At 47.4% G+C, this 136,202-nt stretch overlaps 6 protein-coding genes across 18 annotated transcripts; 4 read left to right on the plus strand and 2 right to left on the minus strand.

The window, feature by feature from the left end:
* Positions 1-2,584: 2,584 nt before the first annotated feature.
* On the minus strand, positions 2,585-52,107 carry LOC140899881 (protein ABHD15-like). Its single transcript, XM_073316122.1, is given in 5 exon segments — positions 2,585-4,132; positions 5,173-5,525; positions 7,977-8,377; positions 8,380-11,004; positions 52,022-52,107. Coding segments are annotated over 4 exon segments (1,290 nt in total). The 5' UTR covers positions 8,396-11,004; positions 52,022-52,107; the 3' UTR covers positions 2,585-3,612.
* Positions 10,878-27,285, plus strand: WDR81 (WD repeat domain 81). Of its 8 annotated transcripts, none has more exons than XM_073316101.1 (11): positions 10,878-11,013; positions 14,506-18,107; positions 18,500-18,607; positions 18,837-19,027; positions 20,955-21,145; positions 21,489-21,654; positions 21,789-21,954; positions 22,322-23,020; positions 23,610-23,755; positions 23,994-24,173; positions 25,276-27,285. In XM_073316101.1, exons 2-11 carry the CDS (start codon positions 14,543-14,545, stop codon positions 25,591-25,593), a joined length of 5,730 nt encoding a protein of 1,909 aa, XP_073172202.1. In that variant the 5' UTR covers positions 10,878-11,013; positions 14,506-14,542; the 3' UTR covers positions 25,594-27,285. The 8 variants fall into 8 exon arrangements, with proteins under 8 accessions (XP_073172202.1, XP_073172203.1, XP_073172200.1 ...); XM_073316102.1 differs by lacking the exon at positions 10,878-11,013 and adding an exon at positions 12,965-13,003; XM_073316099.1 differs by lacking the exon at positions 10,878-11,013 and adding an exon at positions 13,052-13,727.
* SMYD4 (SET and MYND domain containing 4) lies at positions 27,592-65,290 on the minus strand. 6 transcript variants are annotated; one of them, XM_073316107.1, is made up of 11 exons: positions 64,724-65,288; positions 63,999-64,143; positions 62,276-62,356; positions 60,041-61,211; positions 57,647-57,829; positions 56,752-56,921; positions 55,645-55,777; positions 55,028-55,144; positions 54,549-54,672; positions 52,022-53,738; positions 27,592-27,720 (listed from the first exon to the last, which is right to left on the minus strand). In XM_073316107.1, the coding sequence occupies exons 1-10, from the start codon at positions 64,855-64,857 to the stop codon at positions 53,585-53,587; spliced, it is 2,412 nt and encodes an 803-aa protein (XP_073172208.1). In that variant the 5' UTR covers positions 64,858-65,288; the 3' UTR covers positions 27,592-27,720; positions 52,022-53,584. The 6 variants fall into 6 exon arrangements, with proteins under 6 accessions (XP_073172208.1, XP_073172209.1, XP_073172210.1 ...); XM_073316108.1 differs by lacking the exon at positions 27,592-27,720 and adding an exon at positions 39,880-43,048; XM_073316109.1 differs by lacking the exons at positions 27,592-27,720; positions 62,276-62,356 and having other exon boundaries at positions 53,371-53,738; positions 64,724-65,290.
* Positions 35,894-40,627, plus strand: SERPINF2 (serpin family F member 2). The gene is made up of 6 exons (XM_073316126.1): positions 35,894-36,041; positions 36,388-36,531; positions 36,776-36,979; positions 37,864-38,006; positions 38,612-38,816; positions 40,076-40,627. Exons 1-6 carry the CDS (start codon positions 35,894-35,896, stop codon positions 40,399-40,401), a joined length of 1,170 nt encoding a protein of 389 aa, XP_073172227.1. The 3' UTR covers positions 40,402-40,627.
* SERPINF1 (serpin family F member 1) lies at positions 45,043-52,991 on the plus strand. Its single transcript, XM_073316123.1, has 8 exons — positions 45,043-45,162; positions 47,851-47,936; positions 48,347-48,548; positions 48,633-48,788; positions 49,723-49,926; positions 50,903-51,045; positions 51,927-52,137; positions 52,587-52,991. Exons 2-8 carry the CDS (start codon positions 47,859-47,861, stop codon positions 52,844-52,846), a joined length of 1,254 nt encoding a protein of 417 aa, XP_073172224.1. The 5' UTR covers positions 45,043-45,162; positions 47,851-47,858; the 3' UTR covers positions 52,847-52,991.
* RPA1 (replication protein A1) lies at positions 64,675-111,319 on the plus strand. The gene is given in 21 exon segments (XM_073316125.1): positions 64,675-65,436; positions 68,387-68,413; positions 68,415-68,435; positions 68,809-68,835; positions 68,838-68,889; positions 69,534-69,589; positions 69,591-69,643; positions 70,569-70,646; positions 81,915-81,919; positions 82,283-82,372; positions 84,062-84,194; positions 85,676-85,778; positions 87,031-87,099; positions 87,248-87,440; positions 88,527-88,666; positions 90,888-91,036; positions 101,442-101,574; positions 102,900-103,076; positions 107,580-107,687; positions 109,753-109,839; positions 110,229-111,319. Coding segments are annotated over 21 exon segments (1,845 nt in total). The 5' UTR covers positions 64,675-65,403; the 3' UTR covers positions 110,340-111,319.
* Positions 111,320-136,202: the final 24,883 nt, after the last annotated feature.

The following is a 136,202-nucleotide window of genomic DNA, read 5'->3' on the forward strand; positions in this document are numbered from 1 at the left end:
CCTTCTCCCCCCCCCAAACCCTTTCCCCCAACTCCACACTGGTTCCAGTAACCTCTCTGGCTCCCTAGTGCTCCCCAGCAACCCTCTGCCCAGCTCCCCACTGGTCCCAGTAACCTCCCTGGCTCCCTACAGCCCCGCAGCAGCCCTCTCCACAACTGCCTCCTCCACCCATAACAATCCCTCTTCCAGACGCTCTCCCACAGTAACCCCCCATCCCTCCCCCCGGCCCTGATCCCGCTCATGCTGATTCTCACTGACTGGAGGGGAGAGTTGTTGCTGCGGGGGCAGGAGGGAGCGAGGGAAGTTGCTGGGAACAGTGGGGAGTTGGAACTGTTACATAGTCAGTGTTATATTCATATCATAAGCATATTTCCATAAATAATATGGAGTGTAAGGCCACACCGGGGATTCAGCAAAGCAGGAATCTAGGTGAAGATGAAAAACAAGGCCATCACGTGGGGCAAAAGGCAGGGCGGTTCATGCCCCTGGCACCCTCGCTGCAGTACTGACAGGCTCTAGCAGAGGGTTTGGACTCTCCAGGCTGGCTTGAGCACAGTCTGCATGGGAGTAGGGCTCAATTAAAAGTTTCTTGAGGGCCAGCAGTAAGATTCTTGGGATGTGGTGGAGTTTGGGCAGTCACCCCCCAACCCCTAACCTGCTGCCCTGAGACTGCACAGCTGTTAACACGAGCCCTGCCCTTTCAGAGTCCTGGCCAGGCGGTGGGCCAGGGAGAAGATTTAGGGGAATGGCAGGAGTGGGGAAAAGGGATCTCGTCAGCTTTGTTCTTTCTCTTGTTTGGGTTTGTACCTTTGGGCACTTTTTATGCGGTGGAAGCAGAACTGGGGACACAACTGTCAAATTTCCTGTCCCCAGCACTACAATGGTGGCTGCGTCAGACATGCCTATGATAGATGGACGGACACAGAAGGAAACTCCCTAGAAGTAGAAATTGTGTCCACTGCTGCTAGTCAGGTCCGTTCCACAACCTGACCTGTATGTAATCCTGTATCCAGGGCAACCTCCCAGCCCTGCCTTGGCCCCTGGTCCAGACCCTCAGCATCCACATGACCCAGCCCAGGGACTATTCCCAGGGGAGCAGCCATGGCTCATCCCAGCTCCCCTACAGCACCAACGATAACACAAGTGAACTGAATAGCCCAGTAAAGAGGCTGCTGTGCCTGGCTGGCCAAGCCCCCCTCCCTTCCCTTCCCTCACCTCCCAGCTGGTGTCTGGCACACAGGCCTCTGTTTTGGAAAGAGCCCCACCTTAGAATCATAGAATCATAGAATATCAGAGTTGGAAGGGACCTCAGGAGGTCATCTAGTCCAACCCCCTGCTCAAAGCAGGACCAATCCCCAATTTTTGGCCCAGATCCCTAAATGGCCCCCTCAAGGATTGAACTCACAACCCTGGGTTTAACAGGCCAATGCTCAAACCACTGAGCTATCCCTCCCCCTAGCTATCCCTCCCCCCCTTAAGTGAGGACAGGTGGCCCCGAGGCTAGGGTGCTAGCCTAGGAGTTGGGAGACCCAGGTTCCATTCCTGCTTGACCTCAGGCAAGTCACTGAGCTGCTTGGTGCTGAACTGCCCTGCCCCACAGGCTTTGGTGAAGATAAAGGCAATAGTGATTTGGAGATGCCCCAGTGATGGGGGCACCTAGGGAGAATGAGAACATGGGCACTCCCCGGTGGAGGCAGGGCTCCTGGCAGCTTAACTCCGGAGTTGACTAAGCCTGTTCAGAGCAGGGGTCCTTGGCACAGCAGTCCCTACACCTTAGCTACAACTTAGTTACTGGGACTTAGTACAGCAGTACTAGGGGAAGCTGCATTCCCCCAGGAAAGAGGCGACTATAGCCAAGCCCACAGGCAGCTCAGTCTTGCCAAGCTCCCAGTGGGCATGATCATCCCCCATCAGCACCTGCTCCAGGGGGTTGCTCACACCAGGTTTAGATTCTAGGGGGCCCCCTAAGAATCCATCTCCCAGGCTTCTTGTCCACCCATTTCATGACACTGTTGTTCTCATCAGCTTGTTGCCCAGTAGTGCATACAGAGGAGTCAGGCACACCAGCTCCTCAAAGAATGGACACGTTTTCCTCCTGCTGCTGGATCTGTGTTATTGACTCAGGCCTTCCTGTACTGGAGCACAAGTCCCTTGTCTTCCCATGGCATTGCTTGCTTCTCCAAGAGACATCCCTAGCCGCTCTTAGCTTTCCACACGACACACCCAGCCAACCTTACCTCTGACCCCTTTGCGATGCTGGTACATGGGGACATGGCAGCTCTAGGTGCAATGATACTTGGGGAACACAGCATCAGCCAGTGGTTGTGGTGGACTTATAACGTGCTGGTGTTTGTTATGGAGGCATAAAGTACCCTTGTGGCTTCCCTATGGGGACAGAGCTCAGCTGTCCGGCTGCGGTGTGTGGTAAGTGTCACCTGAACTGAGCATTAGTGTGCAAAGTGGGGGAGTGTGTGTGCACACCTGTGGGTGCATTCATCTGTGAGTGTGCACACATGTATGACAGGTCTGTGAATGAGTGTCCACTGATCCCAGTGAGATGCAGAACAGGAAGGAAGACACCCGTCTTTGAGCCTAAAATAACATTTCAAGCATCCTTTAGTCTTGTCATGGAGCCCTAATGAAGAATGCCAGTTAGCCTGCACACACGGGCAAGGAGGTACAACTACACAACAGGGGTGCATTACAGATGAGGGCCCAGGAGCGTCTAGCACTGCATCACCCAGCTACGTACAGCAGTTCCAGCCTCAAGAAGGGAATCTATGCTAATTACTTCCTTATTTTTGTAGCTACGTGGAGAAAAGTAACAGGCCCAAATTGCTGCCCAGGCAGTGACCCTGAGTCACCCCTGATCATTCTGCTGCAGCCTCCCTCCCGACTCTCAGCTACCCCCATTTGCTTGGACACATGTAAAACCTAGAGATATGCTCACTGCAGCAGGGCCTGTGTCTTCGTATGTCTTCCATGAAGCACTCAGCATAAATTCGGGTGCTACAAAATAAATAAGAATAATTCATCCCTCTCTGTTCCATTGCAGCATAGCACCTGGCTGGGCCCCAATCTTCTAGCACTGGGACATCACAGTACCTGGCAACCATCCGCAAAGGCACAGAAACACATCACATTATCACAACCAGGAGCCACTGGCCCTGGGACACAAACACCACTTCTGACAGGGCAGCACCTGAGATGCTGACACCCAGCCAGGACGCAGCACCTCTGTCACGCTGCAGTTAGCATCTAACATGATCCAGTTGTTCACTGAAATACTATGTTCTTGCTCAGAGCCGTCCCTTCGGGGTGACCGCTCTGGGCCCTGTGCTTTTGGGGGGCCCCAGGCCGGCGCGATTGGCCAGGGTGGTTGGTCCTGGAAGAGACGAATCCATCTCTTTCGCCCTGGGTCCTGCACCCCACTAGGGATGGCCCTGTTCTTGTTACAAAGTGTCACAGTCCCAAGAGCGGGGCCGGGGGGGGAGGGTATGGCACAACCCAGCTGTCTGGGCTGCTGAGACACCATCCAGGTGCAGCTGATGAGACAGTGCTCTCGGCAAAGGTCAGCAGAACGTCCTCCAGATGCCGAGTGAAGAGCAGCTGTCAGTGGGTGTAGGAGCGCTGCCAGCTGTAAATGTCAGGCGTATTGTGGGGGCAACAGGACTCCTGCCTGCAGCCACTTCTGTCCTGGGTGACCTTCAGCACCGGCCGGGCCCCTCTCTTCTTGGCCTGGCCCTTCAGTTTGTCCTCTGTGAGGAGGAAATCCACAGTGGAGTTGAAGAATTCCAGCAGCACCTCATGGCTCCAGAAGGCACCACCCAGGCTATCCTTGAAGAAGCCGCAGTGTCCGCCTCCCTGGGTAAGCACTAGGAAGAAGTAGGGGTTTGTCTCAAACAGGTCGAGGGGCAGCGTGTCCCTGGGGGCCCCACACATGGGGTCGTCCTGGCTGCAGATGCACAGCACTGGTACTGCTACCTCGTCTACGTCCCGCAGGGGGTTGTTCCTCTCCCAGTACAAGTCCCAGGTCTGGGCCTGGCAGAACAAGACCTCCTCCAGCTCCCTCAGTGACTGGCCCCCAAAGAAACGATCCAGGGGAAGAACCTCCCCTAGCACCGTGGCAAACCTGGGGAGACAGACACTGGTGAGAGCCCAAGCAGGAGAATGAGGAGGGGGGACTGTGCTGGGGGAGGTTCATTGATTGAGCATGGGGCAGCTCCCCATGGCTCTATCTGGGATAGAAAAGGCCTTCTCCCTTCGTCCACCTCCCCCAGGGCTCTGCAGCTCCCCACCTTGTGCTGAGAAGCATTCTCACTAACCAGGACTGCTCCAGCTACACCCTAGGGCAGAGGTGGGCAAACTATGGCCCGCGGGATCATCCTGCCCATCCCCTGAGCTCCTGGCCAGGGAAGCTAGTCCCTGGCCCCTCCCCTGCTGTCCCCTCTCCCCCGCAGCCTCAGTGCACCACCAGGCTCCTGGCCCGCGGCTCCTGCCAGGCAGTGCAGGCAGCGTGGCTGGCTCTGGCCAGGCAGTGGGGCTGCGGGCTCTTCTGAGCAGTATGGTAAGGGGGCGGGTGGATTGGATAAGGGGCAGGCGATTCCGGTGGGCAGTCAGGGGATGGGAAACGGGGGGCGGGGGGTAGGATAGGCATGGGAGTCCCGGGGGGCCTGTCTGTGGGCGGGGGTGTGAATAGAGGTCAGGTCAGTCAGGGCCCGGGACAGGGAGCGAGGCGGTTGGATAGGGGGTGGGGTCTGGGTGGGGTGGTTAGGGGCAAGGGCCCTGGGAGGGGGTAGTCAGGGACAAGGAGCAGGGGGGGTTGGATAGGTCGGAGGTTCTGAGGGGGGCAGTCAGGGGGCGGGAAGTGGGAGGGGGCCAGGCCATTTGGGGAGGCACAGCCTTCCCTACCCGGCCCTCCATAGAGTTTCACAATGCCGATGTGGCCCTCAGGCCAAAGGATCACCAGCTCAGTCCCCTATCTGCTGATCCCACAGGATCTCACGTGGGTCCATGGGACAAGGGCAAAAGCCACTGGGATCCCTCAGTGCACTGCAAAGCTGCACTCATGGCATGGTGGAGCTGGGAGGCTGTGGCTCATTGCTTCAGACACGGCCGGGCCAGGCCATTGCTCCACGCTGTCCATCTCAGCCCCAGAGAGGAGTCACTCACCGGCTAAGCCACATCTTCTGGGACATGAGCAAGAGTTGCTGCCATAGCCAGGGGCACCCAGCTTCAAACCATCCCCGAGGATCAAAGATGGGGGAGATGCAGCCAGCAGCTGTCAGGTGGCTAGAGGAACCACATTCTCCCAGGTAGGAGAACAGGAGCCCTGCCCCAGTGCTCTCCCCCACTGCGAAGAGCAGGGCCCCTGGGCACTGGGAGCGGATGTACCGGATGGCTTCTCGCAGGTCAGCAGGATCCCCATACGGCTGCAGCGCGGTAGTGCTTAGGGGGCAGCCGTTCTGGCCGCGGCGGTTAAAGACAACAGGATGGTAGCCATGAAGGAGTGCCACGTGACATAGCTAGACCAGACAAAGGGAGTCACTGTGAGTGCCCTGGGAACAACAGGGAAGGACAGCCTGTCTGCTCTGAGGGCCCCACCCCTGGGCTGCTCTACCAACTGGTGGGTTAGGGCAGAGCCATCCCTTGGGTAGGACACATCGGGGTGACCGCTCTGGGCCCCATGCTTTGGGGGGCCCTGTGGGCTGGTGCGATTGGCCAGCATGGTCAGTCCTGGAAGAGACAAATCCGTCACTTCCGCCCTGCCCCATCCCCCCTCCCTCCCCCCCAGGGACAGCCCTGAGTTAGGGACTCAGACACCAGGAGAAACCTGTGATCACACCTGGAATCCAGGTCAGGATTCTTCCCTGTGGCCATTATCTATGTCTTTATGAATGACCCAGGTGATGGGTCTTAGAAGCCTGTTCCTCTGCTCAGTGCCATGGTATCCCTGCCTGGAATGTTTCCCTCATTCTTCCTTTCCTCAGTGTCCTGATCCCTGGCCATGCGGCCTTGGTCCCTGTCTCCTGGCCTTGGGTGCCACATGCAGGCCGAGGTTTGCAGACGTGCTCACTAATGTGGGCATCCAACCAGAGACACCTGGGCTGATTCCCAGCGTGCTGAGGACCCACCGTCCCACTGAAGTCAGTGGGAGCCGCAGGCTCTCATGGGGGCTGGTCAGAAGCTGAGGCACCCAAATGAGCAAGCACGTTGAGCACTTGGTGCCTTTAATCTCTGCGTCAGCCCCTCCATCCCCAACTCAGTCGTGTGCCCATCTCTGGCCTGCTCCCACTGGGATAAATCCATCTATTAATTGGGTGAAGCCAATACAGTACCAGGGGAGTCACCCACAGCCCCCGCCCTGCTGCAGCACAGCCCCAAACAGCACTGACCATTCAGCTTTCTATCGCACCATCCACTCACCTTTAAGTCCATGAGCCCTACCCCTCACCCTCATAGAAGATCAGGGGTGGAAGGGACCTCAGGAGGTCATCTAGTCCAACCCCCTGCTCAAAGCAGGACCAATCCCCAACTAAATCATCCCAGTCGGGGCTTTGTCAAGCCAGGCCTTAAAAACCTCCAAGGAAGGAGATTGCACCACCTCCCTAGTAACCCGTTCCAGTGCTTCACCACCCTCCTAGTGAATAAGTTTTTTCTAATATCCTCCCTGGTCTCTCCCTGCAAGAGGGAGGTTTCTGCCCCAGATGGTCAGGTGGGTTGGCTGCATTTCCCATGTGCAATGGCATTTTGTTATTTTCTGCCCTTGCTTCCCATCTCCCTAGCTCCCTTTGTTTGCAACTCCTCCCAATTCAGCATCATTGGAAAATTTAACTGGCATCTTCTTTACCCCTTTCCAGATGGGCATCACGTAGGGGGAGGGTTTAAATAACAGGAATGATTAATGAAGCTGTTAAAGAAGATCAGCACTAGGTGGTGTGGAGCGGGCAAGAGCATCAAGAGGTGTCATAGGGACCCAGCACATGTGCCGTGCTGCAGTTGGGGTCGTGTGGCACTAGGTGGGGGTGCCACTGACGGGACAACCTGGACTCAGTTGCACTGAACAAGCTTTCCTGGCCCTGAGACTGGAGTTAGCTGGGGAGCTCTCTGGCTGATACGGACCGTGTTGTTCTAACCGCACTCACAGGCTGTGGGCTGGCCCTAGTGAGGTGGCACTAAGGCCGTTTCTGGTAAGGTGAAGAGAGGTTTAAAGATGCCCAGAACGACCTACGTCTCCCAGCCCAGTCCAAGAGAATCCACTGTCTTCTCTGTAGATTCAGCTTGTCAGCTGCTGCAGCAGAGCCAAAGAGCAAATGGGGTCAGTGGGGTTGTGGGAGGATGGGGGATAAACCTCAGCACTAAATCCACTGTTAGCAGCGATTGCTAGGGGACCACTTTGGTGCTGGGCAAGGAACACACTGCTGGGGTTTATACACAGCCTTGGATAGAGAGCCTCTGCCTCGGGCGTCGGGCAGCTGGGAGACAGACTGGAGCTCCATGCAGCTGCCTGATGGGAACAGCCTGTTCTCCCTGGTGTGGGCAGGGGTTATGCAGCAATTCCCTAAGTACAGTATACCCTTCCAAATCCTGTGTGACCCCCTATGTTCTCCAGCCAGGCACAGCACTCACCCCTACTCAGCCCCAACCCAAATAGGCCATAGTGCTTCCAAACCCTCCAAACAGCCCACTTCTGCCCTGAGTCCCACCTCCCCACAAACATACACATTGTTCTGCCCCTCAAGGGTAGGGATTGGCTCCATCTCTGCGTCCTGTTGCTGTTTGTCTAAGGAAATTCTCTGAGCTGTAGCTGAAGGGGTCGGGATCATGGTCCCTTTTTCTACAAAGGGGAAAACTGAGGCGCAGGGAGGGGAAGTGACTGGCCCAAGGTTACCCAGTAAGTCAGTGGCAGAACCGGGATTGCAGTTCCTAGTGCCCAGCCCTGTTGCCCGTCACTGCCAGTCCCTCCCCCTCATTACCTTGCTGATGTTGCGGGTGACCTTCCCGAAGGAGTTGGGGACAAGCAGCAGGACAGGTGTGCTGCAGATGGTGGATGTCTGCCTCCTCTTCTGCTGTGCTGGCCCCACTGCCCAGTCCAGTGCCACCAGCCCTTCATCGCTCAGCTGCAGATAGGTCCTTACAAAATGCACCCTGCTATCCAGGGGCCCCATCATGCTGGCCAATGTCTGCAGGGTGGGGAGAGCCCTCCATGGCCAGCTGGCTTCGCATAGGCTTTTCAAGGCCTGGCACTGGCTCTCCAGGTAGGTAGCCAGCGCAGAGGGCTTGCAGACTAGCTGGGCCCCAGAGCGGCTGGGAACTTTTGCTTTCCGAACCCAAACCCAGACACACAGGAAGATGAGCAGTAGGAGGAAGCCCAGCCCCCCACCCATGGCAGCATGGCCAGGACAGAGCCTTCTTGGATCACAGGTCCCTGCTCCTCTATGGGCTCTGGGGGGCTGAATCACACACAGCCCTAGGGAGAGGAAGGAGCTGAGCCCAGGGGGCTGCACTATCCAGACCCCTCAGCAGACTTCCCTCCAGAGAGGACAGGTTTCTAGCATGGCAAACTTCAATCTTCTGCTTTGGTAGTGAGAGAGGGTGGGGGTGGCTGGGGCGCGTGAAGCAGCAGCCTGGAGGAGGAGCTGCAGCAGTTTCCGCGTAGGTCCCAGACGCAGAGAGAGAGAACCACAGAGACCAGAGATTGTCCATTAAAGACTAACCCTTTGGGTGAGGGGGGGGACTTGGGGATGGGGTGTGTGTGAGGGATGCTGTGGGGAGAAAGGCTTCACTTGGCTGCTGGGGCAGGCAGCATCTCAGCACTCTGCACCTACCCCCTCCGGGCACAGGAGTGAGAACAACCCCAGTCCTAGGAGAGCGGGCAAAGCAAAAGGGAAACCTGGGGAAGACAGAGCCCAGGACACCCAAAGCAAAGGGCAATGGCTACTCTCAACAGCAGGTTCAGCAGCTCATGAGCAAATACAGAAGAGAAAAGGAGTTAACATTTCCCGTCCCTTATTCTCAGACTCTGGCCCTCAGAAGCAGCATTTCAAATGCTCCAACCCAGGGTTGGACGTCCAGGGCAGATGCATGGGCAAGAAGCAGGAGAGTTAACTGGGCAGTGCTTTCCAGCCCGCTCAGCGGAGCGGCTGAAATCCCCAGCTGTACTCACAGAGAACAGCTTCCCACCTCAGCAGCACTGTGCAGAGGTGGAGCACACCTCCCCCTGGGAGCACGGCCAGCCACACCCACCATGCAGCTCACCCCTTAGCACTCACAAACCACGACACAGGAAGCATGACAGCTGATGACTAGACTGCTGGTGGCACAAGCCCCACTGCCATTCCTTGCAGCAGCAACATGGGCTCTCTGCAGAGCTGGGCCACATGGAAGCCAGGAGAATGGTCTGTTTCTCCAGCAACAACTGCCAGATCTTGGCCATCTGAGCTATGCTGGCTAAGGAACCCTGACTGCCTTGTCTAGATCTCAGACCAGTCCTGCCTGTAGCTGTGCTGAGACCAGACAAGTCTAGTCGGGGGACAGGGCACCAGAGCAGCAAGAAGCAGTGTCTAACCCCACCATCCTCCAGGGCATTTGGGTGCCTCTCACACACACATAACCCCTGCTGACATTCCACAGGGAAACCCATCCGGACACACCTCCAATGCATGTGATAGTCCAGCCAAAAAGCAAACGTAGGCTGGCTCCCAGGGATAAAGCCCTGGCTCCAAACCCCTTTACCCACAAGGCAAAGACCTTACTCCAAAGATCTTACCAATCACCCATGTCTTGGAGGCCTCCCAGTCAGGATCCAGGCCAGGCCACAGCCCAGAGATGGCTTTGGTAGCGCTCACAGATTAGTCTCGGTTTGGTGTGAGAAACAGTGTGTGAGTGTGAGTGCAGTAAAGCAGGCACACCCAAGACTGGGTTAAGGGTGCATGTGGGTCATTGGCCTTTTCTGATCCAGGAGTGCTTAATGCTCCCTTAACATTGTTTTGTATGGAACATGAATGAACAGCATCTGCAGTGATGCTAGCAGGGATACAACAACCAAGAACTATTGATCTCTTGTTCCAGGTCATAAACTGATCACAGGAAGGGGTCAGGCAGAAATGTGTCCCTAAGGGACAGCACTGCAGGTGCATTAGGTCTTCTCCAGTGCATCCTGCACTGGCCACCATATAAGGCGGACCGATGCCCAAAGGGCAGGCCATCCCACACCTCTTCCTGAAGATGCCAATTGCCCTGGGGGGGTCTCTATCAGTACATGGGCTTCCCCTGAATGATGCACCAGGTGATTTACAGCCTGTTTTATCCCTTGTTTCTTCACTGACCTTCCTGCTGCCTTGAGGGCTGTTTCATCCCCACAAATAATTACTCAGCAGAAGTTGCACAAGTCCCTGAATCAACATTGGTGAGAACAGGTGCGGCCAGAGCAGGAACTTGTAGCCACAGCACCAAAAGCAGCTGAGCAGGTACCACTAGGAGGCTGCGGGGCAAGGAAAGGAAAATCGCATCCCAAACCCCCAGGCCTGGGAAAGGAGGCGTGACTGGAACTGAAGGACACAGACAGGGCTGCAGGCTCAGCACCAGGAACTTAGCCCTTCACAAATGAAAAGTCTCCTTATTAAAAGTAATCCACATCATGCAGTGTCTGACACTCCCCCACAGAGGGCCCTGCCTCCTCTGGGAGCCATCTGGGCTAATGGATGCTGCCTGTTTACCCTGGACTCTTTCCTTGCACTGAAACAAAAACCCACTTACCCATGAAAGCTGGCGTGAGCAAGCGAATGGGAAGCTGTGATGGTTGCAGGACCCTGAACAAGGAGCTCACAGGATGTGCTGGTGGCGCAGGGAGTGGATTCGTGACACTGTTGCTCCCAACTTCTGCTTTCTCTCTTCCTCTGTTTCTTTCTCTGGGCCACGAGGCAGACCCCAGCGCAGCTGCCACTCCACTTTGTGTGCCTCTATCCCAGGTCCCACAGTCAGCTCACAGGATTCCTAAAGTCCCTAATTCAGGTGAGAGAAAATAAGCCATTGCTTTTCTATGGAACTGACTCTGTTTGTGAAAAGGGCTCTGTGCACATGACTGTGCCACACACAAGCAGCCTAGCTGAAAGCATGGCACTGCGGCTGTAGGAGTGTGTCACACTGCTCTGCACTGCATGTGCAAATGACTGTGCATCAGTCTGTCTGCCATGGGCTAAACCTTCCAACAGGTGAAACTAATAAAAACCCCTCTGCCTTTCATCAGAGGGTCTGGAAGTGCTAAGAGCCAGATGGGATTCCTTCCTGGCCGTGCTCAGTGTCCAGCTGGCATTAATTTGCCCCCAAATTAAAAGTTTAGAAAACCCTGTAGTGGGGAGGGTCTAGGGAAAGGACAGAATATGGAGCACACGAATGGGTCAGTAGCCTTTATTTGGGTGGGGGGAGAAAGGCATGTGCTAGATGTCCCAGGCTGAAAATTACTATTGAGGTGCACAGAGAGCTCAGGACTGAAACTGCAAGGCCAGGTTGCAAGTCAGCAGCACCAGGCTGAGCTGCGTGGGCGCTGTCTGGCTGTTTACCCTGATCACACCGCACCATCTCACCTCCCCACTTCCTTGCTGTGGATGGAGGAGCGGGCCATGTAGTTCTGTGTTGCTTTCGTTTCTGTAGTGACTTGACCACTTCCGGCCCTGTGTGGCTCTCAGCCACGCAACCCCATGGGCCCTGCACTAGAGCACCAATCTGCACAGCAGCGTCTCTCTGTACAGCATCATCCTAATATCTGTCCTTGCTGCGGCTTCTCTCTCTTTCCCAGGCCAGGCTGGGGAATAAAAAGATTCTGTCCAAGGTGACGAAGGCCAGACATGCAGGGAATTACCGTGGGGACCTATCCAGCAGCCCTATGGTGATGGCCTCAGAAGCTGGAGGATGCCATAAGAACATCCATACTTGCTCATACCAAAGGTCCATCAAGCGCAGTATCCTGTTCTCTGACAGTGGCCAATGACAGGTGCCCCAATGGGAATGAACAGACAGGTTATCATAAAGTGATTCATGCCCTGTCACCCAACCCCAGCTTCTGGTAGACAGAGGCTAGGGACACCACTCCTGCCCATCCTAGCTAATAGCCATTGATGGACCTATCTTCCATGAATCTATCTAGCTCCCTTTTGAACCTTGTTATAGTATTGGCAAGGAGTTCCAGAAGCTGACAGTGCGTTGCTTGAAAAAATACTTTCTTGTGTTTGTTTTAAACCTGCTACCTATTAATTTCATTTGGTGGCCCCTTGTTCTTGTGTTATGAGATGGAGTAAATAACACTTTCTTATTTACTTTCTCTATACCACTCAAGATTTTATAGACCTCCATCATATCCCCCCTTAGTCACCTCTTTTCCAAGCTGAAAAGTCCCAGTCTTCTTAATCTCTCCTCATATGGCAGCCGTTCTATACCCCTAATAATTTTTGTTGCCCTTTTCTGAACCTTTTTCAATTCCAATATATCTTTTTTGAGATGGGGCGACCACATCCGCACACAGTATTCAAGGTGTGGGCGTACCATGGATTTATATGGAGGCAGTATGATATTTTCTGAATCTTCCTTGATGATTCCCAACATTCTGTTCGTTTGGACAGCGGCTGCACATTGCGTGGATGTTTTCAGAGAACTATCCACGATGACGCCAAGATCTTTCTTGAGTGGTAACCGCTAATTTAGACCCCATCACTGTATATGTAGAGTTGGGATGATGTTTTCCAATGTGCATTACTTTGCATTTATCAACATTAAATTTAATCTGCCACTTGGTTGCCCGTGCAGGGGCAGTGGACCCTAGGTAGGCCATTCGCCGAGTTTTAAGCTGGCTAGCCCTCTTTTGGGGAAGGGCTGTCCTTCTCCAGCATAACTGTGGAGACCAGGATGTTGCAGAGCACCCGGCTGGGTGGGGTCACGGGGGGAACTACGGGAACATCCGCTCCTGGGGGCTGCGCCCCTGGGCACCCCGTGGGCCAGCTGACGGGAGGTGGGCGCAGGGGCCGAGAGCCCCCGGGGAGCTCACGGCTGAAGGGAAAGGCCTGGTACCAGCGTCACAGCGCCCGCGACCTCCCGTCCCTCCCATGCTAGAAATGGGGCTCCGCTCAGGCGGGAGCAGGGGCCGGGGGGCAGGACCAGCCGCGAGAACCTGCCCCCCCAGCAGCCGCGGGACCCAGGCACCGCCCGGGCCGGAGGGAGCTGCGCGCCGGGGCCCGGGCCGGAGGGAGCTGCGCGCCGGGGCCCGGGCCGGAGGGAGCTGCGGGCGGAGGGAGCTGCGCGCCGGGGCCCGGGCCGGAGGGAGCTGCGCGCCGGGGCCCGGGCCGGAGGGAGCTGCGGGCGGAGGGAGCTGCGCGCCGGGGCCCGGGCCGGAGGGAGCTGCGGGCGGACGGAGCTGCGCGCCGGGGCCCGGGCCGGAGGGAGCTGCGGGCGGAGGGAGCTGCGCGCCGGGGCCCGGGCCGGAGGGAGCTGCGGGCGGAGGGAGCTGCGCGCTGGGGCCCGGCCTCGGCCCCCGCCCCGGGGCTCCGCCAGGCCCGGCTCAGACCCCGCCAGGGCCGCGCCCGGCGCCTCCCCACGTGGAGTTTGTTTCCCGGGGAAGCGCCGCACGTGACCGGCATCAGCTGATCCAACATGGCCGGGGCCCGGGCCGCCCCCGCCCGCCGGGGCTAAGGGCTCGGGCCGGCGCCCGCCCGGGGAGCCCCGCGCCGCGGCCGCAGGTACGGGCCGGCCCGGGCCGGGGGCGGAGACGGGGCCGCTGCGGGGCCCGGCCCGGCTCCCCCTCGCCCCGCCGCAGTCCCCCGTGGGAGGAGCGCGTCCCCCTTCCCGGGGCCCGGCCCGGCTCCGCCCGCAGCGGGGGGCGCGGGGCTGGCCAGGCTCCAGGGGTCGGGCGAGCTCCATTGAAAGCTCCCCGCCCGGCGGCCTCCCGGCTCGGGGGGGGGGGGCGGCCTCCCGGCTCGGGGGGGGGGGGGCGGCCTCCCGGCGGCGCCCCGGCTCTGGGGGGGGGGCGGCCTCCCGGCTCGGGGGGGGGGGCGGCCGCGCCCCGGCTCGCGGGGGGCCCCATGTGCTGCTCTTGCCCAGATTTAATGCTGCTGCCACCGCTCTCCTGAGCGCGGCCTGGCCAGCCCTGTGGCGCATGGCAGAGCAGTAAGGCACTGGCCTCAGGCGACCCCCGTTCAGGAGCGAGTCTTGAGCCCTAGGTCTGTCCACACTGCGGGGGGGACTGAGCTTCCCAGCCCGGGGAAGACAGACCCACACTAGCAAGGCTTGAACTAGTGGCTAAAGGCGGAGGCTGGACTAGCCACCAGAACGCGGGGCCTCTGGACTCTCTGTTTCCAGCAGTCCTAGCCCCAGCCCTTAGCGTGGGTCTGTCTGCCTGGGCTGGGAGGAGCGCAGATACCCTATGGCTGAGGAGAGTCCTCGAGCCCCATGCGCATGGGTGGAATCGCAGCCCCCAAGCTGCCTGTCTCATTTAAAGTGTGTCTGTTTCCCACACAGACAGCTGAGCTGCGGAACGCACCGGTGCCAGACCACCATGGAGTGTCTCCTCAGGAGAGCGGAAAAAGACCTGAATATTGACCACAGGCAGCTCGCTGCTGCTGCTGAGGGGACCCATCTCATTGCCTTTGTCCCAGTGAAGTGGCTAGTGAGCCTGAAGGAGCGCAGGGTGCTGCCCAGCCTGTGCCCCCGGCCCGAGGGGCTGAGCGAGGTGGAGGTGAGGACTTTCCTTCAGCACTCTGTGCAGAAGCTGCCTGTTGGCTGGACGAGAGTGGAAATCCATGGTCTGAGGAAAGAGAGGCTGGCTTATCCGCTGACTCTATACCACAGTGCGCAGGACGATCGGAACGGGGGCGTGGAAACACTCCATGGGTTCATGCAGAACGTTGCCTCCCAGAATTATAGAAACTTGTGGCACAGAGCTCACCGCCTGTATGTGCAGCCGTCCTGTCATGCTCACATGCCGCCCACGATGCAGGCCCTGGACATGCTCAGAGTGGCTCTTCAGAAGATCTACGGCTGCCCTTTTCTCCAGGTGGGTAGGAGTGTCCAATATGCCTCTCCTGCCAAAGAAGGTTCTATAGCCACAAAGGGGACGTCCTCCTGCCCAAACATCCTCCGAGCAGAAGCTCTTCTGGAGTCAGCTAACATGCTGTACATCATCTACCCGTATGTGCAGTATTGCTTGCATGACATTGTGACCTTCAGCCCTGCGAAGCTCACCAACAGCCATGCCAAGGTCCTTTTCATCCTCTTCCATGTCCTGCAGGCTATGAGGGCCTGTCACCAAGCAGGGTTGGCATGTGGCCCCTTCTCCCTTCGCGATGTGGCAGTTGATGAGAAGCTGTGCAGCAGGCTCAGAATTAACCTCCGTGAGTATGAGAAACCAAAGGAGGAAGAGAGGGATCTGAGAGCTGAAGAAGAACAAAGGGCTGAGAAAAGCAGGGCTGTGGAATGGACTGGGAAGGAGGCTAGGTGCACAGCTTGCCAGGAGGAGCTCAGGGGCCTTGTGCTGGATTGGGTGCATGGGCGAGTCAGTAACTTCCACTACCTTATGCAACTGAACCGCCTGTCTGGACGGAGAATGGGAGACCCCAACTACCACCCGGTTCTCCCCTGGGTGGTGGATTTCACCACCAAAAATGGCAAGTTTAGAGACCTAAGAAAATCCAAGTTCCGCCTCAATAAAGGAGACAAGCAGTTGGACTTCACCTACGAGATGACCAAGCAGGCATTTGCAGCTGGAGGATCAAGTGGAGAACAGCTCCATGTGCCCCACCATATCTCCGACGTGCTCTCGGACATCACCTACTACGTCTACACTGCCCGGAGGACACCCAAGGCTGTGCTCTGTTGTCATGTGAGATCGCAGTGGGAGCCAAATGAATATCCAGCTAGCATGGAGCGCATGCAGAGCTGGACTCCAGATGAGTGTATCCCCGAGTTCTACACAGACCCCACCATCTTTAAATCCATTCATTCTGACATGCCTGACCTGGATGTGCCATCCTGGTGCAGCTCCTGTGAGGAGTTCATTGAAGTCCATCGCATGCTGCTGGAGAGCAGGGAAGTCTCTCAGGATCTCCACCACTGGATTGACCTCACTTTTGGCTACAAGCTGCTGGGGAAGGATGCTGTCAAGGAGAAAAATGTCTGCCTCCATCTGGTGGACAACCATACCCATCTGACCAGCTATGGAGTGGTGCAGCTCTTTGACCAGCCACATCCCAGACGCATGGTGGGACTTGCATACATACCCGCTGAAGCGCCAGTCATTGCTCGACCTCTCATCCAGCATGCCAGAGAGACAATAGTCCTAGAGGATGTCCAGGGTCAGATGGGTGATGGGGTCAATGGGCTGGTCTTGGAAGCCACTCCTTGTGAAACGAGCTGGTCTGGTGACAAATCCATCAGTGGTGAGGATGACTTGGAGCAAGGCACTGAAGCTCTGGATTCCATTCCTGCAGCTGGCAGAGCCGCCGACCAGCCCTGTCCCTGCATGCCTTCAGCTCAGCCCTCCAACCTCCCTGCCTATCCTACAGAAGGCAAAACCTCAAATGTCCGGCCTAATCGAAGGAGTAAGCCTGGTGTTGTGGATCACGCTGAAAGGGACAAGATGAAGATTACACTTCCTGAGGGTTTTAATCCTGTCCAGGCCCTGGAAGAGCTGGAAAAACTGGATAACTTCTTGGTTAAAGGCTTAAACAGTGAGATGGAGCTGATGGAGAAGCCACGGGTGGAGCCGCCGCTGCGCCTCTCAGATCTTTTCCAGAGAGACATGCAGGCCCTGGGAGTTCTGATAGCTGAGATTGTGTTTGCGCCGAGGGTTCGCACCCTGAAGCCAGATGCCTCCCTGCTGGAGCGGTTCCTGACCATTCGGAATCTTTGCCAGTATCACCCGAAGGAGATCCCAGCCCCGCTCCAGCACATGCTGGATACTTTGCTGCAGCTGAACATGCCTCAGGGGAGACTTTTAAAGAACAAAGTGGCCAAGAACAGAGTCCAGCTTTTTGAGTACAAACCTGTTTCCCAGGGTCTTCCGCCACCCAGCCCCTTGCAGTTCCTTAGTCCTTTCAGCTCAGTTGTTCCCTTCCCTCCATATTTCCCATCTCTGCACAAATTCATTTTCACCTACCAGTCAAAGAAAGTGGAGGATGAGAGTCAGGGCCGTGAGCTTGTTTTCCAGCTGTGGCAGCAGCTGGAGGGGATCCTCTGTGAAATCACTCCTGAAGGCTTGGAGATCCTGCTGCCCTTCATTTTATCTCTGATGTCGGAGGAGAACACTGCAGTCTATACAGCCTGGTACCTGTTTGAACCCATAGCAAAAGCTTTGGGCCCCAAGAATGCAAACAAGTACCTGCTCAAGCCCCTGATTGGTGCATATGAGAATCCCTGCTGCCTCCATGGCCGGTTTTACTTGTACACAGACTGCTTTGTGGCCCAGTTAATGGTGCGTCTGGGGCTGCAGTCCTTCCTCTCTAATCTGCTGGCTCACATCCTGCAGATCCTTGTTGGCGTTGAGAGCTCCCGGGAAGAAAGTAAGTCCCTTCTGGGAATGGCAGAAGATGAGGAGAGTGGAGGAGGCAGCCCAGTTTCCTGTGCATTTGGGGAAGAGATCAAAATGGATGTGGATCATGGTTCCCCGGCACTTGACCTTTTGGATTACACATCTGGAGTCAGCTTCCACGACCAGGTCTATCTGCCAGAGAACGAGGACTTCCAGAGTGGCCTCTATGTCAGCGAGTCCCTGCAGTCTCAGGAGCAGGAGCTGCTTAGCCTGGGGCGGCTGAGTGACAAAAGCAGCGCCAGTGAAGTGTCGTTGGGAGAGGACAGACCTGCAGATGGGGATTCCCAGAAGGACAAGAGTAGCTTGAAGTCTGTGGACAGCAGTCAGGACCTGAAGCAGAGTGAAGACTCTGAGGAGGAAGAAGAGGAGGTGGAGGAGGAGGAGGAGGCCACAGTTGCTACAGAGCTTACCCTGTCAGTGGGCACTGGTCCTTCCATGGATGCTGCCCTGGCTGATGACCACAGTGAGCCAGAGGAGGGGGACGAGCAGGAGCTGCATGACCCCTCTGAAGATAAAGAGCAGACAATTCTCCTGGGTAAGAGCTGCACTTAGATGTCCGTCTGTCCGCGGTGGTGAGTGACTGGTGCAGCAATGGGAGAGGGAGATGGGAAGCCAGTCCCATGCAAGAGGAGCTGGAACCAGCTCTGGACATGCTCCTGAATTCTCCAGGAAGGGGATCAGAGCAAATCTGAATCTATCAAATGGACACTTTAATAGGGTGGAAGATGGAGTCCTGATGTTGCCGCTTGGCTGATGCAGCTGGCAGGGTGCTTGACAGAAGCCCAGGCGATGCTGCGGGTCAGGAGTCCGCTATGTGGGGAGCTCTGGTGAGGACTGAGGCTCTCAGTATCCCATGGGCAGGGTCTGGGAAGCTTACAGAGTGGTAGAGTATTGCTCCTTCTCCTACTCTGTGCTCTTGTTTTGCAGACACAGCCTGTAAGATGGTGAGGTGGCTCTCGGCCAAACTGGGCCCTACTGTGACATCCCGTTACATTGCAAGGAACCTGCTCCGTCTCCTCACATCCTGCTATATCGGTAATGTCTCTCCACCAGCTTTAGAGGCCCTTTGAAGGGCTGCTCCTCTGACTGTGTCCTAAAGCAGTCTGCTGTGAATGCTGCCCTCCCCGAGAAGGGGTGCAGACCTAACTGCATGGCGCGCATGACTGGCTGGGGGGTGGACAGGCCCCATGTGAGTCTTGGGATGAATGTGCCCTTTGCGATTCAGCACAGCGTGTCTCAGCTCACTGAGCTGTCTCTCTGGCAGGTCCTACCAGACAGCAGTTTGTACCAAGCAATGAGGAACACAGTCCTCTGAATGCGGGAAACATCTACCAGAAGCGACCAGTGCTGGGGGACCAGGTGTCCAAGCCGGTCCTGGCCTGTCTCATGTATATGGCATACCTGTATGGAGAGCCTGTTCTGACTTATCAGTACCTGCCCTACATCAGCTACCTGGTTAGTGTCCCTTCTTTCTCCTTTACTTGTAGCTGTTCACGCATGTGATGGAGCGAGAGATGCATCAAATGTTGAGCTGCAGGCACGCAGGAGGGATGATACAGCACAGGCTGCTGAGGGAGCTGCTAGTCTCCAGAGCACACGCATTAGCTGTGGTTAATCCTGGGCATCGTAAGCCGAGCAATGTCCTGCTGGGCTGCTGCTTGGCTGGGAGTTGGCAGGGAGAGCACTTGGCTGATGCAGCCAGAGCAGGAACTGCCAATTCCAGGAGTGAGTTCCCACTTTCTGCCCATGGGTGCAGTGGAGGGATTTCCTGTTTGGAAACCCTCGGTCTCCAGGAGCTCTTGGTGTAAGAGTTCTGCACTATATAGATATGGGACAGGCCCAGGAGGGATTGAAGGCATCTGCCTCTCAATTCCATACTGAAACATTAGCAAGATTTACGGGCTTCTTGGTTTGAAATTCTTAGTTGCTCCTGTTGATTATTTGGCAAAGTGTGCAGTAGAGGTGATCAAAAAATGGAACCCTGTTTAAAAAAAAAATCAACCTTGATTTTGTTTTGAGGTGTACAAAACAGATCCATTTTTATTCTCTTAAATAGTTGTTACTTTTCTACTTACAGACTCTTGCTACATGACGAATTTCAGTAACCATTTCCTTAGCATTTTTTGATTAAAAATTGTGGGTGGGGAATGGCACAACAGTTCATGGAACCCTTTGGCAATGCTGGTCAGATTTCTGTGGAAAAATTTTGTTTTTGAAAAAATGCCATTTTTCAATAAAAACTTTGTGGAAACTTTCAAGCAGCTTTATCATGCAGGTGGTCAGCACAGGAGCCTGGGAGTCACTGAGTTAAGCCTCTTTCCCTACCAGCTCTCTGTGATCCATTTGCCCTGGAGGGGATTCTCAATGTCTGAAGTCAGCAGCTAGAGTTATGTTAGCAGCTGATTTGCTTTGGCCTCTTGTTTTACTCCAAATAGAGAGAGAGAGAGAGAGAGTGTGTGCGCGTGTGTGTGGGGGGGCACACCATGTGCTGCCTTATTGTTGCGGAACAGTGTTTGGCAACCTGATGTCGGAGAGGTGAAACTAGGGGGCACACCAACTGCTCCTGCAGGGGCTTGGCAGAAGGGTTTGTGCAAGACTGTGCTGTATTGGGTTAAAAGATGGGAAGAAACGTAGCTTGTGATCGTAAGCTGCCACCGAGAATTGTTCCCATTTTCAGTGCAAACAGCTCTCTGCCCTGCGTCTTGGGTAAGAGCATGGGTTTGTAGGGCGGATAATCTAGAAAGGATGCCTTTGGTGTTACACTGAAAAGCTCTTTAATAATGCTAACTGTGGCCAGAGCTCTGCTGTAGCCAGTGCTCTTAAGGCAGGGAAAATGGTCACGTATGTTCCAAGCCTGACCTTTGAGGTTCTGGGCCTACGCTGCTCTTCCAGCTCTGAAGCGTGCTGGGCTGGCCCCTCAGAATGTATCATTTGAATGTCACTGGCCCAGGAGTCCGGTTCCCAGGATGCTCTGCTAGCGTCCTGGCATGGCCTGGTGGTGGTGAGGCCTGTGTGCTCCGTTTCTCTTCCCCCACTCAGACTCCAGGCCTTAGTGTGTCCTGCAGGCAAACACTGTCTGTGCCATGGAATTGAAGTGCTTTGTTCTCATCACTCTCCCTCCTCCTGGCTTCTGGGTCTTTCCAGCAGGTGAGGGCTTTGGGCTCAGCCTCTCCCCTGCAGTCTGTTGGTCCCTGGTGGGGCTCGGTGCTTGAGCAATGGTTGGAAGCTCCTCTGGAGGCCATGAGAGGTGCAAGCATGAATTCCTTGGGAACTGCTCCAGAATGTGGCTTGTCTGACCTGTGCAGGGAGGCAGGTAACCATGGAATGGGAGGTGGTAATGGAGAGAGCTTATGACTGCTTGACTCTTCTTTCTGCCCTCCAGGTTGCCTCTAGCAGTGGGGTTGGCTCTGGCCGACTAAACAGCAGGAAGGAGGCTGGGCTGCTGGCAGCTGTGACTCTGACCCAGAAGATAATCGTGTGCCTTTCAGATACCACCCTGATGGATATTCTCCCCAAGATCAGCCAGGAGGTCCTGCTCCCAGTACTGGGCTTCCTGACCTCGCCTGCCATTGGGTGCGTGTAGAGAGCCATCACGCCCAGGGACCAATCAGCACCCACCAAACCCTAGCATTTCCTCTGCCTGGTGTGCATAAAACATCATGAGCAATCTAGCGGGTTGGGATAAAGCTCCCCTGGGCGGGGGTGGGTTCAGGACTATGGGGGCTCACGCTGCCATTCTGCCCCATCCCCCCCGGTGGGCTCTCCTCGTGCCAGGACTCCGCATGACACAGAGTTCATGTCTCTGGAGCTCTCTGACAGTGCTGTCTCTCCTCTGTGCTCCTGTAGGGCAAGAACCCTACGTGGGTGCACACTGTTGGTCTGCGGGGTGGGGTGGTGACTGATGTGTCCTCTTCAGGTTCCCTAGTGGTGCCCAGGCCCGCGCTGCCCTGTGTGTTAAGACCATCGGTTTAATTGCCTTGATCTGTCTGCGGATTGGGCAGGAGATGGTGCATCAGCACTTGAGTGGCACCGTAGGAACCTTCTTTGGGGCTTTCTCACTAGTGCAGGAACTGCAGGAGCAGGTTAGTGACCATCAGTGGCATCTGTCTCCCTCTTCCCCGTGGGGCTGTGGGCACATGGACGTTGCAGCTCGTGGTGCCCAGGGAACGCATGAGGGGCCGGTCTCACTAGAAATCATCTGTCTTCTCTTGTCCAGGGTCTGTCTTCAAAGTCATTGAGCCCTGGTGAGACGTCTGAGCTGGAGGTGTCCTTCTCAGATGGGAGAGTGCTGCGCCTGGACCCAGCCGTGCTGGCAGAGTTACAGAAGGTTTTCAGCCCAGAGATGGCCTACACCACCTATGTCCCCTTCTCTTGCCTGCTAGGTATGCTTCAGCTACCTTCTCTTCGCGGCTGGGGCCTTGTGCTAACAGTCCTTGCCCTGCACTCTGTGATTATATGCCTGGCCTAGGGTCCAAGTGCAGCAACTGCTCTGTGCATGAGCCTTGAACCATAATGCAGCATTGACGGACAGGAATAAACCCTCAGGACATCATATGGGCCTTGCCCTGCCTGCAGGGGACGGAAGATCTCCCTGCCCCTCTGACCAGGAAGGACATGTAGGTGACGGTATCTGGAGGGGCCTTGGGCCAGCAGAATACTGGATGCTCTGCGAGCCTTGTGCTATTGCTGAGGGAGATGGGGAGGCCGGGGAGAGGTTCCTTCTTCCAGAGCTGTGCTCTGTACTTTCAGGTGATGTTATCCGGACGATTGTCCCTAACCACTTGCTGGTCGGGAGCCTGGCCAACTTGTACCTGGAGAGCGTGAATCCAAAGAGCTTGCCTCTGGTCAGTCCGGAGCCAGCACCGAGCACAGCCTGCTTGGACCAGGATGCCCGAGGCAACGAGCCCAGTTCCAGTCACCATGAAGACAGTCACTCGGGCACCTTTGGGAGTGTGCTGGTGGGAAACCGCATTCAAGTCCCTGCGGACACACAGCACAAGGGTTCTGGCCCGCTCTGCTTCAGCCCCAGAGCTGATGGCTTTTGCCCCAGTTCTGCCAGCGAGGAGAATGTCCTGAAGCAGGATCTGCCCCGCAGTGCCCACATGCTCTGTGGGAACTGGCTGGCTTACTGGCAGTACGAGATCGGAGTGAGCCAGCACGATCCCTGCTTCCACTTCCACCAGATCAAACTGCAGAGCTTCTTGGGGCACACAGGGGCCATCAAGTGTGTGGCACCATTCAGCTGTGAGGACTTCTTCCTGAGTGGCAGCAAAGATAAAACTGTCCGTCTCTGGCCCCTCTACAACTGTGGGGATGGCACCAGTGAGACGGAGTCACGGCTCACGTACACTCAGCACAAGAAATCTGTCTTCTACGTGAGCCAGCTGGAGGCCCCACAGCAGGTGGTGAGCTGCGATGGTACTGTCCATGTCTGGGACCAGTTCACAGGTGAGGGGGCGTCTGCTGATGCAGTGTTTGAAGAGAGGGGAAGCCGGGGCAATGGTGAGAGGCTGAGCTGTACTCAGCAGGCTGTACGCTTACTGAGAAGGACCAGGCTAAATCTGTACATCTGCACCTATAGGAAACTCAGCCCTGTCCTCTTGATTTCAGGAGGAACAGCTGGCTGGGGCTTCTCTGCAGAGTAAGACAGAGTGATTCCGTTCTCCTCCTGCTCCTGGCAGAGTCTTACCTATAGGACAGAGGGGGTCCCTTGCTCTGAAGCAGCAAGTCTAGTCTGCCTCTAGAGGCAGGAGACTGGAGTAGAGGTGTCCTGTGTTGCTGGTCCCAGCTGATTTCCTGGTAGAGACTGTCCTCTGTTCCCTTCCTTTTCCCTCCCCGCCCTCCTGACACCATGGGTGTCGTTGCAGCAGTGTGTGATGAGTTGCACACAAGGACTGGAATTGCCTTTGGTTCCGGGAGCCATGGCCCACGGTGCCCTGAGCGGTGACGCCTATTGGGGCAGCTTTGCTGATCCTCCCCTGCTGCAGGGAGGTAGGCAGGCTGCACTGGTGCACTCAGCCTGTTGTTCTTTTCAAAGGTAAACTTCTCCGGACCTTTGATGCACTGGACAGCAAAGTTCCCATCACCGCCGTGACCACCATGCCCTCTCCCCACAGCAGCATCTCTGTGGCCAGTGCAGACTCTGTGCTGCGCTTCATTGACCACAGGAAGCCAGGATTACAGGTACCGGGGTCTTTGCCATCTCTAGACATTGTGGGCCACCCTCTCCCTGATCTGTTCCCCAGTTGCACCTACCTCCAAGGTTCTTACCAGGCCAGTCATTGCTACTCCCAGTCCATGCATGATTGGGTACCCACAAGGTGAGGCTGGTGACCTAGGCCTGGCATCCAGGCCCTCCCTGCTTCCTCTCCTGTCACTCAGTAACTGGGGCTACTCCTATCTGTACCTCTGTCTCCTGTAGCACGAGTTCCGCTTGGCCAGTGGAGTGAGCGCTGGGCTCATCCGCTGCTTGGCTGTCAGTCCCAATGGGCGCAGCGTAATGGCTGGCTTCTCATCTGGATTCATTGTGCTGTTGGACACCAGGACTGGGCTCATCTTGAGGGGGTGGCCAGCCCATGAGGGAGATATCCTGCAGATAAAGGTGAGAGGCTGGAATAGGGCTTGGGCTGCTCCTGCATGTGGGGGACCACAGACGGCGCTAAAGGCTGAAAGTTGGCTGTGTGGGGCCTGCTGTGCGGATCCTGCTGAGCCTTGCGGCAGCAGAAAAACAGAGCTGAGGTGGGGTGTCCTGCTGCCGGTGGCTCCTGCAGCATTCAAAGGGCAGTGAGTAGATGTGCCCATTTGTCATCTTTCCCCCACTCCTTAGAAGTCTTTTAAACTCTTGGTTGACTTTTTTTTATTTTAAGGCCACCTCTGTTGCCCCCTTGCCTGGGCTTTGCGTAGGGACTGCCAGTGACTTTTGGTGCATTAGATTCTTCCAGCTCATGTTCTGTCTGAGCCAGCAGATCCCCGGTCTCCTTGCTGATGAGCAGGCATGGGCATTGTGAGGGGCAGGCCAGACACACAAGCTGGGGAGGAAGGGAGGGTGCTGCTCTCTCCCTGAGGCTAGCAGCCCCTCCCCGCTCAGGACCTCATTCTAATAAGTAACTCTTGTCCATATTTACCTGCCCTGAGGGAGCAGCGCTGGAGTTTTTGTGTCCTTGACCCAGTTCAGGTTAAACAAAGTTCACCTGCGTGGGTTGTTTACCCTCTCGCAGCACTGCTAGCCAGAGTGCAGCGGCCCCAGCCCTTTGCTCTCCTCAGTGCAGTGTGTTGCACAGTCTCAGCTGGGCCCTCAGCTCGGCATCCCTGAGCAGGGTTGTGCTTTGTGGACCTAGGCTTGCGGAGGAGAGAGTCTGGCAGTGCTGCCCGCTCTGTAATAGTAACAGGATGACAGAGGAAGGGGCAAGCCCCCAATGTGCAGGGAGAGGGCTGTCAGGTGAGGCAGAGATGCACGCTGTCGATAGTCCCTTGGGAGAGTGCCAATTGCCAGACTGCGCTCAGGAGTCTGAGATGGGAGGGTGTCTCGGGCTGACAAGTTCTTGCCAGCAGAAGATGCTGTAGGTGCCCTGGTGAGAGGAGCTCAATGCTACTCCTGTTTGCAGGGTCCGCTTCCTGTGATCTGGGGAGGGGAGAGTTGGGCTCTCAGGCTGGGGTGCTCTTAGCGCAGAAACACTGATTCACTGGCACGTTCTCTCCTGCAGGCTGCAGAGGGCAGTGTGCTAATCAGCTCATCTTCTGATCACTCCCTGACTGTCTGGAAGGAACTGGAACAGAAGCCTTTGCATCAGTATAAATCTGCTTCCGACCCCATCCATGCCTTTGACCTCTACGGCAGTGAAGTGGTGACCGGCACCGTGGCCAACAAGATTGGCGTCTACTCCATGCTGGAGTCATTGGCCAGCACGACCAAGTTGAGCTCAGAGAACTTCCGGGGCACCCTGACGAGCCTGGCTGTGTTGCCCACAAAGTGTCATCTTCTCCTGGGTTCTGATAATGGTGTGATACGTCTCCTGGCATAGTGGCCGCCACGGCCTATCTGCCTGGTGTCCTGTGCAGTCATCCCACTAGCTCTGGTAGTAGCACCTAAGGCCAATATCTTGGCTCATGGGGAAAGGGGGGTGAGGTATTTCTCCGGGATACAAGATACAGGCGGAATGTACTTGTGAAGGAGTTCTCAATAAATCACCCCCAACCTCTGCCTGCATTCAAAAAAGCCATAATGGAGGAACCTCCACTGCTGCTGGGAGAAATCTGGGCATTGCAGGGCAGCATCACCCTCCTGCAAGAGGCCTGGAGCCTTCCACACCGTGTGTGCCTGACTCCCCCTGGGACTGAGCTGCTCTCGAGAGAAAGGTGGACTCTGGGCGCTCTCCTGTCTCCCTCCAGCACAGGGGTGAGAGGCAGCCCTTGGTAAGAGGAACACAGCCACTGCCCTCCACACTCCAGCCCAGAATTGGTGGAGCCAGCTGAGCCTGGGAACTGCCTGGTATTGGGCATGCTCCCCTATGGGGCCTGTAGGGCACTGGGCTATTTGGTTGTCCTGGACGGTGAGGGCTGAAGGGACACAAATGGTTTTTTTTCTCAGTTTGCTTTATAGTCTGCCGCAGTCCATTTAAAAACCCCACCCCAGCCATGGCATCAATCTGGGAACCTTTCCCAGCACCCACTGTGGCTTCTCACTGATTCTAGGGCAGTGGAGGGTAGCAGAGCCAGCCATTTACCCAAGGCATAACCACCACCTGCTGCCCACCATCTGTTTGGGGGTGGGAATGCGCCTACAGAGGGGTGGGGCAGCCCCAGCTGCCAGGAGAGGCAGGAACTAGACCTGTCTGGGGGGTTTCAGGCTCCCAGCCAGGCCCTCTGCCCCGAATCTCTGCATGCTCCTTGGGCAGAATGAATGTCTTTGCCTCTTCTGGGACAGGAGCTAGGGAGATCCATATCCCCCATGGCTGGGGGGGATTTCTTTTGCGTGCTCTGGAATGAGGCTGTGTTGGCTGCTCCTTTCAAAGGAGGGGCCCCATCTGTGCTGGGTGGATTCAGGCTTGGCGGGGAGGGTAGCTTGAGCCCCTCTTTGCTGTCGTACGTCACACTCTACCTTACAGGTTTAGGACAGCACGGGGCAGGACCCAGCATGCCTTGAACCCACAAAGTGCTGCCCTCTGCCCCAGGACTCCACCTCCTGCCAGAGACCGTGGCTAGAACAGCCCTCTCCAGGCAGCCGTGCTGGAGCTGTGCCTGAGGGGAAGAGGGCATTCCTTGGGCCCATCAGTGAGGGTAGCTGCCTGTCCATACCAACGGCTTGGTTCTGCTGCAGGCTCCCTCTCAGTCCCTTGAGCTACTCTGAGTGTTTGCGGAATGGTGCGGAGGGGTTGGGAGCCTGACCGGAGGGGCCTAGCCTGAAATCAAGGCTTGGCCTGATGGAGGGGAGGAGCCTGCAGTGCCTGGGCAACTCCTGCTGGCTCTGTGTGGAGCGTAGGGACTGTGGGGAAGAGCTGTCGTCCTGCCCGGGCTGGGAGTCCCTGGGCTGCCCACTGCTGGGGGGGTCTCTGCTTCCCGCTGCCCTGCGCTTGCAGACGGAGGGTGGAGGAGATGAGCACTTAGTCCCTTGCTATCCCTCCATTCAGGGGTGGGAGGGGAACTCTGACCCCTGTTGCCTATTAACCATTTGCAATAGATGTAAATATTTATTCTAATAAACCCTTTGAAAGAGACCAGGAGAGGAGCCTTTCTGTGTGGGGTGCAGGGGTGTGCGGTGTGGCGGTATGCGTGTGTTTTACTTATGGGGAAAGGATGATGGCCTCCTTACACAACTTTCTGTAACGTAGGAAAAAACCTGCACAATCCTGGGGGACGTCAGTCTGAGTGACACATGCTGGTGTTCTCATGCTGCCAGCACTAAAACATCCTTGGGACTTTCTAAACCTGTTGCAGTCAACATGGGGGAATTCTATATTAGACCTTGTCTTAACAGATAAAGAGGAACTGATCACAAAACTAAAAGTTAATGGTAGCTTAGGTAGGAGTGATCATGACTTTATTCTCCTTGCACGTTATAAATGTGACAAACTCCAGACCAGTTATATATATTCTTGCTGCTTTAGGAGGGCCAGTTTCACAAAGCTGAAAACAAGTATGAGCCAAATCACCTGCAAGGAAGAATTTAATCAGAAAAAAGTGAATGATGGTTGGGAATCATTTAAGAACTGCTTACTAGATGCCCCAAAAAGCCACAAACAAGGGAAAAGGCTGTGCCTGATTGAAAAACTGACCTGGGTTAGAGAGGAAATGACGGCAGCTGTAAAAAGCAAAAAACCAAAACCAAAACAAACCAACCCCCCCCCCAAGTCTCGCTGTGTGTGTGTGTGTGTGTATATATATATAAACAAATATATATATATATACAAACAAATGGAAGAGGGAAGCTGTTAGTAAGTAATATAAATTAGAAGGTAGGAACTTTAGAAAATTGATAAGGGATGCAAGGAGAAATCTATGGCCAGCAATGGACAAGGAGTTTTTAAAATATATTCGGGGTGGGGGGGAGGAAGAATCCTTACAATGGTTTTGGTTCATTTCTATATGGAAATGGCAGAATTATCAATAATGCAGAAGTTTTCAGTAAATATTTCTGTTCTATATTTGGGGGAAATACATGATGCAGACTCATCATAGGGTGATGATAAAACTCTTTCCATTCCACTATTATCTCTGGAGGATGTTAAACAGAAGCTACTACAGTTAGGCATTTTAAAATCAACAGGTCCAGATAACTTGCATCTAAGTGATTTGAAAGAGCTGGCTAAGGTGCTTGCTGGACCATTAATGTTGATTTTCAATATCTTCGAGTACTGGGGAAGTTCCAGAAGACTAGAAGATAGCTAATGTGCCAATTTTTAAAAAGGGTAAATGAGTTGACCATTCAGCCTGACGTCGATCACAGGCAAGATAATGGAGTAGCTGATACGGTACTCGATTAATAAAGAACTAAATGAAGGTAATGTAGTTAATGCAGATCAATACAGGGATTATGGAAAAATAGATCTTATCAAACTAACTTTATCTTGTTTTGATGAGACAAAGTTTGGTTGATAAAGGTAATCATGTTGACGTAATATACTTAGACTTCTGTAGGGTGTTTGACTTGGTACTGCATGACATTTTGATTAAAAAACAATATAAAATTAACATGGCATGTTTTAAATGGATTAAAAACTGGCTAACTGATGGGTCTCAAAATGTAACTGTAAATGGAGAATTGCCATTGAGTGGGTGTGTTTCCAGGGGGGTCCTACAGAGATTGGTTCTTGGCCCTACACTATTTAACATCCTTATCTGTGACCTGAAAACACAAAATCACTTCTGATCAAATTTGCAGAAGACACAAAAATTGGAGGAGTGGTAAATAATAAAGAGGACAGGTCACCGATTCAGAGTGCTCTAGATCACTTGGTAAACTGGCTGCAAACAAACAATATGTGTTTTGTTATGGCTTAATGTCAATGTACAGACCTGGGAACACAGAATGTAGGCCATACTTATAGGAGGGGGGACTCTATCCTGGGAAGCAGTGACTGAAAAAGATTTGGGCGTTGCGGTGGCTATTCAGCTGAATATGAACTCCCCACGTGACGCTGTGGCCAAAAGAGCTAATGTGATCCTGAGATGCCTAAACGGGAATCCTGAGTAAGAGTAGAGTGTATTTGGCACTGATGTGACCACTGCTGGAATCCTGTGTCCAGTTCTGAAGCCCACAATTCAAGAAGGATATTGATAAACTGAAAAGGGGTCAGAGAAGAGCCACAAGAAGGACTAAAAAACACGCCTGATAGTGATAGACTCAAGGTGCTCAATCCAGCTTCACAAAGAGAAGGTTAAGGGCTGACTTGACTATAGTCTGTAAATACCTACATAGGGAACAAATATTTAACAATGGGCTCTTCAATCTAGTAGAGAAAGATCTAACATGAGCCAATGGCTGGAAGTTAAAGTGAGACAAATTCAGACTATAAATAAGGTGGAAAATGTTAACAATGAGAGTAATTAAGCATTGGAACAATTTATCAAGATTGGTGGTGGATTCTCCATCACTGCAAATTTTTAAATCAACATTGAATGTTTTTCTAACAGCTCTGCTCTAGGAATTATTTTGAGGCAGTTATCTAGGCTGTGTTATACAGGAGAACAGGCTAGATGATCACAACAGTCCCTTCTGGCCTTGGAATCTATTAGTCTATGGGTGGGAATTAGCGCTGCCTGTTCTGTGTTTGAGGGAAAGGCATGGGGTGTAGCTGGATGGTGGAGGGGCAGTGTGGCTGTGTGTTTGAGGGAAATGGGTGTGCAGCATTACTAGGGCTGGGGTTGTGGGAGAGGGTTGCAAAGTGACTACTCTGCAGCCAATAGTTTCTCTGCTCTGAGTAGTGACTTGATGAGAACCAAGCCAGCTCGCCTCATTTAGGCTCCCCTGACAGAAGAAGGGGTGCTGTTGAGCAGCCCTGTGCCTTGCCAGCTTGCAGTAGGTTGTGCTGCTGACCCTTGGATCCAACTTCTACTTCAGTATGTTCTAGAGCTCCTTTCCCCCCTCCCTAGGCTTTCAAAGCAGCTTCCCAACAGAACACTGATCTGTCCCAAATCAGCCTCCTTTAAAGCAGCTTGTGGTGACAGTTCTCAAGCCTGTCTTGTTTTCACCTGTTCTCCCCTCCCCAATCTCTTAAGGCTTCTCCATATAGTCACTGTGGGGGCCAGGGCCTACTCCAGGGTGTATGCGTGTGGGGAAAGGGCAGCAGCCCTCCTGCCCTCGCTCAAAAGCTCTAAGCCTAGACTCAGCTAGCATAGCCCTGGCTCAGGCCCTATGGTCCCATTCAAATTCTCCACCCCTCCCTAGCACTCTAGTCCAACAGTGATATTAACACATGAGGCCGCATCACCCCCAGAGACAGGTGAGGCTCATTATCTCCACTGTTCAGAGGGGAAGCTCAGGCCAAGGTTGTAGCAAGTCAGTGAGAGAGCCAGTATTGTGCCCTTTCCACAAGAACATCCTGCCGCGTTAGAGTGGGGGCTTTTCTGGTGTGTGTGTGTGTCAAGGGCTCACAACACCGTTGCTTGTGGGGAAACCCAACTCTTCTAGGCATGGCTCTGCTGCTGCCTTCATGATGTGTTGCATGGCCCAGAGGCTGTCAGCTCAGCCCAAGCTGAGCCCACTCCGCTTCCTGCTTGGACCCACTGCAGCCAGCAACTTGGGCCCTGGCCATGTGTCAAAGGGCTACAGTCCTGTGTTTGCTGCAGCAGGAGGAGAGGCTGGGATAGATAGACTAGAAAGCTGGAGTTTCTCACACAGAAAATTCTAAGAATAGTGGTGGGGCGAGGAACCCAAAAGCCATTAAGTCCCAAACCTTGGCTCTCCAATTTGAGGCCATGTGTAAGGGGTCTGCACTCCTCCAAAGGCACAAAGGAGATCTGGAAAGGGGGAGAGTCTCAATTAGACAAAAGATTCCACTTGTTACTTCTACTCTTGAACTTTCAGGAGTAACGTAAGCTGGTAAAATCAGGGTCACAGCTATCCTTGGGGTGCAGCGACCTAGAGTCCCACAGAAAAACACCAATTCGCTCCATCCCAGAACAAATGTTTAACCGGATGTACAAGGTCAATATTTGCTGAAAGGGAAAAATCTTCAAATAAGGGGTGGTGCTGAAGGTCATGCCTGTCACTGCCTGGCAAGCGTGGGCTGGACAAGGGGCTTCATCTGTCCCATGCAGAGCCATCGGCTGGGTAGAGAGGGTGTCAGCACCAACAGAAATGCTTAACAAACCGAGGTAAGGGGCAGAGGAACTTGGTTTGGGGGGGAAGGGGGATTTGGCAATAAACTGGGGGGAACTGTTCCAGTGGGGGGGGCACAGTGTGAAATTGCCCGAGTGGAGGGTGTGGGGGGTAGAGAATTCAACAATGAGCTGAGGGCCAAGGGCCTCAGGGATTGCATGTGGGGCCAGCTGTTGGATTTGTGGGGGGGAGTTGAAATACTCTTAAGCTCTTCACATATGATTGGCAGATGAGGGAGAAGGGCTGCAGCCCAGCTTGTCCAGGTTACTCTGGGGACTGCCTGGCAAACTGATGCTGCCCCCCAGGAATTTCAGCTCTGTTTTGGGGGTGGTGCTGGGTGTTTACCCAATCAAGGAGTAGGAGAACAACCCCTACTAGACCAGGGTGAGTGCCTGGGGCTGGAGCCAGGTCCCAGTGTGGTCCAGGCCACTGCAAGTGGGCAGGGCCATGCCTGGGGCACTGGCAGGGAGCCTGGCCCCACAAGTGACAGGAACAAGAGTGTGGTGGTAGGAGGGGCTGTGCTTGCCTGTAAGGGGAATATGTGAGTGGGGGGAAGGGGAGGGCTCTGTGCTGCAGGCCAGCTATTGAGAGGGTAACACTAGTGATCAGCTCTGACATTGCACGTCCCATCCACAACCCTCTACAGGCAGCACCTGCTGGATCCTTGGAGCTCCCTAAAAGGCAGGTCAGTATCACTGTCCCCCATGGAGGCACAGAACAGCAGCAGATGTCTCTGACCATCAGCCAGGGGCCTGTCCCTTATCCCCAGCTTTGTGTGCATGGATGAGAGAGTGGAGAAGCTGAGCCTCTCCCTGGGTTGTGTGGGACAGATTTCATTTGGGAATCGTTAGGAAACTGCAATTTGCTCTCCAGCCAAATGAGGGTGAGAGGGGATAGAAATGCAAGTGTCCAGGGAGAATAAACTCCTGAGCACAGCTACAGCACTGCATCAGTGCTGGGTCCTGGTCAACGCGATGCCTTGCGTTGGTCCTGGACTCCAGTTCTCTTCAGCATCATTCACCTTGCCAGCTGCTGTCTCCCTGGGTTGGTTTCCCAGCAGTTTGTGTCTGTTCCTTCTGGATCCTTCTTTCCTTTCCTCTTCTTTGGGCTCATTATCTGTTGCTGTTCTCATTGTAATAATGGGCAGGCACAGCACAGGCACCCCGGGAGCAGAGAGGACCCAGGGAGTAGCCTGTGAGTGTCACTGACAGCTTTTGTATTCCAGAAATACGGCGATGCTGCTCTGGGGTCTGCTGCTCTGCTTGTCCACTCTGCACGATAGCCCACGGGTAAGCCACAGGCACAAAGCATTGCCTTCACCCATCCTGCAGGGCATCTTCTCTGTCAGCACACTCTTCACCCCAGTCAGCCGGGGGCAGTGGCGGGAACAGGGCAGGCAATGCCAGGCTGGATTAGAACAGGGCTGATCTCCAAATGGCTGGCACCAGATGCTTCTGAAGAAATCTCCAAACAGACTACAATGGAATAACCTGCCCCCAGGGGACGCTGCTTCGGCACCCGGTCAGTCAGTTGTTGGCTCCTGCCCTGACACACAAGGGCGTATAGACCTCGGTTTCTTTATCCAGTCTGATGTGACTGTGGATGTGCTCACGATCCACATAAATACCTAATGTTTTTTAGCATCCTCATGAACTTCAATGATATCTAGTGGCTGTGAGTTACAGGAGTTCATCAGGCACTGTGATTTAAAAAAATCCTTTCATCCGTTTGCCTCCTTGCTCTCATGAGAGCAGATATAGAATTGCTCAGTCTATCTTCTATCCCAGCCACTATTTTGCATCCCTCTCTCCTGTTCCCTCTCTAAGCTAAACAGTCCCAATCTTTCCAGTCTCTCTCTAACCATTTCCATCACCCACCTCGGGACTCCTCCACTTCTGTTACATCCATTCTACAAAGAGGTTACAACTATCTTTGCTTCAGTCAGCCAAGAGAACCACAGGGGACATGCTTGTCTCTGGCCCAGCCTGGAGGGACGTGGCAGGAAGTGAGCCAGAGGGGAGTGATTTCCTCAGCCAAACCTGGAGGAAGCTATTTGGTATCCAACTCTGGGCCTCTTCCCTTTCCCCCAACTCTGACTCAGTTCATGTCCTTCCAGTTTCCTTTGGCACATGCCCTTGAGATGGAGACTCCCCCGCGCGACGACGCTGCCCAGCAGGAGAGCCCTGAGGTAAGAGGTGACAGACTCCCATATGTTGAGGTTTCTCCAGGGTATTTGTAAAGCTCTACCAGCTCACCTTGGTCTAGTCCTGCCAGTGCCACCTTCAAACACATGCCAAAAATACGGGGATGTCCAACTTCATTGTGTGTAGAGTCTGCCATATGCACTGCATCCCAAATATGGTCACCTGACTTTCAATGGCACTTAGACACCTCACTCCCTTACACTGGTTCGAAAATCCTAACCTTAAGTGAGAGGCCAGCATATGGTATAGGTCAGTGGCTCTCAACCTTTCCAGATTACTGTACCCCTTTCAGGAGTCTAATTTGTCTTGTGTACCCCCAGTTTCACCTAATTTAAAAACTACCTGTTTACAAAATCAGACATAAAAACACAAGTGTCATAGCACACTATTACTGAAAAATTGCTTACTTTCTCATTTTTACCATATAATTATAAATCAATTGGAATATAACTATTGTACTTACATTTCACTGTATAGTACATAGAGCAGATTGTCTATATGAAATTTCAGTTTGTACTGACTTCACTAGTGCTTTTTATGGAGCCTGTTGTAAAACTAGGGAGATAACTAGATGAGTTGATGTACCCCTGGAAGGCCTCTGTGTACCCCCAGGGATATGCGTACTCCTGGTTGCGAATCACTTGTATAAAGGACAGAAATTGATGTGTAAAGAGATTGGCTGGTGAATTATTTAGTCATAATACCAATTAAGGAAATTACCAGCTGTGGGCAAGGAAGAATAGAGGCTTGTGTCTGAAACTGTGTCTGTCTTGGCTCTTACACTGTGCTCATCCCTGTGTTACCTGAGTGCCTCATGGATCTGTTCAAATACACACAAGGAAACCTCTGTATGTCTCTCCCTCTCCCCATGCTATTCTGTAGGGAGGGTTTTTGTCATTTAGGTGGAGTTACTGAGGGCTGGTTAGGTCCAAGAAGTGACCAGCATTGTAGATGTAGAGGCTGTGACACCCACAGAGAACGCTGCAGAGATGGTGCGAGGCAGATCTGCAATGCTAGAGGTGTGGAGAGGAGGAGAGTTCGGGGTTGATGATGCTGGAGCTACAGCCAGAAGAGGCAAAGGAAGGCCTGAACAAGAAGGAAACCAGAACTGGAGTGCAGGAGACTCCTCGTGCCAGGAGAAAGATGTTAGCCGGAGATATTTAACTGAAGGAAGCTGAGATGAAGCCATCTTTTCACTTAGCCAGGGCAGATCAAGAGAGTAGGCAGGGAGGAGTGACTGACTGCCTTGGAAGACCTTGGCTTGGCCCGTTTTCTTTGGAATAAGGCCCTTTCTATTTTCCAAGTTTGTGCTAGTGTGAAATCCTGAATAACTGCTTTCAACCTTCAGGGCCCTGCAGTGAAAAATGACACCAGCATAGAGAATCCAGAGTGGGATCCCTCAGCACTACAGCGGACCAGTCAGGTAACAGAGAGGACGGGGACGCTGGCCAGAGCTGGGGCTGATCTTCTGGCAGAGCAGTACAGGCACAAGGGGTGAGGCTGTCACTAGCTCAGCATATTCTGTCCTGGGATGTACTGTGTCAACACACAGAGGCCACCTCGGCACTAATACTCCATAGTCAAAGAATACACACAAGTTTTGAGAAGGGACTGGATGCAACAGGTCCCTCATCATCCTCCCCTTTAATATAGGTCATCATCTGGTTGCTGTTATTGTCAGGGGACTTGGTCCCTCTGCTCTTCAATGCAGCTCTGATAGGAGCTGCTCAGATGTCAGGACAGTGCTGATCTTTCAGATTGCTGATCAGTTCCCTCTGGGTAGCCCTCCCTCTCACTGACTACCTGTACTGCTTCCTCACAGAGCATGTAGCCTGTGCCAGCTAACCGGCACTGCTGCCTCCCCACCAGTGTGAACTGGACCCATTCGTCCCCTCCCTGTGACAAGCCACCTGCAGTCCCAGTAAGAGAGTGAGGAATGCAGCTCTGTTTCCCTGCTTTCTCTCACTGTAACATCCTTCTGTTTCGTTACAGCACTCTGAAGAGGCTGGAGCCTTAGAAGGCGATCCACAGTTTGTTCCCACCACCACTCTTCTGCCAGTAGTGGATCCAACCCTGCCAAATGCTGCAGTGTCAGATTCCACCTCTGACACCTGGGAAGACATCCATGGGCCTACACTGCCACTTCCTACCACTACCAGCACCACAAGCCCTGGGGCTGGCCTCACAAGCTCAGAGGGCCATCTTGTCACCAGGACAGTAGGAGATCACAAGCAGGTGCTGGAAGGGCAAGAAGTTGATTCCTCTGAAGAGGAGGAAGAAGGTCAAGAGAGAGGCTGTGACATGTCTCAAGAGCAGACACACAGGCTAGCAGAAGGTCTGATGAAATTCACCATCGATCTCCTGACAGAGGTCCAGCTGGAGACCAGCAGACCCAATGTGATCCTGTCTCCCCTCAGCATCACCCTGGCATTGTCCCAGCTGGCACTAGGTAAATTACTACGTTCAAACAGCACAAGCTTTCACCCTCTGTAATGTTCCCTCTAGGAGAAGCACCCATAGCCAATGTCCAAAATGCAGACACTAAGCCGGGCACCCTCTGGCTTTATTTACTAAGGGGCATGAGGTGACGTTCCCTTGAGGCTGGTCTCAGTTTCACTTGCTGGGACAGCACGGACCTGGCCAGGGGGTGCTGTGACAGTGCTGCTAATGCCTTACACTCAGGCCACCAGCGTCTCTCTGGGAAGACATCAGATGCCCAGCCACAGAGGGAGGTGGTCAGAGCACCTGCCCCTCAGCCCCTCAGATACTGACACAAATCTGATGTTGCTTTTAAGGAGCAGCAAACCAGACGGAGAAACGCCTGCTGGAGGCACTGCACCTGGAATCAGTGCCCTGTCTCCACCACCTGCTGAGCAGCATTCGCAGGCGGCTCACAGGGTCCATGCTCAGAGTAGCTTCACGCGTCTATCTGCAGAAAGGTGAGAGCCAGGAATGGGGAATTCCTACTGGGGTGGGGCTGTTGAATAAAACTCTCTGGGACGCACACACAGACTGAAGCAGCTGGGCTGACAGAAAAGTGACACCTGTTAGTTTCCTGAAGTACTCCCTGTGGGGATGCCCCTGCTATCTGGTGAGCACATTTGGCTTCACACTGCACTGTCTGACACGCTGAGCGAGTTTCATCAAGGCCAGATGACGTCATGTCAAGTTCCTTCCTTGCAGGGTTTGAGGTTAAAGAGAAATTCTTGGAGAACTCAGAGCAATTCTATGGGGCAAAGCCTGTGACCCTGTCTGGGAACAATGAAAATGACCTCATAGCCATAAACAAGTGGATAAAGGAGGCTACTGAAGGGCAGATATCCACCTTCCTGGATCATCTCCCTGCAAGGACTGTGATGCTCCTACTCAATGCTGTCCACTTCCAAGGTGAGCTTCAGCGCACTCCACAATCCCCACTTTCCAGGTCTTTCCCTCAGTGACTAGCTGGGGTTCCGGGTCCTTTCCCCAGGTGAAGTAGCTGCATGTACTCAGGTGGAATCTCCTTTCATTTCTTCCCCATTTTGCTAGATTCCTCTTTTCCTTCCCCTGCATGTATGCAGCTCCCCTTGTTTAGTCTTGTCTTCAAATCCCATTACAGCGCAGCCTCTTAACTTCCTCACCTGTGCTACACACGTTAACTGACCCAGGAGCCAGAACTAACCCACAGCGGCCCTGTTACCTTGTTGGTCCTGGTCCCTGGGACGCAGCACATCACCTTGCTCTTCTTAGCCAGGTCACACACACTTCATTAGGTGCCCAGCAAGGTGCTCTGAGGTGCTCCTGTGAAGTACTGGCCAGGGTTTCAGCCCAGCCCAACCTTAGCCTGGTCTTCCTCTAATTCCCTGAGGGCTGAATACCTCCATGCTGTCAGGAGCCTGGCCTGTACTCTTGCAGGAGCTCCTTGCACTATCACTGATGTTGGCCTCCTTCCTCAATCCCTGCATTACTGGTGGCTCTACAGCTGTCTCTTTTCCTCCATCACTGACTTTATCCTGCACTTACAGACATTCTCTACTTCCTCCCCACAGCACCTCAGTCTTCTCCCTCACTGAGGCACAAAGAGGGGATGCCATTAGGCGTTGGCTCATTCCACTGCACCACACAGCCTCTCCTGAGGATAAAGACATCCTGAACTCACAATTCTTCCTGCTCTGACACTTCTTTCTGCTCCAGTCCCCACTCACCTGTTCGCTGATGCTTTGTCAGGCACTTTCCTTTGTTTTTCATTCAGATTTGGGTTTGATTAATTACAAATTTATGGTTTTGGACAGGATTTTGGAGGCATAAATTTGACCCCAGCCAGACTGGGCCAGATATATTCCACCTTGATGACCAGTTCATAGTTCCCGTTGAGATGATGAAAGCTCAGAAATATTCCCTGAGCTGGTTTACTCTGGATCCCCTGGAGGTTCAGGTAAGAGTCTGTCTAGGGTGCTGCCGGGCAGCTACAGGAATATCCCTTTGTTATTGCAATACCTCCACTGTATTCATGTTCTATGAGAAGAGATGAGTAATACCTGTTCACAGACGCAGGACACAGAAGTTCTTTTCAAACATCTTTTGCCTTCATTCCCTGAAAGGCTGTAACATCTTTGCCCTCAAATTCACGGGGATGATGGACTAGATGGGACCTAATGGACCTTTTGGATAAGTCTGAGAGAAAAAGCAACATGGAGATGGAATTCTCCCATGAAAATTGGGAGGATCTCTTCAGAACAGGGCCACTGCAGTGTAAATGCAGTTCATTTTACAGGGTGAACTTTGTGTTTCTCATATCTTTGGTCTCCACCTGCCTTGTGGATAAATACTGGCTCTGAGCATTAGCCCTATCTGTTCCAGTCTGACCTCTGTCTCCCTGGGATAAACAGCCACTCCACTCCCATCATGCTGCCCTCCTCCCCCTGGCTAATTGTTCTATTGAAAAATCAGCCATGAGAGGAAGTATCCCTTTCTGAGCCCTCATTGGCTTTACTTGGCTGTTTCCTATTCCACCAGTTCTTCTGATTGGTTTGTTTCCAGGTAGCCAGGTTTCCCTTTAAGGGCAACATGAGTTTTGTGGCCATTGTCCCAAACCAGTTTAAGTGGAACGTCTCCCAGGTGCTGGTGAACCTCAGCCATGACAAGCTGCACAGTCGTTTCCTCAAGGAGAAGCCCACCATGGTAAAGATGCCCAAACTGCATGTAGATTACCAGCTTGAACTCAACCAAGTCCTCAGCCAACTAGGTAATGCCCAGGGTGAGGTTTGCACAGCATGAATGGGTTGGGCTGATTGCAGTTATCTGTGCACTGAAGCTCAGAACTGATCTCCTTGCTCGAGGCAACTTCAAAGACCATGTAACTCTTTACTCTTCTCCCTGTTCCTGTCCTTTGCTTTTTTAGCACCAGCCTTTTCTCTGCCCATCCCGCAAAAATGTGGCCACTGTTAGTCTGAGAGCCTTCTTCACTGCAGTTCCTGTAACTGTCTCTCCCTATCTTCCCCTCCTTCAGCTCTCCATCTCACTTCCAAACTCAGCTGTGACCACCTTTCCCCTGCCTGTGACCTCGATTTATTTCCCCTTGATGTTAGGATGTATGAACTGCCAAGACAACCATGCTTCTCAGTGACAATGCAGATCACAAAGCCCAGAACAAAGTGTGTGAGAACTAAGGACAAAACAGTCATTGTTAAGAGGATCCGGACCGGGTTATGAAATGGACTTCCAGATGAGATTAGGCAAAAACAGAGTATGAGTGTGTTTAGGAAATGCAGCAGAACCTTCCTCATGGACAAAACATTTCCAGCATAGCAGGAATGACCTTAACCACAAAGCCCCTGATCTACCCTAGCACCCTTCAGAAAACAAAATCTGCAACCAACCAATCAACGCTAAGCAGCAAACAAAATATACCCCATCAGAGCTTTCCCCCCCACAAGGGAGAAATGCCAGAGACTCTATGAATTCCACTAGGGACATCACTGTTTCTACTGGTTTTATGTGGAAGGTGCTCAGATACCATGCTGTGGGCAGCAGTATAAAGCCCTAGGATATGATCAGTCCATATGAAAGCTGTGTTTGTTTGGCACTTGCAGATCTCCATACAGGGAAGGACTGGTAAATCTGGCCAGAGTGCACTTTTCCTTCCTCTGCCTGGCCAGTCCCTGGTGTTGTGCATAGAATACAGTGATACAGGCGGCTGCCGCCTCTACAGCAAAGGTTCTCAAACTGGGGGTCAGGACGCCTGAGAGGGGTGTGAGCTGTCAGCCTCCACCCCAAACCCTGCTTTGCCTCCAGCATTTATAACAGTGTTAAATATTTATGTGTTTTTAATTTATAAGGGAGGGTTGCACTCAGAGGCTTGCTATGTGAAAGGCATCACCTGTACAAAAGTTGAGAACCACTGTTCTACAAAGATGAAATGAATGTCTGAGCCAATGGCATGCCATGGCACCGAACTAGTGAACAGACAGGCTTCTGTTTGACCCCAATTTGATTTCTATTTAGGCCTCGGGGAGTTGTTTTCAGCCCCAGACCTGCAGAAGATCACAGATGAGCCTCTCTTTGTATCCAGCATCCAGCACCAGTCCACCCTGGAGCTTGCAGAAGATGGCGTGGAGGCATCAGCTGCCACCAGTGTCATGATGTCTCGTTCACTCTCCACTTTCAGCCTCAACCAACCCTTTCTCTTCATCATCTTTGAGGAGACAACGGGCATCCCACTCTTTGTGGGCAGCATCCAGAACCCCAACCCCAATGCTGCCAAACAGAGAAAAGAGCCACAGGACTTGCCTAACCTGAAAAATGCCATCAAAAATAGTATCCCCAAATAAGGGAGGAGCAGTGCCTAGGAATCCTGGGACTGCTGCCTGTGAGACCTCTGTAGCAGGGTCTCTCTCCCTTGACCAGGCTGCCATCAGAAGCCCTTCTGCCCCATCCCAGTGGGTCCCCTCTGGCAGGGCTCTCTAGAACCCCTCAACACCACTCTTGAGCAGCAGTGCTGGGTACCTCATTGTCTTGAATACTCGTTAGCTTCTGACAATGTCTCTATGCAATTGGACAAAGACAAGAGGTGTAAAAGCTGCTCTTCCTTCTGAGCCCCTCATGCACATTCCTTGGTCAGGACATTGACCAAATAGCAGGACTTGCTTGTCACTATATAGGCCAACGGCAGCTAAATCAAACTGACTAGCAGCCAGTTGCCTTCCCTGGGATGTGAGTCTCAGCTAATACTTCTGATAAAGGTTCTGCCTAGAATATTCCTGCCCCTATCCCCCTGGGTACTGGGATTTGCTGGGTGTGTGCACAAGGGAGGGGGTTTATTTCTATCCCTAGCACCAGCCCTTCACCTGGGATTTTGGAGGCATATTTTGTAAATTGTTTTTTTTAGTAATTTTTATGTTGGCACAATAATAAAGAGTAAAACAGAAGATGTTTGGCTGAGTTGTCACCTTGAGAGATACCCGGAAGAGACTGGAAAGGGGCATAGCAGGGCAGCAAACAGGCGGAGTAACTGCAAAGACTGAGGGGAAAAAAAAAGACTTACTGGGGCTTGACCAAAGGATGGAAGGTCCTAAAGGGTCTCATGAGAAGTGAGCAGTCCTTTCTCCTTACTCCAATTCACACCACCAGAATGAGGAGCCACAGGATGAGATTAATGTCTAGTAAATATGGAACCACTAAAAGGACATTGCCTATTCCTCTTTGGAAATCTCAGCTGAACATACCAGAGAATCCACTAGTGTGGGTGGATACAAAGAGAGGGGAGATTCAGTCTGATGCCACAGGGTCTGAGCTGAATGCTGTAGGGGTCAAGAAGGAAGTTTCCCCATTTGCAGCATAGCACAACTGGCTGGTGTTTGCCTTCCTCTGAGGGAGGAATTGGTATTGGGCATTGCCAGCTGGCAGGCTACTGGCTTCAATGGATCAGTGGTCTAATCTGGTCTGGCACATCCTACGTGTGACTTGTTCTCCTATGTTGGGTACTCCTGAGCCTGCAGAACAATGCTACAGGAGTTTGACATCTTCCAGGACATGACTGCATCTCCTTGGGGTCAGAGTCCCTCCCTCCCATCAGTACAGGGATGGTGTTCACCTTGAAGTTCACTTCTGAGACGGGTACAGCTCACTGAATCCCTGCTCTGAAATAATTCAGCATGTCTGACCCAAGCAGCAAAGACTGATGGTTTGGGGGAAAAGCAACCCCCCCTACAGCAACTTAAGCTGTGTTATATTAGTCTTGCTAGTTTTGGTGTTTCTGTAGCAATTAACAGTGAACGTCTACCTGCTGACAAAGGGAATTTAGAACCACTCTTTGTTGGTAGATTCTGCTTCTCATTGCTTCTAGGAAGTCGTTCTAGGGTATGTCTACAGTGCATCTGGGAGCGAGCTTCCCACCCTGGTCCACAGTAGTGAGCTAAAGGTAGCTGTGTAGACAGGGTGGCTTGGGCTCTGAAGCCCACTCTCCTCCCACAGGTTTCAGAGCCCAAGCTGCAACATGGACACAGCGATCTTTAGCACACTACCATAAGCCCTGCTAACACAAGTCTCTTCACCTGAGCTGAGGGACTTACTCCCAGACACCAGGTAGACATACCTTAGTGGTTTTGTTTTTGCATGGAAGTAGCTAAAGAACCAGTGTCACCTTCCCAACAGCTTCCCCTTTCCTGAGTAGATCTGCCCCAACCAAACAGCAAGCTGCCTGCTGGCATCTCCCTCACTGACTGGCCTGCACTTTCTGTTGGGATTGGAGGGAGGGGGATCGACTCACTGACCACAGACTTCAGGGACACAAGAAACTTTTTCAAAGAAAGCAACTGGCTCAAACCTGCAATTACCAATAGACACCACACATGGTTTACAGACTCCAAGTTTAAGGGGAGACCAGCTAAGAATAATTCCCAGCCCTGTGACCCATGGAATAACATTTACTGGTCAAAAAGAGGGTATAATTATTCTATAATTACTCTACCGTGTAATTAACAAGTAAACCAGCAGGAATCCAGCTCTATTATGAGAGCCCTCAGAGAACATTTCAGATTGCTTTGCTCTCATAATTATTGCCTTAATTTAGAGATGCTGGTCCATGCCTTAGTTAGGTCTTGCCTTGGCTACTGCAACTTTCCCCTCCTTGCTTTGCACCTTGCTGCATTCCATTCTATCCAAAATCCTGCAGCTAAAGTCATCTTCCTTCCACACCACTGCCTTCCAGCTCCCTTTGTGCAGAATGTACATGTTTCTTCCTCTTCAAAGCCCTGAACAACTCAGTTCTTATTTCCTCCTACTCCCCTTCATTCTGGTAGTTCCCTCCTGCTTTTCTTCTCATACTCCCATCTTCATGTTGTTCCAGGGGACAGTGGCTAGTTCCTGCTGCACTGTGTATAAGGCACAATTAACTTTTTATTTTCAACAAATGATGTTACATTGAAATTAATTCATGAGATTTTGCGCAGTCTTTTGAGGCTCTTCAATGGAGGGGTGCTGTAGAAATGCAAAATATTATTAAGATCCAGGCTCACGACTTCCCACCACAGGACAATGCTCTTGCTTCCTAACATTCATACATCTTGGTAATGACCCTTGAACCTATTCTGGTAAAGCAAAGCTCTATCATAGGTTGTAAGGCCGGAAGGAATGACCGTGATCTTCTAGACTCAAATGTATGACACAGGCCATAGGACTTCCTTGAATGAATTCCTGTTTGAACTAGAGAAGGTCTTTTAGAAAAACATCCCATCTTGATGTAAAAATTTCCAGTGAGTGAGAATTTCCCATGTCCCTTAGTAAGCTGTTCCAATGGTCAATTACCCTTACTGTTAAATTTATAACTTACTTCCAGTCTGAATTTGTTGAGCTTCAACTTCCAGCCATTGGATCTTGCTATAACTTTTTCTGCTAAATTGAAGAGCCCTCTATTATAAAATTTCTATTCCCTCATGTAGGTACAGGACCTCTTTCCTGAAAACTATTGCCCATAGGGTGAAGCCATCACTAAATTAATATTTCTTGATAACTTTCATATTTGAAATGTTATTGAATTTCTTCACTTTAGCAAATCCATATGAATATCAAACATACAAAATGTCCATGACATAAAGCCTAATGCTGTTCAGAAAGAATATGCCCTATTTTAAATAAAATAAGCTCCTCAAACCAAAATAAAATGTCCACATGGAGGGTTTGGACTGGTTTAACTAAGTTTGTTTAAATTCACAACTTTAGTTAAACAGATACAACTCTCTACATAGAAAAGGACTAATTGACTTAGCTAAAGCAAAATAGGTGTGTTCACACAGCCTTTGCATAGGTTAAAATCACACCTATAGTTAAAGTGGTGCAACTTTCTTGTGTAGACAAGGCCTTAGTAAGAATCAGCCCAAAGCCTTCCACAAAGTACATTTTAGTACAAAACACGTACATTAAAAAGAGGAAATGGAGAAAAACATGGGAAATGTCAACTGCTAATCTCCAACAACCAGTGTCATTCAGCGTCAGGTGAATGCAGAAGGGGTCACAGGGACAAGCTTATTTCCACTGATCTCTGCTTACAATACAAGTCCAGAAGTAATTTCCACATAAGGCCATAACTGTCCATCTTATTCCTGCTCAGGAAGACTGTTTTTTCTCGCTTGGCCATGGTCAATGAAGCAGCACTGAGCCACAAGAAACCAGCTGGGATTATTTGCTTTGCTCACAAAGATGCTGGTTTGCAGTTCATGTGGGTCTCCAGTCATCCCCTCTTCCCATTAGCTGAGGGCCTGTAGGCGATGAGTGCATGTATGAATAAGTCAGTTTTATGCTTCTCATTGCCTAGAGAGTAAGGCCTGCAGCACAGCAGGGACAGATTCCAGGACAATCCCACATATGGGGTTTGGCACAGCTGCCTTCACTACATTTTCAGCATTTCCCTCTAGACAAGCTGCTTGAGGCAATGGTCAGATAGCCACAGTCCCATCCCATCTCTCCTTCACTGAACATATTAACATTCTTGTTAATACTGACCCTGCAGCTTGGCTAGAGCTGCTCCTGGGTCCTTATTTGCTTTAAATCAGTATTTGGATCCTGCTGCTGGATCGAGGTTCTTGCTACGTTCAATGTTAAAGTTGCTGCTATATTAATGATGCTACTGCAGCTCCCACACAGCCATCACCAAGCATTTTATAACCCCCTGAGGTAGGGAAGGAATTGTCCCATTTTACAGATGGGGAAGCTGGGGCTCTGCGACGGGAGCTGACTTGCCCAAAGTCACACAAGGAGCTTGTGCAAAGCACAGAATAGAAGCCAGAGAACTTGGTTCTTAGTTTTATGCTTTAACCACTGACTGTTTCTCAAATAATGGGATTTGCTTTGGGAGCTGGATCAAGTGAAGGGTTAAAGCAAGCACAATGCAGTGACAATCACAGGATCAAAAATGAGAGCAGACCACTTTAAGAGAGCCCTGGGAAGTGTAACCTGAAGCCTGCTAAAGGCTGGGCTTGGGAGCAGTCTGCTGGCAGGCAGCAAAGAAAGCAGATGTGGCTGTTATAAACTCCATGCTGTCCAGACTCTCATCAAGGGTGGTAACATTAGACAGCACTGGCTGAGAGGAGTCCGAGGTAAGGAGCAATTCACCCTGCTTCCAGCCCTGTTGGCCCTCAGCTAGTAGCAATGGGAGTACCCAGAATTATGGGAAGGGCACAGGAATGAGCCCCCCGGGGGGGGGGGGGCAGCTCTCTTGCAGGGCCTGGGAGACAGGAGTGATGGTCCTTGCTGTGGTATGGCCTGGGGAGTGTAGAATTCCTCCTGGGGAACAGGAGTAGGCTGGAAATGGGGGACTCTCACAGAGGGCCTGGGGCTCTCCAGATGTCATGGGGCTCCTCCTGAAGGGACTGAGGGCCAGAAATGTGCTTGGGAACAAGGGTCCCTCCTGGAGGCTCTGAGGACCAAGCATGGATGGGCAGGGGTTACAATGCTGCATCAATTAGCGCTTGTGTTGCAGTTAGTTACTATTGGAAAGAAAAATATCTAAGTCTAGCAGAAAATTGAGTCAGACCCTCTCGGTGAGGTGCTCTGAGACACCCCCCAATAGAGAGAAACAGACCTCATGGGTGGGGTGGCTGAGATATCCCACACTCAAATGTGCTTAAGGATAGTTAGAGACCTTCAGAACTCTCTAGCCTGGGGGAAATGCTGTTTTATTTTAGAGCTGCAGAGATCCAGGGATCGGACAATTCGCGCTTTGAAAGCATCTTCTCAGCTTGTTTCCCAACCTGCTCTTTCTGAGTCTAACATCACAGACTGTGTGCTCTAGATCTTTTCCTCTCCTTTTAAACATAGCTACAGATTTTAAAGTCATGCTAGAAATCACCCCAGCTCTGCTCCAGTAAGGACTTTTTCTATCTGCAGTTTTGGCTGTGTGTATCATAACTGCAAAAATAGAATCCAGATGTTCAGGCCCATTCCAGCTCAGCAGGGCTTTGTCATTCTAAAATGGAAATCACTTCTTGGCAAAGCCTGAGAAATATGAGGGTGGTGACAATCTTGGCAAAGATGATAAGATCTGGGAATGCATGCTCCATTCTCATGCTCCCAGGAGCACAGAGCAGTTGGGAGCAGAGTATTGTAGAGCTTTTTTTCAGAACAAAGACCACACTTCATGGAAAACCCACGTCTCACGCCTAGCCCAGAGCACACCTCTCACACTACGCATAGTGGTAAAGCCAGGTGATGAATCTGCTTGCAGCAGGCATCCTCAGACAGCATCCAGCCAGAACCTCTCTGCTCACGTGTGCCACAGGAGGCAGGCCTGCTCAGAAATCCCCACCATAAGGCTCACTCTCACAGGAACAAGAAATCCCCAAATCACATCCACCATCACGCCACCTAACATTGCTTTGGTTCAGTACAGCAGCTCTACTCAGAGCATATTTTCTGCACTGGAAAGAAATCCAGAATACCGCTCTCCTGGGTGGGCGATGGTGTCTGAGCATAGATGCAGTTTTGTGTCTGCTCTAAACAGAAACAATGCTACAGAGAAATCTCCTTTGGCAGGGATGCTGTAGATGCACATCGTGTTTCCTAAAGCAAAACTGCTATTCTGGAGAGAGGGTCTGGGGGAGCTTTTTCTTGTAGGGGAATCCTCTGCCTGAAAGGCTGGTCCCTGAATTATAGTCGTTTTGGACACGTGGCTTTAAGAGTTTGCAATTCTACCAACAGCCATGTTTGCTTCAGAGCTGCATTTAATTTGAAACACATGTGCAGACTCCTACTCCTTTGGCTGCACTGGATCACAGGGGTTAGTTAAATACAAGTGCCCTTCCTTTAATTTCTTTGGAATTTATATAAACATGGCTTTCACCCAGCCCATGGCATCTGACCTCAGGGAAATGGCATCCCTGCAATTGCTCTAATTTACCCAGGATGAACATTTGGGTAACACTACCCTTTGGGCCAGACACATCATTGTACAGAATCCTCCCATGCAGACACTGGAGAGGTTAACATTGGATTTCTGAAAAAGAACAGGATTACTGGCTCTAGGGAGCTTGGTGGTTTTTTCCTATCAGGAATCCTGAGTAAGCCCAGTCCTGTCCTTTACCTCCTCTCTGCTTTAGCCTCTACCCCATGGTATACATTTAGGGTGAGGAAGAGTTCGTAGGACTCCCTTTGGAGCCCATCAATGTTGCTATTTAAACAGCTACTGAGTGAGAGTGATAGTAAGGTGCTCATGCAGGCAGTAATCCTCCAAGGATAGGGCTACTCAGTGAGCAAGACTGAGGCTAGGAATTTAATTGGGGGGCTGGGCAGGGGGTGTATGCATGTTCAGGACAACAGCAGTAGCCCGTTAACTATCTATCTTTTATTTCATCCAGTGTTAGTTGTTGCACTTGCTGCTTTTGTATTAATATTGACATTTGAATGTATGGGATGTAAAGCAGCAAGAAGCATCTCTTGTGCACTGATCTGATCTAGTACCTTTCAGGGCCATGGAGTCTGGTGTCTTGTCTGAGAGCCAGGGTGATTTGCATCACATCTCTACCTCTGCTTTTGGGCACAGGCACACCTGCCCATGTGTCCACAAATGTGCATGCCACAATCTCAAGAAGCTCAAAGCAGCTGGAGCTGAAGCAGCTGAAGAAGCCAAAGGCTGAGGATTTGCAACTGGTCAGCTGTGCACACCAGGTCCTGCTGCAGACAGAGATGCAAATGCAGTTCCTGCTAGGTGTAGTAGACAGAGCTAGTTGGAACAAATAAGTAGGCAGATTGACTAGGGCAAACAGCTCTATTGTGTTCTTCCCTTCTAGGTGCCATCATGCAGACTCTGTTTGTTCTCCTGTGGTTAGGGCTCCTAGCCTCCCCCAGCAGATCTCAGGACTCTGCTACAGAGCAGGTGAGCGTGATACAAAACATGACAAGGAGAGTGAGAAACCTGGAACATAAAACTTCCAAAATTAAAATTCTAAATGGGAATATTAAGCACCATCCTCCAGAGTTGCCAAGGACAACCTAGGATCATAATGGGCAATGAAATGAGACAGGTAAGTCCTACTCTGCCTAGGTAAAAGCATGGTGGGATCTCTAGTAGGTACAGCAGGGACGACTGGGTTCTATTCCCAGCTCTGCCTATGACATACTATGTGATCCTCAGTTTTCCCAATGGTAAGACAAGGCCAGTACTTCCCTAGTTTACAGAGGAATGTCTGTAAAGCACTTTGAAGGTGAACAGTTCTCTGGCTATCATTACTGCTCCTCCCTTCTGATACATAACAATTCTAAAGAAGTGTTTCTTGTGCCTGCAAGGACTCTGGTACCCCTGAAGGAGGCAACACAGAGGCTGCTGAGGAGGAAGATCCCTTCTACAAAAGCCCTGTAAACAAACTGGCAGCTGCAGTCTCCAACTTTGGCTATGACCTATATCGCCAGCAGTCGAGCAAGACTCCCACCGCCAATGTGTTACTGTCTCCCTTCAGTGTGGCTACTGCACTTTCTGGTATTTTACTAGGTGAGTCCCTACTCCTCCTCCTCCTCATGCATACTCGTGCATGGCTGGAGGGGGGCCTCATGCTCCCTTATTTATGGTTGGCAGGTGCTGGAGAGCGAACAGAAGACCTGATTTCTCGTACTCTCTTCTACGACCTGCTTGACAAGGCTGAGGTCCACAACACCTACAAGGAGCTACTGGCCAGCATCACTGCACCTGTAAAGGGCTTAAGAAGTGCCACCCGCATTGTTGTGGAGAAAAGTAAAAACCTATCTTGTTTTTGTCCCTGAGCAGCAGTCAGCAGAGCAAAATGGATGAGTAACTGTCACAGGCACCCATGGCTTCAGTTATGGGACACAGCTGTGCCTGGAGCCTGAGCAACTGCTTCCGCCCTGTGCTGATTGCGCCATGCAGTAACAATGTTGGGGGTCCCTATATAGAGCTTGGAAAATGTTTATTAAAATCAAAAGTGTCAACAGGGCACTTGGCAACAGAGCTGCTGGCACAGAAGGGACCCAAGAAAAAATTGCTTTGATAATTTCATCTCCTCTCTAAACCTCACTCTAGCTGTGCCTACCTCCCAGGAGCCATCTGATGTATTTTCAATTCCAGATACAGTTTGATTATATCTTTTGCTTTACAATAATGATCAGCCCCAGCCTGGAAGACAGATCATATAAGACTGTTTGACCCCTCAGCGTCAGTTAAAATGCCATGTTTCACTCTGCTCTAGACCATCTTGATAAGAATGCTAAAATCTCCCACTTTCCCCAGTCAGCCTAAGGGCTTAAGGAAGATCCAAGCTCCTCAATAAGCTGTAATCATATAAGGAGTGTAGGGACAGGGCTAGAGTCAGACACCAAAGTAGTGGCAGCTACAGGCAGGCTTTTGGTTCCTATCTCTCATCTTTACCCATTAGTTGAAGGTTTTTCCAGAGGACAGCATAGGATGTGGCTGTGAGACTTAGATAAATACATCAGTTCCCCACACAGCTTTAGTCAGACTCTCTAGGTGTTTGCACATGCCTGTGTATCACAACAATGGGTATTTAGAAGACCTTGGCTTACACATCTGTAAGTATGTCAGGAAAGGGCGCGGGTTGCTCACTGCCAAGCCTTCAGCTGTATGTCATTGCCTTGGGATTTAGTCTCTGATAGAGGGAGTAGGCTGCAGTAATGGTCTTTCTGCCCCTCAGAACTGAGAATGAAAATTGGGTTTGTGAGCCGGCTGGCGAAGTCCTATGGAGCACGTCCCAAGTTGCTGACTGGCAATGCCCAATCAGACCTTCAAGACATCAACAACTGGGTGCAACAACAGACCAAGGGAAAGATTGTCAAATTCCTGAAGGAGATACCTACAGGCATCAGCATCTTCCTCATCGGGGCAGCTTATTTCAAAGGTAAGAGCTTACTGTCATTCATGGCGGGGGAAACGGGGGGTCTCCTATTTGCATGCCAGAAAACACAGGAGGGAAGGTCAATTTCTGGCTAGAGCACACTGAAGAGGTAGGCAGAAAGACAGAGTGACAGGAGGAAACTTCTTTGAACACATGGATATAGATTCTCTACTGTGAGTTTAGTAAAGGAGGTGGGACAGATGCCTGATGAACATGGAAAGAACTTCCCCAGGGGAGGAGTCACTACTCACAGGAAGCTGAGTCTTGACCTGCTTGCAAAAAGGGGTCAGGGAAGGAGGAAAATGAAAGCCTGTAAGGATGAAAAAGACAGAATGCCCTGCCCAATGGAAGGAGATTCATCAAGAGTTCAGATGGGACTGTGCTTGCCACAGCACCCCTCTCCATGGACAGGAGATACTGGGGAGCCATTTTAGGGAATCCAGACATCAAGTATTTATATTACAAGAGAAGCTATTGGCCTAGTCGGACTCAGGGCCACGTAGTGCTGGGTGCTCCCTGAACAGGGGTACAGACACAGTCCCTGGCCTGGAGAGTTAACAAGTCAAGACAAGGAGCAAATACACAAAGGGTAGGTGGAGATTAGCAGTACCACTTGTATTTGTGCATATAAAGTATAAAATAATTATGTATTTATAATTACATAAATAAAATATCAGCTCTCTCCAACTGCTCCTCCACCCAACCAGCATATGTCAGATGACTTCATGTCCAATCTGGTTAAACCTCAGATGGGATGGAAGGGACTAGAGAGCCAACAGTAACAATAAGACAAAGTTGCAAGTATAGCTGATCCCAGTAACTGGCTCTCTCACCTCTATCATCCTCCACTTACCAAGACCAATCCCCTAAAGAAGGGCTATTTCATGTATGAAACCACAAAACCATTCCACTGGCTACACACCCAGGCCTTAGGTTTTCCCATTATTCCTGAACGTTCTTGTTTTATTTTTAAAAATAGGACAGTGGGAGACCAAGTTTGACCTTACAAAGACTACGCTGCAGGACTTCCACCTGGATGAAGACCGATCTGTGAAGGTGCCCATGATGTCGGACCCCAAAGCCATACTGCGATATGGCTTCGACTCAGAACTCAACTGCAAGGTCAGGTGAAGGACTGAGCAAGAAAGAGACGGTAGTCCCTGTGCAAAATAACCTCGCCCAAGACTAGGGAAAGATCCATCTTCACTCACTAGCTCCCCCCCACTAGAGGGTGAGTTCTGCCCCTCCCACCAAACTCCTGTAACTCTTATGCTTACATTGTACACCAGGGCAGAGAGCTTTGGGTTTTCTCAGAGAACTCCACATCCCCATGATCATATGGCAAGCAACTACATCTTTAAGTAGCACAAACGTCTTTCCAGTCTGTACAGCCATCCCCAGCTGGGCAGGGAGGAAAGTGATAGGTTGCAGGGAAGGGCAGGCTCTTGTAGAAGTTTCTCTCTGACTCACTGCCTTTCAAAAAGTGGCAAGTTATTCGCTTTATGTGTTCCTGCCTGTTCCTAGTGGAGCTCCACCCCCCCGGTAAGCATCCTCCCTCTGACAGGGGAGGGAAAGTGCTGCTTCTGGGAATTAATCAAGGCTGCTCCTGAAATAGCTGGAAAGGTTGCTAGTGAGTTAGGCAGGGCTGACCGTGGGTCAGACTCCCAGAACTGGGGACTGTGCATAGCACAGCATCAGTATAGGGGTAGAAGTTCCAGCTGAGAATTCCACGGTGCCCCACAGCAATACTGTAATTCAGTACAGATTCTCACAGGAGAGATTTTTACAGCAGGAGGGACAGGGTTTAGGGCAGAAGTCTGCATTGTGGAGGGGCAAGGGGGACTTGTGGTGTAACAGATAAGCAGGGTGGGAAGGAAGAACCTGGTAGATGGAGTGGCTGGCTGGCCAACCAACCAAGGTTCAGAGACCATAGCTGGCACTGGGAGATTCTGCTGGTGTGTTTAGAGATAACTCCTTGTCTTTTTTTTTTACTACCCTTCCAGATTGCACAGCTACCACTAACAGGCGGTGTCAGTGCTATGTTCTTCCTGCCACAGAAGGTGACCCAGAACATGACCCTGATTGAGGAGAGTCTCACCTCAGAGTTTGTCCGTGACATTGACAGGGAGCTGAAGACAATTCACGCTGCGCTGAGCATACCCAGGCTGAAGCTGAGCTCTGAGGAGGCACTTAGAAGCACACTGCAGGAAATGAGTATGTACACAGCATGGCCCTCTGCAGGCTGCCGGGGCTCAGAGCAGTGAGCAGAGCTGCTCTTTCCTTCAGCTTCCTGAGAACAAGCAGTCAATTGTCACAAGCTAGGTCCTGCTGTCATATCTATGCACTTCATTGACAACTGCAGCTCATGCTTCCATCTCTCATATAGGCTCTGCCTAGGGGCCACTCCCACCATCCCCCAATGAGCTCAATGGGCCCTATGAATAGGGTTGCCAATTTTGGTTGGATGTATTCCTGGAGATTTCATCACATGACAATCTTTAATTCCTGGAAACTCCAGGCCAACCCTGGAGGGTTGGCAACCCTGCCTATGACTCCTCCCCTCTACAGCACTAGTAGTACTGCCCCAATCTGCAGCACTGTCTCCTCACCCTCCCATAAGGCCCCTTCTTCCTAGCTAATGGAATCTTCCTCCTTTCCCATAGGGCTCCAGTCGCTCTTCACATCACCTGACTTCAGCAAGATTTCTCCCAAATCCACCAAGCTCTCTCATGTGCAACACAAGGCAGTCCTGGAACTAAACGAAGATGGGGCAAGATCCACACCAAATCCTGTAGAGAATGCTGCTCGCCTGACCTTCCCCCTTGACTACCATCTGGACAGACCTTTCCTATTTGTGCTGCGGGATGACGTCACGGGAACCCTCCTCTTTATTGGCAAAATCCTGGACCCCAGGAGCACTTAGCTCCATGGACAGCAGCCTGCAACGTTAGAGTCCTCCAGAAAGGCTGGGGTAACTGGGAAGGATGCTGGGTCCCTGCTCTGCTGCACAGATTTTAACTTGCAAATCTTATGCCTACATGCTGCAATAAAAGAGCTTTTGTCACGAACATCTCAAAGCGCCGCAATGTTCTCCCTTGTGACACAGGCCCTGGTTCAGTTTGCATTGGGTCCCCATACCAGTTTCCCAGAGTTCCTCCAACATCACCATATGTCCCCTCTGGTGAGCCCCACTGTTCTGGCCTAAGTTCTATTGCATCCCCTTCATCTTGTGGCTCTACATTTCCTGGCCTGCTGCCCGCCTCATTCCAGCCCCGTGTCTCTCATGTTTGCAGGAATAGGTGTGCTGAATGGCAGGCAATAGGTGAATAGTACTTCACCACTATTGTTTGCTTTCGAAAACTGTGGGCGTGGGGGGGGGGGGGGGCTGCGTGCATAGGACCAACATTTAACCCTCCAGGGAAGAACCACAACTTCAGAAAAAACACATAATGGGCTCTCAAAAGCATGTTAAGAAATTCTACAGCAACATTCATTTCTATGAGACAGCCCTTCTGTCAGTACCACAGTGGTGTCCTCTCCCATGTCAGCAGTGATCAGCTTGATTCCCTGGCCCTCCCTAGGGACATTTCAGAGCTCACCCAGCTTGTAGCCAGGCCTTGTTTGCATGGCTGCCCTGCCACATGGCAGCTTCCTTTGTTAGTCACTCAACCCTGTGAAGGAGGTTTCTGGGCAGCTCCAGCAGACAGGCTCTCATCTCCTGCAGTTCCTGGACCTGGGCATTCTGAGGGCCACAGTGCACAGACAAAACCGTCTCTGCTCTTTGAATTGTGCACAGAGCTTCAGACACTGCAAACCTGAAGTACAGAGGGAAGAAGTGAGAGAAAGATTTAGGGGACAATCTTCCCACAGCACATTTGATGAAGTCATTCATTCAGCACCCTTCATCCTTTCCTCCATTTCCCCCTAAGCCAGGACAGCTCAGGGAATTTCTGTCTCAGTGAAAGAAGGAAGAGGTGCCTGATCACATGGGTAGGACTCACCCTCGGCATCCCATCACTATCAGGTAAATGCCCTGTTTTAGCTAGGGGAACTCAAAGTGCTTCACCCTTGGAAAAACAGCCATATTATCTTATTGCCACTCTTGCCAAGGTGGGAGACAGTTAAACCAGAAATACTGATAAGAAAGGGGTCTACAAAAAAAGTAATGAGATCTGCTGGCCAATGGGTTAGAAGAGAAAGCGTCTGGGACACTGTCACTTTAAAAGGAAGCGTCAACAGCACTGCAGTACTGGGGCCTGAACACTCCATGGTACCTGGGATGCCAGAGAAGCAGTAACAGGAAAGGGGATGATAGGACAGGAGTGGGACAGATGAATGGGTAGGAAGGATGCCAAAAGGAACACAAGACGGTTGTGGAGCCCCTAGCCAACTGAAGGAAACTTTCATTTGATCCAAATACTTCGCAGCCTCCACCTCATCCTGGATAAAGGGCAGATGTCTCCCCTTTGCCAGAACATCCAGGAGTCCTGGAAGACATCTTGCAAAGGGACTAATGATGCCAAGGACTTCCTGCCACATCCCCATCTCAGAGACACAAGGACATGGACTAAAGCAGGGAAGAGATGGAGAATGAAGGGTGAGATAGTGGGAATGGGGCTCTTTACCCATTAAAGAGGACTTGCGCCAGTTTGAAGAGTTCATGACCTGTTTCCACACTGGACGGTCCATGGCGAGTTTCCACAATTTGAATGCTGCGCTGCAGGTGCTTCGCTGCTTCCTGCCACTTTCCTGGCCAAAGAAAGAATGGATTATTAAAGCTCCCTTTCTATAGCCACTGGAAGGAACTCAAAGGACTTTACAACTTTAGTGAACTAAGACTCACAGAGGGGTGTTATCCTTATTGTACAGAGTGGGAAACTGAGGCACACAAGGTCACACAGCCAGTCCCTGTTGGCTGGGAATAAAGACTGTGGCTAAAACTAGATTCCTAAGAAGATTCCGCTATGTGAGTTTAGTGGGCTGCAATAAGAGAAGGGAGGTGAGAAAGGGAACAGACTAATCAGGGAATCTCCTTCTACTGACATTAGAATTAATAGGCCAGCCATACAAAAATGACCCCAGAGGCGACAGGAAGACATCTTACCAAGTGTGGCATAACCCTGTGCCAGGTGATCCTCAATCTCGCCCACCAGCATGTGCTCTGCAGACAGGAAGTTCTCTGCATCCATCCGGCACCTCATCAGCAGCTCAACAGCCTGATCTGCAAATCCAGGGAACAAAAGCACTTTTCCACAAGACATGAACCCGTTTCAGTTGCCAGCTAGCCATGGTCTATGAAGTGAGATTGGGTCCATCTATTCCCACCCCCCAGCCTTGAGCAGTTAGCCCTGGACTTTATATGTTGTTCTTGCAGAATTATCTAGGGTCACCATTTCTATTTCAGTCTGAAGCCTGTCTGACCTAATGCAGAGTCACCGGGGGCAGGGGGACCTTCTGGAACATAGGGTCTGGGCCCAAACCTTCAACATTTCCCTGAATTCCCTCATATTCCAGTGGAGCAAACATGAGATTTAGCCTCCCAGTCTGATCAGCAGCATAAGCAGCCTACCACTTGTGCTCCCAGGGATTCCAGCTTCATATCAGCAGTACCTAAATGCTTGGGCAAAACTGCCATCTGGTGGCTGGGACCAGGATCTTGCTATAAAGATTACTTGTGTAATGAACTGAACAACGTCCAAGACAGATGGCTGGCTCTCTTACTGGGCTGGTTGTCTTGGAGAAGTCCCAGTGCTGTTTTAACTTGCAGCTGAAGGTCCCATAACTGGTGTAGGAGGTAATCCCTGCCAACCAAGAGTGTACAAGCACCACTGGAACAGCGAAGCACAGCTTCCCCCTGTGGAAGTCACAGAATCATAGGGACCTCAAGAGGTCAAGTCCAGTCCCCTGCACTCAAGGCAGGACTAAATTATCTAGACCAAGCCACCTTTACAATAATTTTTGCACACAGAAAGCATAGAGTTGTGTATCTCTACGCCCCATAGTGTATTACAGGGCTATTGCACTGTTTCCCAGCCACACTTTAAACAAAGGGGCCTGTCTGTGTGCTGGTGTTATATCTTCAGATCTCTGGAAGAAAGCTGAAGGAGTAGCCCTGGCAATGGTGCCAGCCTGAGCCCACTTAGATACGGCCAAAATAGGGCATGGGCCACCCAATTAATCTTCACAGAAAACACACACTTTCTCTTCCCTCTTTCTTGATGGCTCATAGCTCTACAGTTGTTTTTTAACTTCTAAAACAGCAACATGGCTGTGCAGGGTATTTTACAAAAAGAGATGAAACAGAGTCTCTACCCTAAGAGCTTACAATCTGAAGACCAGACCAGACCAACAGGAAAAGAGACCACCAGGAGGCTGGTGGAGGATTAGGCCAAAGATCATATGATCTTGTGGTTGCAAGAGAGAGTAATGCGCAGATCCTATTAGGACCCTAGTAGGACTGTTTTTAGTTTATAAACCTTCCTTGAGAAGTGGATTTTGTGAAGGGATTACTGAGAGCAAGGGCACAAGGCAGACACATTAAGGGGTTTCCAAACATCTGGAAGATTAGGAGGGTGGGGAGAAAACAGTACTTGAGTGGGACCCCTTGATTGTGGCAACCTTTCCCTCTGGACAGGCTGGAGAAGTACAAGTCTTCCAAGAGGGTTGCTAGAGAATAACGAGACCATCCCTCACTTCTGCCTAGTCCGAAGAGCAGGGGCCCTGGACTCAGATCCCCACCTTGCCCCTCACAGTACAATGCCAGAGTGCAGAGAACATTTAGTTTTACTAACATTTCAAAAGTTACACAGTTGTGATTATGAAAGTTACCTGCATTGAAGCATGGCAGCTGGAACAGCAGAATATATCCGTTGTGGCTGCTATGCCTGTGACATCAGACCCCAACTCATCCAGGCAGGCCTGGCATTGACACTCAAAGAAATACTGACAAAGGAGCCGTTGCCGCCTCTCAGCAGCCCTCATTCTGCATCGGTGAGGCCCTACAAAGGGATGATAATGAGTCAAAGAGATGATACATTAAGAAAGCAGGGAAGTTGGATACCTAACTACAGACTAAAATCCACCCTGCCATGGATTGAGAGGGAATATATAATCTGTAAAAAAAACGAGGAATACTTGTGGCACCTTAGAGACTAACAAATATACCCAAATACATTTGTTAGGTTTCAGAGTGGTAGCTGTGTTAGTCTGTATCAGCAAAAAAAAACCGAGGAGTACTTGTGGCACCTTAGAGACTAACAAATGTATTTGGGTAAATTTGTTAGTCTCTAAGGTGCCACAAGTATTCCTCGTTTTTTTTTGCTGATACAGACTAACACAGCTACCACTCTGAAACCTATTTAATCTGCGGCTTCATTACATTTTGGATTTCCTACCCACATCGGAGGCCTTGCAGTGAAATTAATGGGATTGAAGAAGGGGTTGGTGTGGCCCAGTGCCTCTATGTCAGGGCTATAGACTGTGGGTCCACATCTTGAGATGCAACTAGAGAGTGACCGTAAGAGATAAACGGCAGGAATAGGAGGTCTCATGCTGAGGTCATTGATGCAGGGTTGTGCACACACATGCATGTGTGGATAGAACAGAGACAAACTCCAAACACATGTTTGGAAATGTTACCCTTGTGGCCATGATACTGCAGGGACTGCAGAGGTGAAAGGTCACTTGTGTACCCTATGTATTCCTGAAAGGGACTGCAACTTACCATAGCAATGGAAAATCTCTTGCCCTCTTGGGATTGGCTGCGATGCCCTGACTCTGACAGCAGTCCCACTGAAAGTCACGCTAGTATTAGGGTCACAGGAATGGTTCAGGAGGCTGGTGACAGGGAAGAGGGCTGTGGCCAGGCGCACCTCCTCACTATCTGCAACAATGCTGTCTCCAGACTCTAAAGACCACACAACATAAAAAGGGCCAAATACATCACGAAATCAGACCTAGTGACCTACTTTGCTTATATTCCAGGCACTGAATCTAATCACAGCAAAACATCAGCAGCAAAAAAAAGTTTTTGGTGTTTTAATGTGATAATAAAAGAATAATTACTAAACAAATTTGAAAGCTGCCATGCTCACAGTCTGACCATGTGGAGATGGTTTTGGGTAATCAGCTCCCCATTTGAATCCACAGGGAAAGCAAAGAGTTTCTAGACTGCTGAAGGTAAGTTCTATTCTTCTAGACTGCTACTATAATACAAATACTAAGTTTAAATATTTGGTTTAGCTGCTGTTTAACTGAAATATTTTTAAAAACAGAACTTAAAATTTAAATTTAGAAATCTTTGCATCCAAATCATTTCTCCCTGCATCCAAACGAAGAGCAGATTCCCTAAGGTCTACTCTATAATGTCATTATATTTGACATTATAAAAAGATAAAAAATAATCTAATTCTGCCAATAGATGTCTATTTTTAAGCATTTCCCCCCCATTTTTATCAATTTAAACGTTCATGTGTGCAAAATTATGGGTAATAAGCAATTTTTTCGATTTATATTAATTTAAATTTTCACAGCTATGAGAAATTATGGGGGAGTCAGAATCATTAAATGGCAGTAGACATTGAGATTTAAAAAGTTAAAGCTTTATAGCTGTTAAAACACAAACTGTCAACATCCCATGTGAAAATATACAAAGTAAATATCCTTAAATCAAACTCAAATCAAAATAGTTCTCAAGCAGCATTTTTCTTACTTTCCCTATTTGTAAATTTTGATAGAAGTATTTTGTTTGTTTCTATGTGTATGGTGAAACTGATGTTTACTTATATTTGCTGAAAAAAATCTAATCCTTCCAAGCTTAGTTATCTATCAAACTAGGGAAATGTGGTCTAGATGAAATCATCATAAGCTGGGTGCAAAATTGGCTGAAAGACTGTACTCAGAGTAGTTATCAGTGGTTCACGGTCAAACTGGGAGGGCATATCCAGTGGGGTTCTGCAGGGGTCAGTCCTGGATTCAGTACTATACAATATTTTCATTAAGGACTTGGATAACAGAATGGAGAGTATGCTTATAAAATTTGCAGATGACAACAACCTGGGAGTGGTTGCAAGTACTTTAGAAGACAGGATTACAATTCAAAACAACCTTGAAAAATCGGAGAATTGGTCTGAATTCAACAAGATGAAATTTAATAAAGATAAGTGCAAAGTACTCCACTTAGGAAAGAAAAATCAAATGCACAACTACAAAATGGGAAATAACTGGCTAGTTGGTAGTACTGTTGAACAGAATCTGGGAGTTATAATGGATTACAAATTGAATGAGTCCACAATGTGATGCAGCTGTGAAAAAGGCTAGTATCTTTCTAGGGTGTATATACAGGAGCATTATGAATAAGATGCAGGCGGTAACTGTCCCACTTTATTGGCACTGGTTAGGCCTCAGCTGGAGTACTGTGTCCATTTCTGGGTACCACAGTTTAGGAAAGATGTGGATAAATTGGAGAGTGTGCAGAGGAGAGCAATAAAAATGACAAATCAGATTTTCTAAACCTTTTAGAAGGAAAGGTTAAAAACATGGTCATTCAGTTGAGAAAAGAAGACTGGCAGGGGTGGTGGGGTGGGGTGTTGAAAACAGTCTTCACATATTTTAAGGGCTGTTATAAAGAGGATGGTGATCAATTGTTCTCCATGAAGGTAGGACAAGGAATAAAGGGCTTAATCTGCAGTCCTGGAGATTTAGGTTAGATATCAGGAAAAACTTTTCACTTATAATGATAGTAAAGCTCTGGTATGGACTTCCAAGGGAGGTAGTGATATCTCCATCATTGCAAGTTTTTAAAAACAGGTTGGACAAACATCTGGCAGGGATGATCTAAGTTTACTTGGTCCTGTCGCAGCACAGGGGGCTGGACTTGACGATTTCTTGAGGTCACTTCTAGCCCTACATTTGTATGAGTCTATGCTGGGCATACCACTAGGAAAGAATAAGGAAGTTTCCATTGTAAAAGAGATTATGAGGTTTTAGGGAGATAAGATACTTACACAAAGTTTACGCGAGTGCAGTGTGATCTCTAAGAGTGCTCATCCATTTACTATATTCCTCCCAAAGGACAATCCAACGAGGACAAGAGAGAAGAGTACAGTTTCTCACTGACCTGACTCCCGGATTGCAGTCACTGCTTGAGCATTACATTGCAGCTGCAACATATGCCTCAGCATTGCTTCTCCCAGAATCTTCAGCTCCGGAGACAATTCAGCAGACAACTTCACATGTGCTTTCAGTTTGGACTGGCTCTCACATGACTCCTGACTAAAAATGGTCAGATCTGTGTTGAGCAGTTTCTTGCATATGGCTATTATGCTCAGGCTGCAAAGGAACTTGTGTTCAGGGCTGTGCTTTTCAGCATGGGTCAAAAGGTTGAAGACAGCTTGGTAAGAACCCTGGTACTGTCCATCATCCTCACAACCAGGAATCAAAGGCTTTGGTTTCTCAGAGAGACCCTCCATGCCAGCTGTGGAATCTCGTGTCTCATCCAGACTCTTACCTCTGGCTTCAGCCTTGTAAAGTTCCTTGTCATCTCCATGAAACTGCTTCACTAAGCTGCTAACCTCTGCAAATCCAGCCACTAGAACAGTTCTTAAGGCAACATGGGAGAAGACCCCTAGTGTGAGCAGCAGTGCCCCTAATGGGCACTCTGTACTGTGATAGTGCTCCCATGCCAGCTGTGCACACTTCTTGCTGCAGTACTTGGCATAGCTACACCCCCCGCAGGGCACTGAAGCCAAGAGCTGCTTCAAGCAGCGATGACAGTGGAGGTCCCCATTAGTTACCCTAGTATCCCATGTTGTTTCAGCACTGTCCTGGAGCAACAGACCCTTCCCTGGGCTGAGCACACTTACAAAGGCCTCCTCTTTCACCAAGTTCTCCCCTGGCAGAATATCTTTGGTGGCAACCAGATGACGTCCTTTGCAGGAGTTAAAGTTCAAGCTCACAGATGAAGATGCACTTGAAATTTTACCATTTTCTTCCCAGAATTCCAAGTCCTTTTGAGTTTTGCTGAGTGCTTCCGGCACCGATAGTGGGCTACTCTCCTTCTCATGTGCTTTCACTTTAAGTTGGCTGATTTTTCTTAGCAAAATCTGGCGTGTGGTACTAGTCAGACTCTGATCCATAGCTATTTTACTCTCCACCTTGCTGATGACCCCTGCTGCCTCCTGTAATCTTCCCAGAAGAAGCAGACACTCAGTTTTCCGCAGCAAGATCTTAGGCTGCAATCTGTCTGGATAGCCCTGGGCTTGAGCCCTGTCAATGTCTTCCAGACAATCCTGGAAGCGAATACAAGAGACGTTTTAAATGACTTTGAAAAATGCCTGAAAGATTTTTACTCTTCTGCCTCATCTGAGATTGGGCACATTTCATTTATTTAGAACTGCATTAACTAAGTTTCTGGTCCATGACTGAACAGGGGTCACAGTAAAGTCTTATACAGTGCTGCCACTTTAAAAGTGAGACCATCCCACAGAGAGAAAGGGTGAAGAGACTCTGCAGGAATTCAGAAAAGCACCTGCAGTTTGAAGCAGTTTTAAAACCATATCGGACCACGGCCTCTTGTTCTGGTATTTAAACTTTGTTCTTTAGTCATCTTAATTTGGATTTAAATAAACACAAGAACACCTATCCTAGGTCTAGTGTACAGGGCTTGGATAATATAGCTTTAATTAGTTAGTAAGACCTCTACTGGCTTTCCCTCTCTTCTAGGTTTTAAAAGCTACTGGAATGCAGAGCAGCAGTGTATAAATGTAGGTAGGCACTGCATGTTGTATACAGTTAGTAAATATGGTGATATGGACTTCACTGTGCCAGTGTGGTTTCTTCACATTATGTTTGCTATATAAAGAGCAAAGGACACAACACCAAGTCCTAGGCACCCTTGTCATCCACTAAAACTATACCATAAAAACCATTACAAAAACAGCAGCAAGAACACATTACAAACCAGATTAATATCACCCACTGCTCAGGTTCCAAAAGAGAAATCCTACTCTAGCCATCCCCAAATGCCATCTTAGGCTATTTTGAACCAAGAGCACACAATGTTGAGCAATGGTCTCCCACTGAGGTATGGCCTTTTCCAATTTAGTGGCACTTCATTTTAACACCTTCAACTAGCCCGACTGCTGCTGTCTTTTGGGCAACATATAGGGGGATTACGCAGTGCTGGCACCTTCAGAAACACACAGCATGCCACTTTTTTGAAGTTGTGGCACAGCATATAAAACACAATTGAATAGCTGCAAAAACTTCACTGCCATTACCGGATTCTCTATACCCAGTTTTCAAAATGAATAGCTGCTGGGTTGTCCTTGATTCTGTCAAATCTAGGACTTACCTCAAACTGACCCAAGTGAAAGAGGGCTGCAGAGCGATTGGCATAACACAATGACATTTCTGGGCTGTTGTGGGACACTGCCTGCAAAGACCAAAAAGAGTAGTTGGCACATTGAGAAAGAGTGACTGGTATATGTTCTATGGGCAGCTTGGGTTCTGGGACATGAAATGTGCGTGGTCAGGGCTGGGAAAGGGAGAGTAGTGGGGTAAAGAGTCAATTCAACCTGTTATGTGCCAACCATTGGATTAGTGTACTGGAGATTTTCATTCCCAATCTTGCTTATCTTGACCTCTTCCACCTTTATTCCACATCATAACGGGGTTAGGAGGGCTTGTGAGATTCTTGGATATATAAACAGGGAAATACAGAGGAGCAGGGAGGTAGTTTATCTCTGTAGATTATATTAGTGAATCCATTACTGGAATAGTATTCCTGATTTTGATGCCTACTCTTCAAAGAGAGATGTTGATAAATTGGAGAGGATTCAGAAAATGGAAAAATTACTCAAGTTCTGAAAATCCTGCCTTACAGCAAAAGACTTAAGAAGCTCAATCTATTTAGTTACTATATGGTTAAAAGATGACTCAATCAGTCTATAAGTACTTGCACACGAACACTTCATTATGCCTTTTTCTGTTAGACTAAATTCAGACTTGAAACACATTGCAAAATTTTAACAGAGAGATCAACCAACCACTGGAACAATTTGCCTAAGGACATGGTGGATTTTCCATCACTTGAAATCTTTAAACCAAAACTGGATGTCTTTTTAAAGACACACTATAGCTTAATCACAAAGAATGTATTTGATGTAGGAATTACTGGATGAAGTTCTATGGCCTGTGTTCTGTAGGAGGTCAGATTAGATGATTAGAAAGGCCCTTTCTGGCTTTAAAAATCTATCAATCATAATAATTTGCCCTTCTCTAGAGTCTTCCATCCAAGGATCACAATACACAGGTTTCAGAGTAGCAGCCGTATTAGTCTGTATTCGCAAAAAGAAAAGGAGTACTAGTGGCACCTGAGAGACTAACCAATTTATTTGAGCAGAAGCTTTTGTGAGCTACAGCTGAAGTTACATCCGATGAAGTGAGCTGTAGCTCACGAAAGCTCATGCTCAAATAAATTGGTTAGTCTCTCAGGTGCCACTAGTACTCCTTTTCTTTTTGTGAATACACTGTACAGAAGCCTATAAATTAAGCCTCAACACCCTTGTGAGTGTTTTTGTGAGTTATTGTGAGTGTTATATGTTTTTATTTTGCATATATAGAAACTAGAGAACACAGAGATCATAGATCCAATCCTGAATGGTGCAGAGCATTCTCAGCTCCTGTGAAAATCACTGGGAGTTGAAACTGCTAGTACCTTTCCAGACTGAGCAAAGAGCAACCAGCGGCTTGGCCAAGCGCAGAGCAGAGCTGGGACTAACACGTGGTCAGGTTACAGCCGTTCCGAGAGAAGACGGACCGGCTACATGCAGGGAACGCGCAGAACGAAACTTCTCCTGACTGTTTTACCCGAGGGCGCCGCAGAATGCCGTTTCCTTGCTCACCTTACGCAACCGCATTAGACATCCGTCCCAACAGCCACAAACACCTCAGCATGCCTGGGGAGTCCCAGGGAAGTTATCCCCACATCAAACCCGCCTACCGGGAGATGAACTGGGGCTGAAGCCCTCAAAGCACCCGTGTTTCCATCGGCGTGAACGACTGGGAACCTCTACCTTGGAATAGAGGACTCGTGCAGCCGCGTATTCCCTTTCCTGAAACCTCTTGTTCCCCTCCTGCTTGTAGAAAAGGGCAGCTCTCGGATCCTTTCCCACCCCGTTTCTGAGCGCCAGTCTGCGCAAAAATTCTTCGTCCGCGGCTCTGCGGGGAGACGGAAAGCTCGGCGTCACGGGCCGGCGGCCACACGGGACGGGCCGGGCCGGGCCGGCGGCCACACGGGCCGGGCCGGGCCGGGCCGGGCCGGCGGCCACACGGGCCGGGCCGGGCCGGGCCGCGCCGGCGGCCACACGGGCCGGGCCGGGCCGCGCCGGGCCGGCGGCCACACGGGACGGGCCGGGCCGGGCCGGGCCGCGCCGGGCCGGCGGCCACACGGGACGGGCCGGGCCGGGCCGGGCCGCGCCGGGCCGGCGGCCACACGGGACGGGCCGGGCCGGGCCGCGCCGGGCCGGCGGCCACACGGGACGGGCCGGGCCGGGCCGCGCCGGGCCGGCGGCCACACGGGACGGGCCGGGCCGGGCCGGGCCGCGCCGGGCCGGCGGCCACACGGGACGGGCCGGGCCGGGCCGCGCCGGGCCGGCGGCCACACGGGACGGGCCGGGCCGGGCCGGCGGCCACACGGGACGGGCCGGGCCGGGCCGGCGGCCACACGGGACGGGCCGGGCCGGGCCGGCGGCCACACGGGACGGGCCGGGCCGGGCCGCGCCGGCCGGCGGCTACTCACTGGAAGAGAGGCAGGCAGAGGAGGAAGGTGTCCCGAGGCGGCACGGCCAGAGACAGCTGCTCCCGCAGGCCGGGCTCCAGCGAGGCCCACCTCCGACGGGCGTACGCCTTCCACTTCTCCGCGGGCAGATCCATGGCGGGAAGACCCCGGCTGGACAGAGCCGCCCTGCGAGCCGGCAGCAGCGGGGTCAGGAGCAGCGGGGCCGCGTCCCCGCCGCGGCGGGGTGGGCGAGGGAGCGAGTCCCGGCCCCACCGGGGCCCCCCGGGACACGGCGCCCGACGCTCCCAGCAGCCCGGGAGACGGGGCCGGGCAGCGCACGGACCCCTCCCGCGCCTGGAGACACGGGCCGCTGAGCTCCCCCCGACCCGCACCCAGCCCCGAGACGGCTACACGGCCCCGCCTGCTCGGCCCCGCCCGGCGCGGCTCTCTCCCTCACGCTCCTCAGCCGCGGGACTCGCAGTCAGTCAGTCAGGAGGAGCCCATGGCGGCGCACACAGACGACAGGCCGGAGAATCATTTCCGCCGTACAGAGCACGCCAGCCAATAGCGAGTGTCGCACCGGTGACGTCTCTACGTGCGGAGCGTACGTGCTGAGGGGGTGGCGCCGCGCGACGGCTGAGCGGCAAGAGAGAGGGTTTGGCGGGAGTGCGAAGAGGTCGCGCTCGGGGAGGCTACGCACCATGAGCGCGCGGCTGAGCGAGGGGGCCATCGCGGTGAGGAGCTTCGGGGGAGCGGGCGCCCGGCCGGCCCGGAGCCCGCCCGGCCGGCCGCGGTTCCACCTCCTCCCGCGGGAAGGAGTGGGGGCTGGGCCCCGGGGAGGCGAGATGGGCGTGGTCAGTGCTCGGGGGGCAGGGGCCCCTGTGTGCTGTGGCCCCCCAGAGGCTAGGCAGGGTAGCGCACGGCGCCGAGGGGAGTAACTGCTCTCGGCTGGGGCGGGGCCCCCGAGCGCTCTCGGAAGCGGCCGGACGGGCCCCTTCACCCCGCTCGGGCCCTCAGAGGCGCCAGCTCCTCATGGCGCCGGGGGGGTGCCCGCGCCCTCCGTCCCTGCCCCCAAAGTCACTGCCTCAGTTCCACTCCCCCCGCCCCTATTGGACCCCGCCCCAAATCCCCGCCCCACCCCCGCTCCTCCGCCTCCCTCCCGGCGCTCGCCACCGCTTCGCGCTCGGGGGAGCCGGGGAGGGGGGCGCTCGGGGGGGGCGGGGCGGAGCGGGGGGCGCTCGGGGGGGCGGGGCGGGGGGCGCTCAGGGGGGGCGGCGCGCTCGGGCGGGGCGGGGGGCGCTCAGGGGGGCCGGGGCGGAGCGGGGGGCGCTCGGGGGGGCGGGGCGGGGGGCGCTCAGGGGGGGCGGCGCGCTCGGGCGGGGCGGGGGGGCGCTCAGGGGGGCCGGGGCGGAGCGGAGCGGGGCGGGGGGCGCTCGGGGGGGCGGCGCGCTCGGGGGAGCCGGGGCGGGGCGGAGCGGGGGGCGCTCAGGGGGGCGGGGCGGGGGGCGCTCAGGGGGGGCGGCGCGCTCGGGCGGGGCGGGGGGCGCTCAGGGGGGCCGGGGCGGAGCGGGGCGGGGGGCGCTCGGGGGGGCGGCGCGCTCGGGGGAGCCGGGGCGGGGCGGAGCGGGGGGCGCTCAGGGGGGCCGGGGCGGAGCGGGGCGGGGGGGCGCTCGGGAGGGCGGCGCGCTCGGGGGAGCCGGGGCGGGGCGGAGCGGGGGGCGCTCAGGGGGGCCGGGGCGGAGCGGGGCGCTCGGGCGGGGCGGGGGGCGCTCGGGGGGGCGGGGCGCTCAGGGGAGCCGGGGCGGGGCGCTCAGGCGGGGTGGGGGGGGCACTCACCAGTTTTTCCCCGTGGGGGCTCCAGCCTCGGAGCACCCACGGAGTCGGCGCCTGTGCTGGACCTGCTTTCGCTACGGTTCTCAAGCTGTTATACTGGTGACCTTTACAGCAAGCCTCGGAGTGCGTCCTCCCCTTGTAAATTAAAAACAATTCTTTTATATGAAACACTACTATAAATGCTGGAGGCGAAGTGGGGTTTGGGGTGGAGACTGACAGCTCATGACCCCCACATAGTAAACTCCTCGTGGGGGTCATGACCCCCAGTTTGAGAGCCCCTTCACTACGCCCCTGGGTTGTTACATTCTTTCACTCCATGGCCACTTCCTCAGTGATCCTTGGCGCACATACCTCCCTTTCCGGCCCTGAAGTTATAACTGGATAGTATCTGCCTGGCTGTGGATTTCTATCTTCTTTAAAGTGGTGGAGCAGCTGGTTAGTTATAACCCCGCCTTTCTGTATCTGAGCTTTTTATTCTTGCTGCCTGTCCGTAATTTCACTCCTATTATTTTTGAGGTTTATAAAGTTAGAAGGGAGTGCTTGTCATCTGTTCAGCACACCTCTGACAATTGGTTAAATGAGCAAAAGAGAGTGAGCAACAACCCTACAAAGTATAACAAAAAATAAATTACCCATAGCACGCTCTGCCCCAACTCTTGGGTACTGTTTGCGGTCTGGTTCTGTGCCTGCGTGTTTACTACTACTCCAGTTCTGGTATTTTGCCAATTTGATCACACTTGAATTCAACACCGGAGAAATACGCAACAAAGAGCAGGGGTGGGCAGATTACAGCCCAGGGGCCACATCTGGCCCTTCAGACATTTTAATCTGGCCCTCAATCTCCTGGGGAGCGGGGTCTGGGGCTTGCCCCCCTCCGCATGTGCTGTGGCTCTGTAGGCTCCCAGAAGCAGTGGCATGTACCCCCCTCTGGCACCTACATGTAGGGGCAGCCAGAGGGTTCTGCACACTGCCTCCTCCCCAACTGCCACCCCCGCAACTCCCATTGGCCGGGAACCATGGCCAATGGGAGCTGCAGGGGCAGCACCTCTGGATGGGGCAGCGCGCAGAGCCACCTGGCTGTGCCTCTGCATAGGAGATGGAGAGGGGACATGCTGCTGTTTCTGGGAGCTGCTTGAGGTAAATGTGCCTGGAGCCTACACTCCTGATCCCTTCCCATGCCCCAACCTCCTGTCCCAGCCCTGATCCCCCTCCCACCCTCCAAACCCCTTGGTCTCAGCCCAGAGCACCCTCCTGCACCCCCAACCCATCAGCCGGAGCCCTCACCCCCTCCTGCACCCCAACCCCCAATTTCAGGAGCATTCATGACTCGCCATACAAATTCCATATCCAGATGTGGCCCTCGGGCCAAAAAGTTTGCCCACCCCTGACAAACAGAGAAACATGTGGAAAGGGAAGAGATGGACTTTAAAAAAAATAGTTGAACTCTTTGGGAACTCTAGGTTCCTTGGCTAAGTTACAATTTGTAGGAAGTATAACTACTTGCAGCAGCTCCATCGGCTGCCTGAAAATGCTCAACAGGCAACTGTGTGAGAATTGATGAACTAGTAAATCAGCCTGTCACTTCCCATAAAAGAAGCAGGGATTTCTGAGGTGAAATGCTTCTCTCAACAAATGGTCTGTCCTTTTCCTTGTATCAGGATGCGCTTATACAATGAATAGAAATTTTGAGGATGTTTCACGCTGTTGGCACACTAAACCAAGTTTGATTCCCTGTTTTGGGAACAGTTTATTATAATTAGTCGAGTTATTTGTTGGCTAATCTCCTCAGTCACAAAGCTCTAAAAAATGTTTTCCAATCAAAAGGATTAAATCCTCTATCTTCCTTTATAGGCCATAATGCAGGGAGAGAATAAATTTAAAGCCTGTCCTCCAAGTCATTGTGAGTATTCCCTCAAGTGTTATTTTATTCCTATTATCCGTAGCTTAGTGTACTTATAATTGTACATGCTGATCTATGAGTCCATAAAGATAAGGTGCCTGACAAACTCCCCTCCCATGAGTTTACAATCCAATTCAGACATGAAGAGGTGGAAGCCTTGTAGGTGAGCAAAGGAGCACTGAAAGGCTCGTTGGCATGAATCTGAGCAAGCATGTTTTTAGTCCGTCTGAGATTGGCTTTAATTGATTGTTATCTGTCTATCTTAGTTTTCTGCTTTATGAGTAAGCTCTCCCCAATAGGTGTGATCTCATACTTTGTCTCTGTGTGCCTATAAAATCAGATAAGGGCTAAGAATTCAAGTGTTTTCTTCTAGAACATCCGTGCCATAGCCACAGGGAAATGGGCCCACCTCGTTACCGTGTGCTGATGAGCGATGGGGTGAACACACTTTCCTGTAAGTAATTCATAGTGATGAGAATTTACAAGTGCATGGCTAATAACTGCACCCAATTGTCAGAATTAATGACAGAGTGGTTTTTGCTGCTGAACTAAGTTCCAAAGGAGTGTGTGAAGGCTATAGAAATTTATTTATTTAAATTTATTTAGATTCTGGGATCTATAATCGTATTTTAATCTTACAAACAAAATCCAGCTTTTCTGAGTTGTTGCAGTGTGTCCAAGAATTCATGTTAATTATGGAGAACAGCTCAGTCATACAGAACGGTGATTAATGGACTATCATAATAGTGGTGAGGTCCAAGAACCATTTAGCAGCTCATCTTAATCTATCTTTTTCTAATTTTCTGCATAAATTTTACTTCAGTGGGTTGGGCTACAAGGCAAAATATCATTTGCAAGGGTGTTGTATTCTGTTCTCAAACTTTAGGGGAGTTATAAGTGATTTATGTTCCAGAGATATATTCACACTTTCTCACTTGTGATTGCACTGGTTTGTGTGAGATGATTAATGGGACAGGCCTTAAATCTATGCAGGACCAGTGGCCAGAATGGATTGACTGCAGGTTAGCTATGACGGCCATCTTTTCAGGGCTGCATATGCTGGTTTGTTTTAGGGTTTTTTCTTCTGTTTTTTTGCAGCTTTCATGTTGGCTACACAGCTGAACTCTCTAATTGAAGAGGAGCGCTTGTCTGCCCCACTGTATCTGCCAGGTTAACAGATACATTGTTAACAGCCTGAAAGATGGAAGGTATACATGTATATTTAGATATGGGCACACAAATGCATCTGACTAGTGGATGCTGCTGCATCTCACATACGGGATGAGAGGTCATTATTAATAGAGATTATTAATAGGTGTATCCATTGGGGTGTATGGTGCATGAGGGAGGAGGCATGTGTTTCTCCTGACACATCATGTAATCGTGATGGCTGTTCGAGGGTTGCAGAGATAAAAGTTGCTGTACCTGGCTGCAATGTGGTTAGTTGCAAATATTAATATCTGTGTAGTAATTAAATGGATATAACTGGATAAAATGCATCCAACTCTGTAATCATTAGATTTCAGTCACTGAAAATTACTTGCTGTGGGTGAGGGTGTGAATGAGGACATGCCCTGGTGGTGGTTGGTTTTGTATTCAGATGGTAAAGTACTTGAACTTTCTATTGCAAATTAAGGTACGGTAACAAACCTTCAAGATTGTGTACATGCATGAATGTGTAACTGTGTGAACTTTTGCTGTCACTGTCTTTCTCCCCAGTCCACCTTTTCTATTTGACACTCACTTGTATTTAGTTTTTATGCCATTTGGGGCAGAGTTGTAAGGGATCTAGCACATTTTATGTGCTCCGACATTAATGTTGACTGTATCACTACATCTCAACATCATGTGCATCATTCTGATGGGCTGTCTACTCTTCCTGATTAAGTGCTGTATTGTTTCAATCTACACCACTTCTACCTGCATTTACTAAATTGTTAAATCTCTAGTTGATAATGGAGTGTTTCTTCTTGGACAGTGCCTCAGCAGGAAATCTGTCTTCTATAGTGATTGCAGTGCCTGTGTGTATGCAAAAGACTCATTTATAGCCTAGGGCTGTATATGGGCTTCTCTCTCGAGAAGTGTCCAGGAAGATGTCAAGAGTCTTTACTGTTGCTTGCTTTGTGTTTGTAGGAGAGTGATTATATTGATGGATTTAGATGTTCTGAAAACAGCTGATGTGGTTGGTGCAAATATTGGCAATCCAGTACCGTTACAATGAAGGTAAGGAACCTCCTACAGACAATAGAATTGTATAAGAGACTCACTATCATGCTGGTTTTCAAGCTGGTTACTCTGTTTTTAGTGAAAAAAATATGGACACCCATTTAATTGTCTTGTGCCTGGAGTCTTGATTTCCAGTTGTCCACTGTCACCGTAGCTGTGTAGCTTTACAGTTTTTGTACAGTGCCTATCACCACAAATAGCTAAGCCCAGGCCAAATGGGTTAGTTCCTGCTTCTATGTGTTATGGGGGAAGTATCAGACCGGCTGATTGTCACACCTTAGTGACTTTCTATATAGCTCTCAAGTATAATATTGCCTAAATGTTTCCATTCTGATTCTTTTTTTATCTGCTTGTAACTGTCAGCTTTCAGGCAGACATTTTCCAAGCCAGTCTCCTTGAGGTTGTGTTTGGAAAATCGATCAAAAAGTTCAGCTTTCTTAATGAAAGTTGGGTGGTGGGTGGGAAATATATTTGATATGTAGGGCTTTAAACTAGATTAAAAGGTGCCGGAGATAAAAGCCCAAAGGTAAGTGTAAAAAGAAATGACCTTAACAGAGGGCTAGCTGTTTTGGGGGGAGACATGGAAACTTATGATAGGGTGATAGAAGCAACAAGAGGGAAATTAGTGAGGAAATCTGCTTGACAACTAATTGACTATACACAAATGTAAGGGCTATGGGGAATAAACATAAATAACTGGAAGTCTTAGTCCCTGAGCTAAATTATGACTTAATTGGTGTTGTGAGAAGTGTCATGGCTGGAATATTGGTATTAAGGGTATAGCTTGTTCAGTAAGGGCGGGCAGGGTAAAAAAGGGAAAAGGTGTTGCATTAAACTTCAAGAATATATACACTTGTTCTGAGGCAATGAGAGGCCAGACCAGTTGAAAATATCTGAGTAAAGATAAAGGAGTAAAAAAAAAAAAAAGGGTGACGACATGGTAGGGGTCTACAGTAGATCACCAAATTAGGAAGAGAAGGCGGATGAGGCATTTCTAGAACAAATAACAGAAATATCCAAAACACAAGACATGGTACTGATCATGAGCTTCTACTATCCTGACATCTTTTGGAAAAGTAATACAGCAAAACATAACATTTTTAATAAGTTCTTGGAATGTATTGAGGACAGTTTTTGTTTCAGAAAGTGGAGGAAGTAACCAGGGAACAGACTTGATTCTGACCAACAGGGAGGAATTGGTGGTGAGTCTGAAGGTGGAACGCAGTGTAGGTGAAAGTGGTCATGAAATGATTATTTCATGAGTAGAAGGAAAGGAAGGCATGAGATCAGCAGAATGAGGACAATGGACTTTGTAACAGGGTCGGTACCCGCCTCTCATGAGTGCCCCTTCTGGTCGGATGTGATCCTGTTGTTTCTTGGTTTGTGGTAATGGGGTAGCATCCACTTCTCACAAGCGCCCCCTTCTGGTCGATGGTTTCTTCAGTAGGTCTTCAGCGACTCATCCCTCCAGCTGAGTGTCTCACGCTGTCTGTAGGTGGAACAGAACAAACAAACCCCTTCTGGGGTATACTGTCTTTACCTTCTGCCAAGGCTTCCTCCCTGGAGACACTGCCCTCTATAACAGTCCAGCTGGGCCCATCGCGGTATACCCTCATTTGGTCTGGCTAGGTTCTTTGTCTTTGCTCGGCAGCCTGTCAGGAACTCCTTTTTAGCTTCATCAGTCTTCGGCAGCCTCCCCTGGGCTCAGTCTTGCCCACACTGAGCTGTATGTTGCCTGCTGCTCTTCCAGCTAGCCAGGAACCTGGTCTTCCCTCTTCCAGCACCAGGAAGCAACTGACTGCTCTGCTTGTTCTGCTGCTTCTTTTTAAGTGGCCTTCCTGGTCCCTCTGTTTGGCTGCTTCCCCTGCAGCCTCTCTGGGCTACCTAGAGGACTTCTCCTCTGCTCTTCTCTGGGGAGGGGTGAGATGGGACATCTGGACCTAATCCACCCCATCACAGACTTCAAAAAAGCAGGCTTTAACGAACTCAGAGAACTGGCAGGTAAGGTGCCATGGGAAGAATATCTCAGGGAAAAAGTTCAGGAGAGCTGTCAGGTTCTCAAGGAGACGATATTAAAGACACAACTGCAGACTATCCTGATATAAAGGAAAGAGAGAGCCATATTGGCCCTCTTTCTATTCTTCCTGTCAGGAGCTCTTTAATGACCTGAAAATCTGAAAGGAATCTTACAAAAAGTGGAGACATGAACAAATTGCTAAGGAGGAGTATAAAAGAGTAGCACAAGCATATAGGGACAACATCTGAAAGGCTATGGTTACACCTACCAAGAAACATAAACGGCAATAAAAAGAGGATCTTTAAATATATTAGGAGCAAGAAAAAAACAAAAGTGATGGCCTCTACTTAGTGGGGAAGGAGAAGTAATAACAGAAAACATCAAGAAGGCTTAGGTGTTTAATGCTTCACTCTTCGCTAAAATGGTTAATGGCGACCAGATGCTCAACACAACTTATATTAGCAAAGGTGGAAGAAATGTAAGACAAAATATGGAAAGAACAGATTAAAAAATATTTTAGATAAGTTGAATATATTGAAGTCATCAGGTCCTGATGAAATTCATCCTGGGATAGTTAAGGAACTAGCTGAAGCAATCTTGGAACCATTAGCATTTATCTGTGTGAACTCATGGAGGATAGGTCAGGTCCCATTGGACTGAAGAAGGGCAAACATGTTACCCCTCTTTAAAAAGGGGAACAAGGAGTACTTGGGGAATTATAGACCAGTCAGCCTAACTTCGATACCTGATACTGAAGATATTGAAACAAATAGGGTTACTGGCCTGTCAGTAGATGTGATATATCTTGATTTTAGTAAGGCTTTTGACACAGTTCTACATGACATTCTCATAAGCAAAGTTTGGAAATGTGGTTTAGATGAAATTGCTATAAGGTGGGTACACAAAAGGCTGAGACACCATACACAGAGAGTAGTTATCTGTGGTTCCCTGTCAACTAGAAGTATCTGGTGGGGTTCTACAGGGGTTTGTCCTGGGTTCAGTACTTGTCAATATTTTCATTAATGACTTTGGGGTGGAGAGCATGCTTATAAAATTTATAGATGACATCACCTGGGAGAGATTGGAAGCACTTTGGAAGACTGAATTAGAATTCAAAAAGACCTAAACAAATTGGAGAACTGGCCTGAATTCAACAAGATGAAATTCAGTAAAGATAAGTGCGTAGTACTTCACTTAAGAAGAAAAAACTAAATGCACGACTACAAAATGGGGAATAACTGGCTATCTGGTAGTACTGCGGAAAAGGATCTGGGGGTATAGCAGATCACAAATTGAATGAGTCAACAATGTGATAAGGGCTAATAACATTCTGTGGTGTATTAATAGGAGTGTTGTATGTAAGACATGGGAGGTAATTGTCCACTCTGCTGAGTGCTGGGCACCACATGTTAAGAAACATATGGACAAATGGCAGAGAATGTTTAGGAGAGCAGTGAAAATGACAAGGGTTAGAAAACCTGACGTAGAAGGAAAGGTTAAAAAATACTGGCATGTTTAATCTTGAGAAAAGAAGGTGGAGGTGCTGGGGGGCCTGATAAGGCTGTTACAGAGCACTCTGATCCATTGGTCGCCACATCCACCAAAGGTAGGGCAAGAAGTAATGGGCTTAATCTGCAGCAAGGAAGATTTAGGTTAGATATTAGGAAAAGCTTTATAAAACTATCAGGGATGATAGTTAAGCACTTGAACAGGCTTCCAAGTGAGACAGTGGAATCCACATCACTGAAGGTTTTTAAGGGCAGGTTGGACTTACATGTGTTAGGGATGGTCTAGATTTACTTGGTCCTGCCTCAGTGCAGGGGGCTGGACTTGATGACTTGTCAAGGTCCGTTCCAGCCTGACATTTCTATGATTTAAAAAAAAAAAAAAAAAGTCTGAACTTTCTTTGAACAGCTCTATCATTGAAATGGGTGGGGATAAATAGTTGAAATTTGGCAGGGAAATAGCCCTTTGGGAGGAGCAGTGCCTTTGAGAGAAACTCAGGTAACAATACGATCCATTTTCATTGTTGCTGTCTCCACGTTCTGATTTGGGAAATTAACACACGTGTGTGTGGTAGAGTAGCAGGACTGACAGGTAAACTGCCAGGCTGACCAGAAATCTAGCTGACTAGTTGGAGCAGAAATCCTACCTAATGCTGCTGTGTAGAACCGTCTTTTTCTATTACTGTTACTTCCATTGTTACTTTTGGGGGAGAAATGCATGCACTAAACAACAAGAGCTTGCTCTTGTGACAGCCATGAAATTAATCACAATTTTAAATGGTGTGGTTAATCGTAGGTCTAGACTAGTGTCTTCTGAAAATTTACTGAACAGACTGTTTTATGTGCATGTGTGATTTTCTTCCCAATTGTTTGTCTGATACAATAGTATATTTCTTGTTAGCTAGGTGTCTGTTTCAGAGTTGTAATTATTCTTTACTGTTGCTTAGAAGCAGCTTGTCATTTCAAATATTTCTAAGATGCATTTTCAGTTACAGATTATTCTGAATGTGCAAGTTGTGAAATTATTTTCTGTAGTATGGCTTAGGTTTAAATTTGCATAAAAGTGATTGTAATAGGAACAGAAATCAACACAGACTGAGCAGTTCTTGCATTGTTAAAATTACTGGGGGAGTTTTGCTCCTTGTGCTTCTTATTTGAATTTAAAGCTAGTCAAAGAACTAAAGCTGTTGGCATTTGGTCTAATATAGTCAGAGCAGTGTTAAAGGTTCAGGAGCAAGGCCAATGCACTGATGCATTCTGCAGATTAGAGGTTCTCAAATTTTTTCATAGTGTGGACTAGGGATGTAAAATATTAAATGGTTAACTGGTAAGTATTAGACTTACGGTAAACCCATCCTTACTGTTAACCCCCTGCGTGTGGGTCTCGAACTGGTTCTCCTGTCCCCGCGTCGGCAGGCTGGGCAGGGGGAGCACATTTAGGCTGGGGGGGATGGGCTGGGGCTGCAGGCCCCATTGAGGGGGTAAAGTAGTCCTCGGTCTCCCATGTGCCACTGGAAGGGGTTCGGCTGCAGAAGCAAATGGCGTGCTGGGAAGGGAAGGGAAGCTGCTGTTGGGGTGGCACGGAGAGTCTGTGGAGGCCGCATCGGGACAAACTAGGTACCTGCGGCCCTCTCCCTTTAATTGATTAACCAGTTAAACAATATAATTTTAATAGTTTAAACGGTTATCTTTTTAAACGATATTTACATCTTTAGTGTGGACCACTTTTTTAACACGGAGATAGTCCTGTGCGCTTCATGCCCTCACATTTGGCATCTCATAACATCCCTGTGGTAACTGCAGCAATTTTTTTGCAGGGACCAGTGATGTTAAGGAAGTACTTAAAATTAATTAACAGAAGCTAAAAACGCTAACAGCTGAAAATAGGGCAGAGGATGCTGTCTGGAGTGCCTCATAACTGCGAGTGCTGACCTCAGGGCAAGCATCCCAAAATGGTCTATTCTACAATTTAGATTTCATCAAACCAGTAACAAAGGTGAACTTCTGGATCACTGTACCTGTTTTACGATGGAGTCACAGACAGTCCCCTTAAATTCGCCATTCTGTCTTGCCACCCAGACAAACTGGACTGATGATAAAAGGTCACTTAAACCAAAAATCACCCCACATCAGATTGTTCCCAGTCCCAAGAGACCAACCAGTCTCTTACCCCAGATCAACTGGTACTCTAAATCTTACACCAAAGACAATATTGGCAGCCAATTCTATAGTAAACTAACTAAAGATCTTTTAGCTAAGAAAAGGAAATGAGAATTATTGAGAGGTTAAAGCAAGTAAAGTGTGTGTGTGTGTGGTGGATATATAAGTGAATCAAAGTTTGTAATTCCAAATGTTGGAAGTGATGTAATAAACTACCAATTTCCCAAAATGTCTCTGGGGATCTCTGGTTTGCAACTGGTACAGTTCCCTGTAAGAATCCAAATGGTTCAGAGAAGGATCTTTCCTTGAATCCATATTTATAGCTTCATCTGACAGAAAACAAGCTGACTGTTTGTCTATACCTGCATGGGCTTTTCCTTTGATGATGGTGAGTGAGGAATGCACTTTGAGTCCTTGACCCCCCTTCTCTGAGTTATTTAATTATAAGAAAAAAAAGAAAAGGAGTACTTGTGGCACCTTAGAGACTAACAAATTTATTTGAGCGTAAGCTTTCGTGAGCTACAGCTCACTTCATATGTTCTGATGAAGTGAGCTGTAGCTCACAAAAGCTTATGCTCCAATAAATTTGTTAGTCTCTAAGGTTCCACAAGTCCTCCTTTTCTTTTTGCGAATACAGACTAACACGGCTGCTACTCTGAAACTTCCCATTAGGTATAAGGGTATATACAATGTAAATGTTTGCTGCTCATTATAACAGGATACAGATTAGTGAGAACAACGCAAGTAACATCCCATTAGTTTTATGAAGTCTAAACATCAAATACTCTTTTCTACCTTCAACAGTCACTTTGATTAGGTGAATTGGCCTGAATACACTTTGGCATGACCTGGTCTGCCAGCAGCATTGTAAGACCAATAAGCTCTCTGTAGACCTCAAGCAAGTGCTCCGCAACCCACTAGCTACCCATGTGCTACAGTTTGGGATCCTCTGCTATAGATTGTTAAACTTTTACCTGGTTAAAACCATAGACTCCTAATTGAGAAAGACCAGGAAGCTAGGGGAGTTTGTTGCTAGTTGTATATTTGAACACATATTCCAGATGTGTTAATTGTAGAATTGTAGGACTGGAAGGGACTTCTAGAGGTCTTCTGTCCAGTTACCTGCATTAAAGGCAGGACTAAGTAGTATCTAGACTTCCCCGAGAGATGTTTGTCTAACTTGCTCTTAAAAATCTCCAATGATGGAGATTCCACAACCTAGGCAATTTATTTCAGTACTTAACCATCCTGACAGTTGGGAAGTTTTTCTTAGTGTCCAACCTAAACTGTCCTTGCTGCAATTTAAGCCCATTGCTTCTTGTCCTAGCCTCAGAAGTTAACAAGAACAATTTTTCTCCCTCCTCCTTGTAACAACTTCTATGTACTTGAAAACTATTATTCTGTCCCCCCATAGTCTTCTCTTCTCCACACTAAACAAACCCAATTTTTTCAGTCTTCCCCCATAGGTCACATTTTCTAGATCTTTAATCATTTTTGTTGCTCTTCTTTGGGCTTTCTCCAGTTTGTTCACATCTTCCCTGAAACGTGGTGCCTGGAAGTGGACACAATACTCTAGTTGATGCCTAATCAGCTTGGAGTAGAGTGGAAAAAATACTTCTCTTGTCTTGCTTACAACACTCCTGCTAATACATCCCAGAATATTTGCTGCTTGCTTGCTTGCCTTCCCCCCCCCCCCCCCCCCAGTGTTTCACTATTGACTCATATTTAGTTTGTGATCCATTATGATCCCTTTCCACAGCACTCCTTCCCAGGCAGTCATTTCCTTTTTGTATGTGTGCGGCTGATTGTTCCTTCCTAACTAAGTGGAGTACTTTGCATTTGTGCTTATTGAATATCATCCTCTTCACACCAATTCTCCAGTTAGTCCAGATCATTTTGAATTTTAATCCTGTCCTTGAAAGCATTTGCATCCCCTCCCTGCTTGGTATCATCTGCAAACTTGAAATATATAGATACTTTATAAGTAATATATCCCCTGAGGTATGTTGTGAAGCACAATACTGGGCAGCTGACTACTAAGCCATGCCTTGGAAGTTCTTAGTGCTTTTATAAAAAGATTCTTTCACAAGTATTTTCCTGTTAAAATGCAAGAGAAAATGTGGAAGAGCAAAAATAGTTTTAAAAAATCCCCAAACTTGTGCTATTTCTGAAGCCTCTTCATTTAACTCCTCTTTCATGGGCATCTAGGACTCTAGCTTTCTTTTCTGGCTCCTATACAGAATAAATTTGGAGTTACTGAATAGGGAGTCCTGTTGGGCATCTTTTCTCTTTTGAAGCTAGAGCACTTAAGTCAGCTAAGTTTTGGCTGGCAAGGGTGAAGCCCAGCGTCTCTGTCTAGTGGATGCTGGAGAAAGCACGCAGTATTGGGTTTGATGTCAGTCTGTTGTTAGGGAACAACTGTCACCAATTCAGTATTGACTTTACTGTAGCAGCCAATTAGAAGAGTAGATTGGCTTTGTGCGGAAACCTTGTTCTGATTAAAAATAAACTAGAGGGTCACACACTTCATAGCTTCTGTCAGCTGAGCTCGTACACACCAGAGCTCCTTGTGTTCCACTAATCGCCCCCATAAGCTCCCTATGTGCCACCCTCTCATTCCCCTCTTTCAGGGACTCCCTGCAACACTCCCCCGCGTGCTTTGTGCTTCCCTCTACCATTGTTGGTTTTTTTCTTTTTGTCAGGGAGATGAGTTATTCAGGTTGTGGACATTTTGAACTCTCTTGGTGCAATAGGCAGAGTTGAGATGGTGGAGTGTTATGCTAGAAGGTGTTAATGGCTGTCATCAAACCAACTGCTTGATCTAAACAACTGTAGACCTGGAATTTTGAGAATTGATTGTATGCATTGTTCTAAAAATTATTGCATCGTGCCCAGACATATAGAAATGCCATTAGGCTGAGTGCAGGGCCTGACTTCGCTCAGTCAATAAAAACCCAACAAAATCTTTGACCAGTGAAATAATGAGGGTGACTATTACACCTGTAAGAGGATCTAAGTTTTCAAACTATGGGTAACACTTCTCTAGGGAGGGTCGGGGGAGGAAGGGGTTGGGGAGGAATTGGGGGATGTTGTTACCTTGGATTAAAATAGCAGTGAAGACATAGCTATTTAGCTTTTAACTTGGGTTAGCAGCTCAAAGATCAAAGTTGAAGCCTATTGGGGAGTCTGGAGTTGAACTTCAAGCTGCTAACCTGAGTTAAAAGCCAAGTTGCTGCGTTTTCACTGTTGTTTTAAATTGACTGAACACTTTTTTTTTTTTTTTGGCAATTAAGACACATACATAGGATAGTTTTCTGTAATGTAGAGTCAGTCCCTATTTTAGGGTGCTCCCAAGTGGCCATTGTCAATATACTGACAACTATCTCTAAGGTGATCAGATGCTGTGGTGATCTACCTGACTTCCTGTGAATCTCAGCACTGTGGCTCAGGTTGGTCAGCAATGGATTCAGACTTGACTGTGGTGGTTTCTATAATGTGGAGCCCATCATTCTTCATTTAGTGTCTCCATATTTTCGAAATTAAAAAAATAAGGTATCTCTTATAGGTTATTGTTGAGTCTAGATTTACCTTCACCCAGCACCTTGTCGCCTGCATTTTAAAGAGTTTTGTTAAATTATATTTTAGCTCTTGCATGGTGCAGTGGTGCAGACCCTACTGCTTAAAGCTGTCAAAAGCTTAAGAACAGCCCTACTGGGTCAAATCAAAGGTCTATCTAACCCAGTATCCTGTCTACCGACAGTGGCCAGTCCCAGGTGCCCCAGAGGCAATGAACAGAACAGGTAATCATCAAGTGATCCATCCCCTGTCACTCATTCCCAGCTTCTGGCAAACAGAGACTAGGGACACCATTCCTGCCCATCCTGGCTAAGAGCCATTGATGGACATATCCTCCATGAATTTATCTTGTTCTTTTTTGAACCCTGTTATGGTCTTGGCCTTAACAACATCCTCTGGTAAGGAGTTCCACAGGTTGACTGTGCGTTATGTGAAGAAATACTCCCTTTTAGTTGTTTTAAACCTGCAGCCTATTAATTTTATTTGGTGACCCCTAGTTCTTGTGTTATGAGAAGTAGTAAACACTACTCTACTTTCTCTACACCAGTTATGATTTTATAGACCTCAATCATATCTCCCCTTAGCCGTCTCTTTTCCAAGCTGAAAAGTCCCAGTCTTATTAATCTCCCCTCATATGGAAACCGTTCTGTACTTCTAATAATTTTTGTTGCCCTTTTCTGAACCTTTTCCAATTCAATATATCCTTTTTTGAGATGGGGCAATCACATCTGTACACAGTATTCAAGATGTGGGCATACCATGGATTTATACAGAGGCAACATGATATTTTCTGTCCTATTATCTATTCCTTTCTTAATTATTCCCAGCATTCTGTTAGCTTTTTTGACTGCTGCTGCACATTGAGTGGATGTTTTCAGAGAACTATCCACAGTGACTCCAATATCTTTCTCGAGTGGTGACAGTTAATTTAGACCCCATCATTTTATATGTATAGTTGGTATTATGTTTTCCAATGTGCATTACTTTGCATTTATCGAAATTTAATTTCATCTGCCATTTTGTTACCCAGTCACCTCGTTTTGAGAGATCCTTTAATAGTATCCCTTTAAATAATTGCCAGCCCTGAATTCTTTCTAAGTAGTAATAGAAAGTGGTTGCTTGTGAAAAGAGATCTGGTTGAGATCACCATATGCTATGGCTCTTCTCAGGATGGTTTGCTGTTGTCTTGTAACACATTTGAATGTTAGTGGGTGTTCTATGCCATGGGGCTCTTGTGAAAACAAGATTACATCCCATTGTGACACCATGGGTATGTGTGCCTCATTTTCCCTTATTGGGCTTTCGGTAAGTTCAGTGATGCTTGCATACAGTGAACAGTGCCCCTCCAGGGGTCTAGTTTATTTAATCAACCACCAAACATGCTTTGTAAACAAGCCACCACCTGCTTTAAGACCCAGGGCTTCTCTTCTGCCAGGAGCTGTGCAGTCTTTCCCATGCTAACTCAGGGTTTCTCCCATGCCTTCCTGCCTAAAGAGCTTTGTAGTCTTTCTCCTCTGGAGTGTTCTCTTTGTGTTCTGTGGCTGGTTCCTCTCTCTGGGAACTTCTGCTCTCCAGGAACACACCACTGAGAGTAGCTTTCCTATCGAGCGCCCCTGTGGAGCATCCTCTTGGTTCTGGGCTCCTGCCTGAGGCCCATAAGCTGAGGCCCAGGTGTTTCTTACCTAATTAACTTCTGCCCACCTGTTTATCCAATTAACCATCCATAGGTAGATCTGGGTTGGCTCATTCTTTTCAGTAGAGCCTGTCACGGGGAGGCTGGGTGCCTGACTCCACAGAGGACCACCCCTTGTGACAGGCATCCGAAAGGCACTTTTAAGTACTTGGGTCCTCATAAAGCAGTTGCTGTGAGAGATCTGGTTGAGATCCATATATGCTGTGGCATTTCTCAGGCATGGTCTACATTTAAAAGTTAGGTCAATATAGCCATGGTGCTCAGGGGTGTGGAAAAAAGTTCACACCCCCTGAACACCATAGCTATGGTGACATTAACCTCCAACATGAGGGCAGCTTGGTTGATAGAAGAATGTTTCTGTCGACCTACCTACTGTTGCTTGGGGTTTTGGAGTTTCTGTGGTGATGAGGAAAACCCCTGTCATTGCTGTAGGATGCATCTGCACAACAGCAGCATATCTGTGGCACAATAGCTGTGCTGGTCTAGTGCCCATAGCCTCAGGGTGGCTTGCTATTGTCTTGTAACACATTTGAATGTTAGAGGGTGTTATGTGCTATGGAGCTCTTGTGAAAACAAGGTTCCATCTCAAAAAGGCACCTTTAGGCAGTTTTAATTACTTTGATCTCCAGTCCATTGCACTATAAGTAGTCTCTTCCCCTCTGGTTAACAGGACAGGGGCACCAGCAGCAACGTTCCTCAGTTCCAGCAGCCAGCCCAACACACAGCAAACCACAGCAGCAGAATGGAAATTCAGCAGTAGGTAAGACACTTCTCATTCAGGGTGTCTAAATATTGGCTTGCAATACTGAATTGAATTATGAGCCTGAATTTGTTTAGGACTGGAAAGTAAACCTAGCTAGAGAATCCTATAACAGCAGAGAATGGAGGCAACTTCAGGGCACCACTTCAAAGTGCTGAGAAAAGAGAGGGCAAGAAGTTGTTCTAAACCAGGAAATGAAAAGTATACAGCAACAGACAAACCGTAAATGTCTCTTCATTCACTTACTGTCCCTGAGAGAATGCTGTCCTAGAATCTTTGGAATCTGTTTTCATGGCGAAAAGGAACTACTGCCTTTAAAATATTTGAGCCCTTCTGTGAGGGAAGAATGATGAGTTCATCTTAAAATGCATGAAAGAAACTTGGTAAAAATTCTTGACCTCGTTTGGGAAGTGGCATATATTGCACATTCTTTCTGATGGATGGCTTTTGGTTGAGGCCTTGTCTACGCTGCCACTTTACAGCGCTACAACTTTCTCCCTCAGGGGTGTGAAAAAACACAACATCCCTTCCGCCCCTAGCACTGCAAGTTTCAGCGCAGTAAAGTGGCAGCGTAGACGGTGCACCAGTGCTGGGAGCTATTCCCCTCGTGGGGGTGGTTTTTTACAGCAATGGGAGAGGTCTCTCCCAGCGCTGGTGCCGTGACTACACAGCCCTGTTCTTTATGCGCTTTAACATTGCTAGTGAAGATACATTGTGCCCTCTAGACAACTAAACAGATCGTGGTTCCAAACTGATTGAAAGGGTGTGTCCGTGCTAAGCCATTGAAGCAGAATGGTTAGGTGTTATAGGTATGAGATTCAATTGAAACTGCCTCTATAAATACTAGTTTTTGGTGAGGGCTTTAAATTGGCGTATAAATTGTTTGTCTAGCTGCAGATTTATTTTTCAAGCAAAAAGGTTTCAATCCAAGTCTGAGCTATGAGTAAGATTTGGGACCTGCCTTAGACTTTTTTGGCCAAATTGCACTATTTGAGAAGCATTTTGAAATAGATACGAGAATTTTGAAGCCTGCTTACTAAGACAAAAGTGAAAATGACTCCTACCTTACTTTCTTTACTCCTTACCTTACTTAAACCTATTTGGTTATTCGTTTTACATTTATAGGAGCATAAAAAGGCTTAGTAACTGTGTGTTTGAGTTCTCCAAGGAGCTGCAGGACTGTAGCTAAACTTGCCATATCTTATTGGTGCTGGTTTGTCCTTGCTGATTAATCCGCTGACAGTTAGCTGATGATTCTAACTGAACACCCTTGGAGACTTGTCCATAGTTGCCATTCTTTGTTCACTTACGGTTTAATAGTCATAAAAGACTGAAGCATTTCTCTTCTGAAACCGTTTGCAGTGACAGACTAGGTATAGTTTGTGACTCAAGAGTAGAAGTGCTTTAAAACAGTGAATAACTTCTTTAAAAACATACTGTTTGGTGCCTTTGTACCCTGGTGACTGGAGACTTATAAATGCCTACATGCACTTTCTTCTACTTGCTTGTGTGCACCATCTTCCTGTAGCCAGTGAGGAAACTTCTGTTGCAGATTAAGTGAGTGGTGCCTGGCTTGGCACTGCCACTTGAAAGTTATTTACTTTAATCTTTGTCTACACGTAGAAAACAAAAGTGCAAGATCATTTTGTCCGAGTTCTATATGACTGAATTTATGCTTGTTTTTTCTAGGCCCCACTACTACTAAGTACCATGGCCCCTCAAAGCAGTTTGGTAAAGCAGGTGGTACTAGCTTCTTGAGCACCCCTGGTGGATCACAGTCCAAAGTGGTACCAATTGCCAGTCTGAACCCATACCAATCCAAGTGAGTTACTCTACCAGCCAGGTTCAAAGAATACTGCATGCATGAAGGAATGATGCTCAGAGTAAATTTCTGTTCTCTCAGAAGAAACCTCAGTCTTTTACGTCTGCCAAAAATTCTTTAATTTCTCTCGGACACAGTGTCAGTTACCTCAACACAGCTGGTACTAAAGGTATTTTTTCGATTACCCCATGTCCTAGGAACTCTGATAATCTGAGATTAGGCTCTGGATCACCAAGCTCTACGATACAACTGCGGTTGTATCGTAGAGCTTGGCTGTAGATAATGGATCGTGTGGTGTGGTCTGGATGAAAGCTGGAGGCATGTAGGTAAGTATAGCGGTCAGTAGGTTTCCGGCGTAGGGTGCTATTTATGTGACCATCGCTTATTGGGATTGGGCCAAAAGAAATCTGATGAGGTTCAATAAGGATAAGTGCAGGGTCCTGCACTTAGGACAGAAGAACCCAATGCACCGCTACAGACTAGGGACCGAATGGCTAGGCAGCAGTTCTGCGGAAAAGGACCTAGGGGTGACAGTGGACGAGAAGCTGGATATGAGTCAGCAGTGTGCCCTTGTTGCCAAGAAGGCCAGTGGCATTTTGGGATGTATAAGTAGGGGGCATAGCGAGCAGATCGAGGGACGTGATCGTCCCCCTCTATTCGACATTGGTGAGGCCTCATCTGGAGTACTGTGTCCAGTTTTAGGCCCCACACTACAAGAAGGATATGGATAAATTGGAGAGAGTCCAGCGAAGGGCAACAAAAATGATTAGGGGTCTGGAACACATGACTTATGAGGAGAGGCTGAGGGAACTGGGATTGTTTAGTCTGCAGAAGAGAAGAATGAGGGGGGATTTGATAGCTGCTTTCAGCTACCTGAGAGGTAGTTCCAGAGAGGATGGTTCTAGACTATTCTCAGTGGTGGAAGAGGACAGGACAAGGAGTAATGGTCTCAAGTTGCAGTGGGGGAAGTTTAGGTTGGATATTAGGAAAAACTTTTTCACTAGGAGGGTGGTGAAACACTGGAATGCGTTGCCTAGGGAGGTGGTGGAATCTCCTTCCTTAGAAGTTTTTAAGGTCAGGCTTGACAAAGCCTTGGCTGGGATGATTTAATTGGGGATGGGTCCTGCTTTTGAGCAGGGGGTTGGACTAGATGACCTCCTGAGGTCCCTTCCAACCCTGATATTCTATGATTCTATTAGCACTGTAGTGTCTAGGAAGTGCTTCCAAGAGAATTGTGCTTTATCACGCTATATGCCTTAAAAGTGACTGTTTTCTTAAATGTTGTTGCTTCTCTCTAATTTCTGTTTTAATGGTATAGACAGTATACTATTTACACAGACAAGTAGAATCACTGAGATACAGTGGAGAATACTAGGTTCTAAATTAACATCTCAAGAACTGAAAGTCTGTGAAATTTGTAAGACTCCACTCCAGTCTAAAAAAGGACATTGGAGTACTAATTCTTACTGTCTTGTTTCCAGATGGACCATCTGTGCTCGTGTTACTCAGAAAGGCCAGGTTCGCACATGGAGCAACTCCCGTGGTGAAGGAAAGCTGTTCTCTATGGAGCTGGTTGATGAAAGTGTAAGTACTGTGGTGGGATCCAAGATACTACTGTGATGGGAGCCATAGAAGTACCTAGATAGGAGCAGATGAGTTTTTGAGAAACAACATTCTGAGAGAAATGAGAGAAGGAAGAACAAAGGAAATAGTTGGCAGATTTGTTATAGAGAATGGCATTCTTTGAGGTGTTAATGTACTTGATAGTCCTGCATTCATTCGCTCAGAGTCTTTACAGCTATCTAAAATGGGACCCTAAATACAGTTATTTGCCTCTTTTTGTTAACTCAGTCTAACATGTGGTAAGTGGCCAAAAATGGTGGCAGCATCAGAATCTGGTATCTATGCAGATGGACAATGTCTCTGGTTTGTGGCACTCCCCTTTAGACTGGCAGATGAATCCCATTGCTGTTGCTAGGACTTCACATCCGTAATACAAGGAATAAGACATGGAATTTAAATGAGCATCTCCAAATAGAAACTCTCATTTTAATTGGGAAATCAGAATGTATAAAAAAGTAATAAAGGGAAATTCCATTTCTGGTTTATTTTGATAAGTGAATCAGTGTGGTCAATCTAAGCCTGCTCTTGAGACTTGTTACACAAATATGTTGATTAAACTATTTTGTTACACAGCAGCTTGTTTGTTTGTATGAGATTATTTTTAGTACCAAATGTGTGGTTCATAATTTGACACATCTTCATCAGCCTTTTATTTCACTTCTGTATGCTGTCAGCATTTTGACTGACAGTTTTTATTTTAATTTTTAATATTTCTATTGCATAAATATCTTAACTAGTGGAATTCTAGCTCTGTCATTTATTGTCATTCAGGGAAGAGCTTGTCACAACACACACTGCTGTATTGATCAGATAAGATGTCATCCCCTAAATTTGTGAAGCTAAATGCTATATCTAAAATGAGGTATTGCCTAATCTGTAAAATGACATAATTAATGCAAGGTTCGGGCATATCTGTTCAGAGCTACACTTCTTTACTACACTGTGATGGCATACTGTATGCACCACCACATCTCATTCTTTCTGGAGTTTTTTTATATGGGGTTGTTAAAACATGGAGATGAAATCAGATGGTCAAGCAAAGGATTTATCATCCTAGTTATAGCAAAATATGTATGGAAAATTTATTTCTTCCGTGGCTGGAAGAAGGCTACCCCTACAGAGCATTACACATCTGTAGAAATGGTGCCACTTTTATTGGAAAGATTTTGCGTGCTGAATTTTAGTTCTAACTGGCTTTTGCATTTTCCTGCAGGGTGAAATTAGAGCTACTGCTTTCAATGATCAAGTGGACAAGTTCTTTCCCCTCATTGAATTGAACAAGGTGTAGTATCATTATTATTTTATAAACCGATATGAGCTAAAGAGAGGTGTTCATAGAGTGTACAGGGTTGTTTAATGTGAGCGTAAGCCATCTGCAGCCTTTCAGTGCGGGTGTATCCTATGTTTCATCACTTCTCCTTCTCCTCTAGGTGTATTACTTCACCAAAGGCCATCTGAAGACTGCTAACAAGCAGTACACAGCTGTGAAAAATGACTATGAGATCACATTCCATAATGAGACTTCTGTTGTACCCTGTGAGGATGCTCAGCACCTTCCTTCAGTTCAGTTCGAGTTTGTGCCCATCTCTGACTTGGAGAACACATGCAAAGACTCAATTATCGGTGAGTCTGTATTGCAAGATGGGGAGCCATGAGGCTTAAAATTAGTCGTCTTGTACCAAATACTTGAGGAGCAGATGAAGAAACCTATAGTGCTATGTGATTGATATGTTCTCTTTTAGACATTGACATTCAGTTACTGCAGTGGTGGATGCCCCTAGAAATGCCTGAGGTAGTTACTTTTGCTTGTTTCGCTGCTAGGAACTTTAGAGATGGATGTCCAAGTTCAAAGCAGTGTAGAGATTAGAGGACATGTTGCACGAGTTTATCACTTCTAAAGTGTCCAAACATGTTTGAGTTGCCAAATGAAAATGACTTCGGTGTCCTCATCATAGTTCCTAGCAGATCCACTTTATAATCCCTTGCTCAAGAGAGCCTCATACTCGAATAAAGAACAGGAGTACTTGTGGCACCTTAGAGACTAACAAATGTATTAGAGCATAAGCTTTCGTGGGCTACAGCCCACTTCATCGGTTGCATAGAGTGCAACATATAGTAAGAAGAGATAGATAGATATACATACAGAGAACATGAAAAAGTGGAGTAAGAGGCTAATTAATTAAGATGAGCTATTAGCAGGGGAAAAAAAACTTTTGTAGCGATAATCAAGATGGTCCATTTAGACAGTTGACAAGAAGGTGTGAGGATACTTAACATGGGGAAATAGATTCAATATATGTAATGACCCTGCCACTCCCAGTCTCTCTTCTACTCTGAAACCTGTCATACAGGAATAGAAAGTGGTGCTGCAAGGTGAGAATGAAGTCCATTTTATAAAGTGGTAGGAGAGAAGATTGCACAAAATCTTAATCTACCTGGTACGGTGAGTCCCTTACTTTCATGAACGCTAAATTCATGAACAAAATAGTATTCCAAAGATGTAATGGATTTTTCTTTCACCAACAGCCTTTCTACTTTAATATACAGGGTTCTCAGGTTTTAGCCTTTTAGAATTTTAACAGTGATTTAGAATCTCACAAGATGTAATCTGATGCTACCTATGTGTGAGTTCTTCCCATGCAGTCTTTGCTCATCTGCTCCAGCCATGACCTTTCAAGTAATTCTAACTGAATTATGCCTACTTTTCAGACATAATTGGAGTCTGTAAGAGCTATGAAGACAGCACTAAAATTACAGTGAAGTCTACCAATAGAGAGGTGTCCAAGAGGAATGTGCATTTGATGGATACATCGGGGAAGATGGTGACAGCTACTCTTTGGGGAGATGAGGTAAGTGCCCTGTTACCTGTTCTGAGCTTTCAGATATATTAAAAAGAAGAATGGCTATGGTATGTCACCTGAGGCAGGTAATAGTACTAGGCTAAGGGAGGGGATGCATCTCAGTATTGAGGGTGAAAGATTTAGTTTGGCTTCACTCTGATCTGACATTGTTAGCCTTTCTCCAAAATAACTTTATGCTGTGGCTGATCTGGTGTAGTTTGAGCAACACTGTGCGTCATGGCTGTCAAGAGTCTGGAGATAAACAGGCTTCTGATTCAGGAAGCCAATCTCAGCATTAGCTCCAGGGAAGTTGCTGCTTGATCAAGGAAGAGCTCAATGACCAAAGGTGTCCAGGAGGGTTAAGTTTTATTTGTAGGGCAGGGTCCTTGCAACCCTGACTAAAACCAGTGCTTGTCAAGGGTTGTGAGGAGGAGTCAACCTCAAAAAGCTAGCAGGAATAAAGAGCTCATGAATGTATTTAGTTTTTAACCATTGGGATTTGGGGGACGTGAGCTCAATTTTGAGCATTGCCATAAATGTCTGTTGTGGCCTTGAACAAGTCACTGTGTTGTTTTCTAGTGATGTGGTAGGCTCTTGTTGATCTGTGCCCCAGTTTCCTGTCTGTAAAATGGGTATGATTCTGATCCACCTGACAAGGATTCCTTGAGGCTAGATGTTCATAAGTCACACAGCCTCTCTGATGGAAGGTGTCACAGAAGAGCTAAATGTTAACTCCATGCAAATAGCCATTGTGCAGAGCTATAAACATTATGAATTAAAACTGTTTTCTGCCACAGACTGGAGAGGGTGAGAAAGCTGAGAGGGAGGAGAGGGGCACAATGTGGGTCGTGAATGGCCAGTCTGCTGCTGCAGGGAGAGATCTGTGACCTGTGTGATCTGGCTGGATTTCTTGAATATAAGCACTCATTGTCTTTAATCCTGGTCTTACACTGCAGTTTGTTTGCACGGCCGAATATTGGGGTTGGTGGGGTGGATTGATTTTTTAAAATCATCAATTTTAATCATGATTTAAATCAGCAAGCAGGAAATCTTGGTTTAAATTATCAATCTTAGTAGTGTTTTGCATTTATACTTTTTAGTTATTGTCATAAAAAAGGGTTGAGTCTGATCAGTTGGTAACAATTATAGCATGTTGATTTGTAAGTAAATATAGCCTCTACTCTAAATTTTGTGCTGCTTTTTGCTAACCAGGAAGATATACTTTATTGATGCACAATTCTATAGCTTAAATTACATTTATTCAGATTCTTAATTTTTATATTTTTTATTGCTGGTGAACGATGTATTTCTTTACTAGATTAATTTTTTTTTTATTTGTGCTTTGTGTAAAGCTCTGTGTTGGATGGAAATTCAATTTCAGTTAAAAATTCGCATCATTTAAATTTTTTAGTTAAATAAAAATACTGTATGTGCTGGATACATAAGGAAAAAAGCTTATCAAAACATGTTTTCTATTTTAAAAATTATTTATTAAACAAAGGAAGAATTATAGAAACATATAAATGTAGAGCTGGAAGGGACCTCAATTTTTATAAGCATATTTTAATTTTGTAAACATACTCTCCACTCCATCATCTAAGTCATGAAGGAGAATATTCAATAGTACCAGACTCAGGATAAATTTCTGTGGGACCTCAGTAGATACGTCATCCCAGTTTGACAGCAAACCATTGGTAACTACTCTTTGAGTGGTGACAGGTTTCAGAGGGGTAGCCCTGTTAGTCTGTATCAGTAAAAACAAATGAGGAGCCCTAGACTATATTTCCCTAGTTTGTTTATGAAAATGTCATGTAGGATGGTCAAAAACCTGACTAAGATCAAGATCACACCTACTACTTCCTCCTATCCACTAGGCCAGCAATCCTGTCAAAGAAGATAAATAGGTTGATTTGGCATGATTTGTTCTTGACACACCCATGTTAGCTATTGAAATTAGGCTGACTTCATTTTTCTCCAGTTAAATGCGCACACACTAGGGTTTGGGGACTTCCTGCATTCTCTGAGATTGGCCATTGGGGATACAAAAATCCTTTAAACAATGATTAATAGCCAGTTTTCAAAGGCTTAATGACCTAGCTTAGATACTGTACCTCATAGGTACAGCTGGACAATCTGGTCCAGTTTTGGCCTGTTTTTAGTCATGATCTATGAATTATGAACCGAGGTGAGCTGCCACATTGGGCCATTAATGTTTTCTGTGTTTTCACAGGCTGAAAGATTTGATGGTTCTAGACAACCTGTGGTAGCCATCAAAGGAGCCAGAGTCTCTGATTTTGGTGGCCGGAGTCTCTCTGTCCTGGCTTCCAGCACAGTCGTGGTGAACCCAGATAGTCCAGAAGCATTTAAGCTCCGAGGATGGTATGACTGTGTACTTGTGTTGAATAGAGGGGACTGCCTATTGCTTGACTTTAACTTGTTGGGGATTCTGTTCTTGTGTTACCCCTGTAATCCACGTGAGCAGTCTACAGAGCATTAAGGGAAACACTGGATTTGGGTTCTAAATAGAACAGTTTCCATTTCTCTTGGAGGCATTATGGCCTTCGAAAGGTTGGTTTTAAAATTCTTAAACTGACAAACCTGTATTCCCATAGCAAACTATGAAGAAATTGGAGAAGAAGCAATTAGAGTGGAAGTGGTGCATGTTGACCCATATCCTTGGAAGACAGCATGAAATCAGACTTTTAACAACTCTGCTTCTATGGGTTTTACCTGAGAGAATGTTTTTCTTCCACAAGCTTTATCTACTCTGCAGGATCTTGTGTGTTCAGCTAGTGTGGGTGGGAGGAATAGTTTTGATTCTTGAAAGGTTTTGTTGTTGTATTGCAGCCTCCTTTTCCTTTATTAGATGCCTTTTATGGTATAATAACAAAATGACATCAGATCTTTGTCGTCAAAGTAATGTAATTCCAGAGGTTCCCCTAGTGCTGCTAGATTACAAGCCCTGCTAAGAGGAAACTACAAGTGTAGAAAGGATGATCTAGTGAATAAGGCGCTGGACAGGGACTGAGATCCTGAATTCAATGCCTGGCTCAGTTAGACACTCTGTGTGATCTTTCACGAGTCACTTAATCTACCCTGTGCCTCCATTTCTCACCTGTAAAATGAGGATAGTACTTCCATACCTCACAGGACTGTTGAGAATAAAATCGTTAATGGTTCTGAGGTTCAGATACTGCTGCAGTTTTCATTAAATGCTGTTTTTTACGAAGTGCTGTCAGCATGCTCAGTCTGTACCAGATACAGAAATAGCCCCTCCTTCAAGGAGGTTATGCTGTAGTAGACAGCGAGCATCAAACACATTGGGAAATGTGGAACAGGGCTCTATCTTAAGATACATGTTTGTTTGTTTTAATGTAAGTGTAGGCTCATGTTTGTGGGCTCTGTACAATAAGTGAGGTTTGAGGAGGAATTTTAAAGGGGTGGGAGTCTGGTGGAGGGCACACCATGGGAAAAAAAGTGTGAAAATGAATATGACGGAAGATGAGAGGAGAGGATAAAAAGTAAGAAATGAGATCAAAGATACAGGGAAGAGCAGAGGTGTGCGGTCTAAAAGGTGAGGATGAGAAGCTTAACATTCCCCTTCCCCCCCCAATCCCCTGCCTTTTGGAGTCAAGTTACAAAGAAAACACTCCAAACTGTAACATGATGGAATTGCTACGTTTAAATAAACATAACTAATGTTGAGCAACATGGTGGGGAATAGTGTATTTGGCACTGTACTTCAGGCTGCTTAAAAATAACTTGGAGCAAGTTAGCCCATGACATGATCTAGTAGATCTTCCTGATAGTTGGGTTCTTTCTCATGCTTCACCAGCATTAATATTTCATTGGTGGTTGCCTCTGGACAGTAAATTAGAGCTCTCAAAATTAGTTTTTACACTAACATAGCCATGTATTGTGATGGTTTAGTGTGATGTCTGCGTTGTACTCTACTGAAAGTCATAAGACCTTACAGTGCAGAGAAGAGTGCATGGCCTCCCAAACGAACTGGAAACGCTTTCCTCCCTAAGAAAAGCTAAACAAACACTGCATTAAAGTAACAATGCACAGCAGTTTCTCAGGGATGGGAGAAAGAAACACCAGTAAGTGCTTCAGCTTTTGAGTTTCCTGGCTCTGGAATATCAGAATCCTAAATAGTATCATTCTCTTTTTTGGGAGTTCTAGATTTTTGTTAGTTCAAGATCATGATGTCCTTCTCTCCATCAGAAAATGGGTTTAGTCTATCAGTGCCACTTGTCACCTAGCTGCGGTTGCTGGAGCATGAAGTGATGAGCTTTCACCAGCCTGCTCTCAGCCTCTTCTGACCTTGAGGGGAGGGACAGATAGGGTCATAACTCAACCTCTGATTCTCCCACTTGGCACCATCTGTCTGCTTTTAGGCTTACTTTAATATCTGAGGGAAGCTTGGAGAAGATGTGCCTTTGGAAGGGAATTGGAGTAAGGGCTTGGGAGCCTTTTAAATTGATACCAGTTACTTTGGAAAACTATAAGGAGGACTTGTGGCACCTTAGAGACTAACCAATTTATTAGAGCATAAGCTTTCGTGAGCTACAGCTCACTTCTTCAGAAAACTATGTACAGAGTGCTTTTGCTTTTTTATGCAATGCACTTGGGTTCCATTTCAGTGACTCCCAGGCTTTCTAGACTCCTCTTCCCAAGACTTCTCGGTTCCTCTCTGAGGCCTCCCTCAACCCCATTCAGAGTGTACGTAGGTTGAGGCAAGGCTTCCTCATTATTTCAGTTCAGTTTTCAGTGTGCAACTAAGTTAGCCATGCACATGTTGGGTACTGCAGCCGCCTTAGCTGCATACTTCATAAGCTCAGCAAGATAATTGTATGCAAAGTGCAGTTATTCGAGTGCTTGCTCATGTCAATTCCTTCTAGGTGTGCGCGCGCCCATGTGCGTGGTTGTTGGAGATTTGTGCCTTAGCGGTATCTGTAGGGTCGCCAGCGGCACCCCCTTGAGTGCCGCGCTCATGCACTAGCATATCAGGTGCGACCAACCCTGTCCCCTTTCAGTTCCTCCTTACTGCCTGTGGTGATTGGTCGGTGCACCCTTCCTTGCATTGCAAGTGCTAGCGGTTTTCATCTAGTGTCTTCGAGCCTGAAGGCCTTGTAAACAGGTTTTTTTATAGCACTTAGTGTTAAGTAGTTAAGTGTAGTTAATAGTTAGCAGTTAGGGTCCCAGCAGGGACTTTGCCCCAGGCGGTACATGCCCCAGTCTCCCGGATTTGAGCCCTGCCTGGTCTGCAACAGGCCTATGCCTGTAAGTGACCTCCATAGTACCTGCCTCAAGTGCAATGGGGAATGACACGTTAGAGACAAGTGCCAAATTTGTAAGAACTTCCAGGCGTGCACGCAAAAGGAGCAGGATATTTGGCTATGGGCTCTCCCCATGGAGTCCGCCCTGCTTCCAGCCTCTGAGCAGCCCCAGCAAGACTCGCCAAGTATCTCTGCCTTGGTGCGCAGTGCTCCCACGGCACTGTTCCCTGTCACTGGTGCCCAAAAAGAAGACTAAAGAGCATAGCTCCCCAGCAGCAAGCAAAAAGGGCCATGGGCCATTGGGCAAAGGACCCGCTTCAGGCCACCTGGCCACTCCAGAGCTGTGTACTTGCACTGCCCCCCCAGCTGGGGCTCTTAGTCCCGTGAAAGGTCCACCACCGACTCCCAGGAGCAGCATGGGACCAAAAACCCTGGCAGCACTGACTCCTTCACAGGCACCCCTTGTGCCGAGAGCACACAGGCCTCTGCCCATGCCGCCACTGCAGCATGTGCCCCACAAACTGGCAAAGGCTCCCCACAAGGGCAAGCCAGCCGCTAAGACCCCTTGGGGCAGTGGAGCGCCGCCAATCCCCTGAGACGAAGCAGTGCTCTCTACCTCTGCACTGCAGGTCGCCGGAGTCGCAGCCCGGATGCTCTGGGGCTCATCCTCGGTCACTGGCACCACGTTCATGGTCGCCACTGTGTCAATGCGGATCGCCTAGAGCAAGACGCCAGTCTCTGTACTACCGACGCTGCTCCCTCCCCCACAGATCATCCTCTAGGCACAGGTTCCAGTCGCCTGCATAGTGGGAACGCTCCCCATCACATCTCCAGGCCCTCCAGCGCTGATCACCTCGCCTTGGGCATCAGTCCCCGACGGCAACGGCCAGCAAGCAGACCCTGTGTTAACAGCTCCACCGTGGTCACTGGAAAGGGATTCTCTTGCATGGAAGCCCAGTTCAGCCCCTTGCTTAGTCTGCACTAGGGCAAACGGGCACCCGAGGCTACGTCGACATTTCTAACTTAGCAGCGTGGCCAGTGGCTGGTGCAGTGGCCCTATTGGGGCTCATGGGTAATGCTGGTTGTGGCGATGCCCCCTTCTCACCACTGATCGGCCGCTGCCTCAGAGCAGCAGCTAGTGGCACCGGGCTTGGTGCACAGGGCACTCCCAGTGGTCAAAACAGAGGAAACGGCGCCCACCCCAAGCCTCCCTCCCCTGTGGGGGAAGATGCTCCGGAACCTCCCCTGGGGGTGCAATCATCATCCTGGTCCCCAGATGAGGCGGTTGCGGGTCCCTCAAGGGCAAGGCTGCTGGACAATTTCAAGGGAAATCAGGCTCTGCTGCGTTGGGTGGCCAAGAACTTGGGCCTGGAGGTGGAGGAAATAGCTGAGCAGATGGACACCTTGTTTGGCGTTCTGTCAGCTCCACCCCAACCCATGTCGCGCTACTGGTGCACGATGGTGTCCTTAAGAGTGCCAGTGGTCTCTGGCACACTCATTCCTCCTACCTCAAAGAGGGCCAAAAAGTAGTACTTTGTCCTGGCCAAGGGGGTTGAGTACCTCCCCGGCTCGCTGGTGGTCTCTGTGGCCAACAAAAGAGACAAGGAGGGGCATACCAGTTCGACCCTCAACAATAAAGAGGCTAAACGGTTTAGGAGAAAATTTATTTGACGGACAGTTTGCAGTTCCGGATGGCAAACCATCAGGCCCCCTTGGGCTGTTACAACTTTAAGTTATGGGACTCCCTCCGTAAGTTCGAGTCCTTTCCACAAGGTTTGACTCAAGAATTTGGCACTCTGGTGGAGGAGGACACTGCGGCCACCAGGTGCTCCCTCCAGAGGCTGTGGGATGTGGCAGACTCGTCAGCCAAGGTGGTCGCGTAGCTCCTGGCTTCAGACTGTAGGTCTATCCCAGGAAATGCAGACCTCCATCCAAGACCTCCCATTTGATGGGAACAGTCTCTTTTCAGACCAGACTGATGCGAAGTTACGTGGGCTGAAGGACACCAGGACCACCCTTTGCTCGCTGGGAATACATACGCTGCAGCCTGCGAGGAAGCAGTTCTAGCCGTCCCTGGCTCATCAAGGGCAGGTCCCGGAACCAAGTATAGAGAAGCCTTGCATGCCACCTGCCATGACCTGGGCCTGTTGATGATAAATGAGAGAAAATCTACCTTCCACCTTAAGGCCAGTCCAACACAAAGTTCATATGAGCGGTTCTCAACTCCACGCAAGCCAGCGCCTTCCTTCCGGAGGAGCGTTTTCAGACCGTCGGACCTGATTTCCCATGTGAGGAGCTGCCCGCTCACCATGGCTCACACTTGCCTGCTGTTGTTGGGCCACATAGGTGCCTGTGCCTATGTGGTCAGTCGTGTCCAGCTCTACCTCCGGCCTCTGCAAGCATGACTGGCATTGGTCTACATCCACAAAAGACATGATCTTGACCTGGTGGTTGGATGCCGGGACAGTGTTGCAGGTTGTCCCCTTTGTGACCCCTCCCCGCGCTGACCCTGGTCTCTGATACTTCCAACCTGGGCTGGGGAGCCCAGCTGGGTGAGCTGAGCACCCAGGGCGGATGGTTGCGGGATGATCTGGCCCTTTACATCAATGTCAGGGAGCTCAGAGTGGTTCCCCTGGCCTGCCAGGCCACTTTGCCCCACCTGAGGGGCAAAGTGGTGAAGGTCCTGATGGACAATACTGCTGCGATGTATTACATCAACAGATAGGGCAGAGCCAGGTCATCAGCCCTCTGTCAAGAAGCTCTCAACCTTTGGCACGTCTGTGTGCAGCATGCCACTCATCTGGTAGCCATACACCTGCCCGGCACCAAAAATATGCTAGCGGATCTCCTCAGCAGGACCTCTCGTCTTGCCAGGTGGATTTGTTTGCGTCCCACCGGAACAGGAAATGCCACATGTTCTGTTTGCTCCAGGGGATGGACAGGGGTTTGCTGTCAGATGCTTTCCTAATTCTGTGGTCAGGGGCCCTGATGTATGCCTTCCTGCCAGTGCCATTGATCCAGAGTCCTTCTGAGAATCAAGTGGGACAGGGCGAGGGTTATCCTGATAGCCCCCGAGTGGCCTCACCAGTACTGGTGCAGCATGCTGCTAGACCTTTCGGTAGCCGAGCTGCTGCGACTCCCTCTCTGTCCGGACCTGCTGTCTCAGAATCACAGCAGTCTCCTGCACACGAACCTGGAGGTGCTGCGCTTGACAACATGGCTGCTGCATGGTTATATGTGGATGAGCGGGAATGCTTGACCCGAGTGCAAGAGGTCTTGCTGGGTAGCAGAAAGCCCTCCACCAGTGTGACCTATCGGGCAAAGTGGGAAAGGTTTACATGCTGGGCCTCAGATCGGCATGTCTGAGCCCAGCAGGCCTCCCTGCAGGTGATCCTGGACTATCTCCCACACCTCAAGCTCTAAGGCTTGTCCTGTTGTCAGGGTCCACCTGGCTGCTATTTCGGCTTTTCATCCTCCGTTCCAAGGCAGGTTGATCTTCGCTCACGGCATGACGGCCTAACTCCTGGAAGGTCTGGAGAGTCTTTATCCACACATCCGGGATCTGGTCCCTTATATGCCATCATGTGCCAGCAATGCCCCTCTACCATGTACATTGGCCAAACCAGACAGTCTCTACACAAAAGAATAAATGGAGACAAATCTGACATCAGGAATTCATAACATTCAAAAACCAGTAGGAGAACACTTCGTTCTCCCTGGTCACGCAATAACAGACCTAAAAGAGGCAATTCTTCAACAAAAAAAACTTCAAAAACAGACTCCAACGTAATTTGCAAACTGTACACCATCAAATTAGGCCTGAATAAAGACTGGGAGTGGTTGGGTCATTACAAAACCTAATTTTCCCCTATACTAAGTTCCCCCTACTGTTACTCACACCTTCTTGTCAACTCTCTGAAATGGGCCACTCTCATTACCACTACAAAAGTGATTTTTCCTCCCTTGGTGTGTCCTACTGTTAATTGAATTGTCTCGTTAGACTGACCTCTCATTTGGTAAGGCAACTCCCATCTTTTCATGTGCTGTGTATTTCATAGAATCATAGAATATCAGGGTTGGAAGGGACCCCAGAAGGTCATCTAGTCCAACCCCCTGCTCGAAGCAGGACCAATTCCCAGTTAAATTATCCCAGCCAGGGCTTTGTCAAGCCTGACCTTAAAAACCTCTAAGGAAGGAGATTCTACCATTCCCTAGGTAACGCATTCCAGTGTTTCACCACCCTCTTAGTGAAAAAGTTTTTCCTAATATCCAATCTAAACCTCCCCCACTGCAACTTGAGACCATTACTCCTCGTTCTGTCATCTGCTACCATTGAGAACAGTCTAGAGCCATCCTCTTTGGAACGCCCTTTCAGGTAGTTGAAAGCAGCTATCAAATCCCCCCTCATTCTTCTCTTCTGCAGGCTAAACAATCCCAGCTCCCTCAGCCTCTCCTCATAAGTCATGTGTTCCAGACCCTAATCATTTTTGTTGCCCTTCGCTGGACTCTCTCCAATTTATCCACATCCTTCTTGTAGTGTGGGGCCCAAAACTGGACGCAGTACTCCAGATGAGGCCTCACCAATGTCGAATAGAGGGGAACGATCACGTCCCTCGATCTGCTCGCTATGCCCCTACTTATACATCCCAAAATGCCATTGGCCTTCTTGGCAACAAGGGCACACTGTTGACTCATATCCAGCTTCTCGTCCACTGTCACCCCTAGGTCCTTTTCCGCAGAACTGCTGCCTAGCCATTCGGTCCCTAGTCTGTAGCTGTGCATTGGGTTCTTCCGTCCTAAGTGCAGGACCCTGCACTTATCCTTATTGAACCTTATCAGATTTCTTTTGGCCCAATCCTCCAGTTTGTCTAGGTCCTTCTGTATCCTATCCCTCCCCTCCTCCCAGTGTATCTACCACTCCTCCCAGTTTAGTATCATCCGCAAATTTGCTGAGAGTGCAATCCACACCATCCTCCAGATCATTTATGAAGATATTGAACAAAACCGGCCCCAGGACCGACCCTTGGGGCACTCCACTTGATACCGGCTGCCAACTAGACATGGAGCCATTGATCACTACCCGTTGAGCCCGACAATCTAGCCAGCTTTCTACCCACCTTATAGTGCATTCATCCAGCCCATACTTCCTTAACTTGCTGACAAGAATACTGTGGGAGACCGTGTCAAAAGCTTTGCTAAAGTCAAGAAACAATACATCCACTGCTTTCCCTTCATCCACAGAACCAGTAATCTCATCATAGAAGGCGATTAGATTAGTCAGGCATGACCTTCCCTTGGTGAAGGTTTATACCTGCTAATGTATTTTCCACTCCACGCATCTGATGAAGTGGGTTCTAGCCCACGAAAGCTTATGCCCAAATAAATTTGTTAGCCTCTAAGGTACCACAAGGACTCCTAGTTGTTTTTTCTCTGGGATTTGAATCTCATGTTGTCGAGGCTCATGGGCCCTCTATTTGAATCTCTGGCTTCCTGCTCTCTTCTCCTTCTCTCCTGGAAGAAGGAGTTCCTGATGGCTATTACGTCCGCTCACAGAATGTGTGAGCTCAGGGCACTTGCGTCAGAACAACCCTATATGGGGTTCTACAAGGATGAGGTTCAGTTGCAGCTGCACCCGGTGTTCTTGCCCAAGGTAGTCTTCCAGTTTCATACCAGCCAGGACATTTTCTAACTGGTCTTCTTTTCGAAGCCCCATAATTCCAAAGAGGAGCGCAGGTTACAGGCCTGGAGATCTGGCGGGTGCTGGCCTTCTATATCAGCAGGACACAGCCTTTCCGTAAATCAACGCAACTGTTCATTGCTGTGGCAGACAGGATGAAAGGTCACCCAGTGTCTGCTCAGAGGATTTCGTCCTGGATCACAGCGTGCATCTGATATAGCTATGAGCATGCGAGTGTGCCTCCGCTGGCGATAGTCAAAGCGCACTTGACTACAGCGCAAGCATCGTCAGTGGCCTTCTTGGCTCAGGTGCCGATCCAAGAGATCTGTAGAGCTGCTACCTGGTTGTCTGTCCACAAGTTTATGTCCCTGGGACGATGCTGGCTTCGGCAGGACAGTGCTGCTAGCTGCAAAACTGTGAACGCCGAGCCCACCTCCACTGGCACTGCATGTGAGTCACCTAGAACGGAAAGAACATGAGCAAGCACTCAAAAAAGAAAAAAACGGTTACCTACCTTTTGCAACTGTTGTTCTTCGAGATGTTGCTCATGTCCATTCCATTACCCACGCTCCTGCCCCTCTGTTGGAGTTGCCTGCAAGAAGGAACCAAGAGGGCATAGGGTTGGTGACGCGTGATATACCAGTGTGTGAGCATAGCACCGAAGGGAGCGCCACTGCCGACTCTACAGATACCGCTAAGCCAAAAATCTTCTCCAACCGAACACGTGGGTGTGTGCACACACACCTAGAATGGAATGGACATGAGCAACACCTCTCGAAGAAAAATAGTTACAAAAGGTAGGTAACTGTTTTTTTCCAGCAGGTTATAACTTGGCAAATCCAAACCAGTTTTTATCAGAACCCTCAAAAGCACTTCTCCGTGAGGTCTGTCTTTGTGCCAGGTTTCAACTTCCACTCCCTAACCATTTGGGCTTTAGAGCTGTGCAGAAGAATGTTGCAAGAATTTATTACAATAGTTAAGTGGTGTTCCATTCTTCTCAAAAATAGTTGAACTGTTATTACCCAAAATTTCCAGAAGAAAATCCCCTTTGTGCAAAGACTGAATATTAGAAACTTCTGCTTCAAAGTGAGTGGCTGAAAATGGGATTAGAATCAAAAGCTTATGCAGTCTTACCTATAATGGTCATTACTGCTCCTGTGGACTTCTGTTATTTCTTTGTGATGGATATATAACTAGTGGGTTTTTGAGAGAGCTTCTGCTAGCCAAATCAGATGTGCTGTAATTCAATTAATGGTCATGGCTGTATTGATGCAAGAGGCTATGCTTTTGTGGACAGTGGTCTCTGGGAGGTTTGACACAACTGAAATGAGCTTTCTGCTGAAATAAATTTGCCACTAAGTTGAAATCACAACATCACCTGAGCAGGGCTTGTAGCACCAGTTTCACTGACAGACATATTTGCTTATTTTAACTAAAGAAATATGATCTATTAAACACTATTTGCTTTTCTCTCAAAGCTGCAGGAAAGATAATGGCAGCATGTAATTTAATTCTAATTATGCAAATATCTGGCTGCTTCTAAAATGCATGCAATTCCTGGTTTGGCCACTAGCTGGCATCAAAGCTATGGACATGTAAAGCAGAATTTGTCCACTTTTGAGATTATAAAATACTATGCTAATTAAAACCGGATTAATTTATCCTGAAATGCTATTTGTGTAATATGCACATGGTACAGTAATTGTTTCCTGTGCAGGTCGCTGATAAACTCCCTCTTGCATTAAGTATGTAAAACTAAATATAAGATTTTGGATAAGTCTGGCTGGTTTGCATTCCAAAACTGGAAGAATCTCTGTGCTTTCAGGTTTGACTCTGAAGGGCAGCTTTTGGAATGTACCTCAATCTCTGATCTGAGAGGTGGACCAACAACTGGGGGAAATACCAACTGGAAAACTTTGCATGAAGCTAAATCTGAAAATTTGGGACAAGGAGATAAGGTAAAATAGGGCTATTAAATGCAAACTATGTATGCTGCATAGAAAATAAGTTAGGTTTTACTCAGGTGTGGTGTTTGAAGTTACCAGTTCTTGAGGGAGACTGTTACCTTTGGAGACTGTTAGAACTTTTGATCTTACTGAGTTTGAACAGAGGTTAATCAGATCCTGAAGTTCATGGCATCACTTTATTTATTTTTCATATTATAATAGCTAGAATCCCCAACAGAGTTCTGGGCCCTGTTTTTAAAAAAAAAAAAAAAAAGACACACTATGACCAAATAAGCTTTCAATCTTAATAGACAAGACTAATTGTGGGAGGAGAAACAGGTATAGAGAGGTGAAGTGACTTCCCCAAGGTCACACAGCAGGTAAGTGGAAGAGTTACATAAGAACATCATAACGCCATACTGGGTCAGACCAATAGTCTTATCTAGCCCAGTATCCTGTCTTCTTACAGTGGCCAATGCCAGGTGCCCCAGAGGGAATGAACAGAACAGGTAATCAACAAGTGATCCATCCCCTGTTGCCCATTACCACCTTCTGGCAACAGGGGCTAGGGACACCATCCCTGCCCATCCTGGCTAATTACCATTGATGGACCTATCCTCCATGAATTTATCTAGTTCTTTTTGGGGTTAGAACCCACGTCTGAGTCCCAGTTCAGTGCTCTGTTCATGAGATCACACTACCTTTTGTTTTTGAAATTTCAATGCTAAAGCTTCACGGTATAAACCTACCAGCATCTAAAGGGTAGGAAGAGACTTTTCATATAGGCAGGTTATTCCATAATTGTCCATTATGGAGTTTGTCTTCCTCTGAAGCATCTGGTGCTGGCCACTGTCAGACAGACTGGACTTGATGAACTATTGGCATGGCAGTTCCTGTGTTCTTTTGTTCTGCAGGCTGTGGTTTTACTGAATGTTAGTTTGCAGCACACTCTATTGTATATAGATCCTCTGCCTTTTTAATTTTACTCTCTGAAGAAGAATGGGGAAAGTATGAAATTTTGTTGTTGTGAATGAACAACAGAACATGAATCTCCAGTCTTGACTAGAGACAATGGGAAAGCAAATGTGCTCATTCTAATAAAGTAGGGATTGTGAACATGGTTCAATGAAGATTTAGGGACTTCATTTAACTTAATGGAATCCAAGAGCAGTGGCAGCAGCAGATTTGAGTTGCAAGTCCCAATGACCCACAAATTTGAGGTCTGTTAGTCATAAAAATCCAGCTATGGCCTTTCATGTTTTCCAATTCATTTAGAACTCAGATTCAGAAAAAAATCCCAGTGTTTTGTGGGTAATGTTGCTCTCTCATTCTCTCAGGCAGATTATTTTAGCTGCGTGGGCACAGTGGTATTCCTGCGCAAAGAGAATTGCATGTACCAGGCATGTCCCTCTCAGGACTGCAATAAAAAAGTGATAGACCAACAAAATGGACTGTATCGCTGTGAGAAATGCGATCGTGAGTTCCCCAACTTCAAGTATCGCATGATACTCTCGGTAAGTAAAAGGATTAGGTGAAATAGTGTTGCTCGTTGACCACATGCCTAGTATAAACATAATTATATGCTTTGTCTGAGAGAATGGGGCAGCAGAGTAGAGTGGTCCAACGTGTATGGATCCTGTGGATAAATGAGCATTAAGCAGCTTGTGTGCTTTAACCAAGCAGGTAAGGAGTGTTTCATTGATCTGATTAGCAGTTTGTTTCCTTCTGCTTCAATTAAAAGCTTTTCTTTATTCCAAAAAGTTTCAGGCTAACCCAGTTGATTCTGGTTTGCAAACATGGCATGCAGTGCAAAACTTAGATGGCCCACATCCCTTCAGTGATGAAGATAAACTAATGTAAAATGGCATTTCTGAAGAGTAGTAATAGCACTTTCACAGCTGATACCTATATTTAGTTCATTCTTTTGTAGGCAATGTTCTGCCTCTCATGCATTAATGGAACCCGCTTCAGGATAGTGTGCCTGAGAATTGTTATTGTGACACCTGCTTGCACCACTCACATTGAGATTCTTTTTAGCCTTTACGTTTATAAAATGCTTGAAAAATAGTGGGTTGTGCCTACCTTTAGAATTGCTGTGCTGGGGGGTCTGCTTGGGAGTGGATCTATTGCTGCAATTTCACTTTGGATAACACAAAGACTAAATGAAACAGTACTTCTAAACAGAAATACTCCTCTTATTAGAAAATCTAAAAATGTACAAACTACCCTATGAATTAGTATTTCTGCTGTGGAGTGTGGGGGGATGTGGGAGGTGTACTTATGAATTTCACACCACTTGAATCTCCTGTTTTTCACAGAAAGAACAAGGAGTACTTGTGGCACCTTAGAGACTAACAAATTTATTTGAGCATAAGCTTTCATGGGCGAAAGTCCACTTCATCAGATGCATGCAGTGGAAAATACAATAGGAAGACACACACACACACACACACAACATGAAAAAATGGGGGTTGCCATACCAACTCTTAACGAGACCAATCGATTAAGGTGAACTATTATCAGCAGGAAAAAAGCAAAAAAAACCTTTTGTAGTGATAATCAGGATGGCCCATTTCAAACAGTTGACAAGAAGGTGTGAGTAACAGGAGGGGGGGAAATTAGCATGGAGAAATATTTTTTAGTTAGTGTAATGACTCATCCTCTCCCAGTCTTTATTCAAGCCTAATTTAATGGTGTCCAGTTCGCAGATTAATTCCAGTTCTACTGTTTCTCATTGGAGTCTATTTTTTGAAGTTTTTTTTGTTGAATAACTGCGACTTTTAGATCTGTAATTGAGTGTCCAGGGAGGTTGAAGTGTTCTCCGACTGGTTTTTGAATGTTATAATTCTTGACGTCTGATTTGTGTCCATTTATTCTTTTGTGTTGAGATTGTCCGGTTTGGCCAGTGTACATGGCAGAGGGGCATTGCTGGCACATGATGGCATATATCACATTGGTAGATGTGCAGGTGAATGAGCCTCTGATAGAGTAGCTGATGTAATTAGGTCCTATGATGGTGTCCCTTGAATAGATACGTGGACAGAGTTGGCAACGGGCTTTGTTGCAAGGATAGATTCCTGGGTTAGTGTTTTGTTGTGTGGTATGTGGTTGCTGGTGAGTATTTGCCTCAGGTTTGGGGGGCTGTCTGTAAGCGAGGACTGGCCTGTCTCCCAAGATCTGGAAAAGTGAGGGATCGTCCTTCAGGATAGGTTGTAGATCCTTGATGATGAGCTGGAGAGGTTTTAGTTGGGGGCTGAAAGTGACAGCTAGTGGCGTTCTGTTACTTTTTTTGTTGGGTCTGTCCTGTAGTAGGTGACTTCTGGATACTCTTCTGGCTCTATCAGTCTGTTTCTTCACTTCAGCAAGCGGGTATTGTAGTTGTAAGAATGCTTGATAGAGATCTTGTAGGTGTTTGTCTCTGTCTGAGGGGTTGGAGCAAATGCGGTTGTATCGTAGAGCTTGGCTGTAGACAATGGATTGTGTGGTGTGGTCTGGATGAAAGCTGGAGGCATGTAGGTAAGTATAGTGGTCAGTAGGTTTCCGGCGTAGGGTGGTGTTTATGTGACCATCGCTTATTAGCACTGTAGTGTCCAGGAAATGAATCTCTTGTTTGGACTGGTCCAGGCTGAGGTTGATGGTGGGATGGAAATTGTTGAAATCATGGTGGAATTCCTCAAGGGCTTCTTTTCCATGGGTCCAGATGATGAAGATGTCATCAATGTAGCGCAAGTAGAGTAGCGGTGTTAGGGGACGAGAGCTGAGGAAGCATTGTTCTAAGTCAGCCATAAAAATGTTGGCATACTGTGGGGCCATGTGGGTACCCATAGCAGTGCCGCTGATTTGAAGGTATACATTGTCCCCAAATGTGAAATAGTAGTTCAGCCACCAGGTTTGCCATGACATTATCAGGGATACTGTTCCTGATGGCTTGTAGTCCATCTTTGTGTGGAATGTTGGTGTGGAGGGCTTCTACATCCATAGTGGCTAGGATGGTGGTTTCTGGAAGATCACCAATGGATTGTAGTTGCCTCAGGAAGTCAGTAGTGTCTCGAAGATAGCTAGGAGTGCTGGTAGCATAGGGCTTGAGGAGAGAGTCTACATAGCCAGACAATCCTGTTGTCAGGGTGCCAATGTCTGAGATGATGGGGCGTCCAGGATTTCCAGGTTTATAGATCTTGGGTAGCAGATAGAATACCCCGGGTCGGGATTCTAGGGGTGTGTCTGTGCTGATTTGTTCTTGTGTTTTTTCAGGGAGTTTCTTGAGCAGATGGTGTAGTTTCTTTTGGTAACCCTCAGTGGGATCAGAGGGTAATGGCCTGTAGAATGTGGTATTAGAGAGCTGCCTAGCAGCCTCTCGTTCATATTCTGACCTAGTCATGATGACGACAGCACCTCCTTTGTCACCCTTTTTTATTATGATGTCAGAGTTGTTTCTGAGGCTGTGGATGGCATTGTGTTCTGCATGGCTGAGGTTATGGGGCAAGTGATGCTGCATTTCCACAATTTCAGCCCGTGTACATTGGCAGAAGCACTCTATGTAGAAGTCCAGTCTGTTGTTTCGACCTTCAGGAGGAGTCCACGCAGAATCCTTCTTTTTGTATTGTTGGTAGGAAGGTTTCTGTGGGATAGTATGCTGTTCAGAAGTGTGTTGGAAATATTCCTTGAGTCGGAGACGTCGAAAGTAGGATTCTAGGTCACCACAGAACTGTATCATATTCGTGGGGGTGGAGGCGCAGAAGGAGAAGCCCCAAGATAGGACAGATTCTTCTGCTGGGCTCAGTGTATAGCTGGATAGATTAACAATATTGTTGGGTGGGTTAAGGGAACCACTGTTGTGGCCCCTTGTGGCATTTAGTAGTTTAGTTGCTTTTCTACAAAGGAAAAGACAAATGTGTGTTGTAAATGGCTTGTCTAGTTTTTGTAAAGTCCAGCCACAAGGAAGTTTGTATGGAAGGTTGGTTTTTTATGAGAGTATCTAGTTTTGAGAGCTCATTCTTAATCTTTCCCTGTTTGCTGTGTAGGATGTTGATCAAGTGGTTCCGCAGTTTCTTTGAGAGTGTGTGGCACAATCTGGCAGCATAGGATTAGGGTTACTCCTTGTTCTTTCTGCTGATACAGACTAACACGGCTAGCACTCTGAAACCTGTTTTTCACAGAAGACAGAGAATTCACTTGAGGATTTTGCTTGGTCTTTAACTTGTACCACATTATTGCTTGGTATTGTGGGAGTCTCAAGGTAGTGTGATTTTTTTTTTTTTGCATGCTGTTTTGCTGAAATACCTGGATGCAATATGGTTTGAGATGGAGACGTTAAGATTAAATTAGGACACAAATTGGTTTCTTAAACTGATTGTGGTGATAGAGATTGCAGGCTAAAATAAAGCTCCTCCCATGTCCATTCCTACGTGTGTGTTGGCATCTGAGTTAGTGAAGACCTCTGCTGTTCTGTTGAAAGCACTGTGCATCTGACACTTAAACAAAATCTTTGAAGTTTGTCATAGCCTGTGCATCAAGTCCCAGTTTCCAAATGTGATCTGTACACCAGGCTTCTGCACAGCAACCCTTCCTGCCTGAGTGCGGTGTGGCTGTCAGTCTGCGTGCAGCTGCTGCTCCTGTTCTCTGGCGTGAAGAAAAAGGTGTAGTGCTGCTTGCAGCTACCTTCATTCCTTGCCGTGTTGCACTGGGGCTGATGGCCTGTGTTCTGCCGTCACTTACACGCGCACTTCGGGGGGTGGCAGCAGGCGGCCATTTCCCCCATATGCTTACATTATTAGCTTGTTGGCCTCTCCTTTTGACTCTGGTTGAAGCATGTTGCTAGACAGTCTGTACTGCCATGAAAAAGATTTGTTGCACTTTATCCACCAGTGAGTTCAAATAGTTACAAAAGGCAGGGAGCTTGAGGCTGCAACAGTCACATTTAAAGTTTAAAGCGCTCCCCAGCTGTAAAATAAAACTTTTGTTCTTTAGTTTTCTTCAGTGGGAGGCAATTGGATTAAATGGCTGTGGACTCTTTTTAGGTGAACATTGCAGACTGTCAGGAGAATCAGTGGGTGACTTGTTTTCAGGAGTCAGCAGAGGTCATTCTTGGGCAAAATGCTGCTTTCTTGGGAGAACTGAAAGAAAAGGTGAGTCAACTAGCTTGTTCCTTTTTTAAAAAACAATAAAGTAAATGTCGAGAGTATACAGGATTCTGTTTCCATGTGTTTTGTCACTTGGGATTTTAGAAGCTGCCAGTGGCAGCTGTAGCATAGTGGCGCTACCCTCAAACAGGTCTCTTGTCCTTTCTGAGCCTGTAGTTAGGCTTCTGTGACAATTCACTAACTCTAAAGGACCCTTGAAGGGTGTAGATTTGGATCCTGCCGTGAGTTCTGTATGGACAGACCCCTGTATGCACACACACCACCATTGAATTTAGCGGGGATTTGCAGGGGCCTAGGGTTCCACTCATGTGGCTCTCATTGCAAAATTGGAACTTTATTTATTGAAATGAGTATACAAGGAGTATCTGAGAGATTCCTGCTACATTTAGCAGGAATTTGATTTTACCCATGGCTTCCAACTTTCTTGTTCACACTAGCGTAATTTCCTATCAACTCAATTCTGAGGCTAATTTTACTGGTGCTGCTTAGTAGAATTCAGTTTTGTGGCCTTACAAAAATTATGGCTTTTTAAATAGTGTGTGCAGAGATGTTTTAGACATCTGTCTCATCAGATTAGAATAGTTTGATAATAAACCACTTAAGCTTTAATAAAAATGACAGTCTTTTCTTCTCTTTATGTATGCATACCTCTCCTCTACCACAATCTCCCTCCCCTCTCCAAACCCCTCCCCCTCCACCCCCGCCCCAAAAAAAACCCAAAAAACTTTTTCTAGCTTTTTCTCTTGAAAATGATCTTTTGGTGTCAAAGCTCATATCAGACATGAAGCAGGTCATTCAGAAATACTTGGCTTATTAAACTAAAATGTATTAAATGTTGCTGACCTAAAGCCTTAGAGGAACTCTGTTGCACAGGATGACATTTTTAGCAGTCAGCTAGCTATATAACTTAATCTGACTTTGTTTTGAAAGGATAGTAGCAAGTGGCTAAGCTGTCCGCCACTGAGGTGTGATGCTGGTCATGACCATAGTTATGTTTGTATAAATTTTCATTTTACATCCCTAACTTAATGAAACTCTCTCATCTTTCAGACATGATTAGTCTCTGCCTGATTCTGAACAAAAATGGTTTAGCCAGTTCTGAGTCAGAGGAGAATTGGGGAAAATACTTTCCCAATTACAAAAACATAAACAAACAAAAGATCTGGATTCAATTTCTGGGTCTGACAGTTATCTGCTCCTTGACTTTGGATAAGTCACTTTCCCAACTCTATAATGGAGACATTAAAGCAGTATTTATTTGCCTGTATCACTCAGGGGCTGTGAGATCTAGTGGAATGTCTGTACAGTTTTTAAAATGTAAAGCTTTATTAAAAAAAATAGTGTATTGTACTTGAGAAATGGTATGTGGTCATGTAAGCAGTCTGTGGTGGTATAATAGACACATGATAAATGGTACAATTGCATGTGTAACCTTAACTTTTCCTGACTTTTGAGTGCTTTTCCGTGCAACTTGGACAGTCATTGTATGGCTAGCAAAAAGAAAAAAATCACAACCCCCCCCCTTTTCTTGTGTGGTATCCTTTCCAATGAATATGTGTCAGGATGCCAGGATACACATGCAGCTTCACTAGATAAGCACAGAAGCTGAATAAGTCTGATAAGACTGTTGGCAGTAAAATGGCTAACCATCTTGACATTTCAGTGACTATAATTAAGCTTCAGAATTAACCCCAGTTCAGAAGCATGGGGGACTTCACAGCTGTTGGTGATCTCAGTTTAGTTCTCTGCAAACTGAACACAACTGTGCGTTGTTTCACATGGCCAATCGAGAGTCTTCAGCATGGACTGGAAACTTCATCTTTTTTAAAATTTAATTTAAACTACAACTGTGGAAACTAAACAATTTGTTGGAAGAACAGTCCTCCAAACTAGATTTTACTATGCCCACACACTTCCATTGACCCAGCTAATCTATATTTTAACAAATTCCCTCAAACTTTACAATGGCTGAGCTTTTCTGAGACTCTATGGTGCAGCTGGATGCTTGGATTGTCGTCGTCTCACGTCTCTGTCTTTGTACTCCTCACAGAATGAGCAGGCATTTGAGGAAGTGTTCCAAAATGCCAACTTCAGCTCATACGAGTTCAGGATCAGAGTCAAGTTGGAGACTTACAATGTGAGTACTCCCACCAGGTGGATGGGGACATGTAGCTCTGCTATATTTAGACTAGATTGACAGGAACCTGCTTTCTCTTATGCTATGGAGTGGGGGAGGGGAAAGAGCTTCCAGAGGTTTTAGTTAGGATGGCCACTGTTCACTGCATGGAATGAGAGAAGAATTAGCATCATTTTGTGACACTGCTTTTCTTCTTACTCAGCAAAATCTAGCTTTTCACTTTGTTTTCACTGGAACTATTAGCTCTGGAAGCCAGAACTTCACACTGCTGAGTAAACTTGACACCCAAGAGTAATGAAGCTACTTTGAGCAAAGGGAGATTAGAACTCATGTGTCTGGAGCACTGAGCCCCAGCTTTCCCTCTTACATACCACTTTTCTCTTTCAAAGGATGAATCTCGTATTAAGGCTACAGTACTGGATGTGAAGCCTGTGAACCACAAAGAATACAGCAAGAGGTTGATCATGAACATCAGAAAAAACGCAGTACAGCTAGGTTGAGAAGGATGGTGTTGATTGAGCTGAAACTAGAACTTCCACACAGAATAACTAAAGAGCTGAAGTTAAATTGATTTCTTCCCACCCCATGTGACAATTTGGCATTAGTTATACAGTGCATGGTAGCCCTTTATAGTGGGAAAGTGATTTCATGGAATCCTGTGTGCAGATATCCCAGTGGTAAGTTAAAAGAAAGTCCATAATAAACCAAGGCCTCCTGAGTGCTCTATCTTGGTCAATTAAACTATGGCAGAGCTAAAGAGGAATCACGAGACAAACTGATACTAGTTGCTCCGGCAGGCCTGCAACCTGTGTTAAGATTTCATTCTTCAGACATTTTGTATGCCTTTGTTAAAGTAACTTTGCTCTCTTCAGAGATTTAAAGCTAAATTACAGACAGATTTTTTTCTTTTCTTTTTTTTTTTTTTACTAGACGAGACTGGTGACACCCTTGACACTTTTGACTTTTTCTGAAGGGGGTGAGGGGGAGGGAGAGACTGTCATACAGCTTTCTGATGTGGACTAAGGAGAAAGAAAGGGCCTATTAGCACGAGTCAGTCCTCCTTCCGCAGAATTCAAAGGCTTTCTCTTTCCACAGGTGCCAGGCAGTTGTTAATGCTTGGAATGGCAATATGGTAGAATTATTAATCAAAGACACATCTCTCATATCTGAAGAATATCCTTCCTTCAGGGTTTATCAGACTGAGTCAGATGGGTCTGATATTAATCAAAATGGTCTCTTCTGGGAGAAGCTGATAAGCATTGACTCTCTGTCCCCCAGGGAAATCTAGGCAACTACAAAGCATTGCTTTAGTTTTCACTTCACATACTTCTTGCCTTATACATATTTGTTTTGTTGGTGTTTAATTTCTTTGGTTTTGTTTGTAAAAGTGTTAATCAGAAAGAAGTTTTTAAATGGGGGCCACTTCATGTTAAAACTGTGTTTCAATAAACAATAACAATAAACAACAAAGCTTTTTGTTCCTGTGTTGTGAATCTGCTTTCTTTGAACTGAAGATTTCTCATTACTGGAAAGCAATTAATTAGCTTCATAGTAAGTGTTCACTTGGGGGAGACATTATCTTTTTTTCAGACTCTAAGGTTAGACTGAGGAATGGAGATTTCTCTGCCTGATGTTGGCAGCAACGGAAATGCAATGATTTTTTTTACCATTTCTCTGCCTGCAAATGCTGATGATCTGGCACTTTTGGGATTTTTATTGACGTTTACACAGCAGTCTAAAGCTAACCAGGCTTTGAGATTTGTACAGACAGTGAGCTAGTACAGAAAACAGTAATTATGCTACTGGGCTTTTCAGTCAGCAGAGCATGCTAGCTGTGTGTGCTCCTAATCACATTAATTATGTGTTCCCTGGCTGCAGCTCACAGCTTGGCATTTGCTGCACAGCTCCAAACATCCAGACAGTATTGCAGTCAGTTTGTGGTAGCAAAACTGAGTTTTGTTATAGAACTGTAGCTTGTGTGCTTGATTGGTGCACTCTTTACTTCCTGAGATGTCCTGTTTGTGTCCTTCAGTTTGTGGGTCCTTTTATATTCAGGAGCTCTAAATGCCATTGCTGATAATGGACATGAATGGCATTTTCCCAGGCCCATTAACTGCATGGACAACGCTTTTTCCCTTTTTGGACTCTAAAGGTAGTGAGTAGATTGCACTTGGTTCTTTTGCTGATGCCTCAGAATTTTTATGGAAGTACTTGTTCACTCTGACCTTGCTTGTAAAGCGTTGACTAGAAAATTATAGTCTTCAATGCTGTTCTGGATTGACAAACTGTGTGTTAGGAGTGATAATCTGTCTTTCCACTCTGCTAACCAGTCTTTTAGTTCTGCTCCTTTCTTATACTTCACCTCCCTCCCAATTTGGGAGCACTGAAAACAAGGTGTTAACATGAAATGTTCATGTGTGTGGTGAGCCCTTTAGTCTATTTCTCTTGCTCTCAAGTTGGGGGAAGAGGAGACACATAGCTGTTGCACAACTGTTGTTTGAACACATTTTTACTGGGGTGCTCCAGTGAGAGCAATTGCCAAAGTTTCACTTTAGATTTCTCTTTGGAGATGCACCGTAAACAGGTGCCAGTGTTTTTTTATTTTTTAAGAGTTTGTGTTCCCAGAGGATCTTCTATATAGATTCTGGCTCTTGGACCTTATAGTTTTTTTGGAAGTATAACAGCAATAAAGGCCAATTATTTTATTCTGCATAATATCTTTCACTTTTATGGATCAATCTTTCTGTCATATCCACAATGACATCACTGTTAAACAATTAAGAAAAAATTAATATTCTTGCCTTTATTTTATAGTTCTAGAACTCCTCTCATATTTTATTGTGCAAGAGACTGAAAAAAGAGTAATCATCTAATTTCTTTCTATTTCCCATTGCTCTATGCTTTCTGTTAAAGCTCTCCTCTCTGGTGTGTTGCACTAACTTTTTGAACTGCCTGGTCAAAAATCCCCCCCCCCCCCTTTTGTTGAAAGGACCGTTTCTGAAAGTTAAAAATATTGATTGAGGTATTTAATACACTAATGAAAACCACAGTTATTGATTATATAATTAATATACTGTCTAAAAGTGAAGTTTGGCAGCACTTATGGAAAAGCTGTATTGACTTGTGCTGCCTTGGCAATGTGCCTTGCAGGTTTTATTTATAGAAAATGATACAGGTTCCTCTTCAAGTAATGATTCAATCCTACTTTCTACTCGCCACAAACTAGAAAGCTACTGTTCCCCTTACTGACTCGCTAAGATTTTCATTTATCTTTGGGGGACTAAAATTTTCAGCATTTAGCTTTTAGGTCTGTTGTACTAGCTCTTAATACCAAGCTATTCTGCTAGTATATAGGTCCTTTGGTTTTTTTGTTTGTTTTTTTTTTTCCAAATTTATCAGGTCAGAGGTCTCCAAACAGCTTTGTGTTTCCTATAAACAGCTATATCCCGAAGGATCTTTGGGATTTGTAAATTCTTAAGAGAAATTAGTACAGCGTTACTCAGTGTAACCAATTCTGCCCTTTTTAAAGCAGATCTGTCTGGTGTGAAAAAGCCACACTTAAATAAGACTTTCTAATTTAAGCTCAACCAGAGTGGTGGTCAGTTTTGCGTGGTTTTGGTTCAAGCCAAGGTAGCCTTTAATATAATACAGGAAAGAAGGCTCTGCATCTTGCCACTGAAGAACAGAGCCATCTTGCTTACGGGTGTATACCTGCCTTGTTTCATGGGCTTGTTTGGCTTGTTAAACCATACCCTGCTAATATTCTGAGCCACATTCAGCCTTGCTTCTTTCTTCGTGACAGTGTTGCCTCCAAGTTTAGGTTTACACGTCCTCCTTGGTGTTATGTCACAAAGCCTGTGTAAAATTTGCCAGGAAAATAAAGCTGCATTTTAAAAATTGTTTTAATTTGTTCCATTGTCATGTGAAATGGTTAAATTTCTTAAGCCCAGGTGAAGTTATTTACATCCAGTTCAGAAGCTGATAACTAAAGTGTGTTGGGTTTTTTTTAGATTTCAAGCAGTTTTAAAAAAATTCTTCCACTCCCAAGTGTATCAGCTTTCTGGTAATTGGAGCTTTTGCTGTCATTAAAAATGACAGCTTTCTCCGATAACATTCCTAGTGCTTGTAAAATGCTGCTAACGTAACCTATATTTAACTTGTATTAGCGAGAATTTCCTTTCAGTGGTCGCTTATTCCAGAGTCCTGGGGTGAATAGCTGGTTATTTTTCTTTGTGTGAACGTAGCACTCTCTAACCTAGTTAAGAGTTAAAGATTTTACCTAAGGACCGAACTGGACACTCATGTCTCCTTGTCATAGCTTCCACTGTAGAGGCTTATTTGTGTTTTCAGCCAATCATGGAGCGAAGACCATCCTTTTTGGAGAGAGAATGCCCTGCACTAATGCCTATTGTAATAAGGCCCAGATTTTGCTTGTTTCCTCCTAAAGGCCTTTGAAAAGACTTCTTACTCCCACATTGATCATCCAAACAAAACCCCCTTGCTCTTTGTGGTTGGTTGAAAACGTTTGTCCAATTGAAACATTAAGGTGCTGTCCTGATAATTGAGATGCTGTATCACAATCTGCTCCTCTCTTCTGCCTGGAAGTGTTCCACACAGAGCCCTCTAATTAAATAGAGAATGGTTTGCCATGTGAAACTGCCACTTCTGAATCTAGCTAACTCATTTCAAAAGATGTCATCACTATCTTTATAGCTATTCTTAATAATTTTCTCTTGAATCAGAGAGGGTTCTAACCTCATACTTTGCTCCACCAGTTGTTTGGTTTTGGTGTTTTTCTATATTTGGAATATTTGTATAGGGTGTTGTTTTTTGTTTTTTTTTTTTTGGTGTGGAAATACTCATTAGAGTAACTCTTAAGGGTGCACCTTTGTGAAATAGAGTCTGTTAGGGCCCCTCTGAAGCATTGCTATTTACAGTAGGAGCATGTGCAGTCTCTTAGCACAGAGCCCTGTCAATCACATGGCTGTCATATTGGGAGAGTGCTTGAAGAGCACCACTGCCATCCCCATTTGCTCGAGAATGAAGGTGTTTAGGTATTTTACCGGGTTAACATCTATTTCACAGACAGATGTGTGTGCTGCAACCACCTTCTGCACATGCCTATAATAGAAACCATTAGCTCCTGGGTGCTATTGAAGAGCTAGAGTGAATAGGAAGAATGTAGGGTACTATTAATGCATGAGGCATGATCCAGATAGGACAAAAATAGCATAGCAGATTACCAGGTAAAATTGGCTTTTACCTCTTCCTTATCCTTCTTGCAGTCTCCTGCCAAACTTCAGCTTTTAAGTCGGTACTCAGAGAAATTCTCTCTTGTTGTAAAGATGCCTCTTGTTACCAGTTAAATCAGTGATTGCTTGGCAGAAAATCTGAGTAGCTGGTATCATTATTTATTACCTTCATTACCTACTGCATTGAGTGTTTGTCTGATATTAGTGGCTTCTATTTACCCAACTAAGCATCGCAAAGATATTTTGTCTATGTTCTAGTGGCTCTATCTGCCTTCATCCAACTGGATGTAGAGATCCCGCAGGGGACAATACTGTAATGGCCCATACTCAGTTCTTTAAAGGTTCTTAATTCTCCTTATTTGACAGTAGGGGGCTGAAGAATGTGTTTTTCCAACTACTATTACTATCAAACTTCAGCTGCGTTGTGGAAATCCCTTCTAGATTTGTACTTGATCTCTAAATGCTGCAAGCCTGATGCCACCATCTTCAAACAGCGAAGGAGTAGCAAGCCAACTCCTGACAGTTTGTTGGAGAATATTTATAATTCGAATGCTAATTCCTCCTCTTGACTCATAATAGCTTCTGAATCCAGAATCTTTAAATTCTGGATCTCATGTCTGAGGTTAATCCATCCAGATAGATTGAGAAATAGAATTTGTAATTTGGAGAAGTAATGTCAATCTTTCTTTGCTTTAGCCAGTTTAGTTATAGGCATATTGGCCATGGGTCCCACCGGGATACCAATGCATGACGTTTGTTCTGTAAACTCTCACCAAAGGCAGATTGTTTCTAATTTATTCATATGGGCAGCATTGAGAGTTTGTCTCCTTTGTACCCATGTCCTGACACAGGTTTAGAAGCCTCAATAACTGGCAGTGGTATTAAGCCTTTTAAAGAAGTTGTAAACTTGGAGAAAATAGACTGCAAAATAATCAGGAATTTCAAGTTTCTTCTTCCATGACTAGTGAAAATTTGCAGAGACTGAGGAGAGAGATGGGATCTCTCTGGATTAAAAGTCAAGAGGTACTAGTGGTGCCATATAACAATCTAGATTTTAAATCATAGAAATAATGGGTAAAAACAGTGAAGAAAACAATAATTCTGGCTAATCAGAACTACTGAGCACATTCGTGGCTCTGTGAAGAGCTGGATTGAAGTACAAGAAGGCTCTGCTTCTGAAAATAAAGGAAATGGGTTTCTGCACCAGTCAACGACAGGAGGCAGAGCCTACTTGAATTAGGCTGGAAGTTAAATTTACTGAAGCAGTTTATAGAAACACTAGAGTGTAGCAGCAGAGCACAATCAATAGACAGGATCCAGAGATGATGGCGTAAATGTTTCAAATGTGCTCAGGGTAATTAGTTCTGAATTACCATGTGCATATTTTAAACATTTAAATGATCATCCTAGGATTTAGTAAACAGTTTCATGTATCTTGGTTTGATTTTTCCATAAAGCTGTTAGTGACTAATCTGGATGAGCAGGGTAGAACAGCCACAACCTGCACTGTTGCTGAAGGTAATCAGCAGTGCAGCCACTGGAATAACTGCTGGAAAATGGGGGTTAGGTCATAAACCCTCCCTGTCTCAGCTGTCTCATACAAGCTGCCTCTCCTAGGAAGCAATATTCATTTTGTACCAGTTTTCAATATGATTGGCTCAGCTCTTAAACTGAAAGGATTTTATGCAGGTGTATGTTGCATTTTCTTATACCTCAAACAGCAACAGAACAAAAACAAAACCAGTAAGCGGTTAAAGTGCAAAATCCTATTTGTATGCAGTAAACAGAGATCCCCCTTCTGTCTTGATACTCTGTGGCTGCTGTGTGCACATCATATCTTTCCTTCTGCTGTCCTAACTGCGCCTTCGACTTACAGGCATGTGTGGCAGCCCATGGACCTTCACTGCTTCAGAACGGTCATCACAATCCAGGGTCTAACTAGGCAGTTGAACATGCCTAAATCAACTAAAATATTGACAGAATTCTGGGATAAAAATTCATTTTCTTCCATTTAGTATTTTATTTTTTAAAAAAATCCATGCTCAGTCTCAGGATTTTCTTTCTTCTGGCCTTTTTTGGCCACAGCATTAACTTTTAGCACGAAGGGTATTTAATTTAACTTTAATTTAGGACAATAACAACTGGCTCATGCGAATCCCGGAGCCAGCAGGCGGAGCTTTAAGAATAGAAACTATTTCTAAACCCCGTTTGTGCTAGGGGCACTGAGTGGGAGCTGCCTGCGCTGAAATCCTGATTGAATAAAAATGGTTCATTATGCAAACTGTCTGGTTCAGTACGCAGAGGCATCCCCCAGGCACAAACCCCAAGTAGCTGCTTTCTCTTTCCCCAGATTAAAACATATGAAGTGCTTTGATGTAATCTTATAACAAAGCCTAATGGAAATTTTATTTCCTCTGAAGTTGACTGTCATTTCTTATTGCTCCTCTTCCTCTGTCTTCTTAATACTCTCTGATTTGGAGATCTGCAGTTAAATTTGCACTGTTCTTGTTCCCAAACACAGTACGCTTCCCCTTCCATGTTCAGGTTTATTTAAATTTAAATACTGTTATGTTGCATTACAGTATATTTAATCTCTTGTTTTTCTACAGCTATTTATCATTTTAATGAAATGCTGTAGAATATGACATTATGCAATGTGTTTAAATTGATAAATTACATTAGAAAAATATTGGATGGGATTTTTTAATGGTTAGTGGATTTTAGTAGATATATTTTCTTATTAGTAGACTCACTGCACACAGCTGGCATGAGGCTGGAATGTTAAGGATTTTGGGATAAGCTATGTTCATAAGTTTTCCGAGACTTTGCCGAGCAGAATGGATGAAGAAAATTTGCCCCAATGCAGTTACTTTTACATCATCAGTTGCCATGACAACTACATGCAATACTATATTTTTATTCAAAAATTCCTTTTAAGACTCAGTTGCTGTAATTTGTTTCAGCTCTTAAAAGGCGTGTTTCTCTTGGTGGTGGTTTCAGGGCTCTCATTACTGTAACGGAAAAGTAGCTGTGCTAATATACTCTTCATTTCAACATATGCAAGAGTTCAGTACCATCCAAAAATAGAATTTAAGAGTGGAGGTGATGAATCTGCTGTAGGATCTCTTCAAGACTACAGGAAAGAGGAATAGGCTTAGCTGGCAAACTGCCTTAAGAAGAGAGATGCTGGTGTTCTGTATCAGTGATTACTAGACCCAATGGGAGTCTAAAAAAATGCAACTTCAGTTCTGTGTATCCTGCTGTTTTGCATCAGGCATATTCCAGTTGGCCTTTCATGGAAGACGGATGTATTTGCATCTTCCAAAGAGCTGGGGCTTCAGCCAGATGTCATTCCAATCATACTAACAGTATTTGACTAATGAGTAGAGATGTCCCTGAAGTATTTGCTTAAGAATAAGCAGCAGAGTAAAGCTTGCTGCCCTTTCTTTCATGATTAGCTGTTACCTTAATTCATTAGATGACCACTTCACAGGCTACGTATGTATGTTTAGGTTTTGACCACAGTCAGAGGCACTTGTTAGGTTTCTTGGGTCTGTAGAGTGAGGCTGGAGATCTTCTGAATAGACTGCTGAGAGTTTTCTGGTACTGTACTTCCTGCTTCAAGAAGCAGAGCAGAACCAAGAGGGGTACCACATCCAACACTATCTGGGAGAAGTTAGGCAAACTTCTGGAGGCCCCAGAGTTCAGGCCTGGTTGGAGTTTTGAGTTGGTTTTACCTGAATGGCTGTGTCAGTCCGTCCTTACTCTCCTCAGGCTCTTAATCTTAGCTTCTCCTAAGGTGCTTATTGTCCTGGTGGTCAAGCCCCATATCAAAGTTGAATGATCTTTATGGTGTCCTGTAAGCCTGTTTGAGGGGTGTGATGCATGCAGTTCGGGTGCAAAGTTGTTGTTGCAGTGTAAAATTGAGTGTTGAATGTGTACTATCTTCAGGGGAAATGATGCAGTCAGCCTTGGAGCGGGCCCTTGCTCCCCATTGTACAGGGACGTGTCTGTCTCCCAACCCCAACATGCTATGGGACTGTTCCCCACTAGAGAAAGGAAGAGATTCCAAACCCCTTCAGGTCATTGCAAATGTCATGATAGACATGCCTTTCCTTGAGAGACTGTTGGACCTTAATGCTGCCATTCTGCAATATGAAGGTTCCATAGAGTCTTTGTTTAATAGTCTGAAATTTCTGATTTCACTGTTTCCTGTATTTGTTCTTGGCTTTTTTAATCGTGTGTGTGTGTGTGTGCGTGTGCGTGTGTAGTTGGAAAGGGTTAAAATGGTCTTAGTAGCTCCGTCCTGTCTGCTCCAGCCACAGCTCCTAGATGATTTAATAAAAGCAAAGATGAGGGTCATCTAATTCATGCCCCTTTGTAGGGCAGTGTTTTTCTGTAGCCCCCCGGCAGCTCATCTCAAGTGCTTGATTTTCTTTATGCTTTGTCACAGCTTTCATCCTTAACTGTATTTCTCTGATAAACCATAACTGCTTTTTTGTTGTGGCTCCCATGAAAATGACCACCTTACAACTTGGATTCTGTCGGCCTCTGGCTGTGAGACTTGGGCTGGGCAAATCATTTTGTGTGAGCAGAGATTATAGGAAAGGGCATATCTCTCCATGAAAGATGAATCCTTCTTCCTCCCTTTGCTCCTTATTGGAGTAACTTTATTCCTGAGAAATTTTGTTACTTATATGAATGTCAAATATGATTCCATCAGAATTATAATGGAATTCAGCATAAATTAGTGACCACTTAGTGTTACAGAAGGCTGCAATGTAAATTCGCTCTGATCTCACCACAGCTCAGTCTTTAGTAGATGCTTCAGGATGGATTCCCCCCTACCCCGCCCCCCAAAAAAAACACACCCACACACCAAAAGTGGTCATAAATTGCAACCAGTCACTGGACTTCCTCCAGTCCTAGAGCAATTACTGGGCCAATTTAACTGAAGGTTTTGATCAGGTGTTTTACTAGCAGGATTTTATTTCACTAAATGAATGTCTTCTAAAGGACCAGGCATGTAATATTTACATGTTAAAGTGCTGCTATAATGGCACTGCGTTTAAGTTCACTAGGAGACCAAGAATCCTGTGGTAAAATGTGTGATAACTGCTGCATTTACGAGGGAAATAAATTATAGCAGTTGAATTCCTCCACCCGAACAAAGGCCCATGTTATACAAGCATCTCTGCTTTATGAAAAATTGTTTGAGCCGTTCTCACTTCCTGCCGTAGATGTTCCATAGAGTTCCTGTGCACTGTGGGTATTGCATTCCACAGTCGTTGGGGCAGCGTATCAATGGGTGGGGGATTGTTCTAATTTTTCCATCTGTACAACATGACTCTGATGTAAGGTTTAACGTAATTAATGTTTGGAAAGTCTTATGAGAACTTCAGATGAAAGGGGCTATTGAAGTGAAAATTGTTAATGAGCTATTTCAGTACTCAGAGCAGTGATGTAAACAGAACCCGATTCTACCTACCCCAGTCTGGGTGTGCAAGGGGGAAAAAGTGCATTGTCCTTCACCTAGTCCTTTGCTCATGTGTGAAGGAGTCAGCCCCTTTCATGGAGAACAAGCGGCAGGCATGTAAGCTGGAGAACACTTTTAAATGTGTACCATTTCATGACAGACAGCAGCTCCAGCGTGTTTGGGCATGGGGCTCTTTGCCCACTATACCTTTCCACCTTGCAGTCTTAGGATGACATCGGGGGGAGAAAACGCTGCATCTCAAGCAAAGTATAGTCCATTGTGTTTACTTTTGGGCATTAGTGCAACCCTGAGGAAGTTGGGTGCATACCTATCCCTACTGCTTCACACCCCTTTCAGCCTTCATCATTACTACTCCTAATCTCATTAGCCACTTACTGCTTTTATTCTGCTAGGTCATGATTTGTAAGCAGGCCTCATGCACTGCATATCTCCATGCTCAGTGCACATGTGTGTTAGTATCTAAATTCTTCATCTTAACACATAGTTGAACTAATCAGACAATAACACTCTGCCGCTTAACTTTCTTATTTCTTGGGATAATCTGTTCCAAACTCAGAGTATTTTAATATATTTTGTACTACATAATCTGTTTTAAAAAAAAAAAAAAAAAAAAAGCAAACTCTGCCTGTACCAACCCAGCCCCCATAACCAAAGAAATCACTTAACTGGGCAATTACCTGTGAAAACCATAGCCCCTCCTTCCTACTATGCCTCACCTGCAGCCCAGGGAATGAGGTGGCCCTTGCAGTATTCATTGAAGCACAACACATGCATGATTTTTTGGGGTCGGAAATGAATCCCCTTGTTGAAGACCCTCTTCGGAAAATACCCGAGCCAGTCGCCACCTCTTGTTTAAACCAGGTGCTGGTTGTGAGTATCATAACTTGCTGCTCCTCTACATGGAAGGCTGAATTAGTGACAGCCTGGCCCCTTTTTAAGCGGCAGTAAATGGCTTTTTCTATTGGTGTATATAAACCATAACCTTGCTGACTTTCATCTTTAATCTCTCTTGCAGCAGCTGACTGTCAGTTCTCCTTGGCAATGCTTTTCCCAAATGAAAGAGGGTTTGATGGAGTTAGCTCCGTGCTCAGTATCTTGAGGGGAATGAGTCCCTGAGCAAACAAGTTCAGGCCTTTGACCCTGAAAGTACTTGAGGTGTACTGTGATCTCAAGTGAGTTGTGTGTGCCCTGTGGATTCCCAAACCACACTGTGACTGTGGAAGGCTCCTGGGTGTGATGCTAGTGTTGATCTCTCATTTCTTTTTCTGTGCCTTTCAGCTGGGAGATGAGTGAGATCACAGAGCCCCACTTTGCTTTTTGCAACAAGACAGTCTCTATCCATGCCCTGACACCTCCAAAAGAAATGCACTCATTACTCTTTGTGGGACCTCTAGCTTCTTCCTTTCAGACTAATAAGAGAAACGCCATTTCATGACCAGCAAGTGCTTTGTGGATAGATGTGTTTTCTTTATCAGCACCTGTCTGATTACAGTATAGCCAAGGGGTACCAGCTGTTTTACTGGAGTACAGCTAATACCATTATATGATGCACCTTTCCGGGCAGAGCAGAACATACGTGCAGTTGCCTCTCAATACTTCTGTGTAGCGTTAGAACTAATAGGAACCTTTCATGGCTTTTGATGTGAAGCAGTTAACGATGTATGCTTCCAAAATGAAGGCTGTTGTCAAAAAATAGAAAGGGAAGAGAAATTAAATGCTACCCCGAGCAGTAGCAGAAGTGAAAGAGCATGTGACCCTAGTCCACAGCAGGTGACGCTGTGCTTTCCCTGGCTAATTACATTGAGTCTGCATACATGTATGGTAATGATGGACTTTAACACCAGCAAAAAGAAAAGGAGGACTTGTGGCACCTTAGAGACTAACCAATTTATTTGAGCATAAGCTTTCATGAGGTACACCAGGGTAACGTTTTAAATAATGTTTAAATAACACAATGTTTATTTATTGTGTCTTTAAATAACACAATGTTTAAGCACCATAGCTTTTCCCTTTCATGTATGTTTTGGTCTCATTTCTAATTATTGAAGGCATTTGACTTTAGAGAATAGGCCATTTCCCCTTGTTCCTGCTGTGGTTCAACAACCCTTTGTTTATGCCAAGCCAGGCCAGTTTCTTGCAAGAGATTGTGATGTTAAACAGAAGGTTATGAACAGTGAAGCAAGAGTAACTTGGAGAGACAAGTTCTCTCAAAACAAACTTCTTGGCATTTAGGAATTGCTGGGGCAAAAGGCAGAACAGCATCCCAAAAAGGTTAACTAGGATTAGTGTGCATCTTTAGGAATGTATGCAACTACATTAAAGAGCAGTTAGTTTCCAAGCCCACCTAAAAATTATGACTTTTGGCTCCAAGAATGTCCAAAATTACACACACACTCATGAGAGCTCTGTGGGCCAGATCACTCCCTCCTTCAGAAAAGTCTGCACGACTGACACAATTAGGTGGAAAACTCTATGCCATTGGGTGGATGAAAATTCTCCTGCATTGTGGGGCAAGAGCAAGGGCTAAGGGCCCTATAAACCATGAGTAGCATGAAATGCATGGGGAAATCTCCCAGCATGCAGGCTACTCAGGATGGGGCACGGTCCTTTCGTGGTACTGTCTGTCTCTCAACATCTGTGTCAGTAGGGTTCCCGCAGGAGCACTTGCCGCGGGCTATGCCTGCTCCAAAAGGAGGGACGACAGAGTTAGTGGACTGAGCATAGCATTTGGAGGCAGCAGCCATGTGTGTGTCACATTTCTGCTTCCAGCTGGGTGTGTGACCTTGGGTAAATTGCTTTGTCACTGTGCCTCGGTTTCCCCATCTGTAAAAGGGAGATAATACAAAATGTTTTACAAAGCTGATTGTGTAAGTCTAAAGTATTCTCCTGTAGGGACGTTGCCATGAGTTTGTAGGGAGGGGTTGTTGTTAGAGCATGACTCACAATTTCATCAGTTCCTAGTTACATCCCTGCCCCAGTCAGGCAAAGAATCTCTGTAGTACATGGGAGAGGAATGAGACGCTCATCTGCGTTTAAGTCAGGAAAATACTGTAGGATGCTTGCTGCTGTAAATGTCATCCTGAGGAATTTTCACATACACCAGCATACAGATATTTAAAATAAAAAGTGAAACTCCTTCAAGGCGAAAACGGGGAAAATCTCGGTGAGACCAAGAAATCTGCTTTACAGCATGAGAGGAAGGGACCCAAGGAGAGAACTCTAGCTCATCTTGGCTGCAATAACATGTAGTCTGTCCCAGGACACCCACATCTCTGGCTGTGACTCTTGGTGGTAGAAGCTGCTAAATCTACAAGTGTAGCAATGTGGTGTTTTTTTCAGAACGTCCCTGATCATTTTTGTTGGTGTTTCTTTGTCCCATCCTCTGCTCCTTCATGCTCAGCAGCCCAAGAGCAGATTTATCATGAAACAAACCATACGATGGCATGGAACCCCCAATGACAGGAGGCCCCTCAAAATACAGGACAAATATCTGACAACCTGCCCCCAAGTCCCTGCCATTGGTGCAGGAGGGCTCAGGCCGGCAGGCTGCCTGCATGCTGAGGCCAGTGGGCCCACACTGCTTCCGGAAGCAGCCGGCTGCTGGCATGTCTCTGTGCAGCCCTGGCAGGGGGAGAAGGCGGCTCCATGCGCTGCCCCTGCCCCAGGCAGCGCACGGAGACTCGCTGACCCCCTCCCACCAAGAGGCGCACAGAGACGTGCCAGCAGCAGGGCTAAGGTGGCCCCTGCCTGCTCTGCCTCCCTCCCTCTGTGCCGCTTTGTTCCCGTAAGCGGCTGGCATGACCCTCTAGCCCCTGGAGGGTGGGGATGTCTCCGCGCACTGCCCCGCCCTGAGCACCGACCCCGCAGCTGGGGGGGCAGTGGCACGTGGAGACCCCCTGCGCGTGTCCCCCATCCCCCTCCAGTCTAGGAGCCGGGGTGTGTGTGCTGGTAACTTTGGGAGTCACACTGCTTGAGGTAAGCGCTGTCCCCTGTCCCACTCCTGCACCCCAACCCCCTGTCCCAGCCCAGAGCTTGCATCCCATGCCCAAACTTCCTCCCAGAGCCCATGCCCCAGCCCAGAGCCTGCACCCAAACTTCCTCCCAGAGCCCACCTCCCACATCCCCTCCTGCACCCCAACCCCCTGCCCCAATCAAGGTACCTCACTTTATTTTCATTTACTTCCCTTACATGTAGGAGGAGAATGAAGAAAAAAATAATGAAAAATGGGGGGGCGGGGAGATAAGAGATAATGTTCTTTTTCTTGGCTGGGTCCCAAGGGGGGCCCCCTGAAAATGAAGTTGCGTATATGGCCCCACTAACTCTAAATCCACCTCTGCAGTAGCCACATGAAAGCAGAGCAAGGTTAAAGATACATACCAGGATTTTGCTATCCCCAAAACAGACAAACTTCTAGGCCAGGTCTGACATGGGGGCCATCGAGTCCTTTTGCCGACTGTGGCCAGTACCCACTGCCTCAGTGGACGGTGCTAGGCTGTGATGTTACTGATAACTCTACGTGTCCAGTTTCAGTGGCTACAGAACATGCTGTGCCCTGTGTAGATCTCTCTGAAGCTACCATTCCATGCTCTGGGGTCAGTTTGCTGGTGGAAGCTTCTCCCTATCCTGGAATATCTCCTGAGGCTGCAACAGTGTTTGGTTATTTGTATTCATCTTCAACAAATGCCAGTAGCTGCTGTTTGGTGTTGAACTGAATACCAAAAATGTTGATTCACTGACTTAAAAATACACTGGACAAAATGCTGGAAGATGTGCATTGACAAGCAGTTGGAATTGGTGACTTAAGTATGCTAACTCTGACTTTTCCAAATCTTATGGCGCTGTTTCAACATAGATTGGATTGTTTTATTGGACAATTAATTACCTAGATCCCTTTTTAATTTCATGGATATACAGTTTGAGATTGTTGGGGATTTTTCATCTTCAGATGCCTTTTATCCTTTCCCCAGTAGACTGATGTTGCTGCCAAATTGAAAGGATTATTTTCTTGGTGGCCAGACTTGTTTGTGCTGTGAAGCCTGCTCTAGGAATTGGGGTGAAAATGAAGTCTATCCAACTTTTCTTTGCCCCACTGGATTTAGTCCCCTGGCAGGCTTCCATTAAAGTCCTGGAAGGGGAAATTCATTAGATGTACCTTTAGCATGATTTCCCATGGCTTTGATTTTAATGAAAATGTGGATATGAAATTGTTTTATCATTAGAATCTGTTGACTGAATGTCAATGAAAAGCAATTCCACCCACCAGCCGTATATAGATGCATCCTGTGTGCTTAGGTAAATCCCCCAGTGAGAGTGTGAAACATCAGAAAGGGCAGAAATTAGCCTGCGAGGTTTACAAATGCACTGCAGGCTAATGTTTTTCTGCATTTCAAGGATCTAAGTTCAGTTCCAACAATGTTGTTCCACTTATAATCCGTAATGGGAAAACTAATCAATTAAAATGGTCCATTCTTAAACCATTGCAAAAGGAAAGTGATGTTTAGAATAACTGCATTATGTAGCATGAAGGATGTGAACTAAAGATAAAAGCATGTTATCCCCAAATCTGCAAATCCAGACAATCTTTTTCCATGGTACCTGAGAAGGCAGGAGGAGAAATTCTGGTGACACTCTTTAGTAGGTTACCAAGGAGTGTTTATGCATAAGGCAGCTGACTTCTTTTCTCTGAAGACCAATTTATACCAGCCCCAGTGACTGCAATGAGCCTTTAACTCCCAAATCTCAGGGCTGCAGCTCAGCATTCTAACCGAGGATACCACTGGGACTGCAAAGACAGCTGTAGGGTTTGGATGTATACCATTGTACCTACTATAGCTGTAGAAGGAGCAGGAGTGCTCCTGAAAGCTTGCCTGTGTTGTTTATACAATATGTGCATTTGAAATCTACCACACAAGAATGCATTTGAGTCTATTAGACAGCCTTTCTTTTTTAGGTCAGTGCAGTGACTAACCCAGACCTGCCTGATTGCCTTGTGAATGAAAACAAAAATGTAACATAAGGGTTCCTCAAGTGTTACCTTTGTCATAAGCCACCAAGGCATGCTGACTACAGTACTTTCAGTGCATCCTCTAGATAAAGGTTAGTATCTGAAGAGTTGCAATGTGGGTAAATCTCCTTTACGGCAATCTGGTGCCAAAATCTGCTCTGTTACACCTGTGCAATCTCTTTGCCTCCTACAAACACTGGGTCTGATTTTCCTGTAACTTAGATGGATGTAAATCAGGAATAACTGCTGACATCAGTAGTTACACTGATGTAAAAACTGGTGTAAGAGCGGAGAATTGGGTCCCTTCTCAGTATCTCTGCCTTGCTCTCTGCTGAATTCTGCATAGAGATCAGCACTTCCAACAACAAAAGAAAGTAGGTCACTGGCAGGTCCCCCCCAGTCCGCCCTCTACTGTCTCATCAGAAACATGTGTGTTGAATTACACGCCTGCATTTTGAAGCAGGAATATGCACAATATTTTCCCCATAGGAAGCTGCATGTGGTTTGATGTTTACAGCTCACTAGGTAAAGGTGCACCATAATGTTCACTTCTTCCCTACCCATCCTTACTGTAGCTGTCAGACACGTGATGCCGGGAAAGTCAGGAGACCTGTTCGAATGTAAATATTGCAGAGGAAAGCTGCCCTAGTTTTGCTGTAGTGCAGCGGTGCTTCTGGGAGCCTGTGAAGCAGACATTGGCACCTGCATGCGTGTGTGCTCACTTTCTACCCTGTTATTCTGCTGCTGTATATTTCCTTTGCTCACTGTGCCCATGAAACTCCAGTTCTACTTGAAAGATTATCCAATGTGCTAATTGGGACTCCTGCTATGATTAAAAAGAAGTTTCAGATTAAAACCACCATGCTGTATAGCTCAGGAAGAAAACATCTCTTTACAAACACAGCAGGAAATTTTTTTTTTTTTTTGGTAACTTTGAAGAAACTGGCTCTTACTGCTGTTTTTGCCCACAAGGAGTCAAGTATGGACAATCAGTGTGCAGTGGTCAGAACTATAACAGGAGGAACATTTTCAGGGAGGTAACATTGAAGGGTTGTTTTTTTTAATGTGATAATCCTAATAGTTTTATCTCTGTAAACCTCAGATCCTATCCACGTGGGCAATGGCAGGTTCCACTGCTCCTAGCTAGAGCACTCGCATGTTTTTGTGACTTTGGTCGTGTGACTACACGAACAGGCTAAGTGCTGTTTCAGCTTTGATGGGCAGGGTAGGGTATTTAGCACATTTAATTTGTTACGGAGCCTCTGCTGTAGTACAACAGAGCTGCTTTCAGAGATGGCCTTAGCTTGCTGGAAGTCCCCAGAGAGAACTGACTGGTGAGCTTTCCTTAGTTCTTCGTCACAAATTGCTATTTTAATAGGAGCAAACTCTTATCAATGACTGCAATATTTGAGATCATAATGGTGATGTCCTGGACTTCCCAAATGTTTGCTTTATTTTATTTATTTTTAATTTGTTACACAGTCTCCTAAATTGTGTCCAAAATCTGACCCACCTTCACAAACTATTGCAGTCTTGTGGGGAGTGTCCCTTGGAAATAATCAACTTCTCAGTTGAGTTTTTTAAAGAGCTGCAGTTTATATAGGGAACCGTTTGGCTCAGTCCCCAGAGCAGTGATAATGTCAGCAGTGATGCTGCTATACAGACAAAGTTAACAGAATGGGCCAGGTTAATGTGAGCATTGTGAGCCCGCTCCGGTTGACAGGCCAATGGGAGTTTTGCCATTAACTTAAATGGGAGCACATTTGGACCCTGTAACACACAAGAAAATAAAATCAGACTCTGTCAACAGAAAAGATGTGAAATGGCAGAGTCTTTGTGGCGTCGGTCCCTGCATTTCTTCAGGGCCTGTTACTCCCACTGTGGGTGTTGCAAGATCAGAGCCAGAGGGTATTCCAGCGAAAAGGGGCCTGGGAGCCCTACTGCCTCTCTGCTCTAGCTTGGGTTTGGGGTTTGTTAGCAGCCCAGAGGAACTGACTATGTGTTGACTTAGCTCCCCTTTTTTTCTGCTTTCTCTGGTGCCTAGAGCTGCCTTTTATGTTTTCAGTTTGTAGTTAATTTGAAGAGTTGCATAGCTTGGAAACCACTGTTAAAGGAATCCGGTTTCTAGCACCTGAGATGAAATGATGAAAATCACCAGACAATGGAATTGCCTTTATTTTCAAAGATTTTAAAAATAAAAGAGACGGCAAATAGAAAATCAACTGACTGGTGTAGGTCACAAACATTCACACAAGGGGACAGTATATTGTATATTATTAGAAAACATTGTTCCATTGGATCACTGAAAAGAGAATAACGTTTCATAATAGTATTAATTGTATTAAAGTTTGCACTTGAATTTGTGCAGACTGTTAGGGCAAATATCTGTTTCCCAAACACTACAGTACATACATGTGCATGACATGCTAACGTTGACCAGAGAAGAGTCGTTTGCATATTATGAGGACATTCTCTGGCCTGCGTTATACAGGAGGTCAGACTAGATGATCACAATGGTCCCTTCTGCCTTTGGAATCTATGAATATTATCTGCACTGATTGCTGTCCCATCTGAGCAGAAAGAAATGGATCTCTAAACCAGATAATTGTTTCTTCTGTATCCTCCTCTCAAGCCTCCCTGAATCTCCCTCGGTCCCCTGTAGTCCATTCAGAACACAGCAGCGAAGTTTATCTTTCATAGCCACTAGTTTTCCCCTCAGCCTCTGAATCAGGATATCCTTCTTCCTTTCAGGACTTGGCATGATTCCACCCCAATCTATATGTCTGCTGTCATTTCCGACCAGTCCTTTTGTCCACTGTGCTCTTGCCTCACCTCTCCTTTTGCCTCACTCTCCCATGCTGGCCCCTGCACCTGGAAAGAACCCCTCTCCTCATCCCAATGCACCAAGCTCCCTTGTAACTCACTTCAGTGCCTGCTCAGTGCTCACTTCTGCCACGCAGCCCCTAAATGCTGCTACCTCCCTATGGTGTTGAGACTCTACAGTGGTAGGAGCCATGTAAGTTTCTAGAAAGACAGACAGGGCCAAAACTAAGATGATCTAAGGCAGGACGCCCCCCCTGCATCTTCCCCTGTGTTTGTGCCGTCCCACTGTTTAGACCATAAGCTTCTCAGTGCAGGGGCCAGGTCTTCTCTTGAACTCTTACAGCACTTAGCATACTGACAGCTCTTAACAATAGCAAGTAAAGAAAGGATTTCCGAGTCTGCCTATGCCTGCTCTGCAGAGAACCTATTTTAGCCATTCAGTGAACTTGAATGTATCAGGCCCCGTTGAGCTAACTGAAAACCCAGATAGTGGAGCCAAGCTGTCAGCTCTTGGCTTTCTGTTTACTATAATTTGTAGGGAAGGACCCAACACATGTATGTCTTCTGATTTTTCATTGCTTTATCCATGCGCAACTGGTACAATAATGAGCCTGGGAGCTGAGCAGTCTTCCTGCTGCCACAGAGGGCCCTATGGCCTGTTTGTCTGGTTTCCACTGTTCTGCATTCTCTGCTCTTTCATGGAGGCATTTTCCTGGGTTATGCTTTGAAATAACATTTATATAAGAGCTGGAAAACTATGGGTGTCCCAGGGTCTCTTCATAGCAGAAATCAGATGAAAACATGATACTAGCTTCTCATACAATAGGAATATTTCCAATGGACAGAGGATACAGAGCAGCTTTGAGTTGGGGTAGTCTGCAGGAAACAAACTGACTTTTTGAAGGCTGCTTGGTCCTTCCCAGTTGCACTGCACTATACACTGCGTAATGTACACACCAAGAGCGTAATGCATGGACATGACCTTAAATCAAAAAGTGAGATTCTTAGTGTAATAAATAGAGTTACACTGTTAGCTTTAAAGTACAGGCACTAGACTCCTCAGGATAAATATTAGGGGAAGCTACACAAGTTCTTTAAGAAAAGTGATTTTGTAGGAATGCAAAATTCCCTCTGGGATTTGGCTTGGAATTAGGTGTCCCGGAGACCTACTATGAGAAAGTAAGAGGTGTTATGTACAGCTGAAGCTCATGCTGCTTAATTCTAAACAAAGTTATTCTGTGGAATGGAAAATCCACCTTTCTGGAAAGCAAAAGGTATGAAGTGGAGAAGAAATTACAATCTGTTCTCAGACAGGTCAAAGAATGACTGAGAGACATTTTATTTTCTGTGTCAGCCGCTGAGATCTATAGTCTGTTTTATAATGGCAGTTTGCTCTGGAATGGAATCCTGATGCCTTTTTCTTTAACCCTTGGCTGAAGGGTTGGGATGTTGTTAGTTAATGCCTTTTTCTATCTACAGCTCTTTCTCTTAATTGTATCTTTTCTTTAACACCTGTCCCCTGAGAAGATAGGTTTGCACTGGTTAAAGTCAGATATATTGCTTTCTGTACTGAGGTATGGAGAGAGCTATAGTCTCCAGGTACAGTGAAGCTCTGGGGTATGTGGCTATGCAGCTGTGTCTTCTGGAGGTTTGGCTTGCCATGTTGTTGGCAGGTTGCTGACTCCACAGAGCCAGTAGACACACCCTGACTATATTCTAACGGGTAGGATATCATTTACATTGGCAGTGGTGTTGGGGAGGGATACTGCTTCATTATGGTTAATTGCCATTTCATAGTTGTTAACTAGCAACAATTTGCTCAGCTCAGTACAAGACAAATGTAGAGAGACAGTTCCTGTGTCAAGGATCTTACAGTCTAGCGGGAGTCTACTTAGTTTACGATCCAGACTGAGGGCCAAACCCCAAAGTGCTTACTCAGTTTTCATTTAAGCAAAACTCTCGCTGACCTCAGGGAGAGGTTTACCTTTAGAATCTGTGTGTGCGGTTTTGTTACTCTAAATAATATGCATGACAACCTAAAGCCTCCTGTTTTGAGTTCATACTTTATCTGGAAACACATACAATTCAGGATTTGTGAAAATTACTGCAGGACTTAGGTAGAACATTTTCTGAGTCAGGGAGGATATCAGACTAAAATAAACAAATTGGGTGAAGAAATGGGGGGGAAAAAATGGAGGTTCTGAGTAATTCTAGCAAGTCCTTTAAAAAGCTGTGTGTGGTGAACAATGCACATGTTACCCTGCAGTTGTCAATAGCACAAGGGCTCTGTGGGAGTGAGGAGCAATGTAAGTTGTTCACGATTCTCAAAGCATTAAGGTCACTAGAGCACCTGTTTGTTGCTGACTGTAATTCAGGTTAGGCCCCATCTCTCTTTGGTATAGCTGTATTGTTTTGTTTCCTCTACACATGGCCCAGAAAAAGCTAGACAGGAATGTTACTGTACAATCCCCTTTATCCCGCTGATTTTTCAGAAGACAGATTTCTAGCAAAGCTGGAATTAGTCCTGTTAATGTTTTGCAACAGAAGTAAAAAATACTGGTGAGTTGCAGTAAGAGCAAGTGGGCCATGTGCTAATCAGGGGGGGTTAAAATGGGATTCGTTTGGCAGAGAGAGTGTAATCAGAGCTACGATGCCGCAGTTGTGTTCTGCCATGTGTTATTTAAACAATAATTTGGTAGTAAATATAAGTTATAAACTATATATTAACCTGCAAAGGAAGGGGATTGGGAGATTTGTACAAAAATTTAGAAGCAAGTTAAAAGGGCAATTAGAGGAGCAGAAAGAGATCAAGCAGTGAATTGGAGAGGATATTTTCACGCATAGTCAAAGCTTCAGGAGATATATTCAGAGCAGACAGAAGATAAAAAAGAAAATTGGTCCATTACAAAATGATAGCAGAGAATTGGTGACATGGGAGAAGGTAATGGCTGATTCATTTAACAGTTATTTTGATTCTGTTTTTACAGAAGAGGAAGGGGAGCTGACTGAGACAGATCAAATTTCTTGATAAGGTAGGGGAAGAGCTCGAGAATGTAGAGCAATATGCAAATTGTTATGGAATGATTGGACACATTCAAAATCTCAGCCACACTCAGGAAAATTTTTAGTAAAAATAGATTTTATTTAGTGACTCCAAAGTGTAATGAGTGTGGTGCATCTTAGTCCAGTTCCCAGTATCCAGGAATTTACATTACAAAGAATGCAGCTTCAGTGGGGACTAACTGGCCCCCTTTTGCAGTCTGGGTAAGAGGCCAGGGATGGAATCGGCCTCAGAGACTGATGGTCCTTTGCCCTTAGGGGTGGTCTCTCCAGGATGGGGAAAGGCTGAACACATTGGTGTGCGGGAGCCTAGACCTGCTGTTGCTCATGCTGTACCTGCTGTGTGGGTAAAGAGATGGTGGTGTTCTCCATGACTGTCAATATGACACCTTCATGAGAACTAAATTCACGTACAATATGGGCTTTCATCAGAACCCCATGAAAGACTCCTGAGTTGTCTCCACTCCTTTTCGTGTTGTTACTAATCGCCCAGATATTTTTGGATGGCAGAAGCTACCTTCTGTTTAACCTGTCCATTTTCTAATCAATATCTTCATAACCTGGTGTGTATGATATCCAAATTCATCAACATGGAAGCAATTGTGATGCCATACCTAGGATTATGGTGTCACTGAATAATCTGAGCTGGAGAAGGAGGCTGAGAGAAGTGGAAAAATTCTACCAACATACAAAATCATGGGGAGTTAGTAAACTAATAGAAAAAAGGAAATGTTCTTGGTAGTGCAGTGGAAAATGTAATATTTGGAAACATTCCCATGGTATGGCTGAGGTTCTCTAAGCCAGTGTCAGAAAGCACACCACAGATCCAGAGAGGTTAGGAACGACTGAACTCTGACAGCATACAGTTTCTTGTGTTGGCTTAAGTGAGACTTAAGTGGTGCATAAGTCTTGAGTTGGCCCTCTTCAGGGAGTGGACACCCCTGTCAGAACAGGTCTAATTCTTCAGGACCAGAAAGTTGGACACTACAATTTTCATCTTAAACAAGGGGCCACAAAGTGCATGAAGCAGTTATTGGCCCAGAAGCCCTATATAAGTCATGAGGGGAAAACTAGAAACTGTTTAATTTCATGTTAGCTTGGGGATGATGAGGAGAACGGTTTCTTTTGACTAACTTCCTTGAATACTTTGAATTCCTGCCTGGGAAGATGAGAGAAAGAGAGGGTGTCATATGTTGTGTTTTCAAAGCGCATATGATTTCCCATGCTAATGATTATGACTAAAAGGTGGAATCATGGGAAGGAAGTAAAATTACTAGAAAATTGGCTCAAACTCAGAAAAGAGCATGTGACTGGAAATGGGACTCTGTAGTTGTAAATGAATTTCCAGAAGCATAATCTAGGATCTGTTTGGGGTTCCCTTGTTTATGTACTCTGTGCAAAGGTTTTGGATGAAAAAATCAAAGCTCAGATATTAAAGTTTGCTGAAGCAACCAAATGATGAGGAGCAAGGGAACCAGACTGGGAAGGATTTGGATCTTGCATGTGAGTAACACAGTGAATAGAAAGCGCAGCTTAATATAGAAAACTATGAAGATGGTAAACCAAACTGGAGAAGGAATACATATTAAATGTTGCCCAAGGAAGGGATTTAGAGGTTGCAGTCCCACTGCTCAAAACTATTAGCATAGTGTCTGGCCGCGGTCAGAGTAGGCAAACTGCCTTCTGAGATCTAGCACCAAGAGGACTGAATGCCAATCCAGAAGTGAGCTTGCTATTGTACCCTGTGTGGACTGGTGCTCAGTTCTACTCATCGTTGCAGTGGTGCAATATTCTTGACCTGTTGAGGGGTAGTGGCAGGGAGCAAGGTTATCTATTATGAGGAAAGCTGGGGCTGTCCTAAGCCTGAGCAGCACAATCAACTGCTTGGAGCCCTCCTGAGAAGACACTTATCTCAAGGACTGACCCGCTCCTCTCCCTCTCAACCACTGGGACCAAAAGGGTAGGAGACTTGAGCTATTCCCCATCCCCCCCCGCATTCTTAGATGGGGCCTGGTTGAATGAGTGAAGAGACTAATAGAGGGAACATTACAATCATCTAGTCTGGCCTGTATAACACAGGTCATAACATTTCACCTAGTAAGTCTGTGTCAAGCCTGTGACTTCTGGTTGAGCCAAAGCAAACCTTTCAGAAAGGGACATCCCATCTTGATTTAAAGTCTCCGAGTAATGGAGAATTCACCATGTCTCTTGATAAATTGGTCCAATGTTTAATTACCTTCACTGTAAAAAAAATGTGTGCCTTATTTCTAGCCTGAACTTGTCTGGCTTCAGCTTCCAGCTATTGGGTCTTGTTATGCCTTTGTCTGCTAGATTGAAGAGCCCTCTACTATGAGATGTAGTGGTGGTTCTTCAGGGGAAGAGATGGTGCTGAACTGGCACAGAAGTCTTCACAATGTATGAAGATGTTTGACAAGGTGGAGCCAGATACAAACTCTTAACATAGGCGAGGCGATGTAAATTGGGTGGGTGGAGAGCTGTCTCAAAAGAGCAAACAAGGGGCTGTGGCAGAACTGTTTCATTCAAAGAGCAGTGAATGTGGAATTGGGTATGGAGGGCAGACATCAAAGCAAGCAGAATAAATGAGTTTATGCTCAAGCAGATGTGGCCATAGAGAGAGAGTGGGTACAGAGCAGACAGTAATAAAGGGAGGGTGAGAGACTCCCACAGCCATAATGGACCAAGTGTTTTTTCCTGTCTAGTGACTTTTTTATGTCTTAGTTTTGTTTTTTGAACAGCATCCTTGATTGCCAGGAGTCAGAGCACTTGGTTGACAAAGGATGTAATACACAATGGAATTGCCTTCCAGAGGCCACATGTACATCTTAGAGGGAAAAGATACTAAAAATACAATTATGGTTTTGGACCAGGCATAGTCTGTTCTAATATAATTCATCACAGAATCCTTGATGCCTGCCGCACCCAAATCATTTACAAATCATTAGCATCTCTTATGCTGACATTTCTCTTCTATATTATAGGAGTTACATGGAGACTTAAAAAAAATTAATGAAGTGCTTCTCTTCTTCATTCTCCCACTGAGAGCTTTGATTTCCAGCATATGAAACAAAATAACCAACATAACATTCTGAGACTTCTACGGGACAGTGCTAGATGCATTCAGCTGCTATTGGTTATAGCGTGTAGGACGTGAGGGAGCTATTTCAGTTCACAGATTATTTGTTCTGGCTGCATTGGACGTCCCTTTAGTGGAGGTTTAGCGCTCTGTAGACAGAAAAGTTTGGATAGGTGCGGGAACAGAGAGGACTAGATGAGTAACCTATTTTTCCCTCTTCCTGGGACTGTTCCTGTCATTACCCAGGAACTTTGTTCTAAAAAATATATGCTCAGCCCCCCCCCCCCCTCTTTGAAAGGCATCCCAGCTCCTGTGCCTCTTCGTGTGTGAGGAAAGCAGGAGACTCTGCACTTGTTTATTAAATCTCTAGATGCCTGACTTCAGGACTGAATGGTGAATCCTTGGAACTGCATAGACATTTTTTTCTCCCAGAACAATTTGATTCAGGGGTTTCTCTTTCCAGTTCCAGGGACTTCTATGAACATCTCTACCCAAAAGAGGCCTACTATATTTAATAGGAAGTTCTCACTACTGAAGTTTAAATAGCCGCCCCACGCACACTCGCACCAAACATCTCAGGTGGAGGGCAGGCTGATGATAACAGGGTACCCTGCAGTAAGATGCCCCCAGAA

Source organism: Lepidochelys kempii, chromosome 17 (assembly GCF_965140265.1).
Source record: "Lepidochelys kempii isolate rLepKem1 chromosome 17, rLepKem1.hap2, whole genome shotgun sequence".
Lineage (NCBI taxonomy): Eukaryota > Metazoa > Chordata > Testudines > Cheloniidae > Lepidochelys > Lepidochelys kempii.

Bases quoted from the DNA above. Each gene is read 5' to 3' on its own strand.
- WDR81 (XM_073316098.1), top strand. From the start codon at position 14,411: ATGGCTGAGGAGAGTCCTCGAGCCCCATGCGCATGGGTGGAATCGCAG. The intron at 21,146-21,488 runs GTGCGTGTAGAG...TGTCCTCTTCAG, and splicing joins CTGACCTCGCCTGCCATTGG to GTTCCCTAGTGGTGCCCAGG. The intron at 24,174-25,275 runs GTGAGAGGCTGG...TCTCTCCTGCAG, and splicing joins GAGATATCCTGCAGATAAAG to GCTGCAGAGGGCAGTGTGCT.
- SMYD4 (XM_073316107.1), bottom strand. From the start codon at position 64,857: ATGGATCTGCCCGCGGAGAAGTGGAAGGCGTACGCCCGTCGGAGGTGG. The intron at 55,778-56,751 runs GTAACTTTCATA...TGACTTCCACAG, and splicing joins GCTGCCATGCTTCAATGCAG to GGGGAAGCTGTGCTTCGCTG. The intron at 55,145-55,644 runs GTAAGAGAGCCA...CTGGATTTGCAG, and splicing joins TCTCCAAGACAACCAGCCCA to ATCAGGCTGTTGAGCTGCTG.
- SERPINF2 (XM_073316126.1), top strand. From the start codon at position 35,894: ATGTCTCAAGAGCAGACACACAGGCTAGCAGAAGGTCTGATGAAATTC. The intron at 38,007-38,611 runs GTAAGAGTCTGT...GTTTGTTTCCAG, and splicing joins TGGATCCCCTGGAGGTTCAG to GTAGCCAGGTTTCCCTTTAA. The intron at 38,817-40,075 runs GTAATGCCCAGG...ATTTCTATTTAG, and splicing joins CCAAGTCCTCAGCCAACTAG to GCCTCGGGGAGTTGTTTTCA.
- SERPINF1 (XM_073316123.1), top strand. From the start codon at position 47,859: ATGCAGACTCTGTTTGTTCTCCTGTGGTTAGGGCTCCTAGCCTCCCCC. The intron at 48,789-49,722 runs GTAAAAACCTAT...TCTGCCCCTCAG, and splicing joins CCGCATTGTTGTGGAGAAAA to AACTGAGAATGAAAATTGGG. The intron at 52,138-52,586 runs GTATGTACACAG...CCTTTCCCATAG, and splicing joins AAGCACACTGCAGGAAATGA to GGCTCCAGTCGCTCTTCACA.